This window comes from Thermobia domestica, chromosome 4, assembly GCF_964235325.1.
Source record: "Thermobia domestica chromosome 4, izTheDome1.hap1.1, whole genome shotgun sequence".
Taxonomy (NCBI): Eukaryota; Metazoa; Arthropoda; class Insecta; order Zygentoma; family Lepismatidae; genus Thermobia; species Thermobia domestica.
Genome location: NC_137457.1, coordinates 39663493 through 39807671, shown reverse-complemented (window position 1 = coordinate 39807671; position 144179 = coordinate 39663493).

Sequence of the window (144179 nt, the reverse complement as noted above, 5' to 3'; positions counted from 1 at the left end):
ATATAGCAGCACAAAACATTTATCTATGTCTGTTCTGCACAATTATACTTACACAAAACAATTACTTCCAATTCTATTAATTCCATTACCAAGTAAACAGAAATACTGGATATGAAATTCTATATCTCGACAATAGTCTTGCAGAAAATATCCAAATTCAATCTTTCTATTTGGAACAGGGAGAGAAGGTAATGCACATTTAATGAGTTAATATTACAAACTGGGAGAACGCAATGGGCAAAAATAAGGAAAAAAAAAACAGTCTTCAAAAGTTTTCTACTCGCCATATATACTGTTCGACGTGAAAGTATATCAACGGACGGCGTGGCAGAGTGGGTAAAGTGTGCAACTTGTATACAAAGCGACCTGGGTTCCATTCCCGTTGGAGTCAATCCTTGTTTGTTTTTTACTTCAACTAATAAAGTAACCGTTTGTAACTATAAATAAAATATTAAGCCACCATATGTTTATAGTGAATAAAACAATAGACATTTTAAAATCACTTGTAAAATCTTTCGATGTTCCATGTAAATTAGCAAGAAAATTTAATCTATTCCGTAAATATACCGATATCACGATTGTATTATGGTTACGACAGTCAACGGCGCCGATTTCTCTGTAAATTTGGGAGGGGGCATTTATAAAAAATACATACAACAATACATGTAACAATAAAAAAATACATATAAAAATACATATTCATAAAAATACATGGGGCCCACATGAGCTTGAGGTCCGCCCCCCATGATCTGCGCCCGTGACGACAGTCGTTGTGTAATAAATGTTCTTGACGCTTCGTGACTACATCTGTTGACAGTGTGCGATTTACAAAGAAGTTGAGGGGGGAAATCCCCTTTGCTAATACTGGGTGTTGCTATAACCAACGCAGATTTCCCCTCATACCGCTTGTAATTTTCACACTGTTAGAGATGCACGCGAGACACTAGACGAGAGTGAAAATTTTATGCGAGACGAGACTAAACCATGCGAGACGAGACTCGGTTAAGTCTCGCACGAGAAGTCTCGCGAGACTTCTCGCAGTCTCGCAACATTTATGAATTACTTTTAATTGTATATTTAGTGATTTTACATTTATTGAGTTTTGCGTTAATGCCTCCAGGAAAAAAAGTGATTGAGGCAATAGACATTTTATGAGATTTATTATTATGCAAGGTTGATTTTCATAATTAAAGTCTTCTTTAGTTTCCAAACATCATAAAAAGCTTTGTAAATTGGAAATTTATTACAGCATCGATTTAGGACTTTATTTTGCGACACAAACACACACACGCGGGCGCGCACGAATACATGAACTTCTGTTTTTGGTCTGAAAATGGAACAAAACTCCCTATTGCTGCGAAATGTGATATTTCTGTTGTTTCTGTCTTTTTCACATTACTACTAGCGATTAATGTTGGGGGATGACGTTGAAATCCCTTTTCGTCAAAGTTTATCCCCGGCCCGGCTCGCAGAAATAACATATTTTTAGTTAGATGCCTCCGGATAGAATGCCTCTCAGCAAGCGATAGAATGCGGTCTACAACTGAGGTGTTGAAGTAGAAAGTTAGACGAAACCGCGTTCTTGTAAGGTCAGCATTTTACTTAGCTCAAGATCAAAGGATACGTGGTCTGGGTCTTTGTGGCTTGACACCAGTGCTGTCGGGTTAATCAAAACTTTTCAGGTTTTGATATTCTGGCAACACTGCAGTTAGTTCAACTGTATGATCTGGAAATTGATCCAGAAAGCTTTTTTCGTATAAAGTATAGTTTGCTGGATATTTTGATTCTCGCAATTGTTAACATACTGCGTTATCTACAAGTCCGTTCACACAAGTAATGTTATTCCTTGGTGGTTGGTGTAAAGGGAGATAGGCGACAATAGATGGCAGCACTGTTCTCCTCAGTAGCGTAGCCAGAATGTGTGTTTGGGGGGGCAAGTGCTGTTATAGGTACATATAGAGAAATTACAAACAAAAAAATATAAACATAAAAATATATAAAAAATTACAAACATCAAAGTACCAAAGAACATTGTCGAACCTCTTTGGGGGGCGGCCTCTTTGCCCCCCTTCCCTATGCTACTGGACACAAGTAACGTATTTTTATATTTTCTCTGCTACTTTCACAAATTTAATGCTAGAGAGTTTAAACTTTCCGAAAAGAAAGTTCAGACATATTCTAAGGAAACAATCCATGTCTATTTTGGATATTGTGACATTAAAGCATTCCTCGGACTAGAAGCAGGCAAAGACAAGGTTGAAATCCGGTTAAATAAAGACGAAGAAATTTACATATATATATAGTAAAAGGATCCGGGTTTGGTTCAATGAGTTCAGAAAAACATATACGGAAATCCTATCTATCCTAATTACATTGGTGACTTTGTTTCGGGGCAAAAATGCGCCCGCATGGCATACTGGAAAATATTGCTGGAGACCTCTAAGCTGGAAAACAATGGTGGATCCAGCAACAATTTATGCTGGTTTTGCTGTAAATTATGCTATTAATTTGACGAAAATGACTGGTCCAGCAATCAAATTCCAGCACAACTTTTCTTTTAATTTGGAGCAGAGGGACACAAGTTCGAATACCATGTTGAACTCTAGGTTCCGTCTCCTTAGGATGTTATGAACATTCATAACATGGAAAGCAATGGCAAACCACCATGGACTCAACTTGCCAAGGGACTTTTAGGTCAAATACCTGCCTTCGGACAGAATATCACATGATCATTCATTAACAGAAATAGAATATCAGATTGCAAAATTTTGACCCAAAATATATGCGAGATTGCGAGACCATGCGAGAAAGTCTCGCGCGAGACGCGAGATGAGACACAAAATTTTATGCGAGACGCGAGACGAGACTTCACATTTGCGAGACGAGACGAGATTTTTCAATTTCTTTTCTTGTCTCGTCTCGCGTGCATCCCTACACACTGTCAACAGATGTAGACACGAAGCTTCAAGAACATTTTTTACACAACGACTGCAGTAACAATAATATTCACGGAAGAGATTAAATTTTGTTTCTAGTTAAAATGGAACATCAAAAGAATTTACAAGTAATTGAAAATTTCTATTGATTTATGCATTATAAACATATGGTGAATTAATATTTTACTTATAGTTACAAATGCCTACTTTATTGGTTGAAGCAAAAAAAAAAAAACTTTACTCGAGCGAGAATGAAACCCGTAACCCTTTGAACCTAAGTCGCTGATTTTTCTCACCCTGCCACGCCGTGGTTTGACAAGTTTGCGCGTCGTACGACGACTCGCTCTGGAGAGTAATACTCCCGGAAGTACACCTTGTCTCAAAGAGGTTGAGCGCATTCTTTATTGGTGTTTTGAGGCAAAAATTTTCTAAGTCCAACTTCGGGTATCTTCGGAAAAAAGTAAACCAGGTTCGAACCTCCTAGCCAGCCTTTGCAATCGGAAAAAAGTTTGAAGATGTGTTTTTCTTATTTTAAATATAATAAGGCATGTTACCAAGTGTAGAAAAAAAGCAACATTGATTGAAATACTTAATGATACAATATTTCGAAACCTTGTGTTAATGTCAGCACTGCTTGTTTGTCATTTAGCTCTCCATACGTAATTGAATAATTAGATACGTAAACGAATCTTTCCACATGTAAAAGAATGCTCAAAGTTAAGACAGAACATATTTATCGCCTGAGTACTAAAATAAAAGTCAAAGTAGAACAAAAACATCGTTTGTAGTGGATATGAATGGCATAATTATCTTTAGAACCGTTATACATGTTTTGCAAGAAGCATGTTTAGGGAAGTCCTTGGGTTAGCTCACTGGTAAACTGTCAGATTTTAAGCCATGAGGTTGCAAGTTCGATTCCTATCTCGGTCAATGCTTTTTTAAAAAAATTATATTTTCCGCAATGAATGAAAAATTATATAAAATAATTACATTAAAATACATCAGTTGTATATATATATAACATAATCATTGCAGAACATAGTAATTATTATGTTTAAAATATAACATCTGAGATAGTTAGGTATTCACAGTAGGTCGGTATTATATATGAGAATGTTAAATATAAGTTAGGAAAATCGTTCAATAGCAATAAATAAATTAGGTAGTGTATTTATTTGCAGCTATTTGTCATACAGATGTAACTTCTCAATATTCTCATTACAGCATGTCATTTACATTCGTGAAATACAGTGTATGCCTACGGATATAGAAAGTGTATAAACAGAGTATCCAAAGTCGGATCCTGCTTCAAGACACACTAATTTTTCCCGATCCCCTTAACGTCACGGGAAGAAACACAAATTATCTTTAGGACGGAATGTCGTTACTTAGAGTCTCATTCGAGTACGTTGAATATGCTTTTGTATATTCATCTCTCTCTCTCGCGCGCGCGCGCGCTTTGTTTATGTGTGTGTTTGTTGCGGAATATCCCAAGTTGAATACAACATTTGCAAAGTATATGAGCGTCATTGTCATCGAATACCAGAAATTGAAAGTCGTGTTTGGGTTGCGAGTTCATTTTAGTTCACTGGTAGAGTACGGGCTTGGCAATGAAGAGGTCTCGAGTTCAAAGCCTGCAGCGATTTTTCTTTTTTTTGTTAGTAGAATTGCACTGAATTCGTATACAAGGAGTGGTTTACTTCTAGAAATATTTTCAGAAGCGTTTTTGAAAAGAGCTGTTTTCGGGAGTTAAGGCGGGGACATTAATATTGTGTCCAAGACCCTTGTCAATTTATTACACGCTTCATTCTTCTGGGCATGGAATCTATTAAATGGGTGACAAATCTATCTCCTTCCCCTACCTCCAGCCATGCTCCGGAAACAAGATGCCACAGGACATCCTGAGTTCTTGGTGGATATGCCTCAGGCCAACTGTCCCTTAGAGTGCGCTTCACTTCTGCCCACATATTTTCCATGGGATTGAGGTCTGCTCCGCGAGGCGACCAGTCAATTAAATCAATCTCAGGCTGCCCTGCGAACCATTCCTGAACCACACGGGAAGTATGTATTGGTGACTGGTCGTGCTGGAACTGAATTACACCATTAGGCTGTAATACTCGTACAGATGGCACCATGATATTACTCATAATGTCTGAGTACTGAGCACTGTCCAAATGTCCTTCAATTCTGTGAAGCTGTCCTGCTCCACGACTGAAAAGCCATTCCCAACATGAAATAGATACATGGCCACTGCGATTGCAAGCAGCCACATATACAGGGTCATATCGGGTGCCTCTCGGACGATACACAAAACGGCGTCCCTCATTTGATGTTGTGAATATGGATTCTTCTGAGAAAACTACGTTTTCCCAATTGCGACCCACATTCGCCTGTGCAAACGCGAGACGGTAAATTTTGTGGTCGTCTGAGAGTTTTCTTTCACGGCAGCAACACGGCCATATAACCCAGCATGATGAAGCCTTCGCAGAGCTGTATGCAGATACCAGCAGCAGATACCAGATCAGGATATTCTTTTCTCCTCATCAGGCAGAACTTGTTCAAGTCTTCGTTACAGAAAACCAGTTGCAAAGACTTGTCGCATGATCATTCTATTATTTGGTCAAGAAGTTGTGGAATCAGATACGTTAATGACGTCTTCAATGAAGGAGTTTAACATCCATCTTGAACCAGCACCTTCGTCGTTGGGAATATAGATATCACAGTTACTGAATCCACTGTCAGTGCCGGGCGCCGAAAAGAGGGGGTACAAATTTCGGAGGAAGTGTGTTACTCATGTTAGGAAGGTGCTGTGCACATGTATAAAATAGAAGGAAAAACGTAATAAAATGTGCTCAAAATCAAGGAAAGACAGGGTTTACTTTTGAAAATGTTATTGAGCTTCGTGCCAACCATGGTGGCGATTCGCAGTTAGTCTGTCGACATCACTCATATGTACGGAAACAGCGTATACTCTCGTCCCGGGCGCTATTTTTCCATGACACGGTACTGTTCACTATAAGCAAGAAATTGATTCTACTATTATCAGAAATAGGTGTGTTAAAAATCCCACACAAGCTTATTATAAAACAAATTATAAAAGGGTCGCTGGCAAGAGGATGTGATAAAAGGGGATCGTGATAGGAATTATATTGAGAATCACTGGCGTAGAGTAATTTTAACCACATTTCTTATAGTCTGAAAAAGAGTGCTGTTAGGTTACCTATGGCGAATGGGAGGGGGATACATATAAAATATTGCTAGAAAATGATCGATATTAGTGTCGAATTCATAGTTTTGGGGTCGCTTAGAGAGATAGTGTGACTTTCGATTTCGCTTAACTCCGATTAAGCTCTCATTAGTAGGGATGGGCACGAGCGACTTTTCTTTGAAACTCGACTCGACTAGAAACAGACATCTTTAAGGTCTACTCTAGGACTCGGCGCGAAAAATTTCCTGCAACTCGACTCGGATTAGAGTCGAGTCGAACCAAAACGAGCCAAATTCTGTGCGTAGTCCTACCGAGACAATACATAGACAATATAATTATTCTAATATCAATTATACTACTATTACTACAAATAATAATAATAATAATAATAATAATAATAATAATAATAATAATAATAATAATAATGTCGGTAGTCATGAAGTCTACAAGGCAAAGACATCGTTCATTACTCTAAGCTGTAAGCGTCGGTGAACTACAGATGTTCAACTATTGACCTCTCGCCAAAAATTGGTGGTCCCGCAGCGACGATCCGCGGTGGCCCCAGTTCCATTTTGAAAATTTTGCTACCATTGGTAGAGACGCGATGAAGCGCCAACGAACCACAAAATTACTCTCCCAAAATATGTTAAATTGCCTATATGTGTGATTTGTTTATATTTAGGTGAGTCAAAAAAACACTAAACAAATACCCCGTGGTGGATGCGAACTATTCATATTACGATTGCTAGGCACGTGTTTTTCTGACTTTCCCACGGAAATGATCATAAAAAGCTTGCTTGTTGAAGGATAAATCATTGAGGTCTAAATTTAGCCAATCAGACAAACCCCTACATCTCGAGTTCTAGGAGGTGGTACCGTGAACCATTTCAGATTTATTGCTTTCTGGTGGGGTACTATCTATGTGCAAAATTTGAGCATAATATCCGACATGTATCTTCGGTGCCTCTTCTCTTTAGTACAATTTTAACCAGATATGGTGTGGGTCAATGAAAATTTAATCCACGGCCCACCATGACCCACTATCACCCAACACACAAATGACCCATTGGCCCACTTTAACCCATCATCCATCGTCATCCACTCTGACCAACAACCAACTATAAACCACTCTGAATCATTGCGACCAACTCCGACCCACCAAAACCCACCGTCATCAACTCTGACCCATGATCCACGTCCTCCTCTCAAATGACTAAAGAGGTTACACATGTAATAAAACAAGACTGTGAAATTATCACTTATCGGAGTTTGAATTTCAACCTTCAATGGCTCAAACACTCCCTGTTACAATACTGGTGGACCTGACCTTTAAGATATACAAGGGTAAAGTGTTTCTCATCTTCCGAATTAAGTTGCCTTACAGACACATTTCAGTAGAAAATAGGATGAAATTTAAAAGTCTCAAATCAAGGAAAAGTAGACGAACGTAAAATAGAAAGAAAAACTAACTTTCTATATAATTAACCATGCCGTACTAATTGAAAATGCCTATGTAATTAAGTTTAGAATACAAATTTTATGGCCATTTTCTCTCAACTTTATGGCTTGATTGCCTGATGTTCTGAACGCTCCATATATTAAACACTAGCTTCTGCAATTATAAATAGAAAACAGTGGGTATAAAATTCGAGGAACTGTAGTTTTCATTACTCAATTTGTTTCTTAATATCAATCGTTTTCGATTATTTTAAAAATCAATCCAGTACCAATTTCCAATATATAGAAAATGCAGCCCCCGCTCATAAAAAAAATTAAAAATGTCAGGACATATTCTGTTTATTTTTAATAAAGAGTTATATGCTGAATTTCAGCTCTTAGTTCAACGGCTTGTGAGATACTCAATTTTTCGCAAAAAGTCGGACTTCTACTCCCCCCTAAGGATATGTATTATAATTGTTAGGTTTGTTTATTTTTGCTACCTTCAGTGAAGCAAAGTATTACTTTAATTAACTTCTCAAATCTACTAGTGTTTATAAATGAATTATACCACTTTCTTTTCACTGTCAACCTTTAATTGACTTACACGATTACACTCAATTAAACAGGAGCCTTTCTGAATCCCAAAAACTATAACAATAACTATGATCCCACTTGGCATTACCATAAACCACTAAAATATGAAAAGCCACTCTTGGCTCATCAACCTAACATAACAGTGTCCACTCTCGGATCTTCAACCTTAATATCAACAGCCACGCTTGGCACATAAACCCTAAAATATCAATTGCCACACTGGATCTAACTTTCCTTAACATACAAAAGATTTCAGCCACTTATGGCTCCATTTCTACATCAACACGATTACACATTATTTATTTCTACATAGTAACATCCTTCATTTGTTGTTTCTATTTTCCAACACTTTGTCCGATTTTTCAAAATCAACACCATGTCCGGCTAACTAATATAACCTAACACTCTCCCGGGATTGCCAAAAACAAATTGTCAAAAGCACAGTCTCATCCCAATATTCTCCCGGGGATTACCGAAATAAAACAGCAAAAGAATTCAAGGTCTACATAACTACAACAAAAGATGATCTCTACTTCAGGGCTACAGTCCATCATTTCATCATTTGATTTCTTTCTTTTCTTTTTCAACTCTGTTCAAGTTCATTAATCTTGCCCCTCATCTTCTGCATCTTCCGATCTCTGCACATAGGCTCGGTAAACATACACACTTTTGCTCTCGTCGTTCCCAATAACTACATATTTCTCCGCCCCTTCATCCCTAACTTAAAAATAAAACTTAATTCGAATATGCTTAATTAGTGAATTTATTACAGTTAAATACCACTCACTAGATGCTACAGCTACAACTACGTAACAAAAAATAACAAATGTGAAACATGTTCTGAATTATTTTTTTGATTTCTAACGCTATTATTAAACATATTACAATAGTAAAAGAGGATTGTTCATGAAATAGTATATTTGCTCTTGGTTTTTAACTTTTTCATAAGGAAAAAATTAAGACATTATTCAAGTTTTAAACTTCGCACGCTACAAATATGTTGCCCTCTAGGCAATGGGACTAATGTGAAATGTGGACTAATGTAGACTAATGGGAAATGCGGCACTGTTATCGGCGCTGAAAACTTATGATTCGATTCTAATATCGGTTGATGTCGATATTTTTATGTCGCTACGTAACCACCCTGGGTGCTAATGGGAGCTTAATTGGACTTGAGTTCAAAGTAGAACTATTCACCTAAGCGACCACGAAACTATGGATTCGATACTAATATCGACCCGTTTCTAGCATTTTTGATATGTAGCCCGACAGTACTCTTTTCCAGACTGTAAGAAATGTAGTTAAAATTGCTCTAGATATATCAGAATTATGTTGAAACACACACATACAGCCACTTTTATATTCTGTATAAATAGAGAGTGAGCGAGCGAGCGAGAGAGAGCGACTCAAGGCATCACCACTTCCACATTGCAAAAGCATATATCAGGAATTGACATAGGCGGAACTAGAGAGGGTCCAGGGGGTGCCGGCTCCCCCTAGAAGCAAAGCTGGCCCTCCCCAGAATTTTTATACTGGATGAAAATAATGTTATTAATTTACCTCAATTTACGCATAACAACTTTAATTATGCTTGCATTCGACATGTTTAATAGTGTCTATATTCGTCCGCCTATCGACTTTTTTTTAATATGGATCTATGGTCTTGTGCCTGAATGTAATAAAATACCTGGACCAATGTGATAGTGGGCAGTATAGCGACCTCTCGACTTGCGCTGTATGCGATTTTTTTTATTTGATAGCTTCATTAATGTAAATTATTTTTGTATTCTTTCAAGTAATTCACTTATTGACGTAGTATTTATTCTTGTTTATATATGTGTGATAAATCATTTTTATTGTTATTATTTTATTTATAGCATACTGTAGTAATGTTTGAACAGTTACGATTCTCAGAGCAAATTATTAAGGCACACTAAAAAAACAGAAGGGAAAGAAAAAAGAAGCCGAACTCTTGAACTGCTAAACTGAAGCAATTACGCATATAATACCCATTCAAAAGTCACTATTCAATATCGTTTGTTGCTTTTCCTCCTCCTTCTTAGTATTAGTATTAGTATTATTTATGAACTGAAGTTTGTAGTTACATTCTTAAGGTATAAACTGTAATCATGCGCACCCAGAAATTTTTGTTCAGAGTGTCGAAAGTTGGGAGGGGTACAATATTGCAAGACACAGGCACGGCGTTATTCTGCGTCTGAGTGAACCATAAATAATTTCCAAGTAGCGTAAGTTGTGCACTATATGAACAATTTTTAGATTTTGCTTTCGAAAAGGGAGTGTATTTGTGCTATGCTAAAGAAAAAAAAAACATGTTCTTGATAACCTGATATTGTAGTTTCATGCTGTAAAAGTTACATGGGCATCGCAGCAATAACAAGCAGTGTTCGTAGTTTGAGGGAAATTTCCCTAATCTAGAGAAATTCTTGCGCTTACTGATTACCCAATATAAATATTTAAATTTTTCTTTGTTCTTCGGAAATAAACCAATAATAATTTCACTGTTAAGTCAAGTATAGTTTTATTAAGGAAGTGCACATATGTATGTCAAGTCACTAAGATTTCATGCGGTCCAAATTGGGTGGACTTTCCATGAGTGCTCCCTGGTACAGACAAAACACAATCATTAAATATATATATATATATATATATATATATATATATATATATTTTGAGGGTTCGGGTCCGGTGGACCTCTTCGTGGGTGTCCCCTGGCTGTAATGATATTTCCCAACGGTTGACGCTAACGATGTAACTACAACAATATGCTTAAAAGCTCATAATGTAATTCAGGAATATCACAAGTGTTGGTATATTTTCTCTCTCTCTCAAAATATTGTGATCAATATTATTATCAATCAATTCTGCTGGTTGAATCTTTGTTTCATTAAATGTTTGTTGTTTTAATTTTTACGATCACATCTGCTTGTCCATCACGGCCACTTATCATACGTCCTCCCGAAAATTGTAAGGTGTGTAATTTAATATTTAATTGAAAAGATAATGGGAAACATCTTTTATAGGAAAACGAGTCCCTCAAGTTCGTCTACATGTCTTCTCCCGTATTGTTAATCTGCTTTACTCTAATTGTATTTTCTTTTTTAATATTTAAGTCGTTCGGGAAGTTTGACAACTATATTTCTACCACTGTTTTGTATACCATTGTTTCTGTTTTTTAGTTAAAAATGTTTTGTGTATAAAAGTTGATTGTATTTCTTTGTTCGCAAAGATTTATGTAATTAAACTGCAACATTAGTAAACGACAATGAAACAATTTTACACTTTACTTTAAATACATAAATGAATAAACATTAGCCCATGACTGATTTTTAAAAAGTTAGAACTTTAAATTATGTCACTGCTTGTATATTTATTTGTGTTTCTATAAGATGTAAGAGCGGGGGTAAAAGTAAAGGGGAACGCGGGAGGACACCGTTCTCCCACTTCCAAAACTATATACGGTGCCCCTCCAATTCCTAAAAAATGCAATGGGCAAAAATAGGCACGGGAGACGGCGTGACGTCATTCGTCCCCCTATCTTTTCAGACCCACTTTTACCCCTGTGTAAGAGTAAACTGAGAGCATGACAGTTAACGTTTACGAATAATGTATTTTCGCTCAGAATTGTTCGAGTAAAACAGTAATAGAACATTATGAGTTTCCATAATTAGATTTTAGGTAGTTATATAGTAGCATCAGAATATAGGGAATATTTTTTAGCAAATTTCTGAAAAATAAATTTTCACTGAAATGTTACACTACAGTGTTGTGTTAGAACTAAATAACTTTGTGTTGATAATGAGTGCGGGGTAAGAAATACCATATATAACATCATAACAAGGTCTTGTAAAAGATTCTTCTAATTTTTCAGAACAAATGGACCATGCCCCCCCCCAGGAAAATATCCTAGTTACGCCAATGGGAATTGAATTGAAAATCTATGTAAAGACTTTCTGCTGTGGCATGCTTCGTAAGGACAATTCCAGTCTGCTCACGTGACCTTTGGGATTCATGAATTTCTTGCGAGCGTTGCGACTTTGGATTCTCTGTTTATACCCTCTCTTTATGCATCGAATAATTTTTCAAGAACATAAATGATATTTATTGAGCATAAATGATATTCATTGAACATAATATGAATATTGAGAAGTACCCACTATATGACAAATAGCTGCAAATAAGTACACTACATAATTTATTTATTGCTACTGAACGATTTTCCTAACTTGTATTTAACATTCTCATATATAATACAGACCTACTGTGAATCCCTACCTATCTCAGATGTTATATTTTAAACATAATAATTACTATGTTCTGCAATTATTATGTTATATATATATATATATATATATATATATATATATATATATATATATATATATATATATATATACAACTGATGTATTTTAATGTAATTATTTTATATAATTTTTCATTCATTGCGGAAAATATAATTTTTTAAAAAGCATTGACCGTGACAGGAATCGAACTCGCAACCTTATGATTTAAAATCCGACAGCTTACCAATGAGCTAACCCAAAGATTTTCGTAAACATGCTTCTACCAAAACATGTATAACGGTTCTAAAGATAATTATGCCATTCATATCCACTACAAACGATGTTTTTGTTCTACTTTGACTTTTATTTTAGTACTCAGGCGATAATTATGTTCTATGTCTTAACTTTGAGCATTCTTTTACATATGGAAAGATTCTTTAACTTATCTAAATGTTCAATTACGTATGGAGAGCTAAATGACAAACAAGCAGTGCTGACATTAATACAAGGTTTCGAAATATTGTATCATAAAGTATTTCAATCAATGTTGCTTTTTTCTCTACACTTGGTAACAAGTCTTATTATATTTAAAAGAAGAAAAACACATCTTCAAACTTTTTTCCGATTGCAAAGGCTGGCTCGAACCTGGTTTACTTTTTTCCGAAGATACCCGAAGTTGGACTTAGAAAATTTTTGCCTCAAAACACCAATAACGAATGCGCTCAACCTTTTTGAGACAAGGTGTACGTTTTTTCGCGCGTTACTATAGCCAGCTGTTTTACGCGCTATACTAGCCAATTGTTTTAAGCTGGTCACAATATTTATATCAGGGAGTGCAAGGGAAACAAAACGAGCCCTATATCATGGAGTACAAGGGGAACAAAACTAGCCCTGCGGGGCTTCTAACCCGTTCCTATTACTACTATTATTTATCTGCACAAAAATAAGTAAATCACTTTTTTGACTATTATTTTCATATTATTTTAATTTAAAAAGTGTTATAAAATGTAAAAAAATACTCCGCCCGGGTTTGAACTCACGCCAAAAGACATTTTCATTAGTAGCTTATTGCGCTAGCCCACTCGGCCACGAAGACCGACAGCAAATATGGTTTGATTTTTGCTATTTGAATGGAATGTGGCAAGAAATGGATAACGCCAACCAATCAGAACTGCGTTTTTCGTTCCTACTCCCGGGAGCATTACTCTCCTGAGCTAGACCTGTCGTACGATATATGCGTCGAGTAGAAAACTTTAAGAGGTTTTTCTACGTCATTTTTGCTCATTGCGCTCTGCCAGTTTGTAATATTAACTCTTTAAATGTGCACTACCGCCTTCCAAAAAATAGTTCTGAAGTTAACTTACCAAAATGTGCCTTTTCCTTGTGAGTGAGCTATTAATGGCCTTCTGTCCAGTTACCTCACCATTAAAGTGAAAATGACATAAAATGAGCGAAGGCAAACAGTACTTTCACGTCATTTATTTGTCCATGTTTTCTTTGTAGAAAAGTTATTGGATAGTTGGCTGTAAACAATATTCCCCACATAGTTTGAAATAATTTGATCAGTCCGTCATCGTAGTAAAGGGCCTAGCGGAATAAGCATGTGAAATCTGCATGAGAAATTTCTCATCTAGATTCTAAAACAAACCAAACAAAATCTGGATAAGACTTAACATTTTACATTCGAGACGGGACAAGGCTAACTCAAATTATCGTCTCGCTTTAGAGATGAGAATCCAGACGAGGCGAAAAGTATCGTAAATATTTCTCGTCTTATCTCGATTCTCGAAATAGTGTATGCCACTCTTTCAGTAACAATTGCTCTGTAGACTTAATCTTATACGTTATTTTGTTACTTTGTATTTCAGAGCTAACCGAATTACGGTCTGTGTATATATTGTTGTAGCAAAGTTTTTATAATTGCATCTGCATATTCTACAAGTTAGTTTATTATTAGTTTAAAACTTTTAATACCGTTATTAATATCAATAATAATATTATTATTATTATTATTATTATTATTATTATTATTATTATTATTATTATTATTATTATTATTATAATTATTATTATTATTATTATTATTATTATTATTATTATTATTATTATTATTATTAGCTGCGGCCCTCCACTTTACTAGTAAAGACGGTTATGGCCGTCAGGCTCATTATAATTGGACACCAGTGGTCTAGATGGATGTAAGGCGGACATAACGAGGAGGTCGCATCCCCGCTGTAAGTCCTCAGTTTCAGGAGAAACATTACTGTAACACGTCTGAAATTATTGCATAAAAATCACTTCAAACAACATTTTGAAATTGAAAGGACGAAGCAGTTTATAGATAGGGATGGACGCGAGACGAGACATGTGAAATGCTAAAGTCTCCTCTCTTGTTTCGCAAAAATATTTGAGTCTCATCTCTTGTCCATCTCCATCAATAAATCAAAGACTTTTACATTTTTCAATTTTCTGTGAAGAAATGCCCTCATTCAGCACTCAGGCGGGAATTCATTTCCCAGTAAAATAAAATAATAATAAAACAACAGGTACCGTAGATCTTCAGATTTCGGTTTGGAGGCGGTATTAACTGCAGCAAATGAAGTTTCGTCACTGCAATTCCATTATCCGACATTTTCTCCCTATGGATATGCGCCTGTCTTTACTGGTATTTCTTTACCTTATATCAGTAATGAATTTAGAAGAAACTTTTTTTTAATAATCTCGGAGTGGAGTTTTTAAACATAGATATAATTAACAGTATTTTTTTTCGGTAGAAATTCCACACTTTACGGACTTCAGCCCAGAAACCCCCTTCCTGTAACCGCCACTGCTATATATAATAATAACCTACAGTATAATTCTCAAATAAATATGAATAACTTATCTGACAGTCACATTTCAGTTGCTATTTTCTTTCATTCTCTATTTAAAACGTGTCTGTTATGATGTTTGTGTTTCTTATACAATATTGCTGGATTCCTCACATGTTCTATTCATATGTCTTTCATAATCAAATTTAACAGTGCAGCAAGACCTCTCGAGTATAGACATACAGAATCCTCTGCAGACGAAATTTTCAACAAATGAAGATTTTATTCCGTGCAGCGCTTCAGGGAGAACCAAAGAGAACATAATGCACAGCGATGCTTCCCCTGAACATCGATGTGAAAACATACTCTGTTGTTTATCATCGTGATCACTAATTCACCTTCGCGGTCGACCTCTAGATCGCGGTGTAGCGTACATCTTCGGCATGATCGTACCCATTAGAATCTATGTGTTTCAAATTCACATGGGTGTTTGTTCCAGTGAACAGTGTCAGTATCTAAGCACTGTGTTTGTGCCACTACCGAGGGTGCGACCGCGACCTATACCTCGACATCGATCACGAGGTCTCTTCGGTAACATTTTACCGATATATGAACATTTTCATATAATGTAACAATGTTAAAATGCCATACTGTGTTGTTACTCGTAAGGATGGACACAAGTGAGTTCGAGCGAATTTTCTTTGAAACTCGATTCGACTAGAAACAGACATCTTTGAGTTCGAACCGAGAACTAGGCTCGAAAAATTTCCTCCAATTAGATTCGAATTGGAGTCGAGTCGAGCCAAATCCGGTGTGTATTTTCGAGTACATTCTTCAAGTATATTACATACACAGTATAATTATTATCAATGACACTATTACTACTACAACATTATTATTATTATTATTATTAATTATAACAACTCTGTATGTAAACATGAAAGATAGGCGGTTTGTATTTGAAAACTAAGAAACTAGTTAAATGAGAACCTCGGTAATCGTGAAGTCTAGGAGTCAAGGACATTGTTCACTAGCTTCTGAATTTGGGTTGAGGGTCTAAGTTTAGTATTCGGTCTCGAGCCAAACACTGTTAAAAGTTATAGGGCAGTGTTGAATTCAGACATTTTCACCCGGGGCGGGAATGTCAACTCCTCGGGGGGGGGGGGGGACGGTTGTTTTTCTGTATTTTTGCAAGAAAGCAGCAGCATATTTAACAATTCCATTCACATACACATCTTACCTAATATTGAGACTAATTGCTGATAAATATTCAATGTGAAATTATAATTAAAAAAGAAAAACAATCGTTTGATTTCATCTAAAGATTAAATAAAGACTGACAAAAATATTTTAGACTAAACTTTAACTGCTATTTACAGTAGCTATTTTTGTTATTATCTCCTATATTCAGTAGTTATTGTTTGTTACTAATGTAGAAGTTTTTAAAAAGATTTAAATTAAATCAAATATTTTTTGTCCTAAAACAAACACACACAAAAATATATTAACAAAAAGTTATCATTCTTTCTCACACTTATGATTCTAAATCAAGCATATTAGCCTTGGTTTCTTCGCTGCATACACATCAATAGTTTAGTTTACGAAATCTTCAGTAGGATTAGTGCCGTGTCGTGGAAAATCAGCGCTTGGCGCGAGAGTATACGACGGCACCCCCGTATATATGAGTGAGGTCGAGAGACCAGCCGCAAAGGTGAGAAAATTTTAAAAAGTAAACCCTGCTTTTTTTTTTGATTTTGAGCACTTTTCATTACTTTTTTTCTTTTATTTTATATAATATGTGCACATGTGTTTTATGTGTCTGTTTTTCTTTCCCTCTTTTCTTTTCTTTTTCCCTCCCGAATTTTGGGTGTCTTCCCACTTGCGACAGTCCTATTAGCGACAGGAGCTGTTAACTGTCCTATGAGCGACCGATTCGATCTGTTAACTGCTCTATGAGTCACCGATTCGTTCATACTAAGATAATGGAAGAAGACAAGGTTCTCTCTTCTTTAACTTGTTTCATGCTAATGCGATTTAGAACCTAACAAAATGTACTATGAAAAATTTCGCTCTAAATGAATTTAATACATGAGAATGCTCTCCTTACATTAACAATCTTTTATACGTTTTTCCTCAAATATTTTTGAATTAATTTCTATGAATACATGGACTCTATCAAGGGGAAAACTAATTAAATATTTAGAGTAGCTCCGCCTTTGCCTATGATTCTATTATAATTAAAAATTTAATGTTAAAATGATACGGAGCATAAGTTTAGATTGAATATGTTTATGGCATAAGAAAGAAATCAGAAAGAGGTAGGGGCGCCCGAAGAAAATTTTCTAGGGAGGGTCCTCTCCATGGTTGCTGTATCTCATCCGGTATATCTGGTATTCAATATACGTGGCTTGCTATATTACGTACATTTTTGTGAGCCAAGGGGGCGACCCCTGCCTTCCCATCGGGCGCCCATGGAAGAAAGGTGTTCACCATTTGAGGATATCAAAGAAATCTAAAAACACGGTGTATTCGAAGAAATTATTACACAAGTTACAAATCTCTCGCAGGACTTTGACAAGGGATCGTCTAGTTATAAGGTACTATTTCAGATTGCTACACGACAAGCTTTTATGTATAAGTCAAAACAAGGGAGGAAGGCAAATTAAGCAATTAGTTTACGTTTTAGTAGCTTACAAAAGAGGGGAAGGTAGTTTAAAGAGTTCGTTTACATTTTGGATTGTTTAGAGTGAACTGCATTGTAATTGGTGGGATTGGTTGAGAATAGCCAATCAGATGTAAGGGATCTCAAAAGCTGTCTTTTATCATTCACTTTTTTTTTCATTTTATTCATAGTCTTTGGAAATCTAAAAAGTAGATAGTTGGCGAAACTGTTACACGTTTAAATTTTTCAAAATAAAATATATTACTGTGCTTAGTGAGTAATTAGATTTGAATCAAATTAAGTACAGAAAACAGCTTTCCAAGAAAGGGGATATTACAACTGGATTTTCAATAATTATATAGGAATATACTTTTCATGGAAATATCCCTGTTGTCTCGTTAAGTTATTTGATGTTTTATGTCAAACCTAACTCAAAATTAAAGTAAGTTTTATTTGCACTCACAGTAGAGGAAAAATATATTTGACGAACAGTATCACTGGCACGTACATATTTCATACCAAGGTTGTTCGGGCGCTAATAACGCCAGAGGCAAACATATTTTACGAGATGGAATCATATCATTTTCCATCATCTCAATGTAAATGAATCGGTCGCTCATAGGATAGATAACAGTTCCTGTCGCTAATAGGACTGTCGCTTCTGGGACTAATTCGAATTTTGCACCCCTTACTTCGGCGCCCGGGGCCATCGCCCCGCTTGCCCCTCCCCCATGGCACGGCTCTGAGCAGGATCTTCATCACCTTCAATAGCGATCTTTCACTTATATACTAGTATCATATTGATAAATTCTATATAAGTCTCTAATCCAGGAGGGATAACTGTTCCTCCCTGATCTCTCTAAATGACGTCCTCTGAATCTCTCCCTTTAACTTAATTATTTTTAATTAAAGAAAGGTATGTTTACTTTAACAATCGTAAAACACATTTATGTCTGTTACTTCCGATGCGAGAAATGGGATTTAGGTGGCCTATTTCAAATAATGCAAGAACTGTACATTTTCAAGAACTGAAGTCTGTTGACATCAGAGATCATATGGAATGATCGAAAGATCTTCCCTATCTTTCCTTTCCTATCTCAACCTGTGCTAGTGCTACCTACAAATATACAATATAGGGCGAGAGTATAGTACCTACTAAAATACAAACCTTTCTTCAACAGTTGGCAATTTCATGTTCTGCCAAACTCGGTCATAGCGTTAAGAAATACAAGTTTTATTGGCTATTTGGTATTCTATCTTAGATGTTACATGTTTAATATTTATATAGAATGGGTCTGCGTCATTTATGTGTATATTGAGAGATTGTATTTCGTCTGCACGTGCACGGAAAGAAAGCAAATAATTATGTGAAGTAATTTCTACATTTTGTGACTGAAATTCTTTGAGTTTCTCCGGGGGGGAATGCATTTTCTTCGGGGGGAGATTCCCCCAGGCTACCCCCTGAATTCAACCCTGGCACTGGCCAAATGTCTTCAAAACTGCTCGGTCCGGGTTTAGAATTGTCAACGATTCGACCAGCTCGGCTCACAGCTCATTCACTATCGACCCGAACCGAGAAGTGAGCCGAGCCAACAGCTCACCCAACGACTCGGCTAGAGCCCTCGGCTCAGTTGAGCCGAACCGAGCAGATGGCTCATCCCTACCAAGCCAGCTCGAGCTGATGGTTCACCCAAAGTGAGCCGGCTCGAGCCATCTTCTCAGTTGAGCCGAGCCGAGCTGAGCTTGTTATGAAAAATCTCTTGTGGTTTCGCTATCGAGACGAGACGAGATGCGAGCAGTGTCCCATCTCGTGAGCTACACTAAAAGTATTCCATATTACTGTTTAGCTTTCATTTCTCATGGCTTTCGTTTTCCAGTGTAATCAGGCCATGATTTCAAGACGAGTTAAAACGAACGAACCATTTATCAAACTTGACTGAACCCGAAACTCGACGCGAAAAACTGAATCGGCTCGGAACTCGACTCGAGGTTATTACCTTTGACTTGACTCGAAACTCAATTTGAATTCGAGTCGAGTAGAGTTTTAACTTGACTCGTGCTCATCCCTATGCGTTAGAAAAAATGGTTGCTTATTATTATTCTGCTAAACTAATTATATAATAATAACAATGTTGTTATGCAAAATTAAAAATACAGAATATAGAGAAACATTACACTATAACTAATAAAATGAGAACACATGAACTGGGAAGGAATCAAAACTTGCCAGTAACTCTAAAATCGATACATGCTTTTTAAAGCTAACTTCAAACTCTATAATCAACGGGACTCTAGGATAAGCAAACTGATCTGAAAGAACTCCAATATTACATACCATCAGCAAACTATTTTCTAGTTATAACAAAATACTTTGGTTTGAGTAATATTTACCTGTACCTTGGGCAGAAAGTACTCATACATGTGCACTATACTTAGTAGAATGTTAATTTCATATTAACAAAAGAAGAATGTTTTTAATATATGTAAGTGAATATTATGGGATAGTTGTTGCTATGAACATGTTTTATGGTTACCTAGTCAGTGAGTTTGTGTACTTAACAGTTTTAAGAAAAGGATATTATAAGTTATATCAAATAATAAACCAGTTTAGCATCGTTTATAGACGTTGTCATTTTTATTAAAAAGGTGAGATTAATGGTATTTAAATATCGAAGCTAATATTTTCATGCCAAAGAAATACTACCACTTCGAATTTTTACCTCAGCAAACGAACCAGGTTTACGATTATCTTTTTGATAAGTCGTTATAAAAATTTTGGTTTACCTCACCCGGGAACTTGTAAATTCAATTCCCGAAGAAGAGTAAGGTTGAATTTACTTTTATACTACAGTTAATGAATACGAACTTAACCATATTGCGAAGTGGTAAAGTAATCATAAGAAAAATGGACAACGAAACAATGCAGCAGGAATCAAATACTAGTGACAAAGGTGAAACTAGTGTAACACCAGAATTGATATCGGAGGATCGAATCTTGTTAGCTTTACAGCGACAATTAATGCAAATGTCCACCGAGATAAAGCAGACCATAAAGCAGAAGTTTGACGAAGCTAACAAGCGAAATGAAGAATTAAAGCAGATCATGGAACAGAAGTTCAACGAATTTAACAAGACCATGGAACAGAAGTTCAACGAATCTAACAAGACCATGGAACAGAAGATAGAACTGAGGTTTGACGAAGCTAACAAGCAATATGAAGAAAGTTGTCCGAAGAGTACTGATGAGCGAAACATAGATGGTGTGACGACACAGCACGTCGTGGATAGGAACTATCACTCAACAAGAACAAGGAATGAGAAAAAGAAGGTAAAGTTAAGTGTTAAGATGAGTGAAATTCGAGCTATGAGCAAATTAAGTGGTAAGTGTAATGAAAATGACTTTTTGCTGGCAAATAGAGATGCCACCCTTAGAAATCAACACTTCAATCCTCGATTGCACAAATCTGTTGTAGAGTTTGTTGTAAATGTCTACAACGAATTAAAGGTCGTTAATCCTTTGCAATCGGAATCGAGAATAATAGCATCGATTCGAAATTTGCTTCCATTTAAATTGCAACAGATCTTATTTTCCACACAGTGTATGAGTTTCAGCCATTTATTGATGCTTGTCCAATGCTACGAAACTCAATACCATGCCATGAATCCACAATCAGGAATGGGTAAAAATAAGAATAATTCAGATCATTTGGTGCCTGTTCGGAATTTAGATATCCGAAGTGTGAATAATACGGAACATAACCTAAGCCGAGTATACTCTAGCAATCCAAACGAGCAAAATAGGCAAAGTTATGTAGGGAATCCGCCTAACCTAACTAATCATGGTAATTATGATGTCAGATCACCCAACAGCAGTAGATATAAAAACAATCGAAGTACTGAGCGAAATTCCAGAAATACAGCGAACTACGTGGATAGACGTAATTGGAGATCAAGAGATGGCACTTCATATCAACATCAAAATCACGATGAAAGACATGCACAACATAATGTAGAACCTAATCATGATTGTGCGGTACAATGCACTTTATTAGATTCATATGCAAGTACGAATGTAACATGATTAACGTCAATGAAATTAGGTTAAATTCATGTTAGTTATAGATTCTTGTAAATTTTTATTTTAAAGTTTATGTGTTAATATCAATAATGAAAACGATTCTTAAAAATACTTGAAATGCTTAAATAGAGTTTTAAGTAGACTGGAAAATTGATTTTCAAATGATTTTTATTCTTTCTTGTTAATGTGAAGAATCATAATTCGATTCATAAATGATTAAAAGCAAAGATTATTTATATTAGATTGATTTGTGTTGAAAACTTAATTGTCAAAGATTATGTTAAGTAGAAGATCTATTCTATAAAACTAATTATTCAACGACTACCTTGAATGAAATTCTTCTTTATTATAACATCTTAGTGCTACGATGTATACCTTTAAATGCAACATCTAACTTATTTATTATATAATGCGCTCTGACTATTTGTGACCCACGTTTGTCCTTTACGATTTTTGAAATCGCACCCTTCGACGACTAATTAAATAAGCGACGATATTTTAATAAGAAGATATATTAATAATATAGTGGATAATAATGAAATAAATATAATTAATGTAATTAAAGATAAATATTGATGAAGTGTAAGATTTGTTTAATGTATATGTGAAATGTAATGAATAGATATACAAGGTGCGATCAAAATATGATGGACATATGTAATGTAAAGAACACTAATGTAAACGGACCAGTGGTTCTTGAAGATAAAAGCCAAGCCTACTCATGACTTTTATATTCAGTCCCTTTGTCGAGCGACATTTTTATATAACAAAATACTTTGGTTTGAGTAATATTTACCTGTACCTTGGGCAGAAAGTACTCATACATGTGCACTATACTTAGTAGAATGTTAATTTCATATTAACAAAAGAAGAATGTTTTTAATATATGTAAGTGATTATTATGGGATAGTTGTTGCTATGAACATGTTTTATGGTTACCTAGTCAGTGAGTTTGTGTACTTAACAGTTTTAAGAAAAGGATATTATAAGTTATATCAAATAATAAACCAGTTTAGCATCGTTTATAGACGTTGTCATTTTTATTAAAAAGGTGAGATTAATGGTATTTAAATATCGAAGCTAATATTTTCATGCCAAAGAAATACTACCACTTCGAATTTTTACCTCAGCAAACGAACCAGGTTTACGATTATCTTTTTGATAAGTCGTTATATAGTAATAAAGTAGGCCTGCTCATCAGAACACAGTTTTTTCATATTAACCCCTTACTATAAATCGTTAATTATGGCACCCTAGTTGTTGATAAATATTTTCCGCCGGGGCAGTTCAGACTGTTTACTTTTAAATTCTGTCCACTATCATCCTCAGCTCTTAAGAAAAAAGTATTCTTTCAAATCTTCGAACGGTAAAATATTTTGGTTCTCCATCTTTATAAAAACACCAATCAAAGTAAAATAGACTACCAGTATCATTGCACTCCTAATTCACTCACTGAATGTATTGATTTGGAGCTGTCAAAATCTACGACAAAATCTTCCAGGTGCTTGCAATCAGTACACGTGATTTCCCTAAGGCTGTCCTCATCTTCTAAATACAGGAAGTGGCACTAAGAACTTTATAACCAATGCCCTCAATTTCCTTCGTGCAGTTGAAACCGATTTTCCTGCGACCTGTTACACAACGACAATTAGTCTAGTGGTCTACGTGTTGAACTGCTGAGCCAAAGGACGAGGGATCGAATCTCGGAGAAGGCCATGAAAATTTTATTACTTGCACAATTATACATTTCTCCCATAATGCAATGAGGATTCAAACAGTTTATGTTTCCGTGGAAAAGTAAGAATTTACTTCAAGTTAAACTTGTGAGCAGTGAAGCAAAACGAATTGGGCTCACGGTTGTCCGAATACCTGACTATTTGAATAAATCATACGACACGCCTTTAGTATGGAGTTAAAGAGCTTTCTGATACATATAAAGAAATCTCACTAACCTAAAATCCTTACAAAATAGGACCTACCAGAAGCTTCAACACCACGTCTGCGTCACTTCGGTGAACGCTGTATCGAAACTTCCTATATAAATTTCACTCACGTGACGTCTAGTTAGTTGATCGTACTTGGTTTGTTAGCTAACTATATTGAAGGGGTATAGACGAAAAATATGCAAAATCCATTTTTCAATTTTGTCAGGAAACAAAGAAAATGTGACGCCTTTATGTTTCAGAATTGTTGTACGTTTTTTTCTTTAGGGGGGGGGGTAGATTTCACTCATCTGCTGTAAATAGTAGCTACTGCTGTTAACAGTTGCTTCCTTTAATTTTTCATTTACACATCCTATCCTCTTTCAAGTTCAGTTCTACATGCCATTCCATTTAGTTTCATATATTCTGTTCGATTACATACACATTCCTCAATCCCTTATAATAGGTTCAAATTAACAAAACGGTTCTCTTACTTTCTTTCTAATAATGATGATTTAGATTGCACGAAAGTTAGTTTTAAATAAATATGCAACCAATTTGTTAATTACTACGAGCATTGAGTTCTTCCTCATTGTGTGTTAATATATATTCTTTAGTGTTTACATTCTAATAATAATAAATATTTATGCCAAACTTAGATATAATTGCAGTATACGAAGGTTAAGTGGGTAATAAAGCAGTTTAAGCCAATATCTTACTTCAATCTCTATCGTAGATTACAATTATCGTTAAAAGAAATTGAATATTCGTATCCAAAATTGATTTTATCTACATAGGATGGATAGAGATGCGCACGAGACAAGATTTGAGGCTGTCTCGTCTCGACAATATGCTGTAAAAGTGATGTCTCGACTCGAAAAATGTATATTTTTCTATTGGAAGAGCTGTGTCTCGACTCGAATTTTGTCAGGAAAATTCTGTCTCGACCCGACTCTGTGCATTCCTAAGGATGGACAGTTTGAAGAACCCAGTATTCCAAAGCTGGCGGGTAACCAACTACACCATTACGCAACATCTATTTCAGATACAACCATTATTATACACTTCATTTTCACAAGCTTCTTCTTATAATAACTATATCGATTTCCTACTTAAATTCAATTATAGATAATTTTCTTATGTAGCAGCTAATATTCATGCTATACAGTATAAAACAAGTACACATTCAATGTAAATAAATAAAAATGTAAGATATTACAGATTACTGGCATTGCGATTTAATACGATTTTAAGCAGTACATATTTTCTAAATAATTGTTGAAATTGCTTTATAAGAATCCAGATTATGAGGTACCCTAAGTTTTTTTAATGCAAAAAATGCATATATATATATATATATATATATATATATATATATATATAGGTGTATCTTATGGGTCTTCCGGTCTTGATCCCCCCACCGAATTTTTATGTTTATTCAAATAAAATATTGTAAAGTGAATGAAGTATCTTGTAGAATGTTCACATTTCCAAGAATAAAGTTAGCAAAGCCTCCCGAAATATATATATGAATAATTTTCATTTTGGACGTGTGGTATTAGGTATTCAACTGTGTTCATATTCTCACTTTTAGCGTTTTCGTATATTAATTATGGACATGGCGGGCTAGTAAATGGGACAGGGATTTTCAAAGTGACAGTTTGTCGGATAATGTGTTTCCAATCACTTCACAGTAGAAATTTATATTTATAAAAAAGTTCTCATATATTTAAAAAATAGGAAGAGAAACTTTAACTTTCCTCACGGAGGCTCGAACCGTCGCCCTTCGTTTCAGAAATGTTAGTATCAATACCAGTGGCGTATTTACGATTTTGTTTCGGGAGGGGCTTTCCTAACTTTCGGGGGGGGCTTTGCCTGGAAATGTGAAAATTCTGCAAGATATTTCATTTATTTTACTGTACTAAGTAAGATTTCGGGGGGCTTAAGCCCGGAAGCCACCCCCTAAATACGCCACTGAGCAGAACTAAACCCGCTTGACCAGAGACACAACTTACAAGAGATTGTGTTATAATATTGATAATAGAATCACCACGTTAAATTTAAGTTACAAATATGCATAATTGCAATTATTATGAATATTTATTCAAAGTAGTTTACCTAAAGCATAGAAGAGGCTTCCTAAAAAAATAGGTACAAAGTTGAATAACACAAATAAGCTATTAGTAACATACATTTTCCATAACTCGTAATTTTCCACCTTAAAACAAACCTGAAATCGGGTTTATTTTATGTTGGTAACTTTTTCGTGGTAAATCATCCGCAGCGGAATGATGTCCATCCTTCAGCCAACAAATAACTAACTCGTGTACTTTGAGCTTGTCTAGCGGTGGGCCATTAACATTGATGAACAACAAGTTAGACAACGTTTGAGCACTTAGTCTATTTCTAATATCAGTCATCTGTAAATTCATAAGGGGAAATCCCCGTTCGCACTCTGTCGTGGAAATTGATAATACTTCTACCCGATTTCTGCAACTCCTCATCGACAATCTGCTTCTTAGACTTAAGTATGGTAACGATTTTTCTTGGTCAGTTTTTAAATATTCAGCAAGAAGTATAATTTCTCTATCACCATACAACATATTTTCCATATCGACCATGTCAGTTGGCTATGTTGACTCATGGAGAACAGAAACTTCATCTACCACGCCTTCGATAGGGAATCTTGTGAATAAATTATCAATTAAAGCCTGATAAATTGATGATTTCTTACTTGTTTATAAATTTAATTTTTGCAATTACACATGAAGGTTTGATTACATTACCAAGTTCCCTCCCCCGTCTAGAAAGCGAAAGGGAACCGAGGTTCCTGGAGTGTTCAGAGGTGAATGGGAATTTCCCTCCTTCTTCCCCTTCAATTACTACACTGTTGTTTGCCATGTGCCAAATTACGATGAATTTAAATTAAATTATCATAGTATAATTATTTCCTTGTTGAATTATCAATACTTTTCAGTGGAAAAAAGGATGAGATTTGAAAGTTCGAAATCAAGGTAAGTAGACCAACGTAATGGGAAAAAAGTGTAAAATTTTCCATATAATTATGCGTACAATCCAAACTTAAAATTTTCGTGTAATTAAGCTTACAGTACAAATTTTATGCCTATTTTAGTCACAAGTTTTGGGTTGATTGCCCTGTGCTGTAAGCGCTCCATATAATAAACATAAACTTCAGCAATTATTATAGTAGAAAGCAATGTATATATGAAGCCAAGCACTGTATTTTTTGTTTGTTTTTTTTTTCACCTAAATAACCGATCGTTTTCGATCATTTTTACAAACCAACTCACTAACAATTTTCCATATATAGAAAGTGCCCCCCCTCACATAAAGGAGAATTTTGAAAAATTCTATTACAGATTCTGTTTATTTTCAGTAAACAATTAATACACTGAATCTCAGCTCCGTAACTTAACGGCGTGCGAGATACTCATTTTTTTTTCGCAAAAATTCGAATCCTCACTACCTCCTTAGGATATCATGCATTATAATGAAAGCAATATAACATCCCAGTTTGGATTAAGGCCTAACTATATACCAAAAGTCATTTCATTTGACTTTGCAATTTGACCGTGATGATCAGGCAACATAGTTACATTCGATTTTTTTATATAATAATTTATATATTACAGTGATCCAAAAAATATTTTTTCCAGTAGTTAGCTCCTCTATAAACTCAGAGATCTCGAAAGCCAAGTAGTAGTATAAGTCCTATTGCTATTATTACAATTAAAAATAACAATATCCAAAAGTGTCTGAAGTTCTTTTTTCACTTAGATATACTCACCTCAGGTAAGTAGACAGAAACAAGTGGAAAAGGATTGGAAATGAAGGTCTTGAAAGTAAAACGAAGACAAATTTACCAGTCTTCAGAAGATACTGTCTACAATGCAGTGAGCAGAGAGGGTCGGTAGATCATACTGAGTCGGTGGGTCGCAGTGGGTCATGGTGGGTGGTGGGTCGCAGTGGGTCACGTTGGGTAGTGGGTCGCAGTGGGTCCCGGTGGAAGTTGGGTCGCAGTGGGTCACACGCTGTTGACCCACGACCCACTGACCCACTCAGAAAACTTGACCCACTTGACCCACTGACCCACTCCATCTCTGGCAAATAGTAATCGACAAATGCAATATATTGTGGTAATCAATGTATTGTTAAGACATAGTAAGAACATTTAGGATCCGACTCAAAGTGTGTATCTATATGGGATCGAAATCTATATGGGATCGAATTATTTTGTTAAACATAAACAAGGCAAACCCGTAAGTGCAGAAGAAAAGCAAATAGTTTATCAAACGATATCAACGTTGTTCAATTCACTTGAAGAAAATTAAGACTTTAAGTAGCTAATTTTCGTGTTCTCATAAAATAGTATATATACATTATTTATTTACTTTGTAGTACTGAAGTTACTATTTGTATGTTCGCATGCTATATAATGTAAGAAAGCGCATCAAGAAATTGAACTTAAGTAGGAAAAGTACCATGTGTTTTCATGGATATGCGGCGTAATGATTTAGGTAATAGATGAAAAAGAAATAATCTCCCATGATGATAAATATGCTTGCTGTTACATACCAGAGCCATAATTTGACACAATTTATTGTAGTTTTATCTGTAATCACAATTTGGACAAAAATAACAATGTTCAGTTATTCTTAAAGGAGGGAGGATTATATAGTATTGGGTATTTTGCCCCATATCGCTGCAATTGTGTGAGAGTGAGACGAGTAATGCACATCACAGTGGCAGAAATATATGCATGCACGTGCTGCAGCAGAAATATTGCGGGAAACAGAGTAAACAATTTCCTCTTCACCAATCAGCAGTCTTGCCCGCAGTGATACAACGTCAAGTTACGCGGTTTGTTTTAAAGGGTGCAAAGGACTGTGAAAATGCTTCAGACACGGGGAATTTGCTTAGCTTTCCCCCTTAGAAATAAACGTTTCGCAAGTAACAAACGTTCTATGTCTGCCTACCTTTCTGTGTGGCTCTGTGGATGAGTGAGTAGAGTAATTGCTTCATAATGATGTTGCGAGTTTGAAATACCGAGGTAAAAAGCTTAGTGTTACAAGTTATTGCTTCTATTTGTAACTTCGCTTGGCGTTGTTCGAAGGATCTGGCGTCCCTATCTCAGCAAATCAATTGCTTGTGATGAGAACGTTCTCTTCAGTGTATTTCCATCTTATGTCTGCAGTTTCGTTGTATGTTTTTTTCTTCTGTTCTATCTGCATGTTTGCTTCCGGCTAATGTTGAACTATTGAAAGCTAATTGCATGAGACACAAAAAGAAATCGTTTCTATGCAATGTAAATTAAATTTAGAATAATCGCGTTTCTTGATTAATTCCTTTTTACTCTTTTCTGATTTATTTTGTTTTCCTTTTAGAAATTACAAATTAGATCTGTTTTACGATACAGTGATTGGGGATAGCAAATATATTTTATGAGCCTAACAGACGGCAATTTCCAAGTTGTAAGACTCTATTACCCCTCACCTCCTCTCTAATGTATTTTGCAAAATGCGTGTTTTGACCTCACCATTATAGGGGGCACCCAAGAAAACCCTCTGATACGAAAAGTGAAGCATGTATCTCAAAAACTAGTTACTTCAAACGTTTTGCAAAATCTGTTCAATTTTGAACTTTTAACGCTCGTAATCAAACACGCTTGTGATTTCTCCGTTCAAAAATGAGAATTTCTCCGTTTGCGTGATTGTTCCACCAGAATTTCTCCGTTTGCGTAATTGTTCAATACGTAAAAACAAGTTGATTGATCGATATGAAGTCAGAACACTTCACTACCTTCCCTAGTTGGTTTATTATAATTATCTTGCTAGAATTAAATTAGATACAAACTATTTGCTGAGCAAAACACATTAAACAAGTTAATAGATTTTACAATATAACTTACTGTTTAGCTCGGCAATTTTTTTAAAATCTAATTTAAATGTACACTCACGTCCAAAATTATTGTCGCTAGTCTATAAATATGTTGTTGTAGGAATATGATTTGATAATGAATTCGTCCGGTATTTCTTATAATGTTAGTATCTGTATAATCGGCAAATACATGTATGTGGAAAGTTTCATGTCAAAAGAGCAGTAAACAAGAACAATAAAATGAAAATAAAACTCTTGTTCGTTCAGCAACATTTTGTTTTACTCATTCTAACTTTCGCATTTATAATTCTCATCCTGTGAAATTTACCACAAATATACATTTACCGATTATACACATATAATTAGTATTAAATGCACCCTGCAAAATCATTATCAAATTATATGCTTACAAGAAGATAGTTATAGATATGCTACAATTATTTTGGACATATGTGTACATATAAAAAGCAAAGTTCGTGAGAATGAATATTATTAATTAAGGAGTTTAATTTAATTTACCATGCATACTAATTAGTGTCTACATTTATCTTTTTAAATAGTTTATCGTCAATTCCTTTCACATTGCAAAGTCTACTTTCAACATCTCACGCTCTGCCTTCAACATCGCAAAGTTTTCCTGCAAATATACATTCGTCAGCAACTGCAAGTACTTCAGCAAATAAACAGACTCATCTGTCGCACTTTCGATTATTAAACAAGAAAACAGGCGAAATATATCGTAATGCTGTGGCGTATTTGCTTGCAATGAATATGCTCCAATATTCGACTGTAGAAAAACAAGGGTTCAAACATTTGATATCAGTGCTATGTCTTAACTTGCAGTTACCTGGAAGGAAATACTTCGCAGAGAATAAAATCCCAGCTTTATATAACGCAACATCAGACGTTATAAAAGTAGAATTAAAGGATGCTCAAGACATAACTCTGACAACAGACTGTTGGACTTCGAGTTCTCAACATCCATCCATGGCTGTTACAGCACATTTTGTGAGAAGTGCACTTGAAATGCGGAGTTATTGCCTTAATTGTACTTCATTGGACATCGATCATACAGCGGCAAATCTATTAGAGGCTTTAAATTTTAGCATAGATATGTGGGGAATATCAGCAGAAAATGTTTGTTGTGTAACAACAGACAACGGTGCCAATATTCTAAAAGTCATTGTTGAATTGAGCGACTTCCAACATTTGAGCTGTTTCGGTCATAGTTTAAATATTGGAGTGAACAAAGTCCTTGAGCTACATCCAGTCAATGGAGTTATTAGGAAACTTCGTAAACTTAGACAAATTACGAGTCACAGCAGCAAAATGAGACGTGCGCTGCAAGAAGAGCAAGATGCGTTAGGCCTCCCGCGCAAAGTTTCCGTCATGCACGCGAACAAGGCGCCGGTCTACTCTTCCTTTGATACAGGTAGTTTTAAAACATCAAGAAGCGATAGCAAAATTTCTGTCCCGAACAAAACATAAAAACGTTATCCTTCGGAACAAAAAAATAGAATTATTAAATATGAACATGACTCTATTATCGCCCTTAGAAATGATTTGTAACAGTATGTCAGCTGAAACATCGGTTACAGCATCGAGCATATGGCCATTATATGAACAAATTTTTAAAGAATCGTTGAGTCGACTGTTGAGAAGTCGAAGAATCTCAAGAGATAGAAGAAATATCACTACAAGACGAAGCAAGTACACAGGAAACACATTTTTCGCTGTATGACTCTTTGACTGAAGAAGAAGATAGTGAATAGATGTTAGTAGCAGCACTCAAAGAAATTGAAAGAAGCATGAAAATGGAAATTTTATCTCCGTTGCAATCCTGATACGAGGAGGATGAAGAAAGCAGAATACTGTTGAAAACGTGTACATTCTTAGATCTTTTCGTCCCACCGTTATGCCGGATAGGCTAATGGAGATGGTGATTATGAGAAATGAATAAATGATGAAATAAAGAAAGTAGGAGGAAACAGGAGAACCCCTAGGAAATACATGCGCATGGTGTTTGTCCACCACAAATTCATCTGTCAGGAACAGGATTTGAACCCGGGACCCCACGCACCAACTTGAACGCTCCATCACTGATCCACCGTGGCCCCTGGAAAGAGAGAGAGGTAAACTACATACTCATGCAATGCTTGTTTGACTTCTAGTGAATGTTTCAACAGTAGAAAAAATACCTCCTAATCACAAATAACAATAATCTTGATAATGGGATCAATTTCCCAGTTGGTATGATAAGGAATTATTGAGGAAAACACGATTAAATGTTGAACTGTATGAAGGCTCGGAATAATATCATAGTGAAGTAGCGATTCATCGAGGGTACGAACTTCATCTTTTATTATCTAGAATATAAATACAGCCATACCGAGAGAACTATACAAATGTATAATGGAAGGCAAAATTGTAGGTGATATCTTGTTCTTCCAAGTCAGGTTGCCATATTATATGATTTAGCGTGTATCGTCAGATGTTTGGATTATAGCCTTAATTTACAACCGTAAGGATTATAGCCTTAATTTACAACGGTGCAAGTAGAATGGAGCCCCTTTTGTATGACTCCTAACAGGGGCTCAGTCCGACATTTTGAAAAAATCTCGTCTGGTCTTGATTCTCGAACTTTTCTGTCTCGTCTCCACAAGGAACTGTATAAAGGGGGACGTGTCCTCGCCACAAAATTAAGTTTTCCTGGATTGCGTTAGTATTTGATATAGGTTCGATATTTTTTTTTATTCTGGTATGTATTTAAAGTAACAGTGTCGTTATAATACATTTTGAGTCGTCATGGGTAATCTATGCTGTTATACGAGTACAAAAGGGTTTCGAAACACTGCTCTGCTATACTAAGTACCCATCAGAAAGAATAAGTCGTTGGTAACACAAAGGTAAGGTATTGCACCCCACGATTATACAATTTAGTCTAAAGGAGACGGAATGTTGAGACATAAATGAAAATGATGAAAAGAAAATCGCAACAACGAGAAAAACACGCACTCGATGTTTATTCACCGCAAAAATAACTTGTCGTGAGCTGTGATTAAACCAAAGACTCCATGCGTGAAAATTGAACGCTTTATCACTGATTCATCGTGCACGTGTTTCGTGCTACGATGAAGAGAGTGAAAGATGCGACGGGCCAGTTTAAACTGTTGGTTCATGCCTCAAATAGTCCCGGGACTGAAAGTAAGTTATTTCATTTCAACGTCCCACTAATATGCCCATTATGCTAAGGGAAACGGATGATTATGTGAAGTGAGTGATTGAATATCTGGGTTCGACTTAAAGGAGAGCATTAAAATATAAACACACTTCACTTGTTTCTATTCCAGCTTAAACGGATGATTCATGCTTCAAATAATCCTGGTACCGAAAAGAAAGTATTTCAGTTTAACGTCCAACGCTTATGCCTGTTATGCTAAGGGAAATGGATGATTAAGGCAAATGTATTATTGAATAATTAGTAGAATGAGAATGTGTGAGTATCCCATGAAAACGCACGGGAACTATATTATTCACAATAAGCTTACTTATTCGTAGGTCGAACTAGGGACATGTAAGCATTCTGCCACAGTGCAGGACAACTAGTAATAAACAAATTCTTTCAGCCTTTCCCGCTAGTCTACGTAACGCCATCGTACTTCTCTGTGAACGAATGAATTTATCACAGCTCAAAATATAACAAAAATAATTCTCAGAAATGAGATATGTTTAATACTCATTCGCAGCCGGAAAATATACGAGGGCTATCCAGAAAGTAGATTACGTTTTGGAATAAAAAATCAACAAAGTATAGGAAACAAATTTTATTATATACAGATGAAAGCCACACACAAATACTACTTTTCGACATAGTCACCATTCAAATTAAGGCATTTATCGTAGCGATGTACGAGCTTGGAAATTCCTTCGTCGAAAAATTCGGCCGCCTGCGACTTCAACCACTTCGTTACCTCTTCTTGCAGCTGTTCGTCGTCATCAAAACGCTGCATAGCCAGCCACTTCTTCATTGCTGGAAATAGGTGGAAGTCGCTTGGTGCCAGGTCGGGACTGTACGGCGGATGAGGAAACAACTCCCACTGAAAAGATTCAAGAACTTCACGAGTGACATTTGCCGTGTGGGGACGGGCGTTGTCGTGAATCAACAAGATCTTAGAGCTTAACATTCCTCTGCGCTTGTTTTGAATTGCTCTTCTGAGGTTTTGCAGAGTTTGGCAATACCTTTGAGCGTTTATTGTAGTGCCTCTTTCCAGGAAGTCCACCAAAATCACACCTTTTCTGTCCCAAAAAACAGTCGCCATCATCTTCCTTGCCGACATTGTTTGCATGCATTTCTTGGGTTTTTGGGGAGAACCTGTGTGCCCCCACTGCATTGATTGCAATTTCGTTTCACAGTTCACGTGTTTCACCCATGTTTCGTCACTAGTAACGATGCGATCGAGTAAAGAGTCACCATCCTTATTGTAGGCATCCAAAAAGTGCAACGCTGCAGCCATTCGCTGATTTTTGTGGTCCTCTGTCAAGATTTTTGGAACCCATCTTGCACAAAACTTGTGGTAACCAAGCTTTTCGCTGATGATTTCGTGCAACAAACTTCGCGAAATTTGTGGAAAACTCAAAGAAAGTTCCGTTATTGTGAACTTTCGATTTTCACGGACTTTAACATCGACTTTTTCGACAAGTTCGGCAGTCACTTTGCTGGGTCTCCCACTTCGATTTTCTTCGTGAACATTGGTTCGGCCATTTTTAAATCTTATGACCCACTGTCGCACTCCACCTTCAGTGATAATGTTGTCCCCATACACTTCACACAGCTGCCGATAGATTTCTATCGGTTTACAGTTTTTTGCAGTCAGAAACCTTATTACTGCACGCACCTCGCAGCTCGCGGGATTTTCAATTAACGCAGACATTTCAAACCGTCACAGTATCTTAACGGAGCACAGTACGAACCTCTCACTAGCACGGCTAGATGCCGACTGAGCTGCGCAACGCTCTGACCCCAAGATGGCCGCGCTAGCCCTGCCCCTAGCGGACACAGACGAAAACGTAATCTACTTTCTGGATAGCCCTCGTATTATGATAAGGCCGTTCTCAGAAACGAGATATGTATGCTACTCACTGGTCATCGGAAATGTTATAACGTTGCATTTTATCTACAATCGCACGTATATATGATCGTGTGTGAAGAGAACAAGTACTGTATTACTGAATACATGCAATTTGAAATGCTGTATACGTATAGTTCTTCAATTCTCATCCTACGTTTGAAAAAAATCATCCGGCACTAAAGGAGACACTAAGTTCCAATTCAACGAACATGAACTTCCGTGTGTCCCTAAGATCATGAGTTCGGTTCCGCTGAGGTGGGAAGGGAAACTTGAGTATGCAAATTATAATCGTACGTTTAGAACGATATATTCTTATTATAATTAATCTGTATCTATTTTGTCAATACATGATCAGAGGCGATATAATCCAACATATATATAAAGTTAAAAGAGAAAACGTTATTATTGACATGTTGTCATGGTAAACATTATTATCGACATGATACACGAAATGGATGGCTGTTGATCTATAATGTATGTATAAACAGAAGAATAAATTAACGATATCTGACACGATTCAGGTGATTTCGAAGAACCAAAAAATGGTCAGTAGTTATTAGTTGATATGTTTACTATAATAACCTGGTGATGTATTTCGATGAGAACCTGATGAGAATGTATTTCGAAACTAAATACTCAGCTCCCAGCCAAGGCCAGCATCTCCATATACCATTTCGCAACCCATGTTTTCAAAAAAATCATGAAATATAACATTCATCTTACCAACTAAGACTAATTTCATACAATTTTGCGGGAATCTACGACCATTGAAAATCACAGCTTCAGTTTATAACCTACAAGCGTTTCAGTGGGAAATACGACCAATACTAAATCACTTGAGGGGCTACAGCGGAATGGGACGAAAATAGCTACCCATTGCTATGAGAAGCTGAAGTTGTTAATTTTGCAGGAGGGACGAGGATTGTGTGGGGGTTCAAAATATCTACCCAATCGTATGAGAAGCTTCCGAGGGTCGAGGGTGGGGGGTACGAGCATTTAACTTTTGAAAGCATTACAGTGATTCGACATGAGAAACTTCGAACGATTAATATCATATCATATAGATAATACAGAAATATACCACACTCGTAGGCAATACTAGTTCACAGAAGTCGCCTTCGATTCTCGGTGACAAAACATTGAATATTTGAAGGCATTAAGTTAATTCGATCCTTTCTGTCATGAAACGAAAATGAATACGAGGTACTATATACGTGAAATTCTATTTTTAATGCAAGGACTAATTCAACTCTAACTCGTGAAGTACCAAGTACGATCCCAACTCCCACCAAAATGGATTTTGTGATCAGAATATTTAAAACGTAATTTATCGAAGCTACAATAGAGGTTAGTTGTCTGCTCCAGTTTCACTCCCCAAAATAATAATAATAATAATAATATTAATAATAATAATAATAATAATAATAATAATAATAATAATAATAATAATAATAATAATAATAATAATAATAATAATAATAATGTGATGCTGTATTTCTATTCATTTTTATGTTACTTATTTACGGCTTAAGTTCGATTCACGTTGATACCAAAACTTATCTGCTTTTTTACGTTTTAATATCATTTTGGTCAGCATTAGGTAGATCTATTATACATACATACGTAATTAACTCGATTAACGTAATTTCATACTTGGTCTATCTGCAAAAGTTATATATATTTTATTTCGAAGATTTTTTTGAAATAAATGTCTAATCTATTTGCGGGCACTGAGGCTCAGTGGTAGAGTGCTCACTTCGAGTTGGATTAATTTTATGCTGGACAACATTGTGTTCGTAGTTTCTCTCGGGGCGTTCGGTTATACATACAACCTTTGACACATCTTTTCTAAGTTCCTTTAACGTAATTTCATATTTGGCCTATCTGCAAAAGTGACTTTGAATATTAATCATAACATCATTTCCTATGTGAATGCGTCTCGAAAAAATATCTAATCACGGCTTCAACACAAGAATCGAATTCGTTGGCATAATTTGATCTTGGGGGTTCTCTGCAAGTGATTTCGATTACTTGGAAATGTATTTCGAAAAACTGTCTCATCACGGCTCATCATTACAGACATCATTAGGTTTCGTTGATGTAGTTATTAACATAACACCTCTCACATCAAGACTTGGGAAAGTCGTGTTTCAACTTGTTTATACAGACATCTCTATGGTAATACGGCAACACAAGACCCTTGTGGGACTTGAGTATTAAAATTTTCTTCCTATGGTGTCAAAGCAATTTGAAATGCAATGATAAGCTTCCGCTATTAGATCATGTTCAATCTGATGTGGAAGTCAGTCGAAAATGTATATATTTCAAATTGACTTGAAGATGAAAGTTAAACGATTATATTCAACTATAGATCGTGAAGAACCAAATTCGATCCCAGCTCCCACAATGGATTTTGTGCAAATAATCTTAAATCGTAAGTTAACGAATTTACCAAGCTCCGATAAAGTAAATGCAGTTCTATTTTTATTAATACATCTACCTTTATTTATTTATTTATTTATTTATTATTTAAAATAGCGGAGTTAAGACATAACCTTTTATTCCACTCAACCATTTACATTATTCTTATACAGTCGGATCTCATAATAGTTTTTTTAACGACGAGAATAAATAGGATATACACTTAGGTTGGTTAAAGGGCTACCGACATACAAAACAATACAGAAAATAAAACATGAAAAGAGAAAATGAAACTTATTACACATAAAATAAACAAGCGACAATGCTGAAGACATGTTAAACTGTACAAGGAGAAACAAAGAAATCAATCTTGATTATATATGTCATATATGAAACATATTCCTATTATTGAGTATATATAGATAAAATGTTTCACATACTTAAGTGATTGCTTATAATGTATACGTTCATACACATGTATCAAAACGGAATAGAAAAGAAAATAAGGAGAAACAGAAAGAGAGAAAAAAGACGAACAACTGCATGGTAACGCAAAGAATAGTTTCGTGTGTAACTTTTTTTCTTTTACTGAAGACCTGCATTAGAAAGACATTCTTCGAGCCTATGTTTAAAAATCAACACCAAAAAAGGGTTTCAGGGTGTTATTATAAGCTTTGGTGTCAAATAGCGTAAAAGGTTTAAAAAAAATATATATTTGTGCGTTTGAACGGCGAGTGTTGTGTTTCTTTTAAAACAGGTATTTTGTGGGTGAGTACCGCCGAGAAATTTAAATTTAGAGGATAGGCAAGTAGGCTTTTTACTATTAACTCTTTTATATAAAAGTGTTAGAGAATCAATGAATGAATGCGGTGGCGAGTGCTTAGATTGCACGATCCTAGTTGCTGATAGCAATGGGAGATATGGTCAAAACGGTTTTAATTAAATATGAATCGAACGCAGGCATTCTGAATGCGCTGTAAACGTTTCGACAGATCCTCGGTTAAATCAACAAATGCTATATCACTTTAATCTATATGAGAGATTACCAATGATTGAACCAGGTTCACCTTAATGGATTCCGGAACAAGCTTTTTAAACGCTTATGAGAACGAAGGGAGTCGTATGCTTTCATGCATACTCTATTAATATGGTCTGCCCAATTTAAGGATTTATCGATCTGGAGTCCTAGGCTATTGACGCTATCGTTGTTTACAAATGGCTACGTTGTTTACAAGAACATTCGGTAAGCTTGTAATATTGATTTTGGGGTGCAGTTTACGAGAACCAAGCATGATAAATTTTGATTTGGTTGAGTTTACTTGCAGTCCATTGTTACGTGCCCATGTGTAGTTTCTTTCAATGTCACAGTTTAAGTGATCAATCGCGGTGGTTATATTTAGGGTATTAGTGGTTAAATAATACTGTAAACTATGCTGTATATCATCTGCATATAAGTGATATTTACAACGAGTGATGTGTTCAGGTAAATCGTTGATGTATAAGGACAACAAAAGAGGTCCTAAGACACTACTCTGTGCGACTCCACACGGGACAAGTTTCGTATTGGAACTTGTGTTAATAGTGACAACGTTTGGTTTTCTATTTAATAAATAGGAGCTAAACCAAGATAGAGTTAACTGGGAAAAGTTGTAGAAGGAAGACAGTTTGGATATCAGTATGTAATGGTCTATAGTTTGGAAAGCTTTAGAGTAATCTAGTAAGGATAACAGTGTAATTTAGCGTTCATCCATAGCGGCACGAATATCATCAATGATATTCCCTAGAGTAGAGCAAGTGCTGTGCTGAGATCTGAAACCTAACTGAAACGGATTTAAGATGTTATTTTTTTCGAGTAACTTAGTTAGTTGGTGGTAGTCGAGAGGTTAGTTTCTAGGAACTTAATATAAGACACAAAACTATTAAAAAGTGTTACCTTTTGATCCAGAGTAGGAGCACAGTAAACTAAGTACCACGGCACAAGATTTGTGTCTTCATACAAAGCGTTGTCATTTATTTGTTTTAGTTTCCTTTTATATATTAGTTGCGGAACGTATTTTGGACATTTTATGTTATAAGTTAAATAAAGAAGATCATGTTGGCTTCTTCCTGGCTTGGATACTTGACTTACATTTATTACTTTGCAAGTATCAGAGACTATTATGTGGTCAATTAACTACTCCTTCGACCCAGTTTCTGTGAGTAGGTTGTAACGTGCAAAAAATGATTTAAAGAATTAATGTAGCCTTTATATCGCAGCACCTCGGATATACAGTTAATAAAATCATAGTTAATGTCCCCCATAATTATGATGTTACTGTACTCGGGGGAACTTTTGAGATCGCTTCTTCAATATTTTCAAAGTTTGTATTAGGTGGGCGAAAAACTGAGCCCAATAGAATATGTTTATTTTGTATATTCAGATCGAGCATGAGGTATTCTGTAGATTTTAATAGTGTTGCTAGTGCTTGCGTAAAAGCAACTGTTAATGATTTATAATTTCGTGTTGTCACCTCACTGGTTAAAATATAGAATTGTTAATATCTAATCTAAAAGCCTATATCAACCTAAATCCGACAACTAATGCAACTTTTTCTAGATATATAGAATGTAATATTAAATATAAAGTAGCAATAGTAAAAGGTAAAAATGAAGAAATTATTCCACTAGATGAATGTGAGAATGATTATATTCTCATTATTTTGAGAGTCTCGTCGTGAATGAGAGAGGAGTGACACTTCAGGTTGTTGCCAAATTGATCTTTAATATGTCAGATTAGTAGATAATCCAAAATAATTTTAATTTTTGACAAATGTTTTTCTACACACATTTCTTTCTTGGTCATTTAATATCGGACTTACTAAGGGAAATCTAATTGAAGTTTCTCGCCGCGCCTATAGCTACGACTCCAATTCACGCTTTCTCTAATGTTTCAAGTTTGAAATGTTAACGATTGAGGAAAAGATATTTGAAATTCAAGCGGATGACGGAAGGAGAGGAATAAGAAGAAGAAACAAGAAAGGTTGAGGGAGCGTTAGGAGCCGCGAAGAAAACATTGTGCCAAGGGATGTTTGATAGTCTATGGTTGATCCGGAAGAACATAATAGAGGAAGAGAAAGAACATAGAAATGTCGAAATACGGGATAACTATTGCAACATAGTAAAACATTTAATAGATATTAACATGTGCTTCATATACAAATTTTATTATTTTAGTATCAATTCTGAACTGTTCCTCATAAGACACATCATCCCTCTTACGAATACGACCTCATTACTGGTAACTGCATAATTTCGAGATACCCTGATCCATATGATGAGAAGTACTAATCTAATCATGTGTTTGTTGTTTCTGAGCATATAATAAATCCTTTCATAACTTTCATCCAGTAAATGATTTTTCGTGGTGAAGGCCAAACACACGTTTGAGTTAACGAAGAAAAGACATATAAAATTAGAAATGATACACATATTTTCCTTAAATCTGTGTTTTTGAAATTCTTACGAAACTGATTATCTCCAGCCTGTCCCATTGTTTCTTGTTCCCTCTCAGAGGCGATTTGGATTAATTCGGGGTTAGTTACGTTTATGACCTCTGTCATGAATCAGACATATACACGCTATAATAATACATATACATAATCAAGGTTATTATTTTATATTAACCTTAAAATTAACCACTTAAAAATAGAGTTATCATTAATTCACACACATACACATCGGACAATGTATTGGTACACATTAATGGTTTAAAGCGTACTCGAAGGAAACATCTAGCAACAGTTTTATAATATTTGTTACACATATTAAGAGTAAAACACAAGGAAAGATAGTCGCAACACAGGAGCAAATATGTATATCAGTGTACATAGAATGTTAAATTATATCAATCAAAATTCAAAGTTTAATATATATACGATTAATATAGATACGATTTAATATTACGAAAATGTTAAATATATATGTATTTAACATCCGTAATATTAAATCGTTTCTCGCACATTAAGAGTGTGTTCTAAAAATGCCAAAGGAGTCCTTTTATTGTTGTTTCAGAGAATATTTCATATCGCGTGCCTATAGTTCAGCTATTTGGCGTCCATGCACGTATTCTTCTTCATTTATCGTATATATATAAAGTGATTATATATCCTTCCCGAAATAACACGTATTCAGTCTATATAGTTATCAATATAGTCATATAGTTATCATAAAATTTCGTTACCGTCTTTTGTCTCTGGATCCATTTTTCATAGGTTTTGTCTCGTATTTCTCCAAGTTGCCGTAAACGTTCAGCATTGTCCTGTAATTGACAGGGGGTGTCTAAAATTGCTTCATGTAGCATTTTTCATCTGATTCTATGCAAGAGATCAACAGGACTGTATCCAGAGGACAAATTGACAGTTAAATTATGAGCTAACACAATAGATTGCACCAATTCGACCCATTTTCCTTAGTCTTCATTACACAAGGCAGATATCAGTCTCTGTTCAATGTTTCGGATGGCTATCTCCGCAGTCCCGTTAGCGTAATGAGCTTCAACTTTGACAAATGGCATCTTAGCTCCAATCAATGCACACATCTACCTGAATAGATTACTCGTAAAGCATGGATTTTGTCTGTGACTATTTCTTTAAAAATACCGTAATTCAAAATTACGTTTTCATAAAGAAAACTACTTACAAAAGAAGCTCTTATATCTGCTAGTAAACCACAAATAGTATAACGGATAGCAGCATCGAAAACGATAATCAAATATTTGTGTCTCAAAATGTTACTCCGGGAGCACACCCCTCCAATACCTACGAAAATACGATAGAAGGGCGGCGCTTGGGGATACGCTTGCAAGATACCTTAAACAGAAGCAGGTTTGTTCTTGCCTGTCTGACAAATTAAACATTCTTTACATTTCTGATCGACATATTGTTTCATATTAGGGAAATACACAGATTTCGGTAAAAAGGTCATATGTCTTATGAAAGACTCCGTGACTTGAACCAATGGCAGAAGTATGAGCCGCATAAAAAGCTTTATGACGTAAAGAAACAGGTGCAGCAAGTAAAAATTTCATACCACTAGATGTTATTTGTTTTGTATACAAAATTCCTCCTTTATCCGTGAAATACAATGCTTGTCTTTCAATTTTCGGATTCATCTTTTCCTTGTTTTCTAACCAATCAAAAATATTTTTATAAAACGGATCCTTCATTGGTTGTCAGTATTGTCCATCATAAGCTTACTTTGTTCGGGAATCGAACTAGGCACCAATGCACCAGATGTAAGAATTCTGCATTGTGCCAAGTGGTCCACCTTCAGTGTGGTACTAAATATTAGTAGTCGTGTAAACCCACGGACACGATGTTGTCCATAATTAGTACATGGGACCCAAACGCAATCAATATACAATCCTATATAAATAGCGACCATCCCTTCAGCAACTACGACCATTTCGATCAAAGATCAAATCACGATCTTCGCCGCAGAGGCAGGGTTCCAAAATAGGTACCCAATATGAGAAGAGAAGACGAAGAAGAGGAAAAGCAAATTTTCATCCTCCGTTACGAAATATTATAAAATCTTCCGTTCTTAGCTTCGCATGAAGGACGATGGTGTGCGGGGATCCAACATAGCTACCCTTTGTTATGAGGAGCTAACGTTCTTAGCTTCGCAGTAGGAGGCTGGGCTGGGGGATCAAATACCTACTCAATACAAGACGAGAAGACGACGATGACGAACAGAAAGCTGGTTTCGTCTTGTTTGTGCAGGTGGTAGCTGTCCAAGAGCATGAGCATACTTATACCAGCTAAGCAACAGGAGAAATTTTCCCACGGGAATGACCCCGCTATAATCTACTTTATGTTATCTAAAAACTGTATATAGATCACTAACGTTTCTCTGTACTTTTTTCGTATTTAAATTTTTTAATGTTCAAATTGCTCTTCGCTAATGGAAGCCCTAATTTTAATACTGCCGGAGATATCTATATTTATTAAATTAAAATTTCAGATTATTTAGCAGCCAGTAGAACAGTGATACGAGCTCCAGGACCACAAATCAAATTACTATTTTTATCTTGAATTGAAATGTTGATACTCTTGAATTTATTGAGGTATAGCGGGAAAATATCGTTTTTAGGCTCATATATGATTGTTTCTTTAAACTTTGCATTTGTTATATTGGTTGTGCTTAAATCGGTTTCATTATGCGTTGTGTCATTGTATTTTAAAATCATACCTTCTGCTAAATCACAGTGAATATTTATAGTATTAAATGGTGTGCTGACTTATCTCCAACATATTATGCTTTTTGTGGTAGCTTCGTCTCACTGAAACCTAATGGTATCTGAAGTTATATCACAACTTTTGATTAATATTTTACCGCAATTTTTATTTCTGTTACCAGTAAATTTACTTCTATCTCCTAAAATACTGCTGAAACGCATTAAATTGATCTAATATATTCATGTAATTCTTTTAAATTACATTGACAAGGTTGAAGTGCCGTTTACTGTGAAAAAGGCACAAATAGGATCTACGTAGTGTATAATAACTATTAATTTATTATTTTCCTGTAATGTTTGGTCTTTAGTATATTGTGTGAAACCTTGCAAGAACTATTTGAAAATTCTTTTCAAATGGATAGTGCAGACACAAGCTTATTGCACATGAATAACCATTTAAATTATTCATTTATTATGTAATAAAAAGTTAAATAAGGAACTGGGATATTAAAGTAAGGTCAACACATCTAACAACGAAGAGGAGGAGGAATGATATATTATTTTTTTATGATATAAGATTTTTAATAGTGTTGCCCAGTGGTTGCGTAAAAGCCAAAATTAATGATTTAAAATTTCGTGTTGTCACCTGATTGGCTAAAATATAGAACTGTTAATATCTAATCTAAAAGTCTATATTAACCTAAATCCGACAACTAATGCAACTTTTTCTAGATATAGAATGTAATATTAAATATAAAGTAGCAATAGTAAAAAGAAAAATGAAGAAATTATTCCACTAGATGAATCTGAGAATGATTATATTCTCATTCTTTTGAGAGTCTCGTCGTGAATGAGAGAGGAGTGACACTTCAGGTTGTTGCCAAATTGATCTTTAATATGTCAGATTAGTAGATAATCCAAAATAATTTTAATTTTTGACAAATGTTATCTACACGCATTTCTTTATTGGTCATTTAATATCGGACTTACTAAGAGAAATCTAATTGAAGTTTCTCGCCGCGCCTATAGCTGCGACTCCAATTCACGCCTTCTCTAATGTTTCAAGTTTGAAATGTTAACGATTGAGGAAAAGATATTTGAAATTCAAGCGGATGACGGAAGGAGAGGAATAAGAAGAAGAAACAAGAAAGGTTGAGGGAGCGTTAGGAGCCGCGAAGAAAACATTGTGCCAAGGGATGTTTGATAGTCTATGGTTGATCCAGAAGAACATAATAGAGGAAGAGAAAGAACATAGAAATGTCGAAATACGGGATAACTATTGCAACATAGTAAAACATTTAATAGATATTAGCATGTGCTTCATATACAAATTTTATTATTTTAGTATCAATTCTGAACTGTTCCTCATAAGACACAGGATCCCTCATACGAATATGACCTCATTGCTGGTAACTGCATAATTTCGAGATACCCTGATCCATATGATGAGAAGTACTAATCTAATCATGTGTTTGTTGTTTCTGAGCATATAATAAATCCTTTCATACCTTTCATCCAGTAAATGATTTTTCGCGGTGAAGGCCAAACACACGTTTGAGTTAACCAAGAAAAGACATATAAAATTAGAAATGATACACATATTTTCCTTAAATCTGTGTTTCTGAAATTCTTACGAAACTGATTATCTCCAGCCTGTCCCGTTGTTTCTTGTTCCCTCTCAGAGACGATTTGGATTAATTCGGGGTTAGTTACGTTTATGACCTCTGTCGTGAATCAGACATATACACGCTATAATAATACATATACATAATCAAGGTTATTATTTTATATTAACCTTAAAATTAACCACTTAAAAATAGAGTTATCATTAATTCACACACATACACATCGGACAATGCATTGGTACACATTAATGGTTTAAAGCGTACTCGAAGGAAACATCTAGCAACAGTTTTATAAAATTTGTTACATATTAAGAGTAAAACACAAGGAAAGATAGTCGCAACACAGGAGCAAATATGTATATCAGTGTACATAGAATGTTAAATTATATATCAATCTAAATTCAAAGTTTAATATATATACGATTAATATAGATACGATTTAATATTACGAAATGTTAAATATATATGCATTTAACATTCATAATATTAAATCGTTTTTCGCACATTAAGAATGTGTTCTAAAAATGTCAAAGGAGTCCTTTTATTGTTGTTTCAGATAATATTTCATATCGCGTGCCTATATTTCAGCTATTTGGCGTCCATGCACGTATTCTTCTTCATTTATCGTATATATATAAAGTGATTATATATCCTTCCCGAAATAACACGTATTCAGTCTATATAGTTATCAATATAGTCATATAGTTATCATAAAATTTCGTTACCGTCTTTTGTCTCTGGATCCATTTTTCATAGGTTTTGTCTCGTATTTCTCCAAGTTGCCGTAAACGTTCAGCATTGTCCTGTAATTGACAGGGGGTGTCTAAAATTGCTTCATGTAGCATTTTTCATCTGATTCTAAGCAAGAGATCAACAGGACTGTATCCAGAGGACAAATTGACAGTTAAATTATGAGCTAACACAATAGATTGCACCAATTCGACCCATTTTCCTTAGTCTTCATTACACAAGGCAGATATCAGTCTCTGTTCAATGTTTCGCATGGCTATCTCCGCGGTCCCGTTAGCGTAATGAGCTTCAACTTTGACAAATGGCATCTTAGCTCCAATCAATGCACACATCTACCTGAATAGATTACTCGCAAAGCATGGACATTTGTCTGTGACTATTTTTTTAAAAATATCGTACTTCAAAATTACGTTTTCATAAAGAAAACTACTTACAGAAGAAGCTGTTATATCTGCTAGTGAACCACTAATAGTATAATGGATAGCAGCATCGAAAATGATAATCAAATATTTGTGTTTCAAAATGTTACTCGTGGAGTACACCCCTCCAATATCTACGAAAATACGATAGAAAGGCGGCGCTTGGGGATACGCTTGCAATATACCATAAGCAGAAGCATTATCGTTCTCGCCCGTCTGACAAATTAAACATTCTTTACATTTCTGATCGACATATTGTTTCATATTAGGGAAATACACAGATTTCGCTAAAAAGGTCATATGTCTTATGAAAGACTCCGTTACTTGAACCAATGGCAGAAGTATGAGCCGCATAAAAAGCTTTATGACGTAAAGAAACAGGTACAGCAAGTAAAATTTTCATACTACTAGATGTTTTTTGTTTTGTATACAAAATTCCTCTTTATCCGTGAAATAAAATGCTTGTCTTTCAATTTTCGGATTCATCGTTTCCTTGTTTTCTAACCAATCAAAAATATTTTTATAAAACGGATCCTTCATTTGTTCATCTCTAGAGGAGGCTCGTCACTTAGCATATTGTTACACTCAGTAACAGTGGATGAAAAGACAAGAGGGTCTTCTTCATTCTGTTGCTCGTCAGAAATGTCCCTGGGGCACGAGAGACACGTGAGCATCAGTCTCTACGTTAGACAACCCAGATACATATGTGATATTAAAGTTGTATTCCTCAATAAAGCTAAGTCACTTTGAGGATCTACATACTTTTTTTTCTGTTTCAGAAAAAATAAACTTTTATATTATGTTTTGAAGAATATGGGTCCTATCTCTGGGTCATCTGGAGAAAATATAGGTTGTTAGAGCACGGCAGCCAGACCGTGCATCACACAACAAGTATACAGGGTATTTCGGATTAGAATGCATTAAATATTGCTATTTTATGATAAGATCTTTAATTTTCTCAAAAACATCTTGCTGTTTTTGTGTCCACTTAAACGGTTCATCTTTTCTGAGAAGCGAGTTCAAAGGTTCCGCGGCTTCAGAAAAATTAGGTAAGAATCGTTTTGCAAAGGTAGTTAATCCTAGGAAACTTTTCACATGTTTTTCTTGTCTCTGGACGTTCATTTTTACTTATGAAGTCAGTTATTCTTTTGAAAATTCGCAAACCATCCTAAGGAATATCGTGTCTCAAAATAGTTAATGGAAAATAAGCCAATTTTGATTCTTATGGTAACGTTTAAGACCACGTTCTCTAATTCGTTGAAATAAATTATTGATTAGATTGATAACGTCCTCAGAAGTATTTCCACCCCATAAAAATGATCAAGGTAACCAAAAATTTGTTCAGATTATAATCCTTCCCTGTTATTTTCACTAATCTGTTTAACCCAGCGGAACCAGTGATAAGACCTTGTGAGAGGGCTGTAAAACAAAAAGAACCAATTTCTGAGATTGAAAAGGCAGTAAAATGTTGATATTCCTTAGAGATCTTTACCTGGAAGGAACCGCTGAATAAAACAGAGCAACACAAATAGCAACACTTACTAAGGCGCGAAATAATGTCTTGTATCGACGGTATCTGGAAAACTGTGTGGTGCAATATGGAGGTTAATAGCCCTGGCATCCAAAACAAATCTGAAAGATCGAGTCTTCTTTTTCACGAGTAGAATAGGTGAATTGTAACTAGATATACACCTCCCAAAGGCCTTTTGTATCAGCAAAGTATCAACCTATTTTTTAACTTCTCTTAAGTGGAAGGGCATTTGAGACTGACTGAAAGTTAAGGTTTAATGTTCACACGTCGAGTACCATCTGTATCATTTGGGTTACGTGCACCCGGCCAAATGTCAATAGCTGCACCTAAGTAAAGATTGTTCTCTAAACACATTTTTTTGCTTGGGTTTACTACCCTAATGACATGATTAACATAACCCAATCTAGACACATTGACAAAAATTTCAGCTTTAGAACAGATTTTCTAATTGGGTTGCAAAGTATTTCTAACTCCAACTAAATCATTAAGTTTACGAACAGGTACTGAAGCAACTAGAATTTGGTGGTATAGTAACAGATTTCGACGTATAAAATACGCTTGCACTAAGTTCGCTGTTTGTTCGGAAACTGTGTCTATATCATTTACTCTCAGGTAGCGCGTAATCATTGGGTTTCCCAAACCTAACTATGTAAACTACATGAATGTCCTGGTAAATAGTAACAAGCTGAGGAAGTAGCCAATTATTCCTCAACAAAACAGAAGATGCAAATTTGTCTACAACTCTGAAAGTATGAGGAAATGAATGGCCGTCAATTTTGAATTTCAGCACATATAAGTATTACTTTCAAGCCCTTTACCCGAGATGCCATGGATGATAGTACGTCTTTTAACAAGTCCAGTATTAGTAGGAAGAAGCTACCAAGTGCAAATAAAAATTTGACTAGCAGAGTCCAACAACGCTTTTTACTCTTTATTTCTAATAGTAATTTTGATAAAATCCTATCCCTAACCATAGGTGTAGTTATGGTGTGGGTCTTGAAATCAGATCTCCCATTATTCCCTGAATTACGTTCGCTATTTAAAACATTATAATTATCACTTTTCTTGAATTGTGTCATATTGCAAAGTAATGTTTTAGCTGGACAGTGTATATTATTATTCGCGTGAGACGTACTATGATTCTCATTGCTCCTGCTCTGTTGGTTCTTAGCAATAACAGAAGTTTTCGTTGTTGAGCTCATTCTGTTGTGCATATTATTATTATTATTCATGTCCCTCTTACGTTCAGAGGAATAAAAAGAAAAAAGGAGTTACATCTCTGTTTATGTAACGGGATAGAATCCACAGACTGTTGATTATCACATTATTTCTCAGCGGATAAGATATCATAATGCAAACCTGGAAGCATTTCTTTGTTTCCCATGTTGTTCTTCGACAGGAATTGAAACATGAGAATTATCACGCAACGACACATCAGTTATATTAGCGATTAATCCCGGTGTACTGTACTGCAAGATTAGCTCTTTCTACTTAGCTTTAGTAAGCGTCTTATAATTCAGAATTAACTCAGCTGACTGTTCTTATAATAAAAACTACGCATCAACAGATTGAAACGATTTATTACATGTACGTTTAAAGGACTGAGGCAATAATCCTTCAATTAGGAAATTGATTTGTTACTGTATAGGCATAGCTTTATCGAAACTGAGCATGAGATCCTGCATGTCATAAATATATGTCATAATAGGTTCCCCTTCGTTTTGATCTCTAGAAGAAATTGTTTGTTCCGTAACATTCTTAACTACAAAACCTTCAAATAATGTAATCATACGTCTCTTTACGACAACAATCAACTACATACGACAAATTCACAAATTCGTCTGTCCTAGTTAATGGTAAAAAACACGCCAAAGGCCCCGTCCCGTAATAGATATTGAAGCAAATGGCGCTTTTTCACTAAATTGCACTCATAAATGACGCAGTAAGATTCACAATACTCAAAAAAAAAAAAAAAAAACTAATAACATCTTCCCCATACTTGCCGTAAAAGAAATGTGGGGCGCACAATCGAATTAGAGACGTAAGTTGAGCTTGCGTCATGATACTAGAATTCAACCTTTTCTATAAATAGTACGTCTAAAAATGTACATGAAACAAAATAACACAACAAATAGAGAGGGTGGAGGGTGCGTGGTAAAACAAAGAGAATTTCAGCAAATTCTAAGGGTGGGTGGCGAACAAACTACTGCAAAATAAATCTTAATTATGTTCAGCTAGATGAGAAAAATCGAGGGTCATAGACATGTGTGCATCCACAAAACTTAAAACCACATCTCCGCCATATGCAACGCACAAGAGTAAAGGTTATAAATAAGGCGTAAGCCTCACAGCATTCCACCATTTGCAGATGGGCACATGTAAAATATTTGAAAATATTAGAATCTTAAAACATCTACCACCATGTGCAGTCGCCCGTTGTTAATCTGAAAGCTCAGATGATGCGCTAATAGATAGTGCAATTAATTTGAGCGGGGTAATTAATTTGAAATTGTAAGAAAAGGATTAAATGTATGTATATTGAATTATAAATATGTAATGAATGTAAGTGTGATACAGAACGGAATCGTATAGTGTTGCATTACATTGACTAATGTATATAAAGGGTGTTCCTTCCTACCCCAAACGATTGCGTTAGTACCGATAATTTTATAAATTCGGCGAATATAAAACATAAATTTGGAACATGTTTAAATGGCATCCTTAGTTTTGTAATGTGATTCACTTATGTGCGCCCATTGACATTTTAATACAGGGTATTACCTCATTAATCACTTGCTGCGTGTAAACTAGGCAGATTACTGTAACTCGGAAATACTATCAAGTATATCCTTAATTCCATGAACCTGGAACATCCAAATATAGTCGTATCTCAAGTCCCTTGTCGAGTGCGAATCTTCAAAACCCAAATAGTGTTCTATCTCAGTGATCGTAATCATATTGCAAAAGTGATTAGTAACATCTCGAATATTCGCATCTAGAATATTAAAGTATGCTTTAACGATTATAATAAATAAGCATATGAATCCGTTGTGCTTTTTAACCTGTATAAATATGACTGATGTGGAAACCTGTAACTTATACTGATTTTAGCAAAATAAACAACAAAATGTAAAGATTAATGATTCAAATAAACTAAATCGAATAATAGAAATTACATAGAAGGATATATAGATACATAACACATACACACACACACACACACACATATATATATATATATATATATATATATATATATATATATATATGAAAAATGAAATGAAATCTTTGTGTTTTGCGTCCCACGATTATGCCGGTTAGGCTAAAGAAGATATATATATATACAGATATATATATATATATATATATATATATATATATATATATATATATATATATATATACGTAAAATATGTGTATTTAGACTCATGATGATACATTTTATTTTGGAGTTCAAGACATTTTATTTCAAAATTCATTACAGCTGTACAGTGCGGTTTATTTTGTTTACTTCAAGTTTTATTTGTTTGTTTCTTTCATTATTTTTCATTATGCTTGAAGGGTTATGCTTGAATTCCTGTCCTAAGTTTAATTTTGAGAAATTATGCAATATTCCCCTTATTATGAATATCAACCCTATCACAATCGATGCAGAAGAAAATTTACATATACAAGGAAGATTGATTGCAAATAAAAATTTTCATCATCTATAAAGGAACATTTAATAATTAATATATTTGTTATAATACAGATTATTACATATTTCATTTATCTGGAACAGTTATTTACAAGGTATATCTCTAAATTACTCAAGTAGTAAACATCTTTGATTTTCTTAAGTGATAAAATACTTACCTGTAAAATATGTCGTTACTAAGAAAATTTGCGATGTGGAGAATTCCTAACCCCAAAACTCCATATTTCCACTACTAGTAACAATAAATATATTATAATATATACCAACGTATTCTCTTCAAGATTCTCAGTACTTTGAAATTTATGTTTGTACAGGACAACAAAAACTGGTGTACTTGTTTACTTACAATTATGTAGTTTAACTATTATATATCAATGAAGAAAATAGAGATGAATAACATAAACAGAATGTCCGTCCGCGATCATGATTACAGTTAATTGATAATGAGGTACTGTAAGAACTAATAAAAAGTCAACTTTTGACATCTAGTCATTCGATTTGAGAAACAAAAACCTTTATGTTAGCGATATGTTCTTATAAAAATAATAATGGTTGTTATAAGTAGATAGGTAAAGTTAATACAAGTTTACCTTTTTCGACGAGTATAAATACTACGTCCAACATGAGCCTACGTTAACCTCTTTAACCTTCGAGTAGTCGCGCCGCGGTCAAATCACCGCAGGGAAATTATTTTTGATCATGTGTCCATTCTGCTCGTCGGACAGACTCCTCCTTTCCGCTAATCTTCCCCCTTACCTTCCTGAACATTCCTGCTCAATCACTCCGTTATTTGTTGTTTAGTTTAAGTACTAGTGATTCTTTTGTGATTCTGCGGTGCTTTCCACCGCGCGTGACTAACCGTATAAAGTTTTTTTCTCAGTGTTTCGCTCTGCACGTGGCCTTTGTTTTGGAGATGTTTTAAGCTTTATAAACATAAATATTATTTTAATGGACGGAAGAGAGGTCGACAGAGTTAACAAACTGTTACCAAGTGTGAAATGAACAGCTTAGAACAACGGAGGGAAATGCTAGGAATGGACTATTTGGATAAATCAGCCGAGATCATCTCGTGGAAGCTTCGTCTGAGTAAGATCATAACGAATATATATATATAAGTGACCACGAAATGTGAAGTGAGGAATCTGCGAGCGAGTCTGAAAATCTTAAACCCAGAAATCACTAGCGATTCCTCGAATGTAGTCAGAGTAGGAGAGGACGAACTAAGTGACGACGAAGTGCAGAACAGTGTAAATTTGAAGATAACCTAAAATAATTCAATGTATTGCTGTATAGGTGAAAATTCAAAATATCCGAACCGTAAAATAATTCAATGTAAATTTGATTTGATTTCAATTTAGCGCCCATATCAACATCAAGGCTCTATAAGACGTGAACTACTGCTTAACGTGGGATCCGAACAATATGAGCTCCCACCGAGAATCGAACCCGTAAGTCCCACGCGAAAGGCGTGTATGCTAACCACTTAGCTACGAGTGAGCTCTAATTGAATGGAAAATGCACTGTGAAGCTTTGTTTTAGTAGTATGTTCATATAGTATTTATTTTACTAATTTACTATTGCATTTCTAATTTTAGATGAACCAAAGAGTTGACAAAAACAAAAGATCGTCATCAGATTTAGAATTTTCAGTAAAACCGGTACGTTATCTATCTAAAGAAATATGTAACAAGAAAACATTTTTTCCAAATAAGAAATAAAAAACAGTGCATGTCTAATTGTAGGTTCCTCTTATAGTTATTACTGTAAAACTTATTATAATAATAAAAATTATAATAAGTTTTACATCCCTCTTAATCGGAAAATATAATAAATTACGTTTCTTATACAAGAAAAATGCTTAAAACGATATTTGCAACACATTATGTTTGTGCGATCCTTTTGACCGCGCGGGACTAGTCGCGTTACTTTTTCAGTGCGACTTCTCCAGGGTTAAAGGAAAGTATCATGTTATCAGTCAAATATATATACATACATATAAAGGTTTTATGGAATGTTTAGTATATATTCATATATCGCGCGTATTAGAATGAAAGCTAAAACATAATGTAAATTATTATGTGACAAATAAGAATATACGGAATGATAAATAGATATTTTATAATAAAGTCTACGGAAATAAAGGGAAAATTAGGAAAATGAAATAGAAGATTCCTATCTGTAATAAATAGAACGCATTAGTGATGCGTGGAGTCGTGTCATCTCGACGAGGAATCTGAAAAAAATACAATATATTATATCATAAGCAAATGCCTAAGAAACCTAACCTAAAACTTAAACTATTTGTAAAAACGCTACTAGAACTAAGTACTGTTAGCTACGCACTAAATCTACGGAAAATGAAGCAAGTTATGACTTACCTGAAACCAGTTATCTAATACTGTAATGTGCCGAAGAATGTCATGTGATAACACTGCGGGCATTATGAAGTAGAATTGAAGCAGCAATCCGTACGATGTGATTTTTATATCGTCTTTGTGTATTCCTGTGAACATATTGAATTTGAAAATTGAGTTTTTTTCTTCTTTGGTAGAAGAGTGGCTACGGTAGTGACTTCAGTAATTTTATTTGTCCAAATTTTCTTTAGTTCACGCGTGTTTTTAAAGAACGCCTTTGTGAACTATCTATTATTATTATTATTATTTTGCGAAATAAGAAGAAATAAAGTAACCCGCAAGCTCCTGCTAACGACAGTGGGGTAGCCAAAATTAAAAAAAAAAAAACAATTAAATAAATTTGTAATGGCAAGTGAACGTAACTGCCCTGTCGGTCCAAGTCCGCAAAATTTGCGAGATCTTGAGGCATCAACTGATTTAAAACACTATATTTTTTTTAGAAATAAAGGAACTAAACACTCATAAACATTAGAATTAATCATGCCCTCGTACGGGATACTTTTACTCTATCAAACCTACTATACTATTTACTCTTATTCACCCCGTCGCCTCTATGAACAGTGATGAATTCAACTTTGTAAAGTAAAGTTGGAAAAGTAAAAATCTCACAGATACTATCGCAAATAGGAGGTTGGACAAGTGTACTTAACCTGTACCAATTGCGAAACAGCTATACCGTTCTGTAGTTACTCTTAAACTTTACAAAATGGTTTAGCGGACAAACCCCACCCACATCGTCCAACCGGGTAGCTAGTTAATATATACATAGTCTTGTTTTCTCAGTTAGTAAGCATAGACAGATATTGGATAATGTAGATTATCACAGTTTAACTTCGACAGCTGTAAATACATGTACGATTTCAAAACTAGAAACAAAGCATTATGAAGAATGTGGAAAGGGAGGAATTACTTGCGAAGAAGAGGTAAAGAAAGAGAGTTTTTGCTAAGATCTCTATTATAATGTACCTTGTAAGTATAAGATAATAAATTTCCAGGAAAACCTGACGCAATGGGGAAGAAACTATATATATTCGTAATCAGCGCCCCAAAATGTTAAGGAAACGCAACTCAAAACAAACTCATCTGTACTTTTGTTTAAAAATGGAGAGAAGTTATCAGTTAGTTAGGAAGCATGAAGATTTCTTACTTATGAGAAGTTGAATTTATTTACTTATATTGTTATACAATAAAGAAGGTTATAATTGTTTCCAGAAACAACATGATAATATACTAACACATTTGATTATAGGAATTGCATAGAAAGAAAGGTTCTTTGAATTCACAGAAAGAGAAAATATTATACATGAATAGAAATCTAGATAAACAAAAAGTATATTAACCCTAGAAAGGCAAACTTCACTATCAACCCATTAAAGGTAATACTAAATAATGATCTATAAATATACGATTCATATAGAAACTATTATTGTTGCTTTGCTCAAGGTTCCAAAATTGAAGTTTTATTGTTTAGATAGTATTATAGCGCAACTATTATCCAGGGCCGTAATTTGTGGGGGCAGGGGTGACAACTGCAATCTAGGGAAGCTCCCCGCCGTTTGAGAGTCCCCATTTTAAGACAAAATTTTCTAACCTCATACACGGTACGAACATGAAATTATAAATGGAGCATCAAACAGGTTCGCTACATTACATAAACAAAAAAGCACACAAAAGGCAAATCAAACTAAAATGAGTCGTGAGCTCATTTCAGTAAACAAATATTTACTATTAGGGGCTCTAGAAATAATATTTATTCGTATGGCTTAGAGATTTATCAATATTGTCCCCTTAATTAATTTGTCATGTATGGAACGGGCCCAGGGGCGTAAGTAACGGCCGCGCAGATCTTGCCGTGTGGGAGGGCCCACAGACTCCGGGGCCCATAAAAAGTAAGAGAAAATGGAAAGGGAGGGAGAACAAGAATTATAAAAACAACTTTATCTAGGGGCCCAAATACACATATTAATGTTTGTCCCCCCACAGGAAAAATCTAAGTTCCGGCGCTGCTATTATCCTAAATCTTTTAGAAGTACATGGAAAAAAAGCAAAATAAACATTATTAACACTTAAGAACAAACTTCTGAGAAAGTCTAGATATATCACTGATTATTTTTGCTACTAGGAAATATTGAATTCATATTGAATAGTTATTTTACATTATAAGTTTGATTGGTTCACAAATCACACACAGTTATTAGACATTTTGATCTGATGTTCACCACATACTGGCTTATTGCAGTTATAGCAGCGTTCCTTCTTGGGATCTTTCCACTTGAATCTGTCATTGGATTTGTGTTCCAGGGACAATTCTTTCCTAGCAATTCAATAACACCACTAACTTTCACTTGTCTTTCGTCAACTGGAAGTTCATTTGCCTTCTCATCTCTAAAATATACTGCTCTCTGTCTAATTTTAGCCAGATTCTTTTCTTGAATGCATGGCGAAACTGCTATTTTCGTTTATACGACATGTGGAAACTTTCCGCTTCTTTGGTTGAATTTGAGGTTTCGCATTCAACAGTTCAAACTGCTAACACAAAATATTGTTCAATATCATTTTCACTGGGGTAGTAATCTGGATCTTTGTCGGAGTCATCTGCTTCTTCTTCTGATCTCACATCAAATTCAGCGTTAACTTCCTGCATTTCTGAATCTGAGGTTCCTCTAATATCCGTAAAAATAACTTCCTCGCTATTTATTGCACCACACTGGTCCATTTTTGTAGTAATAATTAAATATTTACGAATGACAATGATCCGTTGATGGTAAACATACGTAAAAAATGCGTGCAAAAAACTAACGCTAAAGGTAAACACACGCTGAACTTACGTGTAAGATTTTACGTTAAAAGGTAAACGTACGTCAAATTTATGTATAAGGTTCTACACTCAATCATCTGGCAAAGACAACATAACACCTACCGAAGTAATTAACATCGGAACTTCAAGCCAACTAACCCGCGATAGCATATCTAGAGGTTTGTATCTCTACACACAGTTCCTGCTACGCCACATCAGTGTTTCCAGCTCGTACACGTAAAATTTACGTAGTTTACCTTTCTAGGGTTAACTAAAAAATATTATATTGTTTCGAAATTGCTCTGTAATTACGAAATACATATTATTATTAGATATCACTTCAATTTCCTAATTCTGGAATATTGACTGCCCAACATATATCATTACAAAAGCTTTCAATCATTTTTTTGTTTCTTCTTTTTCTTGTTCACTTCAACCATGGGGTGATGGGCCACATGAAAATTTCAAGTTTTATCTCCCTTGAAAAAGCTGTTTTATACTTTCATAAGATCTCTTCTCTGTAATTGCATCTAGATATTCTATCTTTTGCCTTCCGCTTTCTAGTTTTCCTTCTGCCTTTTCCTCTGTCAGAATGTGGCCCAATCCGAGTCCAGTTAAGATGGCAAAGAACGCTGTGTGTTCTTTTAATATTACCTTCATAATCTGTCGTCCTTCATTAGCTTCCTTAAGTATGTGTTAGTTGCTTTTCCTCTCTTTCTTTGATATGAACTGTGTTCTGCACCAGCACCATATTTCAAATGCTTCTACCTGGGACATTTCAGCTTTTCTCAATGTCCACGTCTCTGATCCGTAAAGCGAAAAGATCCATACCGGGGTCTCAATAAATCTGCGCTATTCTGGAACTTACATGTTTCTCACTTCTTCCGTCCAAGGATATTTGAATTCCAATTAGGGGAACGTCTTAACGTCTTTGATATTCTCTCCATCTAGTCATACGTTTGCCTGTTCCCGTCTTGCCCTTGTTCACTTTATCACTTTGGTTTTCTTCTTATTTATCTTAATTTGTCACGCTTCTTTCCAATTTCATGTTCAAGTTTGAAAGTGCTTCTAGCAAGACCTTTTCGTTCATCGCTATCAATATTATGAAATCAGGAAACCTTATTATGCTGAAGATCTGACCATTTACTTTTACACCTTTCTTGTTTTTAGCAGAGAATTCTTTCATTGCTTCTCTTGTATAGATGCTAAAGAGAAGAGGTGAAAATTCACATCCTTGCCTCACTTTTTTTTTTTACTTATTTCTGCTTCTTTCTGATCTCTTCCTGTATCGGGTGTCTGGTTCCTATAAAGTTTTTATATTATTGTTCTGTCTCGATAATCTACATTGAGATTCTTCAACGCTCTGAATATTGTATTCCAATCTACGTTTTCAAAAGCTTTCTCTATATCTACAAATGCTATAAAATTGGTTTCTTTATTCTGATATTCTGTTCCATATCAACCGTAGACTCAGTATTGTTTCAGTTGTTCCCCTTTTCCTCGTTAATCCAAACTGGTCTTCCGAAAGCATTTTTGATTTCCCTTCTATTCGTTGTCCGATAATTTTGCACAGTATTTTTGATGCATAGGTAAGCAAACTTAACGTTCTGTGTTCTTCGAATTTCAGTGCGCCTTTTCTCTTAGGCATAGGCACCAATATGCTTTTTTCGAAGTGTATTAGTATTTTTCCGATATATACATTTCATTAATAAGATTAAATAGTTTATCTTTAATGCTATTCCGAGATTTGTAATAACTTTGGTTGGTATTTGATCTATTCCTGAGGCTTCCCCATGTTCCATTTTCTCCAAAGCATTCTCAAATTCGCAATGAAAAATTGAAGGTTCTAATTCATTTGCATCAACGTATTCTTCATTTTCTATGTCTTGTTCGTTCAGTCAGTCTCCTTTGTAGATTTCTTCAATGTTTCCTTCCATCTTCTTGTTATCTGCTCCTGTTCTATTACCTTTGTCCCGTCCTTGTCTATTATAATGTGTATGCGTTTCTTTTTCTCACCGAACTGTTCTATATGATGTTTCTATACTGTCTTTGACTATATTTTCCTCAATTTATTTGCTCAAGTTGTTTATCCAATTTTCTCCGGCCTTCTTTACTTTTTTGTTCATGTGATTTCTAAAGGTTCTGTATTGCTAATCGTTGTTTATCTCGAACTGTTATTTTGCCTCATTATTTCCAATATTTCTGCTTTTTCCAAAATTTATATTGGGTTCTCGTTTCCCTTCGTATTGGGTAGTCAGTAGCTTTTGTAATTCCTGTTTGCATCTCTTTCGAGTCGATGTAATCACCTGTTAAAGGTACCTTAGACATTTCTTTGCCTGTTGCATTTGCAAACTCTCTTTTCGTGTTTTCATCTTTTCTTAGCTTCATTGTGTTCCATCTTTTGTTTGGTGCTACCACTCTTTCCCTCTTTAGTCGGGGTTCGCTCTTCATCAACACTAAATTATGGTCTGTGTCAACGTCTGCTCCCGGGTAACTCTTACTTTTCTTCACTTGATTTCTAAAGAATTGCCAGACCAAAATATAGTATATTTGGTATCTTTCTTTGTCTGTTGGTCTCGTCCATGGGTATCTTCTTCTTAATGGTTGTTCAAGAGATTGTTCGTTACAGTCAGATTATGGCCTTTGCAGGACTCAACTAATCGTGGGCCATTGCTTTCTCCTAGGCCGAAATTCTCAGCAAGATTTTCTTTCCTGCTTTCGCCTACTACTGCGTCCTATGATATAACCCATGATTGTTAAATAGTCCTGGTCTTGACCTTTCAATACTTCTATTTTTTCATAGGTTTCTTCTACATCCTCATCTCTGTAGCTTGATGTAGGCATATATATTTGGACTATTGTCATATTCCTCGGATCGATTGTTATCTTCAACATTAGGATCTCTTAATGCTATCCCCAGCTGCCTATAGCTTTCTGTCCTATCTTCTTATTAAAGCCAAAACCGACTGTTGACCTACCGTTTGCAACTCCTCAGTATATCATCCTGAAGTTCCCGCTCCACATGTATCCCCCATCAGGCCACCTAACTTCGCTGATTCCTAAGATATCTATCTTCCTGCGTTTCATTCTTTCTTTAGAATTTCCTGTTTTCCACACTGCAACAGCGATCGTATATTCCAGGTTCCTATCCTGCAGGAGTTTCTTTTGATGACGACCGAGGAGGCCCGGCTTGGTTTCCTTCAGCTGCGGGTCGACACAATCTTCCGATACTATAGCCTTTAGAAATCGTTTCAATTGTAATACATTGACATTATCGTTAATAATAACGAGGTCTAATCCTGGCATAGCAAAAAATAACTCTTAGAAACATTTAACTACAGCTCTGGTTATTGACAATGCTGTGTGGTACTCAATGCAAATAATGTGCAGTACCATGTGTAATGGTCCATGATCATTAAAGATGTTTTTATGTATTTTCCCGTGGGAAAAGTTCCTAAGAAACCTATACCAATGGCATCTCATGTTGCTTTCACAGAAATAGTACTCATTAGTTTGGATGTCGCGTGGTGGTCAGTTTTCTACTCCGTGAAAACACGATTGAAATTCTTAACAGATGTTCTCAAAACTTTCGAGTGAAACGCTTTTAAGCTCATTGGCAACGTTCGTAAAACAGCTGCATGATGAATGTCCGTATGGTATGCTATTATTATGTTTTGTATAACGAGGGGTTGCACGGAAATTTTCCATTGATCGGGTTGGTGTTAATCCCCAACTAACAAAAACATTTTATTCAATATAAAAAAAAGCTTTATATGATCTATCAAACTCAAATTCAGCTTCATCTAGAATGTCGCTCTAACCAGTTATGAAGTTAATGTAATCGGGACATTCACGTTGAAGTAGGGCTACAATTTCCGGCGTGATATACATAATTTCTTATTGCAAAACTGGAAATGTATTTACTTTCAATAGTTGATGCTTGTGTGTAGGAAATAACCTACTTGAGGTGTTGCTGGGATTATTCTTGGAGCTTGATACGAATCATTCCTCATAATTCAATCTTGCATTTCAACTACTAGTTAAATATCCTATTACTCCAGGATTCAATTTGACCCAAACCAGACAAGGCATGATGGTCAGTAACAATGACTTATTAACATTGTTACACAAAAGATCTCTTTCTTGTCTTTTCTACTTGTGCTCAAGGTATAACAATTGCTCAGTAGGCGTGGGACTCGATCCGTTGACTGCAAGAACTTCAGGCTAACTTTCTATCCGATATCCAGTAAACGGAAAAAGAATTAGTTCTTTCGAGAGACATACGCAATACTCTGGTCTCGTTAGTTTGATCCGTGTGTGTGTTACGTCAGAATTTATATGACGGCTAAGTTTTAGGATTTTACTCGTTATTTCGTCAATACTAATTAATTGATTCAACGCTTCACACAGAGTTGATAAAGTATTAAAAATTAACACATATTTCAAATAGTTATCGAACATACAACTCTAGTCACAATAATGATTCTGTTTAAGATGCCAACTCACATTTCTACCTTCAATAAGTTCGAAATTAAATTAATTACTATTACCAGATAACTATGTTTATGTTCCATTTATTTTTGTCATGAAATGATAATTCTGTCTGTAAATCCATAAACGTAATAATGTCATTACCTCCTAGTGTATACCGAAGAAACATGTGACATAGATCTCTTCTGTTCTTATTAATAGATTCGAATATATGTCTCTTTCTTTTCTTCTTCTTTAGTTCCAATAATACTAATTCTAGTATTATCAGTAATAATAATAATAATAATAATAATAATAATAATAATAATAATAATAATAATAAACATATTTTTCAGACACACTTTGAAATAAGTAATATAAAGTAGTGTTCCTTGAACATATAAAACTTCCCTGCTATCGTACAGTTTTTAATCCTGCTGTAAGCTATCAACCAAAATAATTCCAATTTTTTTTAAGTGCATTTGTTTATTGCCTACAAACTTACATTTGAAGGTGATCTAACCGAAGCGATAACGCAATCTAGCGAAAATGTGATCGTGAACTACTAGTAACTCGCCATTCTCGGTATGTTGATCGCCAATGTACAGCTCTGCCGGCATTAATGTACTGGACATTGTTTATAAAATTGATCGGAAAACCTTACTAACTAACTCATTGTTCACGGTTTGGACTGCAAAGTACGATATTTCTTCGGGCTATTGTGCCTACAGTAGTGACATATGTGTGTGTGTATGTGTTTACAGAATTTGCTTTATTTGTACAACTGGATAGAAAAAATCATTTATTGTAGTAAAGAAATTAAAACACATGGCTTTAGCGGGAATCGATCTGAGAACCCAATGCACGTGAGCTTACGTTGTTATCTATCATCAAAACGCTATTTAAAATGGGAGTAATAGTTCGAATGAATATGGCGAGAGAGGCAAATTACTTCACGTCGAATATTGTCCTTGTTTCGCTGTTTTTGCGTTCCCTCTATATTTTTCGTATAATCCAGAAAAAGAAACGGTGACCAAGAATGTTGTTTCAGCTGACAAAATTGGAATTTGTTGGCGAAATAATATCGGTAATGTATAGTATTTTATTTTCATACCACTGATGGATGCAAGGGGTAGATTATACTCTTCGTGAAAAACGTGCATTTAATTGTTTTACCGATAGAACAACAATGTGGCGCGCATACGTAGGTGGTTCCAAAGAAGTCACGTGCCACGAACTCGAAAGAATTCAATCATTAGAGAAAGATCTTGCTCTAAGTGCTGTGAGATTTAAATGAATCTTGCTTTTTTAGTTTCTAATTATGAAAAATACAATTGATACCGGAGAGTGCCGTCGGTAACTGCACAGGTTGAACGATGTCATACTCCAGAAATTGCAGGAATTTGTTAAACTTAAAGTAGTCGTGTGTTCTTCAAAAGTTTTTAGAGCTACGATAAGATACAATTACCACACACTCCCAACTAAACGGACATTTCCTCTTGTTTCGCTCTCTTCAACAGTTCTTGTGTGGTATAATATTCAATTTCGAAGAGGCCATAAATCAACACCATTTTCTGTTCTACGCGGATAAAGGAAAGTAGTACTATGAAAGAAAAACTCTGCAGCTTCCTGAAAGATTGTACAAGCTTTTAACCAAGATAGTCAATATACAGTATAATTGATTGAAATGTATTTCTGTGCTGAGAAATAAATCTTGTAAAACACAGACCAAATGTCTAATGACCGACAACCCGATAACAGAACTGTCAGATTATGACTTTACACTTTTTCTAAGCCTGGTGTCTATATTATCTATAAAACGGAAATAGTATGCAGAACACTCAAAACATACCGAATTTCTTCGAGAAAATACATAAAAGGTAGCATCTTTTGTAATCAACTTGGAGAGGAATCATGCTGGAAGCCCTATATATGGTGATATATCTTGGTAATCTAGTGCAATATATTGCAATGTGTGGTGAATATATCCATTTACTATTAATATATCCATTTACTGGACTATATCTATTGATATAATGTTCATAATATAATGCTCATAATGCTCATTGATATAATAATAATAATAATAAGAAGAAGAAGAAGAAGAAAAAGAAGAAGAAGAAGAGGAATAAGAATAACAGCATTACAATACCAATTACGTAAGCAATGCCATTGAATAAAGTAAACAATAATTGCTAAGAAAGAATTCGAACCTGAGTTCCTGAGTTTCCTGCTTGTCACAAATTTCTTAGACAAAGATAAGAAAATAGGCTAGTTGTTACTGAAGATAAACAGTGACCTTTCTATATCTACAAGTGTTGATACAATTCAAAGAATGTGAAAATAACATCTGAGTGTTTCCATAGTTGCAAATTAGAATTTAAGATGAAGAAGAATGTTAATGTAAACAGGGCCCACCCTCAAAACCATGAGGCAGGCTCAACTTGAAAAACGATTCGTCATATTTTCTTCATTGAGGAAGTCTACATAACTACTTTTTGAGTCAAAGAAGAAAATCTTGAGTAAGTCATTGTGACACTCACAGATGAAATGCCTCTATGGTCTAACATGAAATGATCTGAACTAACTAATTGTTTGGATGGCGAATTAAGTGATTAGGTATGTAAGTGGTTAAAGCATTGTACTTATATTCGAGAGGCTCGGCTTCAAATTCCTGCAACGTTAATTTTTTCAAATGTTTCAATTCCAATTCCAAAGCAAAAGCATATTCAGTATTAGAAGAACGATCTTCTGTCCAGAAAGAAAAAGATGTTGGGATCAGAAAGAATTCAAGGCCTGAAAATGAAGGCAATGATTGGCAAACTTATTTCTTGTTGCTGTTCTAGATTTGATAATTTCCCTGGATCGGAATGTCACATATTATGGATGCATCAAAATGTCAAATACTAGTTTCGCCAAATAATATTTCCATATAACTAGTCAATAATTAATACAGAAAAACCATATCTTGAAGGAATTAAATGTCGACTGAAGACATGTAATTATTCACTTCAGAACTATTATTCGGTTCAAAATATAACTTTGTTGCGTATTATGTCAAGAAATCTGAAGCTCAAAATATATAAAACGATAATCATGCACGTTGCTGTCTATAGTTGCGAAACATTACTCTGAGGTAAGAACAGAGACTAAATGCTATGCATTTGAGAATAAAATCCTGAGACGAATTGTCTCATCCAAGGTCATCGGTAAAGTGGAATGGCAGAAACTTTGTAACGAGGCACTGCATAATTATACAATTTACCAGACATTTTTAAGATCTCAAGTCTAAGAGGTTCTAGTCACCAAGTGATGTAACAAGGATAGAATAAAATAGGAACTCTTTCGAAGTTTCAACTGGATTTTTCTCAGAGTAACAATTAGGATCACCATGGCGAATATGAAAGGATAAAGTCAGGATTAATATCAAGATTAATATCACAGGATTAGAGACGCAAAGTAGAAACACTGAGGTAGTTAAGCAACAATACGTAAAAAATGAAGAGGTTTTTGAACCCGGTATTGCACCGGTTCCAAGAGTCATTGAGTTAACATGTTAGGTTAATTTCTGAATAGCAATACAGTACTCAATTTTTCAAAGTCTAACGTAGAATATAACTTTTGAATTAACATTTAGATAGGAATGTTATAATTCAAATTATAGTTATGAAAGTAATAATCAATATTATTTTTATTGTAAGTAAAAATGTAGTATTTTATCATTTCTGGGTTCTCTCTAACAGCTGCTAAAATGGCGGCTAATTTAATAAATTATTGTACTTTATTATTATTCTTATAAACATACATGTAAATTTAGATAGTATGTACCTGGAAGGGACATACTTATTCTGAGTTTTGCATTGTAAAAGTTTCTTGACCTGTGATTTTGTTATTATTATTATTATTATTATTATTATTATTATTATTATTATTATTATTATTATTATTAATGACATATTTTAGTTATAACACTTACCTTTTGATTTGGCTTTCCAATATATCTCACGTTGCTTGTACTGAGTATAGGTTATTTATTTTTGAAGTTTATAGTGACAGTTTTTCAAATGAACCAAACTTCAACGAATTTTAATGATTTTTAATGTACGCAATTTGTGAAAGATCGGAAAGACAACAAACACTTGTGCTGCTGATATTCACATTAATTATAAAGTCATTTATAATTCAACGAATATGGCTCTCTTAGCTCATATAGTGTGGATTTTTCCTTCTTTTTCTTTCTTTTTTAATCTGCCCTTTATGCTATACAATATTGAATATATAATTTCTTAATTAGTTGCATACACTTATATATTTTTTATATGGAGTAATATTTCTATTTAATTTCTAGTGCATTGCGCTGATTTTAACTTTCAATTTGACAACACTATCTAGCAAGTATGCCTGAGATAACTAGTTGACTTGAAGATCTTGCTACCAATTTTCCTAGTACTGATCTTCAATCCTACTTCAGATAACCACCACAATTTCAAACATTATTTTCCTTTGAAAGAATCAGAGAAATTTTTACGTATTACCCCTACTTCATCTTGGCAATCGTTGAGAAGTTGAATGTATACCAGAATAAAATACAACATATTGTAATTTTTAATAACAAAGTTATATCAATATTCGTCTGAAACACATATTTAGTACAATATTGTTAATGCTGTTGTTCAAATTATAGATTAGGAAACTGTTGAGTATTAGGCTACGAATTACAGCGCTACAAGAATTGTGCTTCAAATCTTTTAAAAATGAGCAATGTTTAAAGTGAGCTTCGTAATGCATTACTGCACAATTTCTTATTTTGTACTTAGTATCCATCGTGTACCTAGCATACATCAAAGATACACAAAGATGAGGAGAGTGCAGAGTTACTTGCGAATGGTATAGTGGTAACCGAAACAGTGCAATCTTGTTTACGACTGTAGTGGCTCTATTCCCATTTTTAACAATTTTGGTGATAATCCTTATGATTCTTAACAGCTAAAATCAAGGAATCATAAAAATATCTTATTTCCAAAACGTAATTATTATTTTACAATATACTGTACCTTTGTTTTTCCAAATTCCTTTTTGTTTTACCCTAAAAGTTTTTTTTGTTTCTTCCAGTCTTATTGGCGTAAAATACGTTATATTTTCATTTACTTATTTATTTGCACTTATTTGCACCTACCTACCCGATGTGAATCCTTGGTGAAACTTAGTTTCGTAGATAAATTTGAGACCGATTCCAGAAAAAATGTGAATTATGTACTGATCGACTACGCCTAATCTCAAATATCAGATAAATACGATGTTAAATTAGTATCATATGTGAGAGAGATGTGTAAAATACTTCGTGCTTGTGTTATTTAATTACTTAAACTTAGCTATTACTTATTTATTTACTTATTTATTTGCACTTATTTGCACCTACCTATCCGATGTGAATCCTTGGTTAAACTTAGTTTCGTAGATAAATTTGAGACCGATTCCAGAAAAAATGTGAATTATGTACTGATCGACTACGCCTAATCTCAAATATCAGATAAATACGATGTTAAATTAGTATCATATGTGAGAGAGATGTGTAAAATACTTCGTGCTTGTGTTATTTAATTACTTAAACTTAGTTATTATTCATACTGAAGTCATTTCTTTGATAGGCAGATTAATGTACTAGTACCGCAGGAATCAATGTTAATAGCCTAGAGTAAATATTTATCTGTTAACGTTTTTCGAAAATCAATAAATAATAATTAATTCTCGTAGCAAATACATTCGTAGTCAATTGTAATTAATATATATTCACTCTATATTACTTGCCAAAATGAAAAACGACAGTCCTTTCCTAAATTAATTATAAGTACTACCTATTTCGAGAGTCTACTAGTATAACGTTACATGTAAAACTTCCAAGGGTTAGGATTATTCAACATTTATGATAGGATTTACGTACTCCGTTGTTATTGGTGTAAACGTAATTGATTTGATTTTACATGCAATACAGACATTAAGATTTATGTCTTTAGTTACATATGATCTTAGTCATAAATTTTACTAGTTTAATAGTATGATATTTTTTTCTCCTGGAACCTCATACTAATTTATTAAAATATTTCTGGATATAAATAAAAATGTCATGTTTCTCTACTGTTTTTACCTTGCTGAACAGACATTAATATGAATCAAATTTATGACTGCTTGAAAGATAATATATGGAAAACAGTATTTTTTTAAAAAAAATTGTCGATAAGAGAGCAAAGTACGATTTCTAGAGTTCAAGTCGTTATAAAATAACAGATACATATTGCGCGCTTTCATGATATACCAATCCCTGTCGTACTAATATGTCAATGGAATCTACAGTATAAGGATTCATAGCAATTTTCAATGTAATGATTACTAATGCGTTCTGTAATAAAATCATGTTATTTATCTGCTTTCAGGGAGATTCAGGAGGACCCTTAATTTGTCCTGCAGTAAATGGTAAGGTAACGGGTGTAGCATTTGCAGCCATTCTGATCGATACGCCTTTAATGATGGCTTCTTATGTTCACATAGGATCAGTATTGGACTGGGTATATGATATCATTTTATCAAACTCAGATGATGAGATCCCTGATGAGAGTGGTAATATAAGATACATTTAACTCTATTGGATAATAATCATTTTATATTAACTGAAATAACTTGAAACAAAGTAGCATGCATTAATAAAAAAATACTCCAGATTTTGTACGGAATACTGTCACTTTTATTCTACAAAAGAGTTGAATTTTAATAAAATTTGCAATTTGAAAATTTTGATTGTACATAGTTGAAGTGAGTTCTTATTTCTTGACTTTAAACATACCTCGAACCTAGGACCATTTGAAAATGTAAGACCTATGTAATAGTAACTCTCCTTTTTGACATTTACTTCGTGAAAACTGCGTTTAAAACTAAATTCATACCCGTTTGAGTTGAATGCATTTAATGAATACTAATGGAAATTACACTGTATTGTGTATGATCACTTTTAGGCACCACAAATTACAACAAGCTAATGAATTGGAAGAGAGAATAACTTTTAAGGTGTCTTTGTATTATAATTCTTCTTCTAATTGAGATAACTATCGGTAACCTTTATTATAACAGAATTTATGTACCGTGCCCTGCGAAAACGAACTAAGCGCCACTTTCATACTTTTAAGAAAATTACGTATATAGGTTGATGTCCAGCATTAATGTAGCCATAATCAAAAGTGAAATTATGTTTCTTTTTTTTGGAAAGTTGTTGGTTTTCCTCTCTTTTCGATTGTGCAAAACGTTCTAGTGTTTATCAGGAACCAATCGTCGCATTTACGTGGATTTTCAAAAGTTGGCGCCTAGTTCACTTTTGCATAACACGGTACATATTTAATTAGTCTATAAATATTAAAACTTATGAACTAATAAAGATAATATTCAGGCCTTAGAAATGTGATATGAAATATTTGTAGAATTCTAAAATAAATAAATTAATAACTTGATATTAATTGATATTAAAATAATAATTGATATATACGTGCGAAACTTTGTATTGACTTCAAATGCAAAACTGGGTACACATATATACACAGAAAGAAAGAGAGAGAGAGAAGGCGTTAGAAAGAAGGTGGTGGTGAAGTGGTGTTTGTGAGGAAACCGTAAACGAATACAGTTTATCAGGTTGTTGAAGGTCATAAGAGTTTTAGAAAGTTTCTCGCTACATCTACTTGTTGATACAGTATTAACGAGGAGAAAAATATTTTATTTGGAATGTTGACTTATATGTAGGTGCAATGAATAGACATTAATAAAATTATTAATATGACTTCTACAATGCTTTCTAGCATCTAACTAGTATGGTATGACACTTGCCATTAGTACCTTCTGCATTAAATAAACGAAGTAGTTTCTTTTGATTTAAATTCTTATTGCTAATCAAAATTCTTAGCACTTTGAACATTCAGTAACACAAAGAAAATTGGAATGATTGTGAGGTTAACCATTGAATAAATCTCTTCAATAAACTTTAATCATGGTAAAAACATAAAAAGTGAAGTCGTGTTTGATTGACTTCATCTCCGGTTAGCTCAAGTGCGAATTCGAAACTCCAGTTGTTGAAAACACAGTATTCGAATGTATAAAGTTTCTCTTTCCCGTTGCGCGTAGCAGAGGACGCATTTATGAGCTGTTAGTGATACCGATGGTAATAGTAAATGTGAGCAGACGACTCAACATGTGTATCAAAAGTCAACAACGTGTTACTGAAAGCTCTGGTTGGGAGACATATTCGACACATTTGTTCCGAAATGTAGATAGTTAAAGTAATCGAAGAACTACAGAAATAAGAGTAACAAATGAGAAAAGGAAGTCGTGAACTCCGGAACAAAAATGAAGAAAATGAAAGGAAAAAATGAAGATAATTTGGTTTGTTTGCTCGATGTTAATTCGAAAAGTAAAGAGTTGCACAAGTTTAGATCATAAAACAAAAAAAAAAAAAAAAAAAACATTTTCTAATCCTGATTCGGATTAAAGTCCCAATCTCAGATGTTTAATTTGAAGTGCAAACTTCTGATTTCAAATCCAAATCCTGTTCTAGCATTTACTAAAGATCGGGTAAGGAAAGGCGGTAAAGTTCTTCCCTAACGAGTGCAAACTGAACCTATGTGGATCTGTGTAAGTTTAGGAGGTATATGGTGATGTGGGAGAAACTGTCCATTCGATGCAACCACTACTACAGAACACTAAACTATCTTCGCTTTAAAACAAGAGACTTATGAACTCAAAGAGGGTGGGAAAGTTCTGTTACGATTTGCTACTATTGACAAGGTGTAGTTTTAGAACAAAATGCTGAACTCTGCTGACTGTTTTCTATCAGCTGTTCATGATCCTAAATCTGAAATGGACGTATCAGATTTTCAGTTTTAAACGAGGCTTATGACAATGAAGTTTCCGGATTTTCTTGCCTACCAGGCCAAAATTATTGTCTCTTTTCTCAGCACAATTTCCTTAGGATGTGTAGCAAGAAGGTGCGTGCTCGTGCTCGCTTTTAAGCCACCGTTATGTATTATTTTCCATTTGAAGTATTCCCTTCCTATACTGCAAACCAAAGTCCAACTGTTACACCATCTTTGTCGTCGTGACAGGCACATCGCAACATTGGAGAACAATCAACTCCAGGTCTTGGAAGTGTCATTCTGTTGGTTCATCGCCGCAGATTCAATAGAGACCAATATCTGACTAGTGAAATGAGGGTGTAGAAAAATATAATTGGAAACGCATCCAAACGATAAAATTCGATGCCCCTGGCGATCCAGCAGGATTGAGTTCCAGTTGTTGGCTGAATCCAGTATAACCACGCTCCTCCAGGGAAAACCATTCATCATGGTCAGGGCGACACCAGTTTAATCTGATCTGTGAGGCTACTGCTCATCCTTTATCTTTTAATCACAAACTATCTCTCTCTTACCTATTTCTCCAACTAGTCATTTTCCAAATTAGAACTTTCAATTTCATTTAAATTCAGACATAATTTTGCAGTTAGGTAGTGTGTTGTGCACCAGTTTCATCTCCAACTGTTGCATTCATTTGAAGAGTATTTTAGAAATTATTCTGAGTTATATCTGATGGCACAGCACCGGCATATGATGGAGACGCTGTGAGGCTTACGCCGTTGTAACGATCCCAAATTTCCAAATATTTTGCATATGGCGATCTTTCAAACTTACATAATGGAGACCTTTTAAGATTCTTGAACGATGATTATTGCTTCGAAGAAAAATATGTATAATAGTAGCGATAGATAAGTCAGGCATAACTGAGATTTTTAAAAGATAAATTCTATTGAGTTGAATATAATGACAATGTATTTTCAGTAACGAGTACAGTGTAATTTAAAGTTATTTTTGCTGAGAGAAAATGAGTAGGGTTACTTTAGACCACTCGCCACCCTTGCCACATGTGTGCAATTGCTCAGTTAGAGTGAATCTTGTTTCGTTGTTTTTTATTCATTGATATTTTGAGGGTGATAATATGTTATGTAAAGTTATTATATTTTTTATTAGTATATAAAAATATCATTTGTACTTTGGTGTTGGAGATATATATGCATAATAGTGTAAGATATATATTTTTAGTGAGATTAGGAATTAGGGTTTAGAAGATAGATATAATGGAGAATACTACATTTATTACATCTGCGTTAGATCGCTTAGTTTGAACCCCCAAGATTTTTTGGTAAATTGAACGAGACAGTTCTGTCATTTTTAATCATTATCATTTTTGTAGTCATCATAACCACCATGATATACAGAAACGTCATTTGTTGCCGTATTGTTTAGAAAATGGGTCTTCTTGTCACCTTTACAATCCTCCGCAGCATATGATATTCCGTATGTTGAGATTAAGGAGAAATTAGAAAAGGCTTATCAAGATAATATCGTTTCGCAAGTTTTAGAGCACGAAATGAGAAATAGGGAACAGTTAGATTCTGAACCTCTTTTAGATTACATTTTTCATAAGTGGAAATTAATACTAGAGTATGATTCAAGATGCCTTTGGCCGAACAAATGAACTTGATAATTGACGCGCTACTGCCTTCGTTCCATTGCGTAGTGGCAAAAAATCATTTTTGACTGTTATTGACTTTGCAAATTTCTTAGGTTTAGAGGAAGTACTTTAGCTTTTATACTCATAACGTGAATGAATTTTTCATTCAGCCTGAAGGAAAAAAAAGTTTGATACCTCAGTTAGATAATATCAAAGTCCAACTTGAAAACCTAGGGCAACGAACTGCGCTTGCAAAAATTTCTCACGTACTCAAACTAAAATCTGTGTGTATACAATCTTATGAGCGTTCATGTTTGGAGCGTAGAAGTCCATCCTTTGCATCCTCCTCTCATACACAGTCTATTGCTTCTGTTAATACAGTCAATGTAAATCAGAGTGTTAAGTCGAATACAGGAACTAAGGAAACAAACGTGTGTAATATTATTAGAAAAAGCGGCATTGTGTGGCAATATGATGCTAATTTGCCTAATGTTAAAGTATACATTGATAATAAGCTGCGTTTATTTCTATTGCATTCAGGCAGCAATGTCAGTATAATTGCTGTCAATATTTTACGAAATAAGCTTAAAATACTCAGAGTTACTACTTTTATTCGTGGCGTCACTGGAAATTCTCAAGAAAGTCATCAAGTCTCTTTGAAATTAGGAGTATAGTATTTTATGCCTCCTTTTCGAATGTATAAAGACTTTACTTATAATAGCATAATTGGCCAAGATTTTTTGAAAAATCATTTTCCAATTGTTGATCACGATAAGACTTATTTCAGTATTGTTAAATTGGATATCTTTCAAAGAGTAGAATTACCGCCATACGTATATTTTGATGAATTTTCTAGCTATAGCGCAAAATTATATAAACCTCAATTTTTAGTGGCTTGTGCTTGTGTTTTACCTCTAGTGATAGTTTCGATACTTCACACTAGTAACCAACGCATTTCAGGATGCTTTCCCGTAAAGAAAAGTGTCTTTGTATCGTAATGAAGAGGCATGATATGCAGATACATATTTTCGTTCATGACTCTAATGGCCATTCTTTTTCTTGATTATATAGTCCAGTAAATCAACGCTTCAAAGCGGAGTGTAGAGAACATGGTCGGAATCAAAGATTTTGACTCCAGTTGTATGTTTGAAGTAGTTAGGTGTTTAACATATTAAAAGTTCCTGAATCTTTGATATGATAGGGGGCAGGAGGGGTGGAAAGTCACTTGTTCGACATTTTGCTTACATCTCGAAACCTGCGTGTTGTACAGACAAAATTTTAATGTTCAAAAACGAAGTTGCAAAAGTTTCCTACAAGTTTGTTTCTATTAATTCCCTATTCGTAATAATTTTCAAGATATCCGTTTGCGAAGATTGCATATTTTCAAAAATCGTTTTTTTCTCCTCCATTTTACAGAAAATCTTTTGACTTTTAGCACCTCATTCCTTAACTACAACCATGTATACAGGAAAAAATCTTGAAAATATAGAAAAATTATTCATGCTACAATTTTGTTGTTTTGGCTATTTTGCAAAGGAAGGGTCTGTCCTGGCTCAGGAGGTGGCTCATATTGGTCATCTTTATCTTTAATTTTTCTCACCTAAGTGTCTACGTCCTCTAGGGACTCTTTCGTTTCAGTGATGGGTAGCGATCCCATTCCTTCAGCGCAATCTTAAACATTATAAATGCGGGGACGCCACTGGAACCATTTCCCAGGCACTATTGACATAAAAAAGAACAGTTCTTCTATATACACAATTTGCCACTACAGTCCTTGTTTCATCGGCAGAAAATCCCATGAAAAATATATGTTTTGGTAACCGGTTTTTAGTCTGCACAGGGCTGACCTAGTTTTCTGCTCTCCACTCCCAACCCCAAAGTTCAGATTGTAGCTCGATTTCTGACCAGTGCTGGACGTGGTGATACTTTCTAAATGATCTCCCCTCTTTGATTTCCCCTTCAGTTAATAGGAGAGAAAAGATGTCAGATAAAATGTTCCCCAGAGACCTGACAAACGACTGATAATGGTAGAGATTGAGGGATCTGTGCTCTGTGATCGCCAAACCACATCAAAATAAATTTGTGTCCAGCTTTCTCAACTTCAGCTTGTGATGAGAAAGGGCTGGAGAAGTCTCCAGCTGTTTTGTGAATGCCGTTTTGCGTTTTTTCCATTTTAAGCATTTACGTTATTTTAAATATCTCAGCATGTATTTGTCCTACCGAAATGAAAATTACTGCACGTCTCCAAATTGTGCAGAGCTAAAAGTTTGCCCTATTAACATTTTAGCCTAAGGCCACTTGAAAGGGGTGAAATCAAAACCTTCAATAGTAACATGTTTTTAAACTGAATACATGTTTTGGAAGAGGAACAACTGACGTAGAATTCTGAATTTCAAGGGGTCATACGTTGATAAACAAAGGAGTTGCTGAACTGTAGCTGCTCCTGAAGGCTTTAAAAATCGTAAAGTGGGGAATTATGCAAATTTTTCACGTTTCACTGTCTAATATATACAATGGGCCTGAATAGAAAATCATCATTTTTGGGAATAGTTACTACATTAGTATAACAGAAAACACAATATCGAGCTTTGTGTTTTTGAGCAGAAGTGGTCAAACTTTTAAAAAATAATGCCACGTTTTAGGATGTGTTTTCATTACAAATTCAAATTCAAATTCGTTGTTGTGAAGCAAAATAAAGTAGTATGATTAGTTAGTCCAGTCAAGGATCTCAATCTCGTTCCTTTGCTCTAATTGGGACTCACTTCATACAACGCCCACAACGTCAGTGATGAGGAATGTCGCTATTACCAGAAGGCAAGAAAATTCAAAAACACACTTATAAAGAAGTCCGTAAGTACTCATTTTCTTGCTGCTTGCTATAACAATGCTATTCAATACTCTTTACTCTTGTTTTAGCTGACAAGTCATGCAGGAGACTGTTGTCCTCTCGGTTGGTCTACATTCACTAGTCAGTGTTTACAGCGAGTGAGTGTTTACTGAAAGTTGCCGATTTTGTGATCCCGATGCTAAGTCACTTAAACTTTTCTGACGAGCTGCTATTTTGTTAGTTCGATCTTTTGGATGCTCTGTTGCTTGTGGTTAACTTAATAAGAAGTAACTACTCTGTTTAGAGCAAAAGTGGTAATTCTTCGTTCTTGGGCTAACGGGCTCACTCTTGACCGAATCGTTACAATTGGTTATTTGGGAGTAGTTCAGAAAGGTCATAGACCAGAAGGAGTATTTTTAAGATTTATAGATGTAAATATTGATCAAGCGAAAAATATGAAAACGAACTCACTAAATTTGGTAAGTGTGATAATTAGAATAAAGTGTGTTGTAGTTGTGTCATGAATAGTGGCGGACATAAGTCCTTGATGAGGTAATAGCGACTCCTTTGAAATGAAAGTCAGAATATGATAATTAAATCTGTAATATCTCTAATTTGTTGTGGATATTAGCAGAATGCAAACCTAAGAAGATCACACCCCTCAACTCCTCTCCTCACTGACCATAGCGCTCCTCACTGCCTGCAGTACATTACTTAAGTTACACAGCATAGCACAAAAATTCTTAGTTACATACATAAAGTATACTTATATCTAAGAGTTAAAACTAAACTATATCTACAACTACAACTCTGCTATTTTATAATGCCCCATCGTTTATCATCTACACAACTTAGTCCAAAGTTATCTCTATGCTAAATATATCGTGAATATTACTCCTAATTCCATTCATCTTCTTGGAGTACTTCCTTTTATTGAAGTCTGTATTCGTTAAATGAAATTATCTTACATACGATTCCTTTGCAAATACCCTTCGGTTCCTTACAAAAATTTTCCTTATCGAACTTGCCCTTCAAGTCTTTGTCTCTTAGATCCATTTAGGTCTTTGATAAAATATACCTTACTTCTTAAACCTACAAGATCGTCTATAAAAGTACCTTTAATCTCATCCTTCATCATATCAAGTATTTTCTTATTTATCTGTTTTTTTTGTATCTATTATCTTGAGAGTAATCTCTCGTGACGAAGTAATCAATATAATTTTCCATTTCCTCATATAAATCAACTGTTTGAATATCATAATTATAACTATCCGTGTCTATATAACACATTTCAATTCTGTCTTGATACTTTGGCATCATCACGTTATAATGGAATTCGTACATTAAATATTTTAATAGTTCTGATACTCATTATAACATCTATCGCTTTATTAAAAGCCAATTTGGTTTTATTCATTTTGATCGCACATGGATTCTCTTTATAAACACTAATATATTTAAAATTATTATTTAAATTGTTTTTTCAATATTACTGGATCACATAGTATTTTTGGTCTTACATCTCTTTCTAATATTTCCGTTTTCCTTCCCGAATGCACTGTTATTTTAAGAGCTTATAGAAGTCTTTCTCACAATAATTTGTTGCTTTTTCTCTTCTGTGTGGTTAAATATATATAATTTTTTAACTAATCTATTTGCTCAAGTGCTAGACTATGATCTTTAATTTTAATTAAGGTGATAAACATTTTTTTAAGGTTCGGTAGTGAATTACATATTTTTCTTTATCATGTAGTGCTCTTACTATCTTTGGTTGTTTTGAACCATGTGGGCAAATATTTTGAGAAGCTAATGGAAAACCTTTGTGATAGTCATTCAATTCTTTTGGATATTCAAGATCTACTTTTGATATATAACCAGTATCAGAATTACCATGTATATTTTTGAAATCGGTTTCTCATATATCGTTTTCGCTTAACCATCTAAATCCCTTATACGGTATATATTGATTCATAGCCCATCCATAAGGATTATTGTCGTCTTAGTACATAATATAAGACTTCTCTATTCTCATCGTAATATTGTATATATTTGTGGTTTGATTTTACATATCTTTTAGAAGAGTGACTAATTCCACCTCTTATACCTTTCTCTATGATCAAGACAATATCATAATGTGTTAGTAACTCCAGTATTACATTTGTCATTTTTAACTTTGCATCCCAAGCTAAACCTGGTGCTTTCTTATACCACGCTGGACCAAGACTCTAAGCTTTAAGATATGTTTCTCTAAAGTTCTCAAACATATTTGCTAATAACAACATATCTTTTTTTAGATATAGGTCATAGTATTGTCTGAAATTATTAACTTTTGAACGTTTACAATACTTTCTTTGAATGCTCATTGTCCTCCTCATCACTAATATGTGAGTTAGTAAGTTTGTTGAAAAATGGTTCCTTTGATGGTAATCCTCTATGTCTAAACTTATTCCAATCACTAACATAATCAAATGTGAGACACCAACTCTTATTACAAGTTTGAATTGTTCTTCTTCAGGAGAGATGTGTATGAGTCATTTGTTTTGTGGATAGATTTAATCATGATTTGTCTAAAATTCGTGAAATAACTCTAAATGCATGTATCAATTTTAATTTGATAGTTCCAAACTTTTACTGAATTATTAGATATTAAATCTAATCTTCCTTTATTACATCATTCTTGGCTTTTTATAAACAAGTGGGATTCATCCTGTTATTTATTTCAGGCACAAACATTGGAACTCTAACTTTTAAATTTCAATTCTTACATGATGCAGCTAGAAACTTTTAGTTATACGGTCGTGATGTTCAACCTTACGATTATCAGGAGTATAATTCCTTAGATTCATTCATTACCTTACATTCATTCTGAATGTAACAGCAAAATTCAGATTCACTGAATTCTTTTACCTGTTCACATGTGAAAGGTACTTAATTATTTTGTCTATATACGTTTGGTTGACTTCTATTTTTCACATATTTATGGAACTGTTAGCCGCATCTTTATCTCTATACACAAAATAATCTGTTTCACGTCTATAACTTCTTACAATATAATAAGCGAACCGAGATGGCTTATGCTGTACATATCTTTCGTATATGATTAATTTTCTGGATAACATTCTTCAATCTCATAACGTTATGCAGTAAAAATTGAAAATTAGCGTAAATCACAAGTGATGTTTTCATCTTATATTGGTAGTTCTGAAATTCAACATAAGCATCTGTTCGAGGCATTTCTAATTTAACAGATTTGTAAGTAGAACAACCAATCTCGTGTTAATATAAAGCATCTTGTAAGTAAAAGGATAACAAGCATCTATCACATAAGTTCCCCATTTAGTTATTTAACTACTAACTAATCCCCTTAAATCTTTAATCGAACAATAGTGTGTTTTATTTTTTTCTTTTACATATAATAGATTCACATGAGTGTCTTTCCTTTTGTATATGATGTCTAATGTACACCATATATTTTCGTTGTATGTATAAACGTTAATTGATATATCGATTCTTCTTTGAATTTTACGGATGTCACTTAGTTTTACAAGAAAATCAGTATATTTTAATTTTCCTTCCTATTCTATAGCCCTTTCCGGATCCTGGCTTTTTGAGCTATTTTTTAGACTTTCAGTCAAGCAGCTACTGTATCGTCACTATTTATCTTAAGATCATGGTTCATACCTCCTTCTCTTCACAATAGAACTGGCTTTCAATTGGTACCACTTGCATGCTCATACCATATACCAGAAGCGGGAAAAAATGTCAAAGCAAAAATTTCGGAGGGAATTTTTTTCTCGAACTTTGGCCCCCCCTGGACCCCCCCAGTGTGAACGTAGCCATCAAAAAACATCTAATAAATAGCACTTGGTATACTGAATGTGTGTGCCAAATTTCAAGTTTCTATCTTTAATAGTAAGGGCGAGGGAATTTTTACCAAAAATTCCCACAATGCCCCAAATTACCATAAAACACTTTGATCTCAGGGTAAAAATTCACTGACACTTCCCTAATTACCCTAGGACTATAACCCGCCAATCATTCTCTTCAGAATAGAACTGTCTTTCAGGCGGTACCATTCAAATGTCTCCATCATATATCTAAGGGAGGAAATTAATGAAAAAAGGGATTTTTGTCTAAATTTCCCTTTTTTAACTTTTAGCCCCTCTGGATCCCCCTGTTTTAACGCAGAGATCTGAAAAAAATCTGTTAAATACTACTCGGTGGACTGAATGTTTGTGCACAATTTCAATCTTCTAGGTGCAAAACTAAGCCTGCCAGAAAAAAATTCAGAAATTTCAGCACGTTACCCTATACAGAAGTATATTTTGAAAAACATTCTCTGAGACGTCCCTAATTACCCTAGAATAATAATTCGACCATCATTCTCTTTAGAATGGAACTGCTTTTCAGACGGTATGACTCACGTGTCTCCATCATGTATGCGAGGCGGGAAAATCCTGAAAACGGGATTTTTTGGTCTCAAAATCCCTTTTTTCAGTTTTTTCCCCTCTGGGCCCTCTGTTTAAATGTAGAGATCTGAAAGAAATCTGATAAATACTACTAGATAGGCTGAATGTTTGTGCACAATTTCAATCTTCTAGGTGCAAAAGTAAGACCGCCCAAAAAAAATATACCCACCATGTCCCATTTTTCCCTATATAAAAGTATATTTTTCAAAAAAATCCCTGAGACGTCCCTAATTACACTAGAATAACAATTCGACGGTTATTCTCTTCAGAATGGAACTGCCTTTAAGACGGTATGACTCACGTGTCCCCATCATGTATGTAAAGCGGGAAAATGACGAAAAACGGGATTTTGGGGGTAAAAAGATCCCTTTTTATCACTTTGCCCCTCTGGTTCCCCCTTTTTTTAGCACTGACATCGGAACAAAAAATCTGGTAGATACTACTCGTTGGACTGAATGTTTGTGCAAAATTTCAATCTTCTACGTAGAAAAATAATCCCGCCAAAAAATATTGAACATAGGCTTAGAGAATGAGAAAAGAAATTTTTGACTTATGACGTCATCACCTCCTATGTCTGGACGCAGGACGGTCTGAAACCATACGTAATGTCTTCTACAATGCCTCTGGACTTGGAAAACAAAAAAAAAAAACGGACGAAAACGCTCACATACAAGAGCAATAACGCAATGTGCTATGAAAAACGCGTATGGTACAAATTGTAGCATAGAATCCCGAAGGGGATAGAAACATGCTTGTACTTTTAGGGTCGTTGTGGATTATTTTCAATAGAATGTAATGCAAAGGCTGTACAATGTAAGATAATTTATTTATCTTTGTTCTTGACATTAATAACAGGTTTTTCCTTTTAATTTTTATCTTGCAGTCCTATTTATGATAATCCTCTACACGATGCATATTTATTAAGAGCTAGCTCTAAATAGTTTTAATTCATGAGAGCCCATCCGGAACCTCGTGCTTGGACCTCATCCATTCTTGTTCTTAATATTTCTTTAGCATCAGTTAAAATTTCTTTCAGATTCATTCATTCGAATAATTCTCTTTTATTAGTGTTGAGGGAAATGTTTTAATTGTTTTACCTTTCTTATATTGACAGGCTATCAAAGCTTAACCATTAAAGAACCGTTTTTTTCTAAGCTATATTCAGCCTATTTATTAAAGTCTTTGATGTTGAAGTGATATATTGTTCTAGAGGATGATGATGTTTATAATCTGTTTTGAATATCCATGTTTTTAATCTTGGTGTAAATGCTTAATCTTGGAGCTTTATATTAATATGTTAGTTATTTAGCTTTCAATTTTGGTTCTTTAAATACTTCTTCTTCAAACGAAAACACTTTCAAAGCTTTTTTCTACATAGTCTTTTAAGTTTCAGTTTATCAAAGACTTCTTGGAATGGGATTATGTTATCTTTTCTTGGACTTTTTTTTAAATTATCTTTTACTATTAAATAGATAAGTTTGGCTTTACCCAGTCGGGAGTAACTTTTAATACTTCTTTCTCTGAAGAGCTGTTTCAGCTGGAAACAGTATGTGTATTATAATTCATGTTATTTATCACAACACGGAAATATTTTTCAAATTTTATTTTTATGATTACCATACTTAACTAACTCTAAGGTCCCCACAGACATCTGTACCTGAGGATCTTCCTAACGTTCTACCATCCTGCCCATCTGTACCTCCTAGACTTGATGACTAAAGTAATGTTTCTTGAAACGCCATTACCCATTCCCAGTGTCTGCCTCAAGATCTTGTCCCAGCCTATGTTCTTCTTTCTGAGTAAGCGACTGTGTTAAATACATAATGTAGGTTTTGATTAAAAATAAGTATATGTTTTGTAAAACAAATACTAATTTTTTTTTTTAGCAAACTTTTAGTATCGAGATTTTTGTCGTGGTTAGAATTTCCTGCAAACATAAATACATCACTCATTTTTATTGTTGTCTTTCTTTCTTCTCCCACGTTTTCTCAGTTGTGGCACGGAGAGACTTCATTTACACTATATACTACGTCACAACCGGAGCTTGGAAATGGCGGATAAAAATATATATTCCGTAAAAATGTAAGTGAATGGAGATATAAATATACACGTGTTACTTAATCAAACGTGAAAAACAAGCTAAAATTAATGTTATGAGTAAATGAAGAAAAATTCAATTATCAATATTACACATATAATGACACTAAATATGAATTATACTACACTCAAAATAACATTGATCTCACAGACAAAAGAATTCCTATATATGATATTTACTGCCGTTTACGACTCTAACTTGTGGTGACTTGGTGGCATGATAAATTGTTTGCACTAAGGGTCATACTCACTACGATCTTCAACCGGTCAAACTGTTCAAGGGTTGTCGTGGTCCTGGTGTCGAAACCCAACTACTCACAAAAATTCTCCCACAAGGTTCCCAAATGATGATCCTAGTTTGTCCATCGGATTTCAACTTCTAAATGCTTCAAGCAAAGCCAAGGTATACTGCATTTAGAGGCTTAGACGGGAATCGGGATTTATGAAACTACTGCAACTAAAACAGCGCACAACTTAATAAACAAGATCTAATAAACAAGATTTTGAAAACTCATTTAAGAGCACACTTCGATGATTGTACATATATAGAGTTTAAAAAATGAAATGAAATGAAATTTTTGAGTTTACGTCCCACGCTTATGCCAGTTAGGCTAAAGGAGACGGTGATGATGACACATGAATGAAATGGTGGAATGATGAAAGTGGGAGGAAACAGGACAACTCCGAGAAAACCCACGCAACGGTGTTTGTCCACCACAAAGTTCACTTGGCGGGAGCAGGGTTTGAACCCGAGACCCCAAGCACCAGAGGTGAACGCTCTACTACTGAGCCACCGCGGCCCCTATATAGAGTTTAGTTTCAAATAAGTATTTAAGCTTTGAATACTCAATCCAGACAGAGAGTTCACTTCACACAAAAATATAGAACAACTTCGAACAGCACGGACGCGAGAGCTGTGGTTTCCAACTACATATGTGCTCGAATGAGTTCTTTTGTCCAACGAGCTACATACAGGAAGGAGTGAGTAGAAGGAAAAAGTTCCGATCCAACTGGTAGTTACAAAGTATATTGATATCATGCGGGTTGCCTCCCTGTTTCTTAAACATATATGGCCGTATAATTTTAGGTAAACGCACCAACACATAAGTAGACATAACAAACTCCTGAGAGAACAGCTTCACGAGCATTCTTTATATACGAGGCCTGGTGAATTAACATCAAAATTGATACTGTCTTCCTAATATTGATTAAATGCGATATGTGTTAGGGGAACGGTGACATCCTCAGGGCTCCAGGCAAATTGATTGAATTTGCAAAGAGAACTCTGGTAGTCCGATGGTTAATAGTCTTTACTGGAATGTCACTGGGAAATCAGTATGTCATGGAACACCCTGTATACTAATTCGCGTCACTGGAAGTTCACTATGGGAATCGGTATATTGTGACCTCACTGTCTATAGTAGACAATATTTCACATGTTTAGTTAGGAGTAAGGTTGTTCAGCCTGTATGATAATAAACCGCCATTCTTTACAGCCACAATTTTACGTTTGTGAAACCACCTTTAAGCCATCACTGTTAAAATGCTCATTATTATTTCACTTATTTATATTTGCAGTTTATATTTCATTTTCTCTCCTCTATTTATTTATTTATTTATTTCCACTTTATTTATTTATTTATTTATTTATTTATTTTATAATTGGTTTCTCACCATGAATGTATTTTCAAATTGTTTTTTTTTATCTTTACGCTGAACATACTGTATAACTTATTTAAAACCATACTATTTACATTATCTCAAATGTATATGCAAATGCACATTAACACAAAAATATATACTTACTATATATATATATACTAAACAATAATAGGAAATGTGTGTATCAATATCGGAAGTGTTACCTATTATTGTACGTTGTGTAAATGCTGCCCAATAACGGTTAAATTGTAAGATCGCAATTCCTGACATATGCATAGTGTATTGTATGTATATGCACCTTTTCACAACATTCTACTAATATAAAACAAAACTTATTTATTCAAACTGAAGTTATTTGATAGCATTCAATTAACACATATAAAAACATGTAATGCAACACCAAAAATTATAGTGCGAAGTAGGATATAATGAAACCATTAATAGAGAAAAATAATTTCGTAACCAATATTTTCTAAAATAATTATTGTGTGAAAAATATATCAAATATTTAAAATACTATATTGCAATTCGCTAAATATCAAAGAAAATGCCGAATAACATCAGTAATCATATTGCCCAAACGACAAAATTGAAGATATATAGAAAATTTTCAAATAAATTTAGCATCATATATCAACTCACAAGATAATTTCTTTTTAACTTACTGTTATCTAAAACCAATATTACAAACAGTTACTTTTTCCTTCTGAATTATTAATTGTGATTATAAACATGTATTTATATTTTCACTAAATCATCAATATTGATCGAAATATTACATGGGCACCAATGCTAGTGTACGGAATTGTACAACATTGGCGAACATATGATCGTTGGCTGACACAATCATTGCTTAAGTTTGTCTTCAACAAGACACATCCTTGACAATGGCAAAGTTAAACGTACTAAGATATTTACGGGCATAAGTCACAAACAAACATTTTAAGAGCGATCTGTCATCCACCTCTATAAAGTACTAAGCAAATAAACATGTACAATAAATCTTTTCTACTCATCTAGTCATAATGAACTAGACATTCGAAAAGTAACAAGGAGTACGTTTCTCCGAACGTTAGTTACCATTGCGTGGCCTTTAGCATAACGTTAAAATACCAATATATGCAAAAAGTAGATAATACCCTAACTCTTTGTAGTGCTTGATTTCCATTTGGTTAAACTCAAGCGCATACAGCGTAAAGGTACTTTAATTACAATCATTTTGTTCGCTCCATGAATATTTTCAATATCAACGTGCCTAGGTAATTCACACTTGATTTCATAAACATATATTCAATGGATAAAACAATTATTACCTCATTACTACATCATACGGCGCAATAATGTATAAACAACAAGTCAAAATATACTGTTTCTTTTTCTTTTGATACAAAAATTCCATAAATTCAATTTATATTTCGTTAAATTTTATTATTTTATGAGTTTGTTCACACGTGCTAGTTTAGAAAATTGTTTCTCTTCTTTCAAACTATTAAACATAAAATCCGATGGTTCATCAACAAAATAATTCATTCCTTACGAAAACTCTATTCATACGAATCATGTAGCAAAATTTTCTACTATTGCCTCTATTGCATCGAAATATGTAAACACTTCAGTAAAATTAATCAATGAGATTTTTCACCAGTTCAGTGTTCAAAACGAAACAGAAACAGGTTCTCTCTCCATCATGTGTTAGCCGTTGAGCAATAGAAGAACTGATTAAATATTCATAAAATGAAGTAATTCTCTCTCGCTTATTATGTTTTTCCACACGGAAAGAGCTATTTTCATTTTAAATATACAGCGTTTAATAAAAATGATTAAAACATACTAACGCAATGTATATATCGATATATATATTAAACTACACTAAAGAAACCTAAATAATAATTATTTTTCATGACTGAATACAAAAAAAGATTTAATATGATGCTAATGAAATTCAGTAACTAAAAAGAATTCTGCATGCTATCATATTATTACACGGAAAATGTATGAAATACCTATATATATATATATATATATATATATATATATATATATATATATATATATATATATATATATATATATATATATATATATATATATATATATTTCCATCAGCTAATAATTATAACACCAAACACTAAACACTATTCGAAGGTTTCTTGCACCCACTGGAAAACGTGAAGTATATTAATATTTATTTGCATATATTGTAATTGTATACTATTTCCATAATGCCCACCGACTTCGATTTTACAACATTTGAGAAATAAATTTCAATTTTTATTTTGTGGTCAATTTGAAGGCATTTTGTTATACTACTATTAAGAAACCCACATACATCATATTACGAATCAATCATTATGGAACAATTTCATGTGTTTTACGCAGCAGTGTTACCAATCTTTGAAATTTTCATTTACAACTTTTTCCTTTTCCTTTTTTAATTGATTTTATGAGTAATGGTTTATTCAGTATAAAGGTACAACAAGGTTTTCTCTCTCTAACTCTCTCTCTCTCTCTCTCTCTCTCTCTCTCTCTGTCTGTGTGTGTGCGTGTGTGTGTGTTTCTACTTTCCGGCGTAAGCGTGTGGATACTACCAGGTATACTTTCGTGTGTACATATGTTAGTGTGTGTGTGTGGCGGGGGTATATGAAGTATTAATTGGGATCGCGTAGTGGAACTTGTCGATATTAGTACCTACATACGAGCGGCCGTTATTTCACACGATAACTTTGGACGAATGCGAATTTTTTAATTTAGGAAGTTTCTCTCGAGGGAGTTCCTTAATGGAGGTGATTCGCCAACTGGAAGAGGTAGAAATGTGTCATTTCTGATTTTAACGTTGATCACTATAGAGCTTACAAAATCTGGACGATTACTGCGTTTGAATTTCATCATTATCTTTGAGTCTACGTCTCATATAACCTCGATGCAGAAAGGGAATCCTAAACTTAAATAATTAACTAACTAGCCGCATGAGACTAGCACAGTCTCGAAACTAGCACAAAAATTTGGAATAGAAAAAGTATCAAGTATCCAGTTGGGGGGGGGGAGAGGAAAGTATGAGAACACAGACATAAGACCATAAAACACATTATTGAAATGGAAGTCAGCGATGATTGTAGAGGTGGCTCTTTGGCCTAGAGTTTCGAAATTACCTGTATGGAATTTCCCGAGCGTGATCAATATGAATTACATGTATTTTTGCAGTACTGCTTTTCACGTCCATTTAGACAGCCCCCCTACCTTTCAATACTCAATCGGAAATGGTCTCGTTTCTACATCATTTGTACAAAAAAGTGCATGCGAAATTTCCGATTGTACACAATTAGATGCGCCGACAGAACGAAAACAAAGCGTGGGACTAGCCACCCACCACGTCAAATTCAACCAAAAATCGTCGTAATCATTTGTACATCGCTTGTACAGAAATGTGCAGGCCAAATTTTCGCTGGTACACAATTAAGGGCGCCGCCAGAACGAAAACGAACTGGGAGGCTGTCCAAATGGTAGACCCCACCATGTCCAATTCAAGCACAAATTGTCGCAATCGTTTGAACATAGTTTGTACAGAAGTGTGAAGGCGAAATTTTCGTTTGTACACAATTAGGGGCGCCGCCAGAAGGAGAACAAAGTGGGGGCTGTCTAAGTGGTAGTCAGCACCATGTCCAATTCAACCACCAATTTTCGCAATCGTTTGTACATCTTTTAAACAGAAATGTGCAGGAAAATTTTTGTTTGTACGCAATTGGGGGCCCCGCTGTCACAGGGATTTTTTACCCCCTTGTCGGTTTCTGGTAATTTCAAGGAAAAATCAGAAGTCACTTTAAAACTTCATATCATTGAATGTGATCTCTCAGTGTACGCACTCACTTTGGTCAAAATGGCTTTAAATCCGAAAATTTGGAAGGAGGGTAAAAATTTCCTAGGAAATTATTACCTCCCTGTGGGTTTCTGGTTACTTCAAAGACCAACTCAAATGTTACATTATAAATTGATACCACTCCGTGGTATCTCTTAACAGACACAATCACTTTGAGCAAGATGGCTTTAAATCCAAAGATTTGGTAGGGGGGTAAATGTTTCCCAGCAAATTATTACCTCCCTGTCGGTTTTTGGTTACTTCAAAGACAAACTCAAATGTTACATTATAAATTGATAGCACTCCGTAGTATATCTTAACATTCACAATCACTTTGGGCTAGATGGCTTTAAATCCAAAGATTTGGTATGGGGTTAAAAATTTCCTAGGAAATTATTACCTCCCTGTCGGTTTCTGGTTACTTTTTACACAAGCTCAAATGTTACATTATAAATTGATACCACTCCGTAGTATCTCTTAACAGACACAATCACTTTGGGCAAGATGGATTTAAATCTAAAGATTTGGTAGGGGGTAAAAATTTCCTCGGAAATTATTACCTCCCTGTCGGTTTCTGGTTACTTTAAAGACACACTCAAATGTTACATTATAAATTAATATCACTCCGTAGTATCTCTTAACAGACACAATCACTTTGAGCAAGATGGCTTTAAATCCAAAGATTTGGTAGGGGAGTAAAAATTTCCTAGGAAATTATTACCTCCCTGTCGGTTTCTGATTACCTTAAAGACACACTCAAATGTTACATTATAAATTAATATCACTCCGTAGTATCTCTTAACAGACACAATCACTTTGGGCAAGATGGCTTTAAAACCAAAGATTTGGTAGGGGGTAAAAATTTCCTAGGAAATTAATACCTGCCTGTCGGTTTTTGGTTACTTCAAAGACCAACTAAAATGTTATATTATAAATTGATATCACTCCGTAGTATCTCTTAACAGACACAATCAGATTGAGCAAGATGGCTTTAAATCTGAAGATTTGTTAGGGGGATAAAAATTTCCTAGGAAATTATTACCTCCTTGTCGGTTTCTGGTTACTTCAAAGACAAACTCAAATGTTACATTATAAGTTGATACCACTCCGTAGTATCTCTTAGCAGACACAATCACTTTGGGCAAGATCAAAGATTTGGTAGGGGTGTAAAAATTACCTAGGAAATTATTACCTCCCTCTCGGTTTTTGGTTACTTCAAAGACAAACTCAAATGTTATATTATGAATTGATACCACTCCGTAGTATATCTTAACAGACACAATCACTTTGGGCAAGATGAATTTAAATCTGAAGATTTGTTAGGGGGATAAAAATTTCCTAGGAAATTATTACCTCCTTGTCGGTTTCTGCTTACTTCAAAGACAAACTCAAATCTTACATTATAAATTGATGCCACTCCCTCGAATCTATTAACAGACATATTCACTTTTGGTAGGATGGCTTTAAATCCAAAGATTTGGAAGTGGGTAAAAATATCCTAGGAAATTGTACTTCCATGTCGGTTTTTGGTTACTCTAAAGTAGTGCTTTGAGACGCGTCGGGTTGATGCGACCCGACCCGAGTCGGGTCGGGTTGTCGGTTCGAGTCAGTCGGGTCAATCGGGTCAGCTCGAGTCGGGTTGTCGGGTCGGGTCAATCGGATCAGGTCGGGTTGGGTTGTCGGGTCGGGTCAGTCTGATCAGCTCGGGTCAGGTTGTCGGGTCGGGTCAGTCGGTTCAGTTCACTTTGGTCAACTGAGTTTAGGTTGAGCTTAAATTCAGCTGGAGTCGAAAACTGCTGTTTTTCACTAGCTGCCTAATTAAAATAGCAATTTTCAATTGATTTTATAGAAACCATAAAGCTATTTTGAACACATGCAGCTAGTGGTTTTATGGTAAATGTTAATTTTTTTCATGTGGTTCGGATTCCACGTTAATCAGTAGGTCCACGTCTCATATAGCCTCACTGCTGAAATGGGACGTTAAACTCAAACTCAACTCAACTCAACTCAGCTTATTTTTGTAATTGTGTGTACTTTAATTTTTAAATGTGGAAGATTGATTTTCCAATCGACTGTAATATTAATATCTACGCCAATATGGAGTCTGGATTTAGAACAAAATTAGAAGTTGTTTAAGTAAGGCCAAAAGAAAGATTGGATATGGACGACCAAGCCGAAGCAGGGCTGCGGTGGCTCAGTGGTAGAGAATTTATCTCTGGTGCATGGTGTCCATGGTACGATCCCAGCTTGTGCTAAGCAGGCTTTGTGGTGGAGAAACGCCGTGTAGTGGGTTTTCTAGGGGGTTCTCCTGTTTCCTCCCACTTTCTTCATTCCACCACTTCATTCACTTCTCATGGTCACCATATCCCTTAGCCTCGGTGCAGAATCGAGGGACCTTAAATTGAATATTTCATTTTATTTCACCAAGCCCAAGGACATCGATACAAGAACAACATAAAGATTGGATATGCAAGACGAATTGCATAGTAATATTGCTTTTGGTTATCACCAAGTAGCGATGAACGTATTTTCTTGCTTTCCATATAGTATGAAAGACCATAATCAAAATCACATTTGGTCTTCATTTATACCGACGGGGCGATGGCATTCTTGGCTCTTGTATAGCATGAAAGACCACCAAAACTACGAAATGCAGGACCAAGACTTGACTGCAAGACAAAGAATAAGACGCAGTATTGATGACCAAGACCCAGGGAGCAAATCGTTTAATTTCATTTGTTGGGCTGAAAGTGATGAAATAAAGTTAGTACTTTATAATTAAATATCATACTGTATTTTTAAATTTTAAATTACAAATTCATATTATGTATCTTCTTACGTGCAACTATATATACTCTAAAATACGTTTTAATTACCGAGAAAGAAAAATCAAAGTGGCACGGGTCCCGGAATCATAAGAACCTATTTTGGAATGAAAGTTGAAGGGTTGGAAAAAATCACAGGTGTTCTCCTGTTTCCTCAACCCTTATCAGTGTAGTTAAACGATTTCCTTTTGTCTCCGCCAAGATACTCTTGCTACTGCATTCCGAGAAGACCCCCTGGTGTCCGAGCAGGTGAGAACACTGACCTTGAAGAAAAATTTCGTCACATAGAACTAAAGCAAGAAAAAAAAAATAAATTTTTCCCACGTCGGACATTGGTATCAGTTATAAAAAGAAATAACTAAACCTCAAAAGTGCCAAATATTCATTAAGATGCATACACAAATCCCCCGCTTTATCTAGCTAGTGGTTAACGTGTAAGACTTCGGTACACGTGGTCCGGGTTTAATTCCCAATGGGAGTGCATTTTGGCGTTCACCCAGTGTCGTGACCATAGTGCTCTCAAAAGGATCGGGCTGACCCAACCCAACCGGACCCGACTCGGATCGGGTCAACTCGGGTCGGATTACGGGTCTGGTCGGGTCAGATCAATCAGGTCGGATCACGGTTCGGGTCAGTCGGGTCGGGTCAGTCAATTCGGGTCACGGGTCGGTCTTCAACACCACCCGACCCGTTGAGAGCACTACTCTAAAGACATCAAATGTTACATTATAAATTATTACCATTCTGTGTTTTTCGTTAACGGAGGCATTCACTTTGGTCAATATGACATTATGTCCGAAAATTTGATAGTGGGTAATATTTTCCTGAAGTATTTATACTGCCTGTCGGTTATTTGTTTACTTCAAAGACAGTATCAAATGTTATATTATAAATTGATGCTACTCCGTGTTATTTCTTAACAGACGCAATCATTCTGCCCAAGATTGCTTTATGTCCGAAAATTTGGCTTCATTACCATAAACTTGATAGTCGGTAATGTTTTCCTAGGAAATAATTGCTTTTCCAGTTTTGCACGTGATTTGCTGTCTGACGAGGATGTCTTAAGAAAAAAATGAAATGAAATCTTTTAGTTTTTGTCCTACGGCTATGCCGGTTACGATAAAGGAGACAGTGATTATGAGAAATGAATGAAATGGTGGAATGAAGAAAGTGGGAGGAAACGGTAGAAACCCGAGAATACCCACAAGCACGGTGTTTTTCCACCACAAACTCCACACGGCGCGAGCTGAGATCGAACCAGTGACCCCAAGCACCGGAGGTGAACACTCTACCACTAAGCCACCGCGCCCCCCAGGTGTCCTAAGATAGTTGCAGTGTCAAAGTGCTAATTTCTATAAATGTTTTCTTATTATATCAATGAAATTTGTATAAGCTGCTCTTCAAGAGGAACAATTCAAATCTTACATTTTAGCGGCCTAGTATAAAAGGAGGAAGAAACTTTCCTCCGAAACACTGCACTGTTAAAAAACATTTCATAGTTTCGTTCGTGAAAGCAGCTCTTGACTTGCTCTACTAGTAGTCGAGATTTAAGGATTTAGTAGCGTCGAAAGGAAAATATTGATTTTGAAACTCGATTTGACTCTTTTGACAGTGTGGATCACGTAGGAAGAAAAATATATAGAGATTAAACAATCTTTTGAAACAAAAGTAAGTAAATCTAACTTTAAATTTTGTTATTTGGAACTGAGAAAGCAGACTTTGATTCCAAAATATTACCTAGTTTGCTGTGTAAAATATTAGATATTAGTTGCCTTATAATCTTGATAACTATTATTACACAGTTTATAACATAAGTGATTGTAAACATAAAACACATCTTTCAATTAAAAACAACGTTGTTGCAATTTATTCCTCTCTCTCTCTCTCTCTCCCTATATACACATGGTAGACAATTTATCATGATCATCCGCTATAACGGGTTTAGACAGAAATTCACAACAGTGTTGCCAACCAAATATAAGTTTATATTTTTTTAAATGGCACTACGTCAGTTTATTACACATTTCTAACCATGTCAAATGTAAACTTAAAATACTACTTTTATTAACCAGTGTTACAAGCTAAACATATTATGATATCACAAACCTCCGAAGTTTGGAAGCCTCTAACGCAGACACAGCACAACAGAGATGCACAGGATAATACAGAACTTTAACGAAAGAACTTTAACGCTGAATATCATGGTCATGGTATGAGGTTTTTGAATAGAAACGAAGTTACATGGGTTGAAAATTTTGAATTTTTGAAAAGTCTTTATTTACAAAAATCTTAGGTAAATATTATATCTAGTTACATGTGTGATTTGCAATGAACGTTCAAATTATGTTACCGTTTACAACACTTCGATTTTTCAAACCGTACCGGAGATATAATAAACATTGATAAAGTTGTCAACACTGTTGAAAATGGCGTAGCTAGCTAGTGCGAGCTAGCTACCAGAACAACGTACAAGGCTTGTAAAAAGAAGATTCTCAAGTCGTATGTACAACCGCTGAAGTTGGAAACTTAAAGCTTGGTCAGTACATGGGATCTGAGACGTGATATATCACAGAGAAACGATTTTTGGAATTTCAAAGCGGAAGCGAAGAATACGTGTGAAAATTATCTTATAAAAACGTGTACATTTTCGGACTCTATTAAACCCCAGTCATCAAATTTGGTATTTCAACTATAGATGCAAGGGCTCGAAAAAAAACGGCTTTTTTGAAAAAAAAACTCGGTTTTTTCTGCTTCGCTTTTTTGCTTGGGAAATTTTAGGCTTTTTTCAAACTTCTGCTTTAAATTAATAAAGCAGACTTTGTTTCGCTTCTCTATAACACAAAAAGTCATTTAATTAGTGGTTGATGCTGTTAATAATATAAAACCTCGAAAATAAACTATGAATTTCGAAAAGATATTTCAAACAATTTTTCTTCAACATATTTACTTTATGAATTCCACAGGATTAACCGTAGTATATAATAGGAATTTTTAACCTCCTATATACAAAAGTAAGCAGAGTTGGCAAGAACCATGGTTGTTTTTGAAAATGCCAAAAACCCGTTTTTAGGGGGATGTTTAAACCAGGCTTTTTTTATTTAGATTTTTTGCTTTATGTATTTATATTACATATTCACAGAAATAAGTTTGTTTCGCCTTGGTGTTATTATGCAACAGCGGGTTTTTTGCCGGAAGAACTCCCATAAGCTTAAAGAAATCCGGTCAGTAAATTTCTTAAATTGAGAATGCCCTGCCCTAGCCATCGGGAAAATCCCGTCATTACTTCAAATGTAAGATAATAACGGAAAAATCCTGTTATTGGTTTGCATGTAAAATTTAAATGTCAACGTATCATAAACAGTACGCTAAAACTGAGGTATTAAATTACAAATTTAGTACGTAGATATCATTGAAAGTCCAATCCAAGCTAATGTTGGAAGCTACGTAGCCAATCGATAAATTTTGCCAATTTCTATTAATATGTTTAAGCAATTTGGCTTTTTTATAAATCAACAGGCATTCACGCATGCAGAAATATACAACTTGGTTTCGTTTCGTATGTTTAGGCTTAACATCCTCACGAAATACCGAGGTTATCAAGGAGAAAACTTTCGATTAAACTGACATCCGAACCGCTACTTAATTTATGCATGAAAGAAGGGTTGTGGTTCGACCGAGAATATGATCATGGGACACCTTGTTTAAAAGGTGAAAGGGAAATAAAACTATTGCAGGTGGTTTGATATCTGGAAACGTCACCATGAAGTTCACACGATTCGCATTTTTCATTCTTTTTATTTTTTTGGTTTAAACCGGTTATTAAAAAAAAGTTGTGTAAACCAGCCAACCCTAAAAGTAAACACTTCTTTTAAAAAAAATACACAGATAACTAGCAAAATAGTATATTGTATTTTTACTTCAAAATATTCCATGTCCTCTTTTTGAAACAAAATAAAATTAAAATAAAACATGGTAGCAAGTGGAATTTTACATCATTCCTCGTGCAGGGCATCGGCCAGTTCTGTGAGAGAGGATCGAGATGGAAATCGTTGCCGGAGTCGTGTTTCCAAGATGGACCATAGATGTTCAATTATGTTGAGATCTGGGGATTGGGCGGGCCAGGGGAGGTGTTGAACGTCATCTCGATGTTCCTCAAACCACGCTGCAACAACGCCAGCTGTGTGAATGGGTGCATTATCATCCTGGAAGATGGCGTCATTGTCCGGGAACAACATACGGACCATAGGATGCAAGTGGTCTCCTAAAATTGAGACATAATCGTACGCAGTGATTCGTCCGCTAAGTGTGACTACCGGACCTAATGAAAACCATGATATGGCGGCCCACAGCATCACCGAACCGCCGCCATGTTTCACAGTTGGGCGGAAACACTGCAGACCATAAGCTTCTTTAGGCATTCTCCACATATAAACACGACCCGTGGTTGGGAATAGGGTGAAGGATGACTCATCCGACCATATCACACGTTTCCAGTCTGCAACGGTCGAAGTTGCATGGTCGCGGCACCATTTGTGGCGTGCGAAAGCGTTATGGTCCCTGATGAGTGGTTTGGCTCGTGCAACACGACCCCGTAAGTTCATGTCATGTAATTCGCGGCGGACTGTGTTTTTCGAAACAGGATGGGGGAGGTGCTGATTGAGTTCCTCCGTCACTTGCTCCGCAGTGGCACGACGGTTCTGCGTGACAGTGCGCTTTAATACCCGGCGTGACCTGTCACTCATGATTTTCTTCCGCACACTGTTCCGCTTCCCCGATGTGGTTTTCCCGTGTGTTGTGTAGGCCGTCATCACCTTCGACACTGTCCCACGCGACACACCTAACACAGTAGCCACTACCATCACACTCACTCCACATAACCGCGCACCAACAATTTGCCCTCTTTGAAAATCTGAGAGGTCTCCCATTTACACTACCTCCGTCTGCTGCAGCTACTGGACACTGCTGTTCCACTGCGCCTGACGTAGTATGGAGACCGACCTAACACATCGCCACCAGCGGTCCGGCGCTGCGGGGGCCACGACACTACTGCCAACCATCGGCGCAAATCTGTCTTCAACATTGGGGGGGACGGGTAAGACCGTTCCCATATTATATATATATATATATATATATATATATATATATATATATATATATATATATATATATATATATATATATATATATCCAGTGGTCGAAGTGAGATGGTATGCGGTAGTATGTCATACCGCCTCCGGTTTTTCAGTAATGAGGACATACCGTCTCTGGTTTTTCAGTGATCAAGACAATATTTATATAGCCGGTATATTGAGTCAAAATAATAATGAAACATGCCGCCTCTGTTTTTTTTTTTTCACTTCGAACACTGTATATAAGCGATGTTCAAAATATTTATGTATTTGAAAAACAATGCTGTGAAGAATCAGGGAACAGAATTTTCTTCAGTGGCGTATTTAGGAGGCTATCGGGCTCAAGCTCCTACCGAAATAAATTTGTTAGTTTTTCGCATTCCACGCATAGCAATAATCCTTCTAACATTTTTAAGAATGTCATTGACTTTCCATTTTTTTATGCTATTTGTTCAGAAATAATACTGTATTTGTCAAATTTCATTACATGTAAGAACTGCCCTTTTGTTCTTTGTTTCGTTCTTTCTACTTTTATGTTTCTTTTTCTTGACGTTACTTTCTTTCTTCGTCTATCATACTTTATCGACCATTGTCAGTTGTGATTCAAGTCAGTCGTCAACAGTAACACCAAAACTAAGAGGAGTTGATAAGCGAAACTGGTATTCCACACCAACTTGCGCGGATATCAACATGACAGGACTTGAGTTATTATAACAAAGGAAAAATTATATCGTTTAGTTATTTTTAAAAGAAGGAAATGTTTGAATTAAAGAAAATCAAAACGGGGGAATAATTAGCCCGGAAAATTAGGAAGGCAAAGAGGATGCTTCCTTTTTCTTGTTTGAATACAATAAAGGGTTAGATTCATTCCTAAATTTTTGTATCATATCATATAGGATTTATCGGTCTGCAATTCTTGCCATTATAACATCAATTTATGCTTATATTAAAATATAGTTAATTCTCAAACTCAGGTGGGCAATGTCCACTTCCTTCCTTGTGTTGGGCATAGCCGCTCGAAACAAAGTCCTAAATACGCCATTGGTTGTCTTCAACATTGGGAGGTGGGCACATTTGAGGCTTATTCTAGAGAAGGGAGATGAAACTCATATTACGGTAGATGAATCTGATCAACTGCTGTAGAGTATGTTATATATTAGGCGATGTAGATAAAGTAGTAGTACATATCAGTATTACAAATCACTGCCATGAACACATTCTGAAATCTGAATACATGCATATTTATAATTGGTATGTTTCTAATTAGGCATCCACAAAGATCGACGTTAAAATTGTTTTATAATAATATAAATAATGACTTCCCCAAAACTATGAAGAAAGAATATCAATTATGTATGGCGCAACAATACTATTTCAGCTAAATGATGATAATCTCAATCAAGGACGCCGATTTCTCTGTAACTTTGGGGAGGAGGGGCATTAATAAAAAATGCATAAGACAATACATATAACAAGAGAAAATACATATAAAAATACATATTCATAAAAATACAGGGGGTCCACGTGAACATTTGGGGGGCCTCCCACCTCCCAGGATCGGCCCCTTGATCTCCATAACATTAAAGGAATCGTTACAAAAATCTAACGCATGTCATATATTCTTTAGTTAACAGATGTAACTTTAAGATTATGGAGAAAAATACTTCAGCAATTGAATTGTTTTCTTTGCTTACCAAATATCCTCTCTCAAAAGAAAAATTGGGACACGCGGAAATACGTGGCAACAAACCATGGTTCGAACAAGCAGAAAAGAGAAACAAGCAAAATTACGTTGGCTACAAAATCCGAATGAAATACCCGCACAAAATTTCGTAGATATCAGGGGGGAAAACTTCCCAAACTTTTGGAAGAAAGAAACGCGAATTTTTGAAAGCTAAAATTTAGGAACTTGAAGATAATAGTAAATATAAAACATTCGGGACATGCATAAAGGGAAAAAAGAATTTAAGAAAGACTATCAACCCCGTGCTTATATTAAAGATAGCTGATGGAACAGTTCTGACTGATACAGATAGCATTTTAAAAAGATGGAAAGATTTCTTTAACGATTTGCTTAACACACACCAAAAACTAATGTGCGTGGAGAAAGAGACATACACACCGCAGAAACGTATATTCCAGAACCCAACCGAATCGAAGTAGAAATCGCTATAAAGAAATTAAAGAAACACAAATATCCGGGTGTAAACGAAATTCCGGCTGAGTTAATTTTAGCTGGAGGCGAAAAATTGTGGAACAAGATACACAAACTCATTCTCCTTATCTACAACAATTAAGAATTACCGCAAGAGTGGAAAGAATCAAACATTGTTCCAATCCAAAAGAAAGGAGACAAAACTGACTGGAATAATTATAGAGGCATCCCTCTTCTGTCAACATCCTATAATATCCTTTCAAACATTCTATTAGCAAGATTGACCCCATACCCAGATGAAATTATTGGAGATTATCAGTGGGGATTTAGACAAAATCGATCACCTATCGACCAAATATTTACCATTCGCCTTATAATCGAAAAGAAGCGGTGATACAATAGCCCGGTACATCAACTGTTTATTGATTTTAGAAAGGCTTACGACTCGGTTAGGGGAGAAACATTGTACAACGTTCCTACAGAACTTGGAATACCGAAAAAGCTAATTAGATCAATTAAGGCATGTTTAAATGAATCCCAAAGTAAAGTCCAGGTAGGAAAATTTTTGTCCACGAGCTTTCACGTCGAGAATGGACTGAAACAAGGAGATGCGTTGTCGCCATTATTATTTAATTTTGTGCTGGAATACGCTATAAGGAAAATCAAAGATAGCAAACAGGGCCTAGAATTGAGCGGTATTCACAAGGTTATGGCATATGCTGATGATGTAAATTTAATAGGGATGACAGGAGAACAATAGAAATAAATTCAGATATCTTATTAAATGCCTGCAGGAGCATGGATTTAGAAGCAAACGCAGAGAAAAAACTAAATACACCCCGGAAGTGCTTCGGGATAGTAATACGGTAAATTATGGATGCGTTAAAATATCAAATAATGCTTTTGATAAAGTGGATAGTTTCAAATATCTAGAATCAATATTAACAGACGAAAATTATGTTCACGAAGAAATTAAGTGTCGACTGAAAGCAGGGAATTCGTCTTACTATTCCATTCAAATCTCATTTCGTCGCAAATTCTGTCGAGGAATTTGAAGCATAAAATATATACAACGATAATCATACCTGTTGTTCTGTATGGTTCCGAAACCTGGTCGCATACTCTAAAGGAAGAACATAGACTGAAAGTATTTGAGAACAAGATACTAAGACGAGTATTCCGATCCAAGAGGAACGTGAATGGAGAATGGCGGAACTTCATAACGAGAAACTAAATAATTTATATGGTTTACCAAACATTGTTAGGGTCATCAAGTCTAGGAGGCTTAGGTGGGCAGGACATATAGCCAGGATGGAAGAAAATAGGAACGCTTTCAAAGTGTTTGCGGTAAGACCAATCGGAAAACAACCATTAGGAAGACCTAGGCGCAGATGGAGGAACAATATTAAGACGGATCTCGCAAAAATAGGAATACAAAGGAGAAACTGGATCCACTTGGCTAAGGATAGAAGTCAGTGAAGAGCTTTTGGTTCAGTGCTTCAACTTATGGGAAGGGTTCCATAGGCTATAGAGTTAATTAGCTTACGAAGCATGAGTAGATGCCTAGGATGATACTACAAATAGATTATATTCCCATTACTGAAAAGATGAGTTCTTCTGACATAGGATAGTCTGTATATTCTTCGTGTGCTAGGGCCTAGGGGAGAAAAGGAGATAAGACTTCATATCAGGTTACGTCACGCACAGTCGCGTAAAAATGAAAAAAGCCATTAAAAATGAAAAAGCCAAGAGAAACAAATTTCATCTCACTTTCCTTTGTGGCAGTCGGGCACAAATCATCACACGTTTCTGCAAAAAGCACTTTTCAAATCGGATTATTGGGAGAGCCTCCAGTTCCAATATAGGGGGACATGCATCTCCATTTCTCCCGAATTTTTGCCCCTACCTACAGCTGAGACAACTTTTCAGCATGAAGAGAGGGGTATATCCTCTTCTGTCATTATTGGAATTTGTGCCCAACTAGCAGAAGTGGAATTAATACATATTGATGAGACTACTAAATGTACTACAGCACGAAGTTCAGTTTGAAGTACAACAGATTACGATTCTCTTTTAAAAATGGAAAAGCCAAGAGAAATCAATTTCATCTTACATTCCTTTGTGGTAGTCGGACACAAATCATCAAGCTTATCCTAAAAAGAACTTTTTAAGTCAGATTATTGGGCAGGACTGTCACCCCGGTCCAACATTGGGGGACTTGTCCCCCTCGTCCCCCCGGGGATTTGCGCCAGTGCTGCAAACCCATACGTCTGACTTGTTGCCAACTACAGGTGTTTCCATTTTTCTGATCACCATCTGTATAAACGAAACGAAATATTAGTTATGCCTGTGCTCATAAACTTCAGGCACCTCCCAAATAAAATTAGGACTTTTTAGGAAACGAAACAATCAGAAAAACCCTTCCAAAACACTTTTCTAAATCCGCTACTGATTATTTGTATAAATTGGTATTCAAAGTTGTGTCCGGAAAAATTGCTAAATCACTTCACAGCTACAGTATAACAGAAATGTGGAAGTACGGCTTGACGGATATATTGAAAAACGTACGCTTTGACGGATAAATAGGAAAACGGGCAAGTTTGACTTTTGCGCTAGAAGCTAAAGTAGTAAAAGCTCTTAGAAATGAAACACGGATGACAAATTAAAATGGTCTACAGAAGAAAAAAAAGATGTCGATAACTCAAAAGTTAAAATAAAGTTAAATAGCCTCTAAAATTGTCCTCAAATACTACATTCTTCATGTTAGCTTTAATTCGTAAAACATGTGCTCCATCCATTTTATTGGTGAATTTCAGAGCGAAATATGGCATTTAGGTCATGGAATTCTTATCTAACTATAAAATATACTATAAGAAAGCTATTTAGATAGAAAACTCATGAAAATGAAAAAAAGCCAAAATTTCCAATATTCTCGTTTTTTTTTCCAAAAAAGCCGGCCTTTTATGTGAAAAAAACCATCGATTCAAAAAACGGCTTTTTTGCATCTCTATTCTCAACATCTCATTTAAAATAAAAATAAGTTTTATCTTTCTTTATATATTATCTCCTTATGAACTTTCGAAAATAAAACCATCCCTCATTGTCCTTAAAGTTAGTGCGTCTGTTAAGACATAAATCAGTATAACATCAATTTATAATGTAAAAATTTGACCTTATACTTGAAGTAGCACAGATCCAATACAAGAGTATAAGCACCCCTATAAAATTTTTGATATAAAGACATCTTACAGACAGTCAATGCGTCTGTTAAGAGATAACAGGATATAATATCACTTCATAAAGTAACAATAGAATTTTTCTTTGAAATAATCAAGAATGCACAAGGTGATATAAATTCCCTAAAAAATATTATCCCCTCTCAAATTTTCGGATACAAAGCAAACTTCGCCAAGGTGAGTGCGCCTGTTAAGATATAACATGAAATAATATAAATTTATAATGTATAATTGCAATTGGTCTTGATGTAACCAAACCCGACAGGGGGGGATTTCCTAGGAAATTTTTACCTCCTACCATATCTTCGGATTTAAAGCCATCTTCCCCAAAGTGATTGTGTCTGTTAAGAGATACTACGAAGTGCTATCAATTTATAATGTAACATTTGAGTTTGTCTTTGAAGTAATCAGAAACCGACAGGGAGGTAATAATTTCCTAGGAAATTTTAACCCCCATACCAATCTTTTGGATTTAAAACTATCTTGCCCAAAGTGATTGCGTCTGTTAACAGATACTACGGAGTGGTATCAATTTATAATGTAACATTTGAGTTTGTCTTTGAAGTAATCACAAACCAAAAGGGAGGTAATAATTCAATAGGAAATTTTTACCCCCCTACAAAATTTTTGGATTTAAAGCCATCTTGCCCAAAGTGACTGTGTCTGTTAAGAGATACTACGGAGTGGTATCAATATAAAATGTAACGTTTGAGTTTGTCTTTGAGGTAACCAAAAACCGACAGGCGGGTAATAATTTCCTAGGAAATTTTTACTCCCCTACCACATCTCCGGATGTAAACCCATCTTGCCCAAAGTGATTGTGTCTGTTAAGAGATACTACGGAGTGGTATCAATATATAATGTAACATTTGAGTTTGTCTTTGAAGAAACCAAAAGCCGAAAGGGAGGTAATAATTTCAAAGGAAATTTTTACCCCCCTACCAAATCCTCGGATTTAAATCCATCTTGCCCAAAGTGATTGTGTCTGTTAAGAGATACTAGAGAGTGGTATCAATTTATAATGTAACATTTGAGTTTGTCTTTGAAGTAATCAGAAACCCACAGGGAGGTAATAATTTCCTAGGAAATTTTTAACCCCATACCAATTCTTTGGATTTAAAGCCATCTTGACCAAAGTGATTGTGTCTGTTAACAGATACTACGGAGTGCTATCAATTTATAATGTAACACTTGAGTGTGTCTTTGAAATAACCAGAGACCGACATGGAGGTAATAATTTCCTAGGAAATTTTACCCCCCTACCAAATCTTTGGATTTAAAGCCATCTTGCCCAAAGTGATTGTGTCTTTTAAGAGATACTACGGAGTGGTGACAATTTATAATGTAACATTTGAGTTTGTCTTTGAACTAACCAAAAACCGACAGGGAGGTAATAATTTCCTAGGAAATTTTTACCCCCTACCAAATCTTCGGATTTAAATCCACCTTGCCCAAAGTGATTGTGTCTGTTAAGAGATACTACGGAGTGGTATCAATTTATAATGTAACATTTGAGTTTGTCTTTGAAGAAACCAAAAGCCGAAAGGGAGGTAATAATTTCAAAGGAAATTTTTACCCCCCTACCAAATCCTCGGATTTAAATCCATCTTGCCCAAAGTGATTGTGTCTGTTAAGAGATGCTAGAGAGTGGTATCAATTTATAATGTAACATTTGAGTTTGTCTTTGAAGTAATCAGAAACCGACATGGAGGTAATAATTTCCTAGGAAATTTTTAACCCCATACCAATTCTTTGGATTTAAAGCCATCTTGTCCAAAGTGATTGTGTATGTTAAGAGATACTACGGAGTGCTATCAATTTATAATGTAACACTTGAGTGTGTCTTTGAAATAACCAGAAACCGACATGGAGGTAATAATTTCCTAGGAAATTTTTACCCCCCTACCAAATCTTTGGATTTAAAGCCATCTTGCCCAAAGTGATTGTGTTTTTTAAAAGATATTACGGAGTGGTATCAATTTATAATGTAACATTTGAGTTTGTCTTTGAACTAACCAAAAACCGACAGGGAGGTAATAATTTCCTAGGAAATTTTTACCCCCTACCAAATCTTCGGATTTAAATCCATCTTGCCCAAAGTGATTGTGTCTGTTAAGAGATACTACGGAGTTGTATCAATTTATAATGTAACATTTGAGTTTGTCTTTGAAGTAACCAAACACCGACATGGAGATAATAATTTCCTAGGAAATTTGTACCCCCCTACGAAATCTTCGGATTTAAATTCATCTTGTCCAAAATGATTGTGTCTGTTAAGAGATACTACGAGTGATATCAACTTATATTGTAACATTTGAGTTTGTCTTTGAAATAACCAGAAACCGACATGGAGGTAATAATTTGCTAGGAAATTTTTACCCCTCTACGAAATCTTGGGATTTAAATCCACACTGCCCAAAGTGATTGTGTCTGTTAAGAGATACTACGGAGTGATATCAATTTATAATGTAACATTTGAGTTTCCCTTTGAAGTAACCAGAAACCGACAGAGAGGTAATAATTTGCCAGGAAATTTTTACCCCCCTACGAAATCTTCCGATTTGAATCCATCTTGCCCAAAGTGATTGTGTTTGTTAAGAGATACTATGGAGTGATATCAATTTATAATGTAACATTTGAGTTTGTCTTTGAAGTAACCAAAAACTGACATGGAGGTAATAATTTCCTAGGAAATTTTTACCCCCCTACCAAATCTTCGGATTTAAATCTATCTTGCCCAAAGTGATTGTGTCTGTTAAGAGATACTACGGAGTTGTATCAATTTATAATGTAACATTTGAGTTTGTCTTTGAAGAAACCAAAAGCCGAAAGGGAGGTAATAATTTCAAAGGAAATTTTTACCCCCCTACCAAATCCTCGGATTTAAATCCATCTTGCCCAAAGTGATTGTGTCTGTTAAGAGATGCTAGAGAGTGGTATCAATTTATAATGTAACATTTGAGTTTGTCTTTGAAGTAATCAGAAACCGACATGGAGGTAATAATTTCCTAGGAAATTTTTAACCCCATACCAATTCTTTGGATTTAAAGCCATCTTGTCCAAAGTGATTGTGTATGTTAAGAGATACTACGGAGTGCTATCAATTTATAATGTAACACTTGAGTGTGTCTTTGAAATAACCAGAAACCGACATGGAGGTAATAATTTCCTAGGAAATTTTTACCCCCCTACCAAATCTTTGGATTTAAAGCCATCTTGCCCAAAGTGATTGTGTTTTTTAAAAGATATTACGGAGTGGTGTCAATTTATAATGTAACATTTGAGTTTGTCTTTGAACTAACCAAAAACCGACAGGGAGGTAATAATTTCCTAGGAAATTTTTACCCCCTACCAAATCTTCGGATTTAAATCCATCTTGCCCAAAGTGATTGTGTCTGTTAAGAGATACTACGGAGTTGTATCAATTTATAATGTAACATTTGAGTTTGTCTTTGAAGTAACCAAACACCGACATGGAGATAATAATTTCCTAGGAAATTTGTACCCCCCTACGAAATCTTCGGATTTAAATTCATCTTGCCCAAAATGATTGTGTCTGTTAAGAGATACTACGAGTGATATCAACTTATATTGTAACATTTGAGTTTGTCTTTGAAATAACCAGAAACCGACATGGAGGTAATAATTTGCTAGGAAATTTTTACCCCTCTACGAAATCTTGGGATTTAAATCCACACTGCCCAAAGTGATTGTGTCTGTTAAGAGATACTACGGAGTGATATCAATTTATAATGTAACATTTGAGTTTCCCTTTGAAGTAACCAGAAACCGACAGAGAGGTAATAATTTGCCAGGAAATTTTTACCCCCCTACGAAATCTTCCGATTTGAATCCATCTTGCCCAAAGTGATTGTGTTTGTTAAGAGATACTATGGAGTGATATCAATTTATAATGTAAAATTTGAGTTTGTCTTTGAAGTAACCAAAAACTGACATGGAGGTAATAATTTCCTAGGAAATTTTTACCCCCCTACCAAATCTTCGGATTTAAATCTATCTTGCCCAAAGTGATTGTGTCTGTTAAGAGATACTACGGAGTGGTATCAATTTATAATGTAACATTTGAGTTTGTCTTTGAACTAACCAAAAACCGACAGGGAGATAATAATTTCCTAGGAAATTTTTACTCCCCTACCAAAACTTTGGATTTAAAGCTATCTTGACCAACGTGAGTGCATACACTGAGCGATCACATTCAATGATATGAATTTTTAAAGTGACGTCTGACTTTTCTTTTGAAATTACCAGAAACCGACGAGGGGGTAAAGATTTCCAGGGGTAAAACTTTCCAGGGGGTAAAAATTTCCAGGGGTAAAAAATCCCTGTGACACCGCCACAAAAAAAAAATGTGGGGAACTCTCTAAATGGTGGAAACATTAAAAAAATTGTCATTTACTTTGGAGCAGTTTTATAACAATAGTTTGTACACAGGACTGTGTCGATTGGTATGTTCACACTATCGTGTGATTTACTACATTGATCTTTCTCCAACGATGATAGTTTTTTTACTCTAACAATGATCTCATTTTAACGATAATTAATATTTTTTTGTTTTTATATTTATATTTATACTTACAAACATTATTGTTGAGTTAGTTTATCACTCCTCGGCTCTTATTATTTAACTTATTCATTATTTCTTACGTGAGCTGAATCCTTATGAGAAAAAGGCATTTTTTTTTCTAACTAGCGCAGAAACCGTTATTCTCATCTGGTACAGGAAGTTGATAAGTGGAAGATATAACAAATTCACAAAAGTAGACTGTTAAAGGGAAAATTATAACACAATATATTGATTTATTTGAACATCTTCATTAAACTCATTTTGCATGAAACATAGAATGCATGGTGAAGTATTCTGATTTACGAGTAGGGTTGCTAACTGGTCCCTATTACACCGGCCTGGCCAGAAATATTGCTGTGATTTTGATTAAGTCCGGTGACCTGTACAAACTACTTTTTAACTCCCTTCTGACCGGTATTTTGAAATCTGCAATTCAGAATATAACTTTCAACATCAACATTTTTCAACAGTGCGTTTAAAAACACAAATTTCCGTTGTATTATGCATTATCGATACTTTTTTTTTAATCTATGGCAGAGTTTTTATTTATTTAACATAAGAAATTTGATAACACTTAGATTTTAATTTAAAAGAATTTTATACATTTATAGAGAGTAGAAAATGACTTTCTAAAGCAATTCCCCTTGTTTAAAGTGTAAGTTTATAGAGTAAATTTCATTTTATGAATCAACAATTGTTACGTAAAGATTAATATCCAGTATTATTCATCTCTTTCGTTAATTTTAAAGAATTTGCAATTGGTGGTAAATACAATAACGATCAATACAGTCTTCAGTTTCTCATTTGTACAGAGAATTTTGAGAGTTTGTCGGTAATTTTGTTTTCCTGAGTTGGCAACCTATTTAAGAGTTTTTTTTTCAACTCTGGTACGTAGTGGCTCCGTACTAACACTCCGCATCCAAATAAGTATGTAAGGCTACCATACGTACCGGTTTCTTAAATTTTGTCCCGGTGTGCAGACATTTTCCTTTTTGTCCTTTTTTTAAATTCATTACATATTAAAAGTTCTGAAAAAATAATAAATTCGACTTATTCCTTTTGCTTTCGATTCCGACTATACTATAGGAACAATTTCATTCTAATCTTTATTATTATTCCAATCGCTGCTTCCCCGGATATAATATGCAATGTTTAAATTCTCCTAACTGGCAATTTAACACCAAAAGTAAAAATGTATACCCTAGGTGGCAACAAACTCTTGTGACGTTGCAGACCACCCCCAAAAACACATTTTTTTCTGCTTCAGAAAAACAATTATGGAAATTACTTTCTATTAGTTCGCATTTTAGGTTAACAAAAATAAATTAGTCCATTGAAATTTGGAAAAAGCTTCATAAATCTGATTTTTTTTTCTTTATAGACATGTAGAGCAGGTGAGGTGGTATGTGTAATAATATTGAAAATATAATTTTTGCATAAATATTGTATGTTCACTGAATGCGTTTATATTACATAACAGCTTTTAGCTTCTATAATAATTTTTAGCACTGTTGATTAAGTATGAACTATATTCATACATTTTTTTAAGTTGTGTAATTAGTGCGATGCTGTAGTAAAATTCGAAAGATAATATTAATACAAAATTAAATATTTGCTACTAATTTGTAAGATTTCCCTTTTTTTCTGTTTTCAAAAAATATGGTAGCCTAAAAGTGTGCTAAACCATACAAAATAAATTGTACTTTAAATTGTACCCCTCTGATAGTGCTCTCAAACGGGTCGGGTTACGGATCGGGTCGGGTCTGTCGGGTTGTCGGGTCGGGTCAATCGGGTCAGCTCGGGTCGGGTCGTCACATTCTTCAGTTATTTTGAAATACTATAAGGAGCTTTGATGTACAATTCAATTCAAAGTTTGTGAATGAATGATAATTTTGACTAATTTTAGCAGAAATAGTAATAAAATTTTAGTTTAACCTTATATTAACTAATTGGCATGGTAAATGTAATTAATATTACGACTGACGTTTTTCTTTCTGCGTTTTTATGTCAAGTTAAATGTCACATAAAGTAAAATAGAAAAGAACTATCTAATTAACGTTCCACGTTACGCACCAACGCTAAGGGAGACAGTGCTGATGAGAAATAATTGAAGTGGTTGAATGAGGAAAGTGGGAGGAAATGGGAGAACACGGAGAAAACTCATGCACACGGTGTTTGTCCAGAAAACTTAGTTGGTACGAGCTTGAATCAATACCCATTGACCTGCGGGTCAAACATCTGCCTTTGGGCAGGACACATTATTATTATTATTATTATTATTATTATTATTATTATTATTATTATTATTATTATTATTATTATTACTTTAAGAGTGACCAAGAAAGTTCCGCCGATTTTTAACCAATACTTTCGAACATTGATATGTAAACTAAGACGTACCGGGAATATCAAAAATAGTCTCCATCAGCGTCGACGACCTTCTGCCAACGTTCTGGAAGGCTATGGATTCCATCGCAGTTGAACTTGGTGTTACGTGAAGCGAAGAATGTATCAAGTGCATATTGAACCTCTAGTATACTTTGAACTGGCGTTTTCTAAGGTGATTGTCCAAGGAATGGAACAGCTGATAATCGGACGGTACAATGTCCATGGAGTATGGCGGAACCAATAGAGTTCCCATCCAAGGCGTAGAATGGTGTTCTTGGTCATCTTAACCATGTGGGTCTTAGCGTTGCCTTGTACCACGAGTACCCCTTTGCGATTCAGAAGTTCTGGATCCAGAGAGTGACAGTCCACAGTTGCATTGATGCTCTGAACAGCTGCTAGCAGTTCCCGGTGTACGATGCCGCGAGCAGTCCATGAAATGCACAGAAACCTTATTCTGGTGTAGTGCTAGCTTGGGCTGTTTTTAACCCGGTTCATGGAATGCTAACCAACGATGTCAGCGCCGTGGTTCTTCGTACAAGACCCAATTCAAATCACATGTCCACACCTTGTCCAGAAATTGCTCCTTCCTCAGACGAGACACCAAAGAAACACAGGTGACTGCTCGCGTTGCTTTCTGGCCCCAAGTCAAATCATGTAGGACCCATCAACCCAACTTGCAGTGCTTCCCAATTTGATGGTGTTAATGCCGAATGGTTTCTTCACTCACACTGAATTGTAGTACCAGTTCCTCACATGTCTGCCTTCGTCACAATTGTTGCCTGAAGATCTTTATTTTGAACATATGTTTGTCTTCCGGCAAGTGGTGCTTCTTCGAGTGTTTCGTTACAGTCCTTAAACCGTCCTACAGGTGCACTTTCCGCGTAATCACATCACTCTCACCAAAGGCCTGTCATATATTCCATCCCGCGGAGCAGCAATTTGAACTCGCACAGCAAACAAGCCCTTATGACGATCTGTGAAGGACCCATGTTCACTCTGTCCTTACGCACGTTCGCGGTGTATTTGAACAGGTAGTATGTTGGATATACTTACTAGTGTTACTCACGAGACCAGGTTTGGGGCATTCTCGTCTTGGAAATGTGTCGTGAAGGTAGTCTCGTCTCCAAAATACACATGTTTCTATTGAAAGAGCTCTGTCCCATCTCGTACCCCTTCATGAAATTTCTGTCTCGTCTTTTCTCTTCTAACAACTGACTTTCGCCTTATCTCAATTCGCAATCAGCTCACGATGTGAGGGCCAATTGAACACAGACCTCCACAAAAAAAGACAGAACTTTTCTGGTCACCTTCAGATTGTTTTATTATTATTATTATTATTATTATTATTATTATTATTATTATTATTATTATTATTATTATTATTGCTGCGGTAGTGATTTGACTTTCTCGTCACTAAATTACTCGCTGATTTTATATAACGTTGCAAATACCTTCTAGATAAATTAATCAAGAAAAAATTAAAATGTAATTCCCTACAGAATGATATTTGAGTGTAATTAGTTTCTTATGATTCTATCAGACAGCAACGCAGTTTTTAAATGGAAAAATCGGAACGTTAACGTGATGAAGTTCTTGTTTATTGCACAGCAAAATATATTAAAAGAAATTCTATATACATTCGTTACTAGAAAACCATGTTGTCTTCAGAAATTCAAATTTTATTTTGAGTTTCAAAGTTGATTGCCTAAATTTTAACCTTAGAAATTTAAATGTGGAGGAAAATAGAGAAGGTTAGCAGGGTTGAGAGGAAAACGAATAAGGAAATGCTGAAAAATGCAAGAGACGCGAGCAATATTGGACAATATAAGGAAGCGAAAAAATGGACGGATCATTTCGCTCTTGCTAACGGATTGGTACGTTATATTGGTACATTATAAGGAGGATGGTACATTATATTGGGTTACGAGGAAGATTTTAGCGGGAAATCGCAAAAATGAAAGCTTCTTACCTAGTTCACGGAATCTGGCCTTTCATTAATGGCAGAACACTGAGGAGGAGGAGGGGGAGGAGGAGGATAATTATACAACAAATAAAAGAGCCGAAACTATGTTTTATGCATACGTATTTACCAGCATTTTTTGTGTGGCAGTTTTGTAAGTTTCTAGTTCTCTCAAACTGGTTAGACTGTAAGGTCAGGTCACTCGGATCGGTTGTCGGGTTAGGTCACCTGGGGTAGGGTCACTTCAGGTCGGGTCACTCGGGTCTACTCGCGTCAGCTCGGGTCAGTCAATTCGGGTCACAGGTCGGGTCGGGTCGGTCTTCAACACATGTAATTTCCATGAAAATTACAATATATCACGGTTTATACCTCATTGGGCTTCCAATAAAACATATTTTAAATAATGTGTACACCATGTCGCCATTTTTGTATGACGGAATTTATAGAGATATTTTGTGGGAGGGATTTTGATGGAGTGTAGATTCCTGTGTGTATGTGTGTGTGATACCCTACAGGATACAAGATGACGAGGAAGTGTGTAAATCAACCGGATAATTTCTGTTATGTATGTGGGGAGCTGACATTTAAATCGCAACCTCGATGTTTTACTCCATCGACGGTTCTTGTGAGGAAGTATTATCAGTTATATTTTGGTTGCTGTGTAGAAGACCAAGATAAGAATTTTGCTCCTCACTACATTTGTTGTTCTTGCGTGAAACGTCTGACTAGGTGGGCAAATGGTGAACGAAACATGAACTTCGCAGTACCGACGATCTGGAGGGAAACAAAAGATCATTCTTTAGACTGCTACTTTTGTATGACACATATAAAAGAAATAAACAGTAAATCTAACCACACAGCACAGTACCCTAATTTGCCATCAGCAATTAAGTCAGTTCCACACAGTGCAGAATTACCTGTACCAGTGCCTCCTCCTCATCTTACGGTAAATGAGGATTACGAACTTGAGGCAACTGCTGAACTTCCAAATGAAGATGATTCTACTTATGCAGATATCACCTCTACATTGGATCCCCATCTGATAACTCAGGGTGAACTAAATGACATAGTACGAGATACAGACTCACAACTACCCAAGATACAGACAGAACTTGTTGCTTCTAGACTTAAGGGCTGGAATCTGCTCCATCGTGACACTAAAGTGTGTATTTTTCGAAACCTTCATACAGAGTTTCAAAACTATTATTCTCAAGAAAACGATTTAATGTATTCTAATAATGTCTGTGCTGTGATGGATACCCTTGGGCATGCACATATAAGTACAAAGTTGAGATTGTTTATTGACTCTTCCAAAACTAGTTTGAAGGCTGTCCTTTTGTACAATAGCAACAAATTTCTTCAGTGCCTTTGGCTTATGCAACTAATATGAAGGAAACCTATGAAAACATCGAAATAGTGTTAGAAAGAATTCAGTATGAGAAATACAAGTGGACCGTTTGCTGTGATTTAAAAGTCACTTCTTTGTTAATGGGTTTGCAGCTTGGTTATACAAAATATTGTTGTTTCCTCTGTGAATGGGGCAGCAGGAACAAAGCGGAACATTACATCAAGAAGGAATGGCCAACGCATGTATTAACTCCTGGACAGAAGAATGCTGTTTATTCCTCACTGGTGAGCCCAGATTAGATGATTCTACCTCCCCTTCACATGAAGTTGGGGCTCTTCAAAAACTTTGTTAAGGCAATGGCTTTGTTAAAGTAATGCAGGATTTTGTTACCTCAAGGAAAAATTTCCTCGACTTAGACACGCTAGTGATTTTTGTAGACCGCAAATAAGATGTTTGATTCGTGACCAAAAATTTGAGGATCTCTTTACTCTGGTTCAGAAAGGAGCTTGGTGTTCATTTAAATGTTTAACAGAGAATTTTTAAGGAAACAAGAAAGCCCCAAATTACCGTGAAATTGTAAGTGATTTCCTGCAATCATTCAAATAAATGAGCTGCATCATGTCCCTTAAAGTTCACTTTCTAGACTCCCACCTGCATTTCTTTCCTGAAAACCTTGGTGCTGCTAGTGATGAGTATGGGGAACGTTTTAATCAGAACATTTCCTCCATGCAGAAGAGATACCAGTGAGAGTGGATTTCAAAAATGCTAGCTGATTACTGTTGGACACTCAAAAGAGATGTTCCAGATGCCAAACACAGATGAAAGTTGACAACTAAAACATATTAGTTGAGGTAAGTAAGTTTTCATTTATTAAGAAGATACCACTCACTTCTTTTGTATTATTTAATAAGTAGATATAAAATGGTGACACGGTGTATACATCATTGAAAATATGTTTTATTTCAAATCCAATGAGATAAACCGTGCTTATATTGTGATTTTCGTGGAAGTTATATGTGATTTTATCTGCACTAACAACTAAAAACTAACTCTATGGCCTATGGAACCCGGAGATTCAATGCCGCGTTCACAAAAGCTCTCCACTGACTTCTATCCTTAGCCAATTGGATCCAGTTTCTACTTTGCATTCCAATCTCGGCGAGATCCATCTTAATATTGTCTTCCCATCTGCGCCTAGGTCTTCCTAATGGTCGTTTTCCGATTGGTCTTCCAGTCAAGACTTTGAAAGCGTTTCTACTTTCTTCCATTGTAGCTACATGACCTGCCCACCTAAGCCTTCTAGACTTGACGACCCTAACAATGTTAGGAAAACCACATAACTTATGTAGTTCCTCATTATGAAGTTTCCGCCATTCCCCATACCCGTTCCTCTTGGGTCCGAATATTCGTCTCAGGATCTTGTTCTTAAATACTTTCAGTCTATATTCTTTCCTCAGAGTAAGTGACCATGTTTTGCAGCCATTCAGAACAACAGGCATAATTATCGTTTTTTTTGTATTTTAAGCTTCAAATTCCAAGACAGAATTCGCGACGACAAGAGATTTTCAACCGAACAGTAACACGAATTCCCTGCTTTTAGTCGACATTTAATTTCTTCTTGAATATGATTTTCCTCTGTTAATATTGATCCTAGATGTTTGAAAGTATCCACTTTATCAAAAGTATTATTTAATATTTTAACGCATCCATAATTGGCTGTATTCCGGTCCCGACCCACTTCCATGTATTTAGTTTTCTCTGCATTTACTTCTAAACCCATGCCCCTGCAAGCGTTTAATAAAATCTCTGCATTTCTTTCTATTCATCCCCTATTAAATTTACATCATCAGCATATGCCATAACCTGATGAATACCGTTCAACGCTAGGCCCTGGTTGCTTTGATTTTTCTTATAGCGTATTCCAGAACGAAGTTAAATAATAATGGCGACAACGCATCTCCTTGTTTCAGGCCATTTTCGACGTGAAAGCTCGTGGACAAAGTACCCGGACTTGACTTTGGGATTCATGTAAACATATCTTAATTAATCTAATTAGTTTCTCGGTATTCCAAGTTCTGTAAGAACGTTGTTTAATGTTTCTCTCCTAACCCAGTCGTATGCCTTTCTCAAATCAATAAATAGTTGATGTACTGGGGTATTGTATTCCCACTTTTTTTCGAGTATTTGACGAATGGTAAATATTTGATCGATAGTTGATCGATTTCGTCTAAATCCGCACAGATAATCTCCAATAAGTTCATCTGCGTATGGGGTCAGTCTTGCTAACAGAATATTTAAAAGGATTTTATAGGATGTTGTCAGAAGAGAAATGCCTCGATAGTTATTACAGTCAGTTTTGTCGCCTTTCTTGTGAATTGGAACAATGATTTATTCTTTCCACTCCTGTGGCAATTCTTCCTTGGTCCAGATAAGGAGAATGTGTATCTTGTTCCACAATTTTTTGCCTCCAGCTAAAATTAACTCGGCCGGAATTTCATCTACACCCAGAGATTTGTGTTTCTTTAATTTCTTTATAGCGGTTTCTACTTCTATTCGGTTTGGTTCAGGAAGATACGGTTCTGCGGTGTGTATTTCCTTTTCTCCACGCACACTAGTTTTTGGTTGCGTGTTAAGCAAATCGTCAAAGAAATCTTTCCATCTATTTAAGATGCTATCTGTGTCAGTGAGAACTGTACCGTCAGATTTCTTTAATATATAAGCACGAGGTTGATATCCTTTCTTAAATTCGTTGATTCCGTTATACACGTCCCGGATGTTTTTATTTTCACTATTATCTACAAGTTCCTTAATTTTAGTTTTGAGAAAATCGTGTTTCCTTGTTCTAAAAGTTTTGGAAGTTTCCCGCCTGATATCTGCAAAATTTTGTGTAGTTATTTCATTAGGACTTTCTAGCCAGCGTAACTTTGCCTGTTTGCTCTTCTCTGCTAGTTTAATGCATTCCTGGTCGAACCATGGTTTGTTCCTACGTATTTCCGCGTGTCAAAATTTTTCTTTTGCTGAAATTTCAATGCTAAATCTAATTTCAATCCAGGTATCTTGAACGCTAGTGCACTACGAATCTTCTAAAGCCGAGAATCTATTCCAAACTTCAATCTGGTATTTCTCTCCTACCTGGCTCTCTTCTAATTTCTTTAAATTGAATCTCTCCGTTTTCGGACAATGAATATTACCTTTATTCAACGATAACTTATCTCGTATTACCGCTACTACCAGGTAGTGGTCAGTGTCACAATCAGCCCCTCTAAACGACCGGACATCAATTATGCTAGAATGCCTTCTTTTATCTACTAAAATGTGATCAATTTGGTTGTGTGTTTTTCCGTCTGGTGATGTCCAAGTGTATTTATGAACGTCGCGATGTGGGAATTTGGTACTCTTCACGAGTCTAACAAGTCACGAGTCTTCTTTGGTCTTTGGATGTTGCAAAGTTCACGAGTCTAACACCGTTGTCATTACTTTCTTTATGCAGACTTTCTTTCCCTATAATCGGTTTCAAAATATCCTCTCGTCCTACCTTCGCATTGAAATCCCCTAATAGAATTTTTATATGGTATCGCGGGAGTTGGTCAAATATCCGTTCCACTTCTTCGTAAAAAACTCTCTTTTATATCGTCATCCTTATCTTCAGTTGGGGCATGTACATTTAAAACAATAATATCACACCACCGTCCCTTAAGAGTAATAATGGAAAGTCTATCAGTAACAAATTTAACCCGTTTAATTGCTGGTAATATACGTTTATGAACGAAAAACCTTGTTCCTAACTGGTAATTTTTATGTCCTTCCCCGTAAAATAACGTAAAATTTCCAGAATTCTCAGATCCACTTCCTTCCCACCTAACTTCCTGAACTCCTACTACGTCCAACCTGTATTTCTCTAACTCACTCGTTACGGATTTTAACGCGCCTGCCCTATAAAGACTCCTAATATTCCATGTTCCGAATCTCATGTCCATTTTCTTTCGCTGAGGTCGTGCCAAGTTATCAGTCCTTGTCAGAGGCTTTTTTGAATATTTCTGACCAAGCGCTTTTTTTTTTCAGGATGAGGTTGTTAGCACTACCCAAACCCCCAAGCTGGAGGACCACTCCTAGTCGGCTGTCCGCGACTGCTTATTCAGTATATTCGCAGCTAAACTCTATATCTAGTGGCCTTCTCCTCGATCCGCAACCTGAGGACGCGCCATGCCGTGGTAACAGGAACCCACTTGAAACAGAATTTTCTTCACGATCTGCACTAATAAATATGGTAAAATAAACAGTACACATAGAATTTTTTTTATATAAATATGTTTATTTTTCTAGAAAGAATAATGCTATTCTTATTAAACTTACAGGGCCTACTAAATATAAATCAAGCTAACATACAATATAATTTGTGCGTTTATATACCTAAGGTACCCAAGCTACAAGTATGAAAATGGTTTTAAAAAAAGAAAAAAGAAAAGGAAAAGAAATTTGAGGGAAAATTTTCCGAAAACACCCCTGTCACGGGAAAACTGAGAGTGATGGAGAAAAACTGATTCCATACTCGAATTCTACGTAAAAAGTTCTATTAGAATCAGGTATTTTCTTCCGTGTGCCATAGAAAAATATTTTTGTCGACTAGTGTAATAGGTACCATTTCCAATCTCAGCAACCGTTATTCAAACCGGTTAACGTTGATCCTTAAACAGCCAAAACTGTAAATCAAAGGTGTACCACACCCCCTTTCTTACTTTCTAGGATAAGTATAAAAATGTTAAAACATGATACACTTGTTTAACATTTGAAATTTGAAGTCGAAATAACAACTTACATATGTCTAACTGTTAGCAATCCCGAGATATATACATGCTTAGAATAATTACAATCGCCATTCCTTTTCTTCAATTCTAGGTCAAATATTAAAAATACTCACATCCGTATATTATTTAGTACAAACGAAAATTTTACCTGCACATATCTGCAGAAACGATATATAAACGATCGCGACAATTTGTGGTTCAATCGAACATGGTGGTACTAGACCTTAGACAGCTCAAGTTTCTTTTCCTTTTGTCAACGCAGTTGATAGCGTACAAAACAAAACTTTCGTCTGCGCATTACTGCACAGACTGCACAAACGAAGTACAAACAATTGCTATAATTTTCTTTTGAATCGGACGTTCAATCAGTCTATACTTTGTTATCGTTTCGGCGCGTCCCTAAATGTGTACAAACCAAAATTTAGCCTGCAAATTTCTATACAAAGCCGTACAAACAAGTGCTACAGTTTGTGGTTGAATCCGACATGGTGGGAGGGCTAGACAGCCCAAACTTTGTTTTTGTTCTAGCGGCGCACCTAATTGTGTACAAACGAAAATTTCTCCTGTACATTTCTGTTCAAACGATGTACAAACGATTACGACTATTTGCGATTTAATTGGACATGGTGAGGACTACCACTCAGAAAGACCCCACTTTGTTTTCGTTCTTGCGGCTCCTTTAATTATGTACAACCGAAAATTTCAGCCTGCACATTTCTGTACAAACGATTGCGACAATTTGTAATTGAGTTGCACATGGTGGGAGGCTACCATTTAGACAGACCGCCACTTTGTTTTCGTTCTGGCTGCGCCCTTATTGTGTACGAACAAAAATTTCGACTGCACATTTCTGTACAAACGATGTACAAACGATTACGACTTTTTGAAATTAAATTTAACATGGTGGGGAGCTACCACTTAGACAGACACCCATTTTGTTTTCGTTCTGGCGGCGCCCCAAATTGTGTACAAACTAAAATTTCGTTATGACCTCAATTATTACAAAAAGTACATATTGAATACTGTCTTGTAAACTGTCTTCTTATATAAATAAAATAAAGAGTTTGTTTGTTTGTGTTTTTGTCTCTCTGTCTGTCTGTGTGAGGCCTGGGGACCAGACGAGTGGACCGAGAGTTACCAAATTTTGGTCAGGGGTACCTTGGCCCAGGCCCCAGATCAAGACGATGCGTTTTTTTAAAAATTTCGAAACAGTGAGGTCTCAGGGGGGCGTGTACCGGAACCGGCTTTGGAACTAGACAAATTGACCAAGAGTTACCAAATTTTAGTCATGAATACCTTGGTCCAGGGTCCAGACCAGAGTTAAAAGTTTTTGTTTCGAAATTCGAACCAGGGGGTCTCAGGAGGGCGTTTACCGGGACATGTAAAAGTAGTAGAAAATGACCGATATTTATTTATTTATTTAACAATCACCAGATAGAGCTCAGAGGCCATTTTACATTGAATATCCAACAACATTAACAATGGAAAGCATTTGGGAAGGTTTCGGATAGATCCTGAGTAGTAGGTGCAATCCCGGCATTTGCCTGGTAGGACTGAGGAAAACCCTGGGAAGCCAACGCTCTACCATTTTAGCTATTAGTGTCGAATTCATATTTTCGCGGTCGCTGAAATCAATGGTGAAATTCAAGTGGCATTAACTTCCAAATTCACGCTATTCGGCTCCGGTCACCGGAGGAGGTGAGATACCAAGACATATAAAAGTAATCCAAAATGACCGATATTAGTGTCAAATCCATAGTTTTCGCGATTGCTGAGATCAGTGGTAATACTCCCACAGGCGTTGACTTCCAAATACGGCCCTTGTGCGAAGCATGTGTATATTCAACTAGTTTTACAATATATGAGTTCCTTTCTCTGTTGAATCAAATGCTAAAAGAACTTTCTTTCAACATGATTTCTGTTTTTATTATTCCGTCAACTACTGTTGGTTCCAAATGACTGGTTAAAGGAGCAAAAGAAAATTGTCCTTGAAATAACATGTTTGATACTGCAAGGAGGCGTTGACGAAAAGTTATGATTAAAAATGTCCACACTGTTATACAACGGCAAATATGCTTTTGAAAGCTTGAAATCTCCCTGACTAGTAGCAGGAATTCTGAAAATTCCATAACTTTCTTTGAAATTTCAAATTCCCTGACTCTTCCAGAATACCTCGCTTACCTCGCCACCATATTGCAAGTAATACAAATTTCTTCATAAGAAAGAGTAAACAAAATATTCCTGTAGTTTTCTTTTTAATTTTTAACGGTGATCCTTCTTTTTGTCATTTCATTTTGTTTTATCCTTCCTTAATTTTTTTTCATTTCTGGTCTGGAAGGGGGGTCCGGACCGCCCGGACCCCCTTGGCTACGTGCCTGAGTGTTGATTACAGAATTTTCTCGTGGAAGAATTCCATTACACTAGAGGTGAAAAGCAGTGCTGCAAAAACACATGTCATTCATATTGAGCACGATAGGAGACAATGTTCATTTCAGACTTTCCAGTGCGGTGGGATTGAATAAACGATGAGTGAATATAGATCAGTGAAAATTCTGGTAACTCAGATTGAGCACGCTCGGGAAATGCCGTATAGGGAATTTCGAAGCTCTAGGCCCAAGAGCCAACTCCATAATCATCACTGACTGACATTTCAATAAAGTGTTTTATGGTCTTATGTCCGTGTTCCCATCCTTTCCCTCCCCCTCCAACTGTATACTTGATACTTTTCCTATTCCAAATTTTTGTGCTACTTTTCTGCCGAAATCTTGAGTTTTGTACTCTCATCGGTTTCGAGTTAATTAATTATTTAAGTTTAGGATTTCCTTTCTGCATCGAGGTTATATGAGACGTAGACTCAAAGATTATACTGACACTCAAACACAGTAATCGTCCAAATTTTGTAAGAGACTCGAACTGGGAATCGAACGTGTGACAACGTGCACGAAAGGCGCGCGTGCTAGCTACTAGAACAACGGAAATGGCGTCACCATTTTCGAGTCTCTTCAAAATTAAGTTGTATTTATATCTTACAAGTTGTGTGTACTTGCAATATAAGAAACAAACATAAATTAAAATTATAAGAAAATCTTAACAAAATTCTTATAAACGTTTAAGATTATGTTGAAAAGGCCAGAAGTTTCTCACTCTCTCCCCCTCCCATGTCGTGGTGCTATTTAAAGTGTATACTTTAATGATAATAATAATAATAATAATAACAATAATAAACTCCAAAGTCGCACCTACAACTTTGGATGACAAATAGTCTAGTTTTTCTTAATGCATAAGTTTACATTAATTAAATTCAAAATAGTCTAGTAGCTTAGCACCATAAAAGGGCCGAATTGTGCAAAATGTGATACCAACATACCACTTTCAGGGATGATAGGCCTATTAATAAGAAGTAAATCCTGATATAGAACCACCTCGTCGGGGTCTTGTTTTAGGTATATGACGTCATCAATATAGCCGCCAACGAATTTCGACTTAACTGGGTTTAAACATGTATAACTACATTACCATTCAAGGTAAAAACTTCGTTTCTCCTTTATTATGCAGAGAGTACATTGTACCTCTATTGTCATTATAAATACTTGCCTTATATTGCCGCCATTTTTAAATATGGCGTCAAAACTGGAAAAATGTTTATTTTCAAAACGATTTTCTATGTTTTATAGCAAATAACTTTGAAACTGTTATGATTATGGAAAAATACCTCTAAACAATCGTCAAAGGTCATTTCAACAGCTTTCGAACGCGACCAAAATCATTGACGTACCTCAACAAATAACTGAGATAATCAATTTTTTGTAGGACTAAATATCGAACTTTCGTGAATAATGTTCGAATGTATCGTAGATCTAGTTATATGGCATTTGTAGTTCCATTGGCCCTTTGATAATAGAAACATAGTCCCACTAGCAGTATGTCAGCGAGAGATAAATTTGCGACACAATAAACAGTTATACAATTAAATATGTTAAGAATTGTGATACAGTATGGCTATTAACTTTACATCTGAAACGTACTTCAGAGAACAAGCGGAAGTAACTTTTGTTGATCACATTTCTTATTTAGACAAGATCAACTCACAATAAAATTGTCTTCTCGATCACACTGTCCATCGCAGGTACACAATAAAGAGCACACTAACCCCAAGTTTTGACACTTGCAAGAATGTTGAAAAATAGTTAACATAATAAGTTCTATGTTAATAGTTCTCTACAGTGCGCAGAAAGTTCTGGAAGTAAGGACCACAGAGGATAATAACCACCATCGTACAACCCCATTTACGATTTTAGGGTATCATGGGCATTTTCTGGAGAGCTTGAGACCAATAATACCCGGCCTGTAGGGCAGCTCGCCGATAGTGTTGAAATAAGGCTGCCTCTGTAAGTGAGATCCCTTCGTAAGAACATTCTTTTTCGTCATTATTCTTTGTCGACAGTCGTTAACATTTAGTAAATCATACAGGAGTATGGTGAAGCGTTGAAGTGCTGCAAAGTCCTGAGCTGAAATTTCAGCGGGAATAACTGAAAGTTTGATGAATGTATACGTTATTACATGGAATGCTTGCCACATCTACCAAGCTGTCTTCTTGCCACGACCATCAAAAGATGACACTGTGTCACACTCTGTAAATGCGTCCCAAAAGAGCAGGGCTTTTGAGTGAGACTTTCCTAGTGCTCGTTGCAATTTCATGGACAGGAATATATATCTTATTTTTACTAGTCCCATATTCAATCCACAAGTGTGATACATTGTGCTCAAAGAATAAAACAACGGCAATAACAACATCAGAATCGATAGTTTTAATTGAGATATTCTTATGACTGTGGTTGCTGGCATGCGTGTGTTCGCTTCTTCTTGTTTTCATCGCATAAGGATGTTACGTCCATGTTAGAGTTTGCTGATGCAGTATCATCACATGCACACACAATCTCTCTCTTACCATCAGAATCAGCTATGTTCTGTAAGTGTTTACACAGAAGTCGAAATAAATCAGTTTTTTCTTCAGAATTATTCAAAAACAATGCCCATTTTTTTCTGAGTCCGTGTGGAATCTTTCACAAGTATTCTTGGTACTTTTCCTCGTTGATCTCGTTCTTCTTTTTTCAGACTGTCGTGATCATAATTGTCAAAGATTATGTACATTCTGATGACATCATTCGCAAACGTTTCTAAAAATGGTTGTAATGTGTTAGTGTAATACATAGAAAACGTCTGTCCCGCAATAGGCTTCAGCATGTGAACTAATACTGCTCCATCAAATATAACACACGATACACTAGGTACATCGTATTGTGATGTTCCAAGCGGTTCTAAGCAAGAAATAACATCTGATTTTGTTCCATTGTGCAATTGACCATTTGAAGAGACTGACGGAGGATATGAAAGGTTTTCGTAGGCAAAGGAATCTTTGATGTCTCCACCTCGACTTTGACAATCTATGCATAAGCGAGAAAACAGGCTACAGTAACTTTTTAAACTTGACTCTGAGTCCTTTCTTCGTTCCTTATTTTTGCGATGTGTGAAAAAGCGAAAGTTTATTTCTTTTAATCGGTTCTCTTAAAGGCGTCTTGCATTCGATGAGCCGTTTCCGAACAAATGTTTTGTACTGTTGCTATCCCAATTCTTCTGCTTTGAAGATATACTCAACTGCTTTCTCATCCATAACAGCATATGTGGCAATGCATATTAGGGCACCATTTTCTTGAGCAAATCGATTTCTATTATCATCTTCACATGCTTTTGAACCTCCAGGAAAACGCGTCTGTATCTTCATGATGACTATGATAATATGAATCGTCACTTATTCCTGTCTCTTTCTCAAATTCGGTTAGTAATCCTATAATCACTGGTACCAAAACCATCCAACGCAGAAGAGCACTTCCATTATCAAAGAGTCCAATGACACCTTCTTCACATTTAAGATCCTTATTACATTGTTGATGTAACTGGTCGTGGGACATGTACGAATATTTACTGTTTACCTTTCTTCCCACAAAATTACCTTTCTGAAATTCATCATATATTTGTGGGTTTCGCACACTCAATTCTCCCAAAGACTTTCCGAATACTGATATCCAACGGGTATAATTCATATGATCCAGGGCGAACATCCAGAGACAAATCTGATCCAATGCACTACAATAGGAGGAACATTTCGCCGATCGAATACTGTCCAGCAAAAAAAAGAAGAAGTTATTCAAGGTTCATGCGCCGTGTACCAAAAATTGAATTGGACCGATTGAGTCTGTCTTAGTCCTACCAAGTCATGTAATGTGAGAATTGGCTCATTTTGAGTTGCGTTATCTGCGTACTCAGAATAGGCTTTATTCAGAAGGATGTATAAGGCTGCCATTGTTACCTGATTATCATAACATGAACGTTTAATATGCGAACAACTGGGACAACTCTCTGCTTTTCCAGATGGCTAGACATTCGCTTCAACGAGCATTTCTGTCTAACCACTGTCCCGCAGCCAGTCGCCCAAAACCTGCCCAATACAGCCATTTCTATGTGAAGGCCTCCCATCATCACAACTACTTGATCTTCTCCATACTGGTCGGGGAGCAACCACTTAAGTTGTTTTGCTATTGCATACTCTGGCTGTTGGCAACTGATCACTGGCGTTTAATTATTATTGAGCACAGGATTTATTGAGCGCAACATGTTCCGTACAACGTTTATCGCAGGTCTAACCATTGCAGGGTAATAATCTGAGTCACGGAATAATGGAAGTATAGCAATTTCACTTTGTGGTGGCCCAGCACAGTCTTCCTTATTATCGAAATGGAATGCTGACCATGATAAATGTTCAGTGCTATCTCCACCTCCTAGCACGGTTGTTTCAACAGCACTAAGCCACTCCCTAGTTTCTACTAAACTGTTTGTGTGGGTCCAAACTAATGAATTCATGGTTGAAAGTGGCACTTCAAGACTCTGTGTTGGTGTACTTGGGAGATGTTTATACCACTCTGGTAACTAATTAACACTCTTCGCCCATTTTCCGTTGATTTGCAAGTGACATGAGGCTGGATGAAGCTGGCTGTGTGACTGAATTAATGAAATAGCGGAACCATGAAATGATTTAACAGGAGCACTTGATGAAGGATTGTGGTCCAGATTATCAATGGCATCGCAGGTAAATACCTCTTTCTGAAAGTTTGGGATGCAGATGTTACTTGAATCAGCGTATGTTTCAGTTATCAGATTTGAGATTGCAGATGACATTTCCAGAACACGATCATATGAGACTGATAATCTTAAATGTTCCAACCTGTCAATAATACCTCGTTTTCTTCTTTTTGCATGAATCATCAAACCAACATATAGCGGTAAAAGTAATTCTGTATCTCTCTGGTGTGGAACGTTCGTAGTGGGTTCTTTTCTCTTTCGCTTTATGTAGTTGCGAGGAATTAATTGGGAAATCGATAATACAGCTGTATTAATTGTCTATCGCCTTTCGCCTCAAAGATAAGACAATAGCTTATGTTACTTTATGATTCTACATATGAAAAAAGATATTGGTGGTTCTTGCACGTTTCTATCATTTCTCTAATGCGAGAAATAAATAATTTTTATAATCCGTATGTAAGCCATGGCGTCATACTGTGCTTATGACGTCATATACTGGCTTCTAGACACAAAGGGGGGCTAATCACATGTTATGTCAAGATTCTTCACATCCAAAGAAAGAGATTGTCGGTAATTGCATGTTTCTATTATTTTTTCTGTGGCGAGAAATTCCCATTTCTCGTACCGAAGATAAACCGCGGCGGCCATCTTGGATTTATGACGTTATAAAGGGTTTTCATCACGGACAGAAGATAAACACTTGTGATTTTCTATTCTCCACTTTAAAAGGAACATACTGATAGCGGTACTATGTTCCTATTATCGAAGGGCTAATAGAACTACAAATGCCATATAACTACATCTACGGATACATTCGAACATTATTCACGAAAATTCGAGATTTAGTCCTACAAAAAATGGATTATCTCTGATATTTGTTCAGATATGTCAATGGTTCTGGTCCCGTTCGAAAGCTGTTGAAATTATCTTGGACGATTGTTTCAAGGTATTTTTCCATAATCATAGCAGTTTCAAAGTTATTTGCTATAAAACATAGAAAATCGTTTTGAAAATAAACATTTTTCCAGTTTGAGATGCCATATTTAAAAATGTCGGCAACATATGACAAGTATTTATAATGACAATAGAGGTACAATATATTCTCTGCATAATAAAGGAGAAATGAAGTTTTTACCTTTAATGCTAATGTAGTTATACATGTTTAACTCAGTTAAGTCGAAATTCGTGTGCGGCCATATTGATGACGTCATATACCTAAAACAAGACCCCGACGAGGTGGTTTTATATCAGGATTTACTTCTTATTAATAGGCCTATGATCCCTGAAAGTGGTATGTTGGTATCACATTTTGCATGATCCAGTCGCTAAGCTACTACACTAAAAGTTGCATTGTAACTTCTTTTTAAATTCTATCAACATTACCACTATTCGTCTTAGCACTAGTGAGAACTATTTATTCGGTTTTATTATCCGTCATTTTCGATTACTTTTAAAATGCACTCTTCCCGATTCTTCAGAGATGAACTTGAACGGCATGGAAACAGTCATTATCCATATCAGCGACTGACCCGAAAACTATAGATTCAACACGAATATCGATCATTATAATTATTTTTAAAATATCAGCTCTCCCATTCCCACTCTTGGGATGCTAGGGGTTCCTTACCCTCCCGAGTATTTCTTTCCAGATTGTAAGACATATATGTATCAAGTTTAGTTGGAATTAAACCAAGTGTTACATAGTTATGTAGGAAAAAATGTTTTAAAATTAATGGAGGTGATTCTTGAATAGGAAGTGGCAGAAATCAACGACTTCCGGTTTAAGATTGATCACTGTAGAGTTAAAGACGTTAGTAGAAAGCTAGAATCTGTTTCTGAAAATCGGTTAAGTGTCCTAAGAATGCATATTATCTCTGTTCTTAACCTACAACTAAAACAAGGAGTGGTAGCTATTAACTACTTTCTGTTTTTAACGTTAATTGCTATGGAAGAAAAAACTGTAATAGATAACAAAACGCTGTCATCTATACATCCATAATCGATTAACCGTCCGTTCTCATCTCCATCCTTAACCCTATACTAAAACTGGAAGTGGTAGATCCCTTTTCGGTTTTAACGTTGATCACTGCAGAGGAGAAACCGTAACCCGGTTTTCTACAATCGACTAAGAATACACTTCATCTTCATCCTTTACCCACTACTAAAACTTGAACTGGTAGATATCAACCTCTATACGGAGGTAGATAGCAAGACGCAGTTTTCGGCAATCAATTAAGCATCCCAAGAATATAATTGTGTCACCAATCCCTCTTCTAACACCGGAAGTGTTATAAATGTACTATCATTTCCTATTTCATTATTAATAAAGAAAATATGTTGTGAGCCTCCTTAGTGTCTTCACCAGAGTTTATTCAATACAAGCCTTCGCCTCGCTGAAGGCTTTGCCTCAGATCCGCAAATGTGTTCGGTGTAACGCTTTGCATCTCAAACCTGCAATCATCAGTGTTTGCTCGTTTTACAGCCTCGCACCTCACATAGCTGCAAGTATACTTAATTTCAGTTGAAATACCTGGGGGCTTTCCTCCCAGACTACCGTGTTTGTTCGGACTATGGTCTTGCACTTTATATATCTGGAAGCATACCAATTTCAGTTCAAATACCACGTTTCGTGTCTTCAACTTTACGGGATCCCGAGATATAAACATCTTAGTATAATAATAATTGTAGTATCCACCTTTATTCTCTTCCAAACCCTTTTCTTCTATTCTAGATCACGATCAAAAACTCTGAAATATGTATCTAATTATTGGGATTACAGAGTAAGATTTATAATAATTTTGTACAGTTAGAACGTTGATCATAGGCGTGCCCTCCTAAAATTTTCTGGAGGGGACAGTACCCTTCACTCAACATTGTGGGCTAAATTTAAAGAAAGGCGGATGTCATTGCACTCCGCCCTTAATTTTCAAATCGTCACATAACATGAATTAAAGTGCTGCAATTTAGGATAGATAAATCCTATCAATGGTTTTAACAGGTTCTATTGCAGCGACACAAACAATCCTATTTATGGTACTGTTGCAATATTTATTATAATTAATGAGATTTCCAGGGCGATGATGGTAATTTTTAGGTTTCATGGCAGTACAATGAACTTATGACCAGTGACTAAGTATATTATTCAAGTTCATGTTTTCATTTATGATTTGCATTGTTTCCCATTTTGACACTGAAATTGGGTCTTTAAGTGTCCTGTTAAATACCTCCAACTTCTGATAATATTTCTAGCCATATGAGCCCAAGAAACGTAGATCCTTCTTCAAAAAGCCGCAAAACCCCAGCTGCAGATCCTGAAGATGTGTTGACAATTCCGTCAGTCTTCATCTTTTGCAACGTAGAGAGAATTTCTTCATAATGTTAATCAACTCCCGTTATTAGACTAAGTCTACAAAATTCACCTAGTGGGACATAAGGATTTAATGTTTACAATGTTTAAGACGGGGCCTCGATTAGAGCAGAAAATCGTGACCTCACCAAAAGTTACTGCGAAAACAGTACTCATGCTTCGTGCACCCACTGCAAAGATTTTTTCACTACTTCTGATGCATTCAGACACCCTTAATCACAAGATTAATACTACGAGCTCCACAATGTACGTACAAAGCAAGAAGTTACTGTTTACATATAATAGATGGGATACTGATTCCAGAGCCGTCACTAGTATTTCCAGAGCCAACATAAACTTGTCCACTGAGTTGAGCAATTGAAAGCTGGAGTATCACCATCTCATCCAGAATAACTGAACTCACCAGTGGTTTTTTGATATACTGTAGAATACAAGAAAACTTTCATGAGAACAGAGATCTTCATCAACTTACCTGGCACAAATACTTAATTCTTATTCGCCATTCACATCACAGGAACCGTCAGACACGATAGAGAACAGAGGTGGGTTTTGATATTTGATTTTGTTACATATATGAAAAGCAATTTCTTGGCTTATGGTTTCGAGATTTCGTTCTGTTTTTTACATCCGTGAAATTACCTCTCTTAATGTTTAACTTTATCCGGCTCTTCAACTGTGGAAAATCTTCAGAGCAAAGGCTCATCAAGTGAAATAAATTCCTGAACCGGGAGTCTTGTTCTCTATATGCGAATCCTTGTTTTGCAAGATAACGTATACTTGAAATTACATTTTTTCCCAGGAATTTCTTGGTGTTCAGTAGTTCATCTAAAATTTGTCTGTTTTATTGGTTTTCTATTGGATTCTTTCTCTGCGTGTAGCTCAGTACAGCCAGTTTATGGCATTCTGAAGTTTCGTGTATTCTTAATTTCTCTTTAGCCTTATTCCAGTTGGAAAATCCTACAGTAGAGAAATCGTCTTCCATGGTTTTAGTAAGAAGTTTTTTAAAAAAAAAATCAAGATGTCCATGCAGTAAAAACAGAAAATGACGTTAATTTTGTTTGGATAGATGTGCAGCCACGGAAGGAACCAAGTTGGCACAAATTTCAATGTTCTACCTATCAGGGACTGTCGTGGAATATGTGTAGGTAACACTAAAGTCTAATTGGGCTTTGAAAGATTCGAAGGGTGGGGAAAATCTGAACCACTTGCTAAACGTGGAGATTGAGAGGTTTTTTTTTTCTATAGACACTAATGGCGATGGTGACCAATACAAGATTTGAATTTCCATTGTCAGTTTCAGGTTGTTATCCTTCATCTGAACTATCATTTGAATTAATTTTTCTCTTCTTTTCTTCAACAATGGCACTGCTTTGGCCCACATGCTATTTTCTTTGCTTTTTCTTATGACAAATTGATCCATTTCAAACAATAAAACAACACTAAACAGAAAGAAGAAATGAAAAACTTCATATCAACATTATATTCACAGTAACACATAAAAACAGCTGTCTAAATAACGCTACTGTTGGAGAAAGCACTCTGCAAAACATTTCCTTTCAAAAACAGTGGCGCACTTACGCATAGGCCAGTTGACCAAGTTCAACAATACATTAGAGAGAACACGCAAAGAGACCTACGTTACCCGCACACGAAGAAAAAGATCTTTTTAGGCAGGTTTTGAGTTATATTTCCGAAGCTAAACAGTGTTGTAAGTCTTCCATAGATTGTCGAGGTTAGCACAATAATGATGGTATTTTTACACGAAACCGATACAGCAAGAGTCGGTATATTAAATAAAAAAATATAATTCCACATTTTCTCTTTTCTCTTTGTAATGCTATAAGTGTAGAAGGAAAGGAATCTTTTTAGATACTTAGAAAGAAACATTTTTTTTTGCCGCTGCCGCTTTCTTGGAAGACTGAATTAAAAATCTCAAGGCAGAAATATTTGAAACCGAGCATGAAACTTTTAATAAGTACTAAGTCAAATTCGAAATATTTTTGCCTTGGAACCAAGATGTAAATCTTTCACAAAGCTGTAGCTGTTCAAAATGAAAACACACACTAAGAACTGCGTACTCCTAATTAGAACCTGTTTTCATAAAGGTTTTTATAAAGACACACACATAATTAATTATATTGTCAGTGATAGGCTATATAGTGTTCATTGGGCCAAACACTCCAAACAATAAAGATTCATCTTACACTGGAGAAATAGTTATGCTTCGTTTTTTATTATCATTTGACCATAAAACAAATGCCAGAGAGATATATTAACCTCGTATACAAATGCACGGTGTTGGAATGTATAACTCGTTGAGATATAATGCTTTACTTTTTAAACTTTCAATACTTCCGCGTACTCCTAAAAAATGTAATAAAGAAATAACGTCCAGTTAAAAAAGTATTCAATTATAATTCAACAATCTTCACAAAATTTGCAACCGAACAGTGAAAACGGCATCTTTCCAGAGCTTGCAGTTTCCGAGATATGATTGTTAAAGAATTTGCCACATACATATAAACGTTTCTTGACCACCAACATATATAAGTAGCGTTTTAATATATAGATATTTCAAAATTTTATTTTTTCTGCAAATGAATGTGTGCACGCTTTGTGGTAGTTTCCGACGTAGCTATTACAGTGTCGCTACTTCCTATACTTCATTTATATTCCCTGGTAATTGTTACAGAGTTTTCTTCAATGAAACTGTAATTCCTTTCAATTCCAGGAATTATTCATTGACAATCGACGTTCCAATTCCAGTGTTTCATCAGTTTTGCGAGATGTTTGGGGAAGAATTCCTGCTATACAATTTTCTGGGGAGGACAATCCCCTCTTAGAAAATTTCTGGGGGAACGCGTCCCCCTCATCCACCCCGGCTGGCACGCCCATGCTTTGGTGCATCCCGTCCGTTAGTCCGTACGAAACTGAACTTGACTTCTGTTTTTTTTTTTTGGCAATTGGTAGCTACAGTAATTATCTCGAAAGAGTTCGTTAGTAGAGGATCATAAACCAGGAGGTTGTGGATCAGAAGCCAGGAGTGGTAGAATTAACCATTCTTGCTTTTAACGTTGATCCTGTACACCAAAAAAGGTAATAGATAGCAAGAAATTGTTTCCGGCAGTCGATTTAGCATCCCAAGAATACCTTTCAACTCCATCCTTAATACTGTATTGAAATATAAAGTAGCAGAAATAAACTAGTTCCAGCATTAACATTGAACGGAGAAAAACGGTAATATATAGCGAGAAGCAGTTCGGGGAAATCGACTAAAAGATTCAAATAACACCTTTCATTTCTATCCCTAACACTTTGATAAAACTAGAAGCGGTAGAAATCAACAACAAAAATCCGTTTACTTTTCATTACTGTGGAGCAAAAGCTGTAATAGAGAGCGAGAAGCTGTTTCCGACAATCGACTGAGCATCTCAAGGATACATTTTGTCTATCCATAACACTCTAATAAAATCAGAAATGACAAGGTGTGTACTGAAATTCCAAAATGAAATTTCATGACCTTTTCTTTAACAAACCATTAAATTTAGTAACATTCTCAAAAGCGAATTTGAGTGCGACTTGGGCCAATTTTCATGCACGTGATAGAAGAGTGCTTTTCTTGTGATTTGGTAGCGTCTAAAACTATATGCGATTTTGGTGGTGAATTTTGACACTTTATAGAACAACATTTACAACTATGTACTTATGTTTGTACAGATAAAATAAATCGTGACCCAAAAGCAGAATTTCTTTACTTTCATGACCATTTTCTGATTTCGTGACTTTCTTTAATCCTTTTCGTAACCGATAGACACCCTGGTAATCGTATGACTTCCAGTTTCAATGTAATATACATTAGGGTGTCCCTTATGCATACCCAAAAAAACGAAATTCGAGATAATCACAGGGCCACCTCTTATATTTTTTCCTTTCCATATAAAATGAATTTGAGTAAAATTTCAGTTTGATACGATAATAGTTAGAGGTCGCTCAAGCTCAACAAATTTTATTAGCTTTTTTCTATTATAACCCACCCATACAATTACAAGAGAGCCTTTCCTGCGCAGGTCTATGTAATCGAATGGAAGAAAACATTTTGTTCCTAACACATTTGGTGTAAATACTACTTTTTACACATACACATTATATATAATGCATAATTACACACACTCATACATCCCTAGTGATTTTCTTTACTAAGAGTTTCTTTCTTGCAGTTGGGGAAATTTCGTCTGTGTTCTTGGACAACTTGCAGCAAAAACTGTCTTTGAGATTCATCACGAACAATCGCCCTGTTAAATTCGTGTGTTAGAGCAACTGCTCTTTCAGCACTATCATTCACAACGTTCAAACGCCGAACAATTGCCAGTCCCATTTTAAAGTCTTCTCTTTCATCCCATGTACTTGGATCACTCTGCAGAAAGTTTGTAGGTATGCCAAGCCACTGAAAGAACAGAATCGAATTTTTGGTCACAAATGAATCAATTTCCGCATGCAAGTATTTGCTTGGGTTATCAATAATCTTGCGTTGAGACGGAGTATTTTCTCCTTCACGTTCTTTTAGAGCCTTTACCATTCTTCGTTTACACTCTAGCGACAACGTTTGGTCAAAAAAAGCCAAAGCGACCAGCACCTCACTCAAATACCACAAATGTCTCATCAGCTTCTGAAGCGCAGCCTCTGCAACACGTGGGATCTTGCTCTTGAATTGAATAAGTCCTTGAAGTAGTTCCAGATCACAAGCGGGAGCAAGTTCAGCATGCGTTGCTGTAAACCATGCTTTAACATAAAACACAGTCAAAAAAATGCAGACTTCTTGGATTCCCTTTTTTTCCTGTTTGGTTATTCGAAGCTGAGAATTAAGCATGTAAATTTTGAAGCTGTATAGTGCCTTCGATAACCACCTGGCATGATGAATCGCACCTGGTCTTCTAAAGTGAACTCCTCTCTGTGGTTGCTGTCCGAGGAAAATTACTGTTAATTCTAGAAGTTCCAGATAATCATCTCTGTAATGATCTGACTGCAATTGGCGTTGTGCAAAATCCAGAACAGATTCTACGTTGTTTCCCAGTAAATCAGATATAACTTTGTTTAAGATACCGGGCTCATATTTGGTGAGATCGAGTTTGTCCCAAAATTGTTGTAATGCCTCGAACAATGCGACTTTGCACCCAGTCGTTACACTACCACAAACGCAAATTTTAAATACATTAGCAAGCATTAATTCCAAAATGTGATGACGACATGGAAAGCTATGAAGTTTTTTCTTTAAAAGACGCTGTAAGTGCGTGCAGGTACCCGATACGTTCCCTGTATTACTCGCAGTTGTGTCAAAACACAGTGCAGCTACTCTGTCGGCAATTTTCCAGTCCTTCAACAATTCAACAACTGCTGTAGCTTGTGCAAGACCAGTGGTTCTTTCTAATTTTGCGGCTCCTAGCACCTTGTCTTCAGTTTTACCAGACAAGTCCCTAACAACCACAGGTAAACGTTCTGTTTTCTTATTGTTGTACTCGTCATCCATTAGTTTGCTGTCCCACTGAACCTGAAGTGGCCCCTCGGGTTGAAATTTGGCTTTCAACATTTCCGCTGATGCTTTACGATGATGTCGCCGACTACGTGAAACTGTTGAGCGGTTTATAGCTAGTTTAGTTGTATCATGTCCTGGGCAGTAGCAGTTATTAAATACGTTGCTTTCCTAACGCTCACTTTAGTTCTATCTAATGTTGCACACAATTCAGAAGTAAACACACTCTGTCTTGCTCGTTTCTTTGGTGTTACCTTCTGTAGAGTTGGTTGAAAGTTGTGAGTAAAAGTGTCATTAGAAATTGCATTTGAGTCGTCACCTTCGACTTCATCAGAACAAATACTTGCATTCAAAGTCACCACTGTTTCCTTGCTTTGACGTTCCAGTTCTTTCTGTTTCATTTTGTTAAATCTTTCCTGTCTCTCTCTAGATCTCGACTCTCTCACGGCAAGTGTTTTATCCACACCACCCATTGTTCCTGGACGGCCAGGTTGTCGTTGCGCTATGAGGAAGTCTTTGTCTTCTTTATTCTTCATCACATCCAAAGCATTAGCACAAGCGATATCAAACATTTTTTCTAATTCACCCACAAACTGTTTTTCATTATTCACTTGTGTATTAGTTTTCCTACTGGCATTTTTCTTTAATTTGCACCACTTCTCAAGTAACTGTTCAACTTTGGTGACCGTGTGCTTCCTCGCACGAATTGGAATGCGTGCTCTTTCCCAAAATCCCTCAACTTCTTGCATTACACAGCGTGAACTTTCTCGTATAGTTTTTTTCAACAATAGGTGATGATGGAGAAACAATTTCAGGACCCGCTTATTGGAAGGGAGTTTGCTACCTAGTATCACATGGTCTGTGCTGCCCAGCAAGTAAATTTTACTATTATTCCTAGTCGAGTAGGAAGTTTTCATTTTCTGTTCCATTTCTCACTCAAAATTAATGCACCGAGATCCTCTCAAACGTCTTACTGATTGATGGTACACCAAACAACACCATCTACTAGCGTACGAAATACAGTAAAGACTTCCAAAGTTTTTTTTTTTTCACAGTCTTTCATTCCCATCCGGAGATGGGCGGGCCGTAGAAGGTTATGCCTTCTCTTGGCCAGAGGTTGGTATGAATGGAGATAAAATTAAAGGTAGTTCAGAACAGGATGTACTTTAACATGAGTGTGTTATTATGTGCTTCTACGTCAGGTGAGGAAGGAAATGCAGCCTATGTGAGCATTAGTTAATGGTGTCAGCGGATTATAGATGCGAGAAAGCTAAGTCGGATAGATGTATGGGTGGCGCTGATATATAAGGCGAGCAGGATTGTAATCGGCACTATCAGTTTCTCGTTCGTAGATTGCTAAAAGATGGTCCACCGGTGGGTAAGCTCTGCGTGGGCGTGTGGGAGTTTGGTCCAGTAATTCAGCTATGATTGGATGATTGGCTGCTATGTGACCCATAATATAGCGAGTGCGAAGGTGGTAGATGTGCGCTAAGAGTAGAATCATAGTCGTATGGCTGTATACAACGGCTGTGGGTGTTCTGGCTGGTATGGAATATGCGATGCGATTAGCTTCGCGTTCAAGAACTTGGAGGCGGTCATAAAAGTGTTTATTTGCAGAGAGCCAAGCCACATGTCCGTAGGTAAGAGCGGGACGGACGAAGACCTTATAGGTGTATAATAAGAGCGCCGAATTTAGGCCCCATGTAGTTCCTTTGAGGCGACTCAGCAAATAAAGACGCCGGCGTATGTTTTTCTCCAGAGTTTGTAAATGGGGTCTCCAAGTTAGGTGACTGTCGAATAGAACGCCGAGATATTTAATGCTATTACGTAAAGGTATGGGTGCGCCCATGACAGTGATATGCAAGCGGTCGGGATTTCGTGTTGGACAGTACTTGTTTTTATTTGGCCCGAAGAGCGTCATTTGTGTTTTCAGTGGATTGATTTTGAGTTTCCAACGGAGGCACCAGGCTAATAAAGTATCGATTGCGGATTGGAGCTGAATAGAGATGCGGTCGACAGATGATCCCAGAGCAAGGTAGGCTGTATCGTCCGCGTATTGGAAGGCGTGAACAGGCGGTGCTGGTAAGGGCATGTCTGCAACATATAGAATATATAGAAGAGGGGAGAGCACTGACCCTTGGGGAACCCCCGCTTTTAATGGAAATTCTGCAGAACGTGCACCATTGATGGAGACGAAGGCACGCCGGTTAGATAGAAAGTTGGCTATGAGGCGGACGCATTCAATAGGCAGGATTTGCTTCAGTTTATAGAGTAAGCCTTCATGCCAGACTGTGTCGAAGGCACGCTCTATGTCAAAGGAGATCAAGACCGATGGGAGGCTTTTGTTGAAGTGGTTAACTAGAAGTGATGAAAGTTTAAGAAGTTGGTCGGATGTGGCGTAAAAGGGACGGAAGCCGGCTTGAGTGTGTGGTAGGATATTACGTTCTTGTAAATAGAGATGCAGCCGTTTAACGAGTATGCGTTCAAAAGTTTTACTAAAAGCGGAGGTTAAGCTGATCGGGCGGTATGATGTGAGTTGTGTGGAATCTTTCCCCGGTTTCAGAAACACGATGATGTTGGCCAGTTTCCACGTAGAGGGAAAACTGCCAGTGTGGAGTATTGCGGTATAGAGCAGGGCGAGTAAGGTATGGAACAGCAGTGGTGCCTGCGATAGCTGTCTATAGCTAATTTTGTCAACACCTGGGGAGGTGTTACGTCTATTGGAAAGTGCTGATTGGATGTCGTCGGGTGTGATAGGTGCGAGAAGGCCTGTGCGAACTATTGGCTGCGGTGGAAAGACCGGTTGGAAAAGCTGTTGCTGTGGATCACCTGCCTTGGCGATATGCTGATGCGTGGGATGGCTAAAGACAGGATCAGTATGTGAAGTGAAAACGGTCTGGAAGTAGTTGGCGAAGGCCTGCGCTTTGTCATTGTCAGATGGTGGAGCTGTATCATGAACGAGAATAGGATATTGAGTGCTAGTATTTTGGAGGGTGAGACGTTTGAAATGGGTCCAAAACCTGGTTGGGTTATGTTCATTTCGCAGCTGGTTACAAGAGTTACGCCACATTAGTCGTTTCTGAGCTGTTATGTATGATTTTACCATCCGTTGGAATTGCTGATGCAAGTGGAGAAAATGTGGGTTGTTGGTTCTATGGTATTCTACCAGATATTGACGGGAGCGTGCCAGAAGAGTTAGTGCTCTGGGTGGAAGAGGAGGCCGTGATGGATGAGCCGGTTGTTTTGGGACCGCATGGTCAGTACCGCACTGTATAGCATTGGTCAGTGCGTCTGAGAGCAAAGTTATAGAATCCGCATTGTTGATGTCGGTAGGTGTGCCTTCTAGAGTAGTAGTGATATAGCTTTGATACTTCTGCCAGTCTGCCCGATGGAAATTGTAGGTGAGACGTGAAGAGACGGGTGCGGTGTCTCGCCCAGGGTGGGTGACCGTAAGTAGGACTGGGAGATGGTCACTGCCGATGGTCCCCAAAACTTCAATAGTAGAAGATGAGACTAAGTTATGAGAGATGAGGACAACATCAGGCGTAGTACCACTAACTGGGCGGGTAGGCTGTGGGAGCGGCATAAAAGAGGCTTGCGTGGTAAGTAAAAAGTCCTGAAAGCGTTGTTTTTGTTCTACGGTACGTGAAGCGTAGTTCAGGTCTGCCAGGAGTACATAGCTCTTAAAGTGCATGTCCAGATACGTAATAAAACGGTATGGAAGTGGCTGGGTGGAGCGCACATAGATAGTGGCGGCCGTGATTATTTTAGCAGGAAAATATAAGGTGGCGATGACGCTCTCCGGGTAGGCACCAGCGGGTGTTGGTATAGTATGTCTATAAGGTAATGACGATCGCACAGCTACAGCGGCGCCACCCCGTGCGACGTTTTGAGGTAGATCAGAGCGTAGTAGATGAAAATGGGGGAAATAGTAAGGTTCTGAAGATTTTAAGAAAGTTTCATTCAGTAAGATGGAATCCACTTGATACGCTGTAGCAGTAGTTTCAAGAAGTGTGCGATTCGTAGGTAATGAACGGACGTTTGAATATAGAATGCGAATTGGTGATCCTCCCATCGGTCTTCTATTCATGTTCAGTTGCCGGGTCGCAGTGAAAATGGAAGTATGTAGATAAGCCTGAATAAGTTGCAGCCATGTGAATGCGGAAAATATCTATAGCAGCCTTGGTGGCATGATTGAGGATGGCTTCCCGCTGGTACGGAAAAGTATTCTGCAAAACAAGTGTGATGAATTGGAGAATATTCTCAACTGTAGGAGGTGGTAGGAGTGATGTTTGAGTACCGGTCGACACTGAGTTGCAGGGTGGAGCCTGAGAGGAACGACCGTTTCTGGTTTTTCGGGAAGAGGTGGCGGTTTCTTGGTGCATCGATAAGAGTACGTTGGATGTGGACCATCACAAGTATTACAAGAGGCTGGTTGTTGTAAATTTGGGCAGGTTTTCACTTTATGCGCTCCCTTGCAGTGAGGGCAGACTGGCGGTAAAGTGCACTTGTTGGTGGGGTGCGTATTATATGAGAGGCAGTTTTCGCATCGCAACGGGATGGGCGGTGGCGTGCGTGACGGCTCCACACGATGGTGACATCTATAGATGTAAACTCCGTTGCGAAGGATAGTGTCGATGAGGTTTTGATCATCAGTAAGTATACGGACCATATAGGTGGGCCCATTAGCATTGCGAATCCGTATGGCTCTTTTAGGATGGAGATCCTCCTCTTTCAGCTCCTCGAGTATATCCTGCTCGCTAAGGCCGGGGTCGACACCACGTATTACTGCTGATAGGAGAGGCGTGCGACGCGGAGGTGGTGGTGTTTTAGAAGTAGAAGGCTTTAAAAGTTGAATTTTTGCATCAGGGCCGAACATTGCTGGTCCCACCTTATTGATGAGCTGTTGATACAGGTTTGCATTGGTGGATTTCAAGATAATGCCATTCTGCGTTTTCACCAATTGGTGGAGATCGAGCCGTGTGCAATTCCAAAGCTTAGCTTAGCTTAGCTTAGCTTGAAAGTGTAGTTTTGTGTCGAGTATCGGACAAAAGTCCCTGACTCGATGACAGCTATAGAAAAGAAAATGAATAGACCTGTGGGGGGTGAGTTAGAATATGAGATACGACGACGTCATGTGACCTTCAGCAGCAACTGTCGCAGTGAGGGGGAGAGTGTGGGTATAGAGTTATGCTACAACCGTGGCGTCCTGTAAATTCGTCGGTGTGTATGCGCTGTGCCAATGGCTGCTATAGCGGGGTTGACATGGCGGGGAAGGTTGGCCCAAAAACGAGTATGGTGTTGATGTAACACGTCCCGGATAGGATATATGTTTAAGTCCTCTAAAAGTTGACGATTACGCGTATATCGGTCATGGCCTGTTATGATACGAGCTGCCCTGGTTTGCACACTCTCGACCGTGCGCAAGTGACTGAGTGCCGCATGTTGCCATGCTGGACATGCGTAGGTGATTGTGGACAAAATTACCATTTTAAAGACGTGGAGTCTTGTGTCATGACTTAAGGCACTGCAACGCAGAATAGTATAGAGGGCAGACAATTTTCGAAGGGCTCGGTGTTTAATGTCCCTGATATGAAGACCAAAAGTAAGGCCTCGATCTAATATAACTCCCAAGTATCTAGCATGCAGACGGTGCGGAACTTCAATGTTGTCATAGTATAAACGATGGATGGCTCTGCTGCGTCTTTTGCTATAGCAGACTGCAACGCTCTTATCCGCGTTGATTTTTAGCCGCCAGATGGTAGCCCAACGTTGAAAGACATTGAGTTGTCGCTGCATGTAGTGGTAGGAAAGACGAAGATTGCTGCTGTTCGTAAAGAAAGCAGTGTCATCGGCGTATGTTGCAGGAAAACAGTGTGGCACAATGGGTAAGTCTGCGGTGTATAAAGTGTAAAGCAGAGGCGAAAGAACCGCGCCTTGAGGCACACCAGCTTGAATTGGTTTGGGAGCAGACTTGGTCTGTCCCACAGAGACATGGAAAAAGCGATGAAAGAGGTATGAAGTGAGGAGTTTGAGATAAGGTAAAGAGAAGCCTTGTAAGCGAAGCTTATAAATGAGGCCTGGTAACCACACTTTATCAAACGCCTTCGAGATATCAAGGTATACACCCACAACATATTGTCGTCGATTAAAAGAGGTAGTCAGGTGGTCGACTACCCTCACTAATTGACTTGTTGTGCTGTGGTTAGCACGAAAACCAAATTGATGGTGGGGGAGTATATCTAGAGTGGTGACGTGCTCGTGAAGTCGGGCGAGAAGCACTCGTTCGAAGAGTTTGCTCACATGAGATAATAGGCTAATTGGTCTATAGTTTTCTGGGAGAGTCGGATTTTTACCTGGTTTAGGGAGAAGAATGACTTTCGCTTCTTTCCAAGCACGGGGAAAGTAGCAAACCTGAAGGATGCCTGTAAATAAAGCAGCAAGATAGAGGAGTAGCTTCCGTGTCCCATGTTTCAGTAGTTCTGGGCGGATCTGATCAACTCCAGGCGCTTTTTTGTTGGGCAAGTGACAAATTTGACGCTCAACTTCCCTTGGTGTTACGACCTCGGGCAGGGGAAGTATTGGTTGAAAATGGAGCATGCGCATAGTGGCCCGAACGTCCTGCCGAATGTGAGGAACGACAGGAGTCGCATTAGGTGTAAACTGGCGCTCTAGAGATGCAGCAAATAAGTCTGCTTGCCCTTGGTCGTCATGTATGACCCCATGCGGACCTTGAAGTATTTGAGTTTGACGAGAAGTCTCTCGGCGCTGGAAAAGGCGGGAATACTGCCAGATTTTGGTGTCATTAAGTGTGACCCCACGAAAAAGTGTCTCCCAGTACTGCTCGGTTTGTCGTCTAGTGATGGTCTTGATTTTGCGGCTTAAGGTGTTCCATAGTGTTTTGTAGAGTGGATGTCTGGTGCGCTGCCAAGTACTTCGAGCCCAGCGTTTGAGATGGATATAAAGACGAAGTAATGGAGAGTCACAGTGTGGATCGGACTGCGAGTCAGGAATTATTGATGTGCTGAGGGAGTCAGCCGTACGTAGAGCAAGTGTGAGATGGGCGACCGCCTGATCAATTTCCGCAGGAGAAGTTGGACGAGCGGCTATGTCGAGCAAAGAGTTTAATTCCTGCTTATAGACATCCCAGTTCGTAGTTCGGGAGATATGAGCGGGTGCAGGACGGGAGATATGACGATGTGAAATTTTGAAAAGGACCGGATCATGATCTGAGTCTAGTGCTGAGATCACGTAAGGACGTGTAGCTAAGATGGTATCTTTGCTTAGAACTATGTCTAACACATCCGGTTCTCCGCCTGCTTTAGGATGGTGAGTTGGATCAGGTGGCCCATAGGCAATGAATGGAGATGTGTGCAGATACCGGTGTAATATTCGTCCGTTTTCGTTGGAACGTCTGGAGTGCCATTCCCCATGTTTTGCATTGAAGTCCCCTGCCAATATGATTTTGGGTCCCAAGGTCGAGATGACGTCGAAATCATTGGGATCTAAGTCATGTGCTGGAGAACGGTAGCCCGTGACCAATATGAGAGGAAGCCCGGGGAGGAAGACTTCTATAGCAAGAGCTTCTAGTGTGTGTAACGGGGGTAAAAGGAGTTGTCTAGCCTTGAAACTTCGTTTCAGGGCAATCAGTAAACCTCCTTTCCGTCCGTGAACTCGATCGAGGCGAAATAATTGGTAGTTGGGCAGTCTCCAGTGTGTAACCTGGGCAGTGAAGTGAGTTTCCTGTATAAGTATGATATCTACCTGATGTTCTGCTAGAAAACGAATTAGGAGACGCTTCTGGTCGGTAAGACCATCTGCATTCCAGGTTACAACAGTTATAGTGTGATGAATGAGTGGTTGGTTAGAAGCAGCCATCAGCAATCATGTCAGCAAATGTCTCTATGACGACAGCAGCCTTGGACGCAAGATCCGTGGCTTCCCGAAGTCTAGTAAATCCTTTGTTGATATGAGAGATAATGCGGCCAAAGTTGAAGGTTTTGATGTAAGTGAGGAGTGAATTGAGATTAAAGTCATTATCGGATGGTGTAGACGCAATATCTGGTGTGCTAGACGTAGAGGGAGCATCCTGATTTGGTTGTGGAGGTCGGTCGCTGCGAGGTGCCTTATTGTCCAGTGAAGTTGGTACAGTAGGACCGGAGCTGCGGCCAGAAGGAGTTGATTTCTTGAGAGCATCTGAGTAGGAGCGTAAGACGGGACAACCGCGATAATTGGCTGGATGGTCCCCTCCGCAGTTTGCACAGGTTGCTGGCGTAGATGCATCTGGTTTGGCACAGGCTTTCGTAAAATGACTTTGCCCACACTTGACACACTTAGGTTGAGCTTTGCAAGTGTCTTGTGAATGACCAAGACGTTGGCAGCGGTAACACTGCAGAACACTCGGCGGCCGATAAGGCTCAAATGAAACTTTATAATGAAGCAATCCTGATATGTTGTAGATTTCCTGTATATTTGGAGTTTTCTCGAGGGAGATGAGAAAAAGTGGCATGAGGACTCTATCTCCACCAGTGGGGCCCCGACGAGACATTTGATGAATCGTGAGCGGCTTAAAACCTAAAGTGAATAGTGCAGACTGAAGATCAGCGACGTCGGTATCGATGGGTAATTTGCGAACGACAACCTTTACGGGCCGGTCACTTTTGGCGATGCCAGTAGCGTATTCAGTTTTCGTCTGTTCGCAGTAGTTTTTTATAGTTGTGAAATCGTCCCTAGAAGATACCTGAATCACGATGCGTTCTTTGTTATGCCGAACCTGAGGCGATTCTCTGAGGGTCTTGCAAAGGCTTTTGGTGAAGTTGTAAGTGTTTTTGATGCCGTAAATTTAAATAGGAGGTGGTTTAATCTCTTTTGTGCTTTTGGGCCGTGGCTCTATCACAGGAGACTCGTCAGCTGTGAGAGTAGAGAGAGGCTCAAATCGGTTGCTCATCGGTAAAACAGGGAAGTCTGATGAATATTGTTGGCTCAGTGTGGACTCCAAGGACGAGCGACGTCGCTTGGGTGTAGTGACCAGGGTAAAGTCCATGGCATTGTCGTCCTGCGGTGGAGCAAGGGATGGAATGTCAGTCGAGGATGATCGTGACTTGGCAGTAGCGCCGGAGGTGGTGGGCCGCCCCAGCGGGACAAGGAAGTCCTCAGGCCGGTATTGAGATCGGCTGACTATCTTCGTTGGGATTTTGGTCTTCTTTTTCGAGATGACTGGGTTGGACGTAGCCATCATAGGAGCTGAGATGTCAAAAGTATAAGCTACCCTCCGAAGAGGAGAGTAACTTAATAAGTCGTTTAGCCAAGAGGAATAGCTAGGTCGTCAACAGAAATAATCAATTTGATGTGTTAACCTCCGTGGAGGTATTAAATATAATTCGACGGGTGTTTCCTCAGCCTCAAAGAGGCAAGTACTCCAACCGTATAAACGAAGATCGCGACTAAAATAAACCAATGGGGGTGTAACGCCTAAGTGACTAGATTATTTTTCTCCGCCAGCAACGGATACCCTATTTTTTTTACCTGGTTAGAGATTCCAGGTGGCCAGTTCAATTCCAAAGTTTTTTTTTTTTTTTTTTTTTTTTTCACAGTCTTTCATTCCCATCCGGAGATGGGCGGGCCGTAGAAGGTTATGCCTTCTCTTGGCCAGAGGTTGGTATGAATGGAGATAAAATTAAAGGTAGTTCAGAACAGGATGTACTTTAACATGAGTGTGTTATTATGTGCTTCTACGTCAGGTGAGGAAGGAAATGCAGCCTATGTGAGCATTAGTTAATGGTGTCAGCGGATTATAGATGCGAGAAAGCTAAGTCGGATAGATGTATGGGTGGCGCTGATATATAAGGCGAGCAGGATTGTAATCGGCACTATCGGTTTCTCGTTCGTAGATGGCGAAAAGATGGTCCACTGGTGGGTAAGCTCGACGAGGTCGTGTGGGAGTTTGGTCAAGTAATTCAGCGATGATTGGATGATTGGCTGCTATGTGACTCATAATATATCGAGTGCGAAGGCGGTAGATGTGCGCTAAGAGGAGGATCATAGAAGTGTGGCTATAGACAACGGCTGTAGGTGTTCTGACTGGTATGGCATATGCTATGCGAATAGCTCGGCGTTCAAGAACTTGGAGGCGGTCATAAAAGTGTTTATTTGCGGAGAGCCACGCAAGGTGTCCGTAGGTAAGAGCGGGACGGACGAAGACCTTATAAGTATGTAACAAAAGTGATGAATTTAGGCCCCATGTTGTCCCTTTGAGACGACTGAGCAAATAAAGACGCCGGCGTATGGTTTTCTCCAGATGTTGTAAATGTGGTCTCCAAGTAAGATGACTGTCGAATTGAACGCCGAGATATTTAATGCTATGACTTAAAGGTATAGGTGCGCCCATGACATTGATGTGTAAGCGATCGGGATTACGTGTTAGACAGAACTTGTTTTTGTTTGGCCCGAAGAGCGTCATTTGCGTTTTCAGTGGATTGATTTTTAGTTTCCAACGGAGGCACCAGGCTAGTAAAGTATCGATTGCGGATTGGAGCTGAGCAGAGATGCGGTCGACAGATGATCCCAGAGCAAGGTAGGCTGTATCGTCCGCGTATTGGAAGGCGTGAACAGGTGGTGCTGGTAAGGGCATGTCTGCAACATACAGAATATATAGAAGAGGAGAGAGCACTGACCCTTGGGGTACCCCTGCTTTTAATGTAAAGTCTGCAGATCGTGCACCATTGATGGAGATAAAGGCACGCCGGTTAGATAGAAAATTGGCTATGAGGCGGACGCATGCAATAGGTAGGATTTGCTTCAGTTTATAGAGTAAGCCTTCATGCCAGACGGTGTCGAAGGCACGCTCGATGTCAAAAGAGATCAAGACCGATGGGAGACTTTTGTTGAAGTGATTAACGATAAGTGAGGAGAGTTTAAGAAGTTGATCAGATGTGGCGTAAAATGGACGGAAGCCGGCTTGAGTGTGTGGTAGAATATGGCGTTCTTGTAAATAGATATGCAGCCGTTTAACGAGTATGCGTGCAAAAGTTTTACTAAAAGCGGAGGTTAAGCTGATGGGTCGGTATGAGGTGAGTTGAGTGGAATCCTTCCCCGGTTTGAGAAACACTATGATGTTGGCCAGTTTCCACGTAGAGGGAAAACAGCCAGTGTGAAGTATGGCGGTATATAGCAGGGCGAGTAAGGTATGGAAGATTCCAAAGTTTCCTTAACCAAATTTAAATCCCCAGTTTGCACGTAAACCACGACGGTAGTTTGGTTATTTAATAAGAGAAAGATCTTAAAATTGATCTTTAAATATAAATTAGAACAAAATCCTACACAGAAATTAACAGGACGTTAAACAGCAAGGCAATTCTGTGCACATTGCGCTAGAAATTATTGTCAATGGCTCCTTCCTTTTGTTACAATAGTGCTGCAATCTGTTGGCCATCTCTTGAAGTATATACGAATAGCAACATTCTGTATACCTGAGTTCAAAAGGCTTGAGCGACCAGTAAATATTTGAATATTAAAGAAATTTTTGATGTGTAACCTATTCTAACGAAAAAGAAGAGAAATAACGGGTGGCCCGCTAATTTTTCCAATTTTCGAAAATAAGGGACACCCTAATATACATACAACATGACCTAAAAGAGACAGCGAGAAGAGGTTTTTTATTTTCAAAAAAGGGGGTTAGCGTTCTTAAGATATGTACCGTCTCTTTTTTACCCTGTAATCAAACGTAATTATTAGAAATCAACCAATTCCGGTTTTAACGTTCATCGTTGTACAGTTTTGTTCAAGAAATCTTGACCACTCACCCTGCTATGAAAGATGATATTCTTGGAACCGCAAAAGGAAATTATAATGCTGTGGCTCTAAATAAACTTCTTAATCGACCAAACAAAATTCACATTTATTTGATTTAATTCTAACGGTAGGTAAGTCTACAGGCCTTTTCAAAGAGTGTCGAGTGGCAAAGATTTCTTGAACAAGACTGTATATGACAAACGGCAATAGATAGTATAGTATAGTATAGTAAATTAATTCCTCCCTCCTTCTGCTTAAAAGGATAATTTCGAAAACTCTGAATTCCATTCCTTTTAGTTCAGAGTTGGTATACCAAATTTCACATTTGGAATTTAAGCGAATTTCACATTTCATGACATTTTCTGAATAAATAGTGGTAAATTTTAATATTATAGAAATCGTCTCTATTCTCCATCTTTAAGAGGGGAATTTCCGGAAACATACGTTCAATTATTTTTAGTTAAGAAATCAAAGCCAAATTTCACACCTCAAACGTAAGAAATTGCAGAAATTTTAATAGGTAGACACTTTCTTCCATCCTTCTCTCAAGACAGAATTTTCGGAAAAGCTGTATTGGTTTACTTTTAATTGAGTTTAATTTTGAAATTTCACGTCTCCAATATAAATAATTCTTACATTTTTCGATTCTAAAAATAAATAAAATAAAATAGTTGAAAAATTAATATTATACGAATTACTCCTTTCTTGTTTAGGTGCGGAATTTTCAGAAATTGTGAGAAACATGTTCAGTTATTTTTAATGGTTAGTTTATAGGCGTAGTTTCATCTTCCTTACTTCAGGGATTAGCAAGATACGCTATCCTATTTACGCCCCTAAGGATACATATTTCGAAAAACCCTTCTTTATCCCTTGCTTTCGTCAGAAAGAGTATTCTTGCTAATTATATTATTATGGCTTGGTCGATAATGACTGTATATTGTCTTATATACAGTATAGATTATTGCCCTACAGTATCACAAAACTTTAATTTAGAAAACACAGCGTCTTGTATCATTTCCTACTTTATAACACTACATCGAATAATCTATAAGAACATTGTACTTCTATGAAATTACCTCGCTCAACAGTACTAAATGATCACCGAAGGCTACCATAAAATGGAGGCTCCACACAACTAGATCCACTTCTTTAGTTAACTAAACA